This window comes from Ceratotherium simum, chromosome 16 (genome assembly GCF_057802395.1).
Source record: "Ceratotherium simum simum isolate JZ-2026a chromosome 16, ASM5780239v1, whole genome shotgun sequence".
Taxonomy (NCBI): domain Eukaryota; kingdom Metazoa; phylum Chordata; class Mammalia; order Perissodactyla; family Rhinocerotidae; genus Ceratotherium; species Ceratotherium simum.
Genome location: NC_141915.1, coordinates 839058 through 966818, shown reverse-complemented (window position 1 = coordinate 966818; position 127761 = coordinate 839058). Strand labels below are relative to the sequence as shown.

The 127761-nt window shown below is 51.5% G+C and overlaps 1 protein-coding gene and 1 long non-coding RNA gene across 6 annotated transcripts; one reads left to right on the top strand and one right to left on the bottom strand.

The window, feature by feature from the left end:
* The first annotated feature begins 50840 nt into the window (after positions 1-50840).
* LOC147914855 (uncharacterized) lies at positions 50841-53555 on the top strand. 2 transcript variants are annotated; one of them, XR_015554607.1, is made up of 3 exons: positions 50877-51094; positions 51642-51885; positions 52123-53555. It is a non-coding gene; the product is annotated as an uncharacterized LOC147914855 (long non-coding RNA). The 2 variants fall into 2 exon arrangements; XR_015554606.1 differs by having other exon boundaries at positions 50841-51094; positions 51642-53555.
* Positions 53556-62981: 9426 nt separating this feature from the next.
* NT5M (5',3'-nucleotidase, mitochondrial) lies at positions 62982-127550 on the bottom strand. 4 transcript variants are annotated; one of them, XM_087440276.1, is made up of 6 exons: positions 127225-127550; positions 124075-124175; positions 113533-113593; positions 94501-94602; positions 92824-92938; positions 62982-65363 (listed from the first exon to the last, which is right to left on the bottom strand). In XM_087440276.1, exons 1-6 carry the CDS (start codon positions 127492-127494, stop codon positions 65182-65184), a joined length of 831 nt encoding a protein of 276 aa, XP_087296402.1. In that variant the 5' UTR covers positions 127495-127550; the 3' UTR covers positions 62982-65181. The 4 variants fall into 4 exon arrangements, with proteins under 4 accessions (XP_087296402.1, XP_087296404.1, XP_087296403.1 ...); XM_087440277.1 differs by lacking the exon at positions 62982-65363 and adding an exon at positions 91119-91418 and having other exon boundaries at positions 127225-127546; XM_087440278.1 differs by lacking the exon at positions 94501-94602 and having other exon boundaries at positions 127225-127548.
* Between the last annotated feature and the right edge of the window lie 211 nt (positions 127551-127761).

The window sequence follows — 127761 nt, the reverse complement described above, 5'->3', positions numbered from 1 at the left end:
TGATAAATATTCAAAGCCCAAAATAGTAATTTGGTGGTAGGATATGGGTGTTCTTTATTTTTAAAAAGTTCTTTGGTGTTGTTTTATGGCCTGTTTCATAAAGAAGGGTGTGTGTGTGTGCTATGTTTTAACCACAGAAGGTGTGCTACGGCATTCTGTGTTCCAAAGAACTGGGAAAACTGGATTTAACAGCCTGAGTCTGGACGATTACTGAGGGGTGGATGCCCATGGCTGACGCTCTGTGGCCCAGCTATGGGTTCTGTTTTCCCATCCTGCTTGTGGGGCTTAAGCAAGCTGCCCTTCGACAGAAGATAAGAAGCCTTGCACTTGGGCTACCACAGAACTGGACTGAACTGAACGGAAAAGTCCACTCCTGTTGGATTTACCAGAGTCTTCCACCAGGTCCAGCAGGCAGCAATAAGAAGGCAGCAAATGGCAGCCTCCCTCCTTCCCCCTCAGACTTCCTTTGAGCCATGGCACATGAGACCGAGTGTGGGGCAGCAGAAAGTCGTTCTGAAATGGGGTCAAGAAATATGTGCTCCAGTCTTCCAGCTGCCTCTGATTGTGAAGTCTTGACCAAATGCTCACAGATCCTGAAGCCAGACTGGGTTCAAATCTCAGCTGCACCACTTACTAGCTATGTGGCCTGTGTATGTATGTAGCATCCATTTCCTCATGAGCAAACTTGGAATGATAATAAACATATTTACCTCAGAGGGCTTGTGAAGATTAACTGAATTAATCCATGAAGGAGGCTTAGCACTGTGCCAGGCACACAGTAAGTGTGCAATAAGTGTTAGCAGTGGTGATGGTGATGAAGAGGATGATGATGGTAGTGATGATGCTGGGGATGGGGATGTTGGTGATGATCTTGGTGACAGTGACAGCAATGATGATCGTGATGATGATAGTGGTGATGGTGTAGGGGAGGAAGAAATATTCCTCTACCCTTCTACGTTCTTCTAGCTAGTCTAAGAATTAAATTGACATGAGACTGAATAACAGGAGATAATCAAACAAATTTAATAACACGTATACATGGGAGCAACCCTGGAAAACTGAGTAACTCACAAAAATGGCCAAAGCCACCTTAAATACCACCTTCAATACCACCTTCAGCTAAAGACAAAGGAGGATGTTGGGGGTAGTAGTTTGGGACTTCAAAGAGAAGGAAGGCAGTTCATGTGGAGATGGAAAAGCAAATGTTTGGTAAACAAATGTTTGCCATGCCTTGCAAAGACAGTGAGACAATGAGAGGACTTTGATCAAATGGGCTAGGTTCCTCCCTGTCTACCACACCCAGTTCATATTATACTATAGTTACCCATGGTGATAGCTCCTTCCTGGAGCCATCTTAATTACTTTTAGGCAGTTAGGGGGAAGGTCAAAGTTGCTTCCTGAATCTTTTGTTCTTAAGAGACACATTTTGGGCTAGCAAATTCTGCTCCCCTACAGTGGTGATGATGATCATGGTTGTGATAGTGATGATGAAGATGATGCTGGTGGTGATGGTGATGGTGATGATGGTGATGGTGATGGCGGTGATGATGATGATGGTGATGGTGATGCTGGTGATGGTGATGATGATGGTGATGGTGATGGTGATGGTGATGGTGATGGTGGTGGTGATGGTGACAGTGACGGTGACAGTGACGGTGATGGTGATGGTGCTGGGGATGATGATGATGATGGGGATGGGGATGATGATGGGATGGGGTGAGGATGGGGATGGGGATGGGGATGGGGTTGATGATGATGATGGGGATGGGGATGAGGATGATGATGGGGATGGGGATGAGGATGGGGATGGGGATGGGGATGGGGTTGATGATGGGGATGGGGGATGGTGATGGGGATGGTGATGATGATGGGGATGGGGATGGGGATGGTGATGGGGATGGTGCTGATGATGGGGATGGGGATGGTGGTGGTGATGATGATGATGGTGATGGGGATGATGATGATGATGGTGATGGTGATGATCATGGGGATGGGGATGGCAATGATGATGGGGATGGGGATGGGGATGATGATGGGGATGGGGATAATGATGATGATAGTGATGGTGATGGGGATGGTGATTGAGAATAATGATGGTTATATTGATTGCTTTGTGTTGGTCTCAGTCTATCAATAGTGATGCTATAGCTGGGAATGCCTGGGGCACTCATTGGGGCCTGTACTACTTGTGCGGAGCCACCACAGACGTTTCCTCTTTCTGAATCAATGTTGTAGGTCACAGGTAGAGAGAGAGACAGCGTGGACCCTGCCTTTATTGGGGTTGAGGGTGGGGTGCCTAGGGTTTTGTAGGTTCACTCGTTATTGATGGATTTAAGCCATATGAATGAGAATTAGGGCGCTGGAAAGGAAAAGCGAGGTCGCTCAAGCAGTCAGTTATCTAGGTCACCCAGGGCTTTCTAAAAGGGGAACTTCCTGGGAGGGGCGGCCCGGCTCTTCAGTTGTGTAACTGGTAACTGTGTCACACAGCTGGTTTATTCGAGATGGAGGTCTTTGAAGTGGATGCCTCCGCAATCAAAAGCTTATTGTCAGGCACTTACATTACAGGGATGGAGGTGATTATTATTAACATCCTTGGGCCTATTTCTGCATCAGGAAACGGAGGGGGACTGACTAGCCAGTCTCTAAGGCCCATTGCAGGTAGTCTTCTACGAAGTCTTTCATTATCCATGGAGTCAACCCAAAGGTATAAGCCCCAGGACCACACGTCAGCAAGGCACTGGCATCCCCTCTTCCAGCCTGAGTTTAGCTTCTGTGCTCACTCAGGCCACAGAGCAAGCAGGCCAGGCCTGATTTCTACAATGACGTGGGGTCCCACAGGTATTGAACTACGTTGCTGTGTTTCAATGTGGCATACCCATCTATACTTCTGGGCTGGAGACTCACAGAACAGTGACCCACGAACACTTCCATCTCTCTAGAGAAAGAATGGATATTCTCTGTACATCCATGGACAGAACTTCACCTCCCTGTGCCCCTGGTGGATTAGCAGGGTGACTCCCAGAAGGCCTGGACCCGTCTGTGTTACAGTCAGTGAAGGTTACAAGTCTGAATCACATAGCAGACCTTCCAGTAGCCACACTGCTCACCAGTGCGGCCTGGCTCCTGGAACACCTGCACAACAACACACCCCACTGGTCTACAGCTCCATCTCCGTGACCCCGCACAGTGACGCTGCACAGCTGGGGGCTGGTGTTATTATCCCCATTCAGTGGCCAGGAGGCTACGGCTCAGAGAGCCGAGCAGCAGTGACCCGCTGCAGCTGGGTGACAGCTAATGTTAGCTGAGCACTGCCCTCGCCTGGGGCAGTTCTGGGAGCGGGTCGTGACATCACTGTTCTGTCCTCATTTTCCATTTCTGGCCTCGCTGATGACTCTGAATTTCACTGAAGAGGGAAGAGAGGCATAGTGTGACTGAGCCACACTCGTGGCTGCATAAACGGCTGTGCTGCTGGGGAGAAAAGGCTGCTGGAACCCCCTTCTTCTGACTTCTGATGCCCTTGTTCCTGCCGAGAGACAGCCTCACAGAAGGGGGAAGGCTCGTTAGTGGAGCAGCCAAGGACTGGAGATTGGGAGAGCACACCCAGGTGCAGGGGCTGTGGCAGAGCTGCAGGCTAGTGACCGCCCAGTGCGCAGGAGCAGGATCCTTGTGACAACTTCGACGTCCTCGCCTCATTATGAGGGGTACTGCTATCCCTTAAAAAGCCTTTTCTTCTCTCGTGCGCTCCTCCCACAGGAGCCTCGGGGATGGCTGTGCTGGTGGGATTCGGCCCAAGGTGATTAAATGAAACAGAGAATAGATTCTGCTTTGGAGGGCATTTAAAAAAAAACCCAAAGCATCCTGATTCCTGTTTGGACCCTGCTCAGACTGAGTCCGTCTGCCCTGCTGAGTGTGAGCAGCCTGTCGAAGCAGATAGCCTGTAGGACTAAGCACAGTTGACACCCCTTTCTGTGCAAGACGTCTCTAAATCCAATTGTTTTTCCTAATAAAGGAACTTGGAAAAAAAAAAATAGGTCGCAACCTAAATACATTTTTTTTTAAAGATTTTATTTATTTATTATTTTTCCCCCCAAAGCCCCAGTAGATAGTTGTATGTCATAGCTGCACATCCTTCTAGTTGCTGTATGTGGGACACGGCCTCAGCATGGCCGGAGAAGCGGTGCGTCGGTGCGCGCCCGGGATCTGAACCCGGGCCACCGGCAGCGGAGCACGCGCACTTAACCGCTAAGCCACGGGGCCGGGCCGATAAATACATTTTAATAAACTGTAATCACGAGCCCACTAGAGCCGGTTCAACAGACCCCGTCTCTTATCAACAGGGTGATTGAGAATTGTCTTTCAGAAAATCTGCAAAGTCACATAGCCAGAGCATGCACAGAAGAAGAAATCTTGACCTGAAATGACCTTGGAACCACAGATCCTCCTCCTCACGGAACAGAAGGACTGGGGCATGACCAGAACTTAAAAAAGTCTGACTCTTATCAGAAGCGAGGGGTCCCTCACTCAGGAAGATCTGGTGTTAAAATTCCTTCCCCATCTCATTATAAATGTTTAGAACCCTGTCATTAATGTTTAGAACTTTACCATAAATGCTTGAAGCCCACTAATCAAAACCTGTCCTGCCAGCGTTTCCACGTGCCAGCCTGTTCTCCCTAACCTCTTAAATTTCTCCCCAAATCCTAAATCGGGGAGACAGTTCTGAGGGTACATGCCCCCTGTCCCCTTGCAGATTGATCTCAAAAAATAAAGCTACATTTCTTTCCCAAAGGCTGATGCCGTAATAAATTGGCTCGATATGCGCATCGTGGCACGCCCTTGCTCTGTACTGGACATGGCCTGGTAGGTTTTTCCATTTGTTGTTCAGAGCTTCCTTTGAACACGCTGTTCAGAGTATCCCTTGAAGACAGAATACTCAAGGTTTTTATCAGCAAGACTGACATCCCTGGAACTGGTTCCTGGAGGGCTGTAATGACGATCATATTAGTGAGAATGAGACAGAGAAAATCCAAAGAAAAAATTTCAAGAGTGTTTTAAACTCCTAAAATGAAGGTACAGTCCGAGTACCATCTCTCCTCGTCAAGAGCCGGTCCACACTCGCTGGGCCCTGCAAGGCACTTTCTTCGTGCTGTGTGTGGCCCAGGCCTGGCGCAGAGTAGGGCTGGGATGATGGCAGGGCTCATCTTCCACACAACAAGGAGCTCAAAGCCGGGCCCCAGAGCAGAGGGACCAGGGGCAGACTTGACAGAGGTAGAAAGACAGAGCAGAGCCGTGCCCACCAAGAGGTGACAGGGCTGGTCCACCCAGTGCCCCACGCCTGAGGAGAATGGTGGCTGCCTCCACTGTTGCGCGTCCTCCCACAGCCCCCACTGTGTTTTTCGCCTCCACCTACTGCTAGTCGACACCCTATTGGTGGCAGTTATTTGACTACTGCAAATTAGTTGCTCCTCCTACTAATCTGTAAGCTTCCTGAGCATCAAAGACACTTACACAACTGCTCCAGGTACTTAGGGTCTCCAGGTACTTCTCCAGGTGCTCCAGGTACTTAGGGACACGAGGTACTTCTCCAGGTGCTCCAGGTACTTAAAGACACCAGGTACTTCTCCAGGTGCTGCAGGTGCTTAGGGACTCCAGGTACTTCTCCAGGTGCTGCAGGGACTTAGGAACTCCAGGTACTGCTCCAGGTACTCAGGGACTCCAGGTACTCCATGTCGTGCTCCACAACACCTGTGGCAGGTAATGCTTAGATAATGCTAAGCACGTTAATCAACAATTTGTTAACCAATCACTTTTTCCCTTGCTCTCCAAACCATATTCCCAAGCAGTCGCTCAATCAACATACATTTTTCTCTACTAAGTGCCTGGCACTGTTCTAGACACAAGGGATGCGGCCGTGAACGAGACAGGCGAGGTCCTGTGCTCCTGGAGCAGAGAAATAACAACCAGCAAAGAAATAGCTAAGACAGTTTCAGCTAGGATTATGGGCTAAGGAGAACGTGGGGCGGAGCAGGATTGAGTGGACCCTCTTCCCAGGGGAGGTGACACTCGAGCTTTGACCTGAAAGCTGGGAGGTTGCAGTGGAGGAGGGAAGACCTGGAGCAGGGGGCCCTCGGGGCAGGGGGGCGTGCTGAGGGGAGCTCAGGATCTCAGGTCGTCGTGGACCGGGCACAGCTGCAGGGTGCAGTGTGGACCCCACAGGAGGACTTGAGGCTGCTGGGCTGCTGTTCTGTTCACAAAGGGCTTCCACGAACACCTCGTCTCCATCTGCTCCTCGCAATAGCCCTGGGAGGGAGGGAGGTCGGACAAATGAGATTCAGGAATTGACAGGGTCCACACTATCAATAAATAAAATGAGCTCCAATAGCCTTCCCTATCTGTCGAGAAAAATGAGGACAATTCTTTCTAAAGCTTTGCTCCACTCTGAAAAATCCTGTGACATTAGTGTTTTTCTGGGATGAGGACAGTTGCAACAGAACAGCCCAATGTGGGCTGTTGTCTGCTTGGCTCAACAATAGACTGCTCGCGTTTGAATCAGGCCCATTTGTCTTGGTCCAAGTGTCAAGACTGATGTTCAACTGGGTTTCCGAGGCTGTGCTAGGTGTGCCGCTTGGCAGGGGGATGCGGCCAGGGCAAACAGCCCCCCTGTGCTCCAGCCGCCTGACCCAGTTAGCGAAACCGGGCCAATCACACGCCCAGCCATGGGAACACGGGGCGGCGCCCAGGGTGCGGTAATCGGGGTCGCCGAGCTCCTGGAAAAGCCCAAACAAGAAACGGGAGAGGCTGGGACGTGCCGACACCCAGTGGGGACAGATCCCACCGCTGCAGCCTGAGCCTTCCTCCCTTCCCCCCTTCCTCCTTTCCTCCTTTTTTGCTGCCTGGAATGTGGGCAACTGGCTTAAACCTGCAGAGTCTCCTTTCCTCAGCTATAAGATGGGACTGACTCATATGGTTGCAAACAGTGGCTTTCAAACTTGAGCATGTGCCAGAATTACCTGGAGGTTATTAAAACACAGAATGCTGAGCCCCACCTGCAGAGCTTCTAATTCAGTAGGAACTTGAAGTTTTGCATTTCTAGCAAGTTCTCAGATGCTGCTGCTGCTGGTCAGAGACTACGCTTTGTAACTACAGCCCCATATGAGCACCTCTGCCCCTTGCTGTCAGCCCCTAGGAAGGGACACGAGGGAGGTCTAGGCTGCACACACAGGGCAGCACATCTGGTCTCAAGATCCAGTCACACGTACTGCCAGTGACTCCTCACCTCTGTGCCTGCTCCTGGGCCTCTGGGGCCCTGACCCCTGGTTCCTGGAGGAGTGAACCTGACTCAAATGCTGTTCACAGAGGGTTCTGGTGGAGGGCCCATGGCCCGTCCCCAGGAGAGACGTCTGTGTGGTCTGGCCCCTGGCCCCCTCCTCCACCTGCAAGGAATCCACCCCCACTCCGATGAGTCATGGGGCGATCTGTCTACCAGGCCATTCAGCAGAAGCACCACCTTCCCTTCCCCAGAAGGGCCCTCCCTTCTGCCACCATATGTTGTCCTGCTATTTGCAGTGGCGAGTGGGTGGGGACAGCTCCCTGGCAGGGGCTGCCAGATGGTGAGTGGGACAGGGACGCACCCCAGACGTGCGAACCTGCCATAGGAACTGTCATTCCCACACTTAGGAGGCACGTGAGAGGGAGAGGGTGAGTCTCACGGCCGATGCCCTTTCTCCACTGGCCGCTCCAGCGCCGCTCTGCTCAGTGGAGGAGTCTGCCCTCCTGTCGGGGGAAGCCCCGCTGCTCTCCAGGAGAAGACTGGTCCTTTCCTCAGGAAGCCCAGGCGCCAGCCCGCATCATGAATCTGTGCCCAGGACAGCACGGGGGGCAGCAGATCTCTGGCCCACTCCCTCCAAGGCCCCCAGCCTCATCAAGGGAGTGGGTGTTAATATTAAACCGCTGTATGGCATGGGGCCGGAGGAGGAGGGCTGAGATGCACACGTGTCCCTGACCTGGTGGCTAAGAGGGCAGGCTTTGGTCCAAACCCCACTCTGTTGCTCTGTAACTCCTTAGCTGTGTGTCCTCAGGAAGGGGCTGAACCTCTCTGAGCCTCAGTTTTCTTGTCTATAAAACGCTGGTGATAATAGTGTCTGTAGACTCCATTGATCAAGGTGCTGGGCTGTAAGCACATTACCCAGCTCTGCTAAGTTAAGCAGAAAAGGCCTTCCTTAGGAGGATGTTGACGTACACCTTAGGTGCCAAAAACAGGCACAAGAATATTCCTAGCGGCACCATTCGTCCACCAAGGCCCCAAACTGGAAACACCAAATGCCCATCCATACCAGAGCAGAGGAACCTGCCGCGGTGCATCCACACCGCACAGCGAGGAGAATGAAGACTACACACCACCGCCACGCGCCACGGCATGGACGAGTCTCACCGACAGGATGCCGAGTGCAAGAAGCCAGACACGGAGACTGCACGCTGCATGCGTCCATCTGTGTAAGGCTCAGAAACAAGCGAAGCACATCTAGAAGTCCGAGGGCGGTTGCTTTGGTAGGAGGGGCAGGGCGCTGGGGAGGCGCTGGGCCGCGGGCCGTGTTCTGCGTCTTGATCTGGGTTCTAGTTACTCCAGGGTGTTTGCTTCGTCAAAGTTCATCAAGCTGCACACTCAGGATCAGTGAACTTCACTGTAAATATAGGGTGCTTGGGTAAAAAGTTAAATTTAATTTGTAAAAAAGGCCCATTTGGTGGCTCACAGAAGCTCTGGGAGGGTCAGAGAGCTGGGCCTGAGGGCCGCATAGTCCGGAGCAACGCCCAAGCTCCGGCAGTGAGCTGGTCCAGGGAGGGCATCTCAGCCTCTCTGGAGCCAGAGGGCTAGTCTTCAGTTCTGGAACCCTGGACAGGTCACTAGACCTCTCTCAGCCCCTGTTCTCAGCTTGTACCACCACCACTGTCAACACTGAATCCTGCCCTGGAAGCCCACTCACCGCAGAATGACCCTGGCTGGTCTTGGCATCACGGCCCCCAACTCAGAGGCCGGGGTGAACACGTCTGCTTGGCCTGCCCTGGGCGCATGCCCATGCCCTGGCTGCATGGAGGCTGGGAGCAGTCTGGCACAGGGGGCGTCCAAGGAGCCCCAGGAGGCGGGCTCTACCAGACAAGGTCCGTGAGTCCCCACAGGCCCCCAGAGACTTACTGATCAGGGAGCGGCTGAAGCACTGCCATTATTATTTTTAGGCTCCCCAAAAGGATTCTAAGGTGAGTCAGAGTTGAGAACTACTGCCTGAATCTTTTTAAGGGGGAACGATGAAATTATCCAAAAGCCCCAGAGCCTTTAGAGTTTCTATCCATTCAAATATAGCACTAATATATCTTGCTTTAAATTAACCTAGTATATGGTCATCTAAGCTCAGCAAACTCAGCCCTTGTGGGATCATTTGCCAAAGGTCTTGTTAAATAAAGTCTGTTTATTTGTTTTTTTTTTTTTTTGATGACCCATCTTTTTTTTTGTGTGTGTGTGTGTGGGAGATCAGCCCTGAGCTAACATCATGCCAATCCTCCTCTGTTTGCTGAGGAAGACCAGCCCTGAGCTAACATCTATTGCCAATCCTCCTCTTTTTTTTTTCCCCTTTTTCTCCCCAAAGCCCCAGTAGATATTTGTACGTCATAGCTGCACACCCTGCTAGTTGCTGTATGTGGACGCAGCCTCAGCATGGCCCGACAAGCAGTGGGTCAGTGCGCCCGGTATCTGAACCCGGGCCGCTGGTAGCAGAGCATGTGCACTTAACTGCTAAGCCTTGGGGCCGGCCCCTAGAGTCTGTTTTTAAGTGGTTCCTGGCAGTTAAAATACAACTCAGTTTTGCTGTACCATAACTGCTTTAACTAATTTCAAACAAGGTGGGCTTAGGAACAAACACACAGCTCTGTTTGGGAACAGAAGGCCCTGTTCTGGCGGCTTTGATGGTCCAGTGATCAGCCGGCCACGCAGGACCAGGTGCCTGGGTCTCGACTGTACTTGGGTTTCACGGAGCATTAAAAAGAAATGAGGAGACACGGAGGAGAGTAGCTAATTCTGGGAACAAAGCTAAGACTGCTGTCACTGGGGATTGCCAGGTCATTGCTTCTTTCTTGAGTCATTGTTGTCCATTCTTTTCTTTCATAGTTGGGAAAGGCCACCTGTTTTAATTTCCTAGGACTGCCCTAATACACTGCTACGAACTAGGTGGCTTACAATGAAACAAATTTATTCTCTCTTGGTTCTGGAGCCCAGAACTCTGAAAGCAAGGTGTGGGCAGGCCTGCACTCCCTCTGAAGGCTCTAGGACAGGATCCTGCCTGCCTCTTCCGGCTCCTTCCAGCTCCGGACGTTCCTTGATTTGTGGCTGCATCACTTCAATCTCTGTCTCCATCTTCACACAGCTTCTCCTCTGTGTGTCTGTGTCTCCTCTTCTGTCTCTAACAAGGACATTGTCATTGGATTAGGATCCATGACGATCTCATCTCAGGAGCCTTCACTACATCTGCAAAGACCCTGTTTCCAAATAAGGTCACCGTCACAGGTTCTGGGATGCGCCATGTCTTTGGGGGGCCACAGTTCTGCTCACTTCTCTGACTTTGTTCAAAGCATGTTTCTACATTGAACCTAGATTGGTTCAGGGTTCTGATTCCCAAAGTATGCTTTGACCCAGCTCTGGACTGCGGATTTGGCAGAGTACCAACTTCTGAGTGGCCCTTCTTAGAGATGGCCTCCACTGAGCACGGCCATGATTCTCAAACTCCAGAGTTCCGCTTCTTGTAGTTTTGAGTGCAGACCCCAAGTGAGTGGCCTGGGGTGGGCCTGACAGTCTGCATTTCTAACAAGCTCTCAGGTGATGCCACACTGCTGGCCCAGGGCCCACACTTTGAGTAGCAAGTGTCTGGGGAGTATGAGAAACACCTGGCCCACCCCTGGCCATCCTGATCCAGGAGGCCCATTCTCTCCAGGGGACGGTGATGCAGGCAGCCTTCCTTCCAATGATGTTCTGAGAACCTGGTCCAGCAGCACCTCCTTCATGCTCAGGAACGAGGCCAGGCAGGACTGAGCCCAGCCTCCGAGCCTCCAGGCTGTCCTGCGGAGAATCCTAGAATCCCTCGGAATCCTGGATGCCGAGGGGCACTCCTGTTTTAGTTAGGAATTCCAATAGAGCCAATGACCTTTCAGGAAAAATCTGCGCTCTCCCCACCCCCTCCCTCCTACCACCCTGACCCCCAGCCCCCTCCGTCTGGTGAAGTGCACACTCCTGTACTCAGAAGAGCCCTGAGCGCCATGGCCCTGCCAGCTGCCTCCTCGCCCACACAGTGGGGATGGCCCAGACGAGGGCACGTAGGGCACGCCTCCCTGCAGCCAGCCTGGGGCGCAGCAAGGCCACCAGCACAGGGGCAGGGAGAACAGCGCAGAACTGGGAAAAGACCGTTGGATATTATAAGTGGCTCCCAGAAAATTGTGTAGTTTCCTCAGCTGTGCAAGCTGAGAGCCCCTGGCAGTGTGGCAAACACACACTGTGTGTGTCCTCTCCGGTGGGCAGCAGCAGAGGAGAGCGATGGAGAGCCCCGGGGGAGAGGGTCGCCTGTGCTCTCGGCCCCCCCTGCTGGGGGCCGAGGAGGCAGCTGGGGGAAGGGGGATCTGAATGCAGCTCGGCAACGACTCAATGACCATCTCCTTGTTTAGATGGGAGCACAGCGTCCCACCTGGCGGAAGATAGGGCAGGTGGGGACTGGCCAGGCCTGGAGACCGATAGACGCAACTGAAAATGAGAGCAGACACCTCAAAACTGCTCTGCTCGTCTTTGAACTTGGAGATTGCACACGTGATTGTGAGAAGGAAACTTAATTGATTATCTTAAAAGAGCCGCCCATGCAATACGACTCGGACAGTGTCCAGCAGTCTATCCCCTAAATCTGAAGTGAAATGGAACAGAGGGCGTTGAGGTCTTCTGCAAACAACTACAAATTCCTTTAGCAGGAAGTCATACTCCACAGAGGATGCATTGACTCATGACACTCACTTGCTGTTCTGACTTTCCTCCCCGCTCTGTCTACACAGTAACGGCCAGACGGAAGTGCCTTGCCTAATGTTTGGCTGATGTCGACGCTGACCTTTCCAGGAATGCTTCCAAACCAGGCATCTCTGGATGGCTCACCACATCCCTTTCCCTGCTCCCCACCAGCCCGTGTCCCCCTATAAGGAAGTGGCTATTTTAGGCGAGGGAAAATGAGATGGCAGGATTTCCCCAAAGGCAGCTGTGCTTGATTTGGGGTGGAAGAGCTCTGCGCCATGCCAGAGGACAGAACACAGCACCTCCGCTGGACAACGGCCCTGGGTACCCAGCCCATCCATTGGAGCGTGATGGGTAAAAGGGAAGAGAGGGAGGGAGGAGGAAACAGGCGATCGGTGATTGGTGTTCTTCGATATTGGGCAGAACTGGCCCATGGGTGACAGTCACAGAGAGGAGACCAATTCCATGGAAGGACTGACTTCTGGAAGTAACGAGCTCCTTGTCACAGAAGGTATGCAAGCAGAACAGGATAAGGGGACCATTTCTATTTAGTCTCTGCCATGAGGATCGTAAGTAATGGACGCTAACCTTGAGGAGCCTAAGATCCCCCTGGGAAGACAGTGCGGAGCTGACAGTAAGAGTGGATATCCGGGGTGTGCTGATGGAAGCGGACCATTGCTGTTTTCAAATGAGTCTCCCTAGCGGTCCTGTTTCCATTGGGGAAGGACCTCCCCCCAGCCACGTGGCCCTGGGGGCTGTTGGTGATGTTGCCGGCCCTGCCTCACAGGACTGTTGGGGCTGACACTCCCAGGAAACCGGAGACGGAAGGTGCAGGAGACAGAATCCTGAGGACCCCGGGCCAGTGGGTCACCTGAGCCTGTCTTAGTCGGGTTTTCTGTGACTCGCAGAGTCCTGGCTGGTACGCTGAGCAAGTACTAAATTGTGTGGCATTTCTTTTAATTATTGGAGTTCAGTGAGGAGCGAGAAGGGAGATGGAGGACCCCGGAAAGTTTCCCAGGAGAGCTCGTGATGAATGGTAACATCTGGATCATTAGGGGAAGAAAAGGACACCCAGGTGACGGCACAGGACCAGAAATGTGCCCGGCTCAAGGTTCTCTGCGGGAGGGACCCAGGCGTTGGCACCTAAGTGATCAAGCGTTTGTAGGAGAGCGAGGAGACTTGTTGGGAAAAGCAGGGCTGGGGGCAGCGAGCAGGAGCCTTGGAGAGCGTGCAGGGCACCAGGCGGGAGGAGCCCGGGGATCCTTACGCCGTCGTGGCAGAGTGCGCATTTGAGGAGCCTGCGCAGGACCTACCTCTTGATTCAGCTCCCTGTTCACACAGCCCAGGGTCGGACTGCCCTGAATCCTGGCTCGCTTGCCAGGGCAGTGCTTCAGCCGGAAGCCCACCTGGGCACATCGTCGGGGTTCAGAGTCCAGGCACTCTCGCTGCTCATCACCAGCACAGTTGCACCCTTGTGCTTCGAGAGCCACGGCACGTGCCACGGTTGCTCTTAACAACACGGACAGCAACCGGCAAACCTCTGAAGGGATCCTTCCTGCTCAGATCTCGGCTCCTTCTATATCTAGTACAGAAGGCGGGGTACAAGGGTTAGTATAATTTTTTAAATCTGCAAACTCACAGTCTTGAAACATTAGGAACAGCCCTGTGGCATCTGCATGATTCCATTTGCGAAATTTAGAAATTTAGATTTTGTAACAATCACTGATAGGGTCATTGAGAAGTGCTTTGAAAATGATCCAAGGAAATTTTCCAAGTGACTCTGTCCCTACACCTGTGTCAGTTATCTACCTCTGTGTGACAAATTACCCCAAAACTTAGTGGCTTGAAACGACAAGGAACATTCATTGTCTCCCACAGTTTCTGGGGGAGAAATTCAGGAGAGGCTGAGCTGGGTGGCTCTGGCTCAGGGTCCCTCATGAGGTTGCGGTCAGGGAGTCAGCAGGGGCTGCATCATCTGAAGGCTTGACTGGGGCTGGAGGAGCAACTTCCAAGGTGGCTCACACACACACCTGGTAGTTGGTGCTGGTGGGAGGCCTCAGTTCCCCACCACGTGGACCCCTCCATCACACCGGCTTCCCTGGAGAATGATCCAAGAGAAGAAGGCAGAAGCCACGATATCTTACGATCTAGCCTTGAAGTCATTTCTGCAATATCTTATTGGTCCCAGGTCAGGCCTATTTGGTGGGGAGGGGACTCGGGATATCAGTCAGGAGACAGCCTCACTGGAGCTGCTCCCACAGTGTCGTATGGTTGGCCCCACTTGGGAGCACTGAGTCCTCACTCACGTGGTTTGATTCAAGAATAGCGAGAAACTTCTCAGCTTTTGAATGCAAGGAAGTAGGCTGACCCTTCAAAGTATGCCAGACGGGCCGCTTTAAGCACAACTGGGTGAAGGGCCAGGATAAAGTCTGCATCAGCTGCTCACTCCAGTGCTTAGAGTCTATTCACACTGTCTACCTTGAGTCCGCTGGTGTAGACAGTTGTGTCTGCCACATGTCCTCATCTATCCCACATGGTCCTGTGGGGTTGCTTGTCACCTTATCCTCTGGCGGCAGGCGTGACCATGGGACACAGGTCTGGCCAACTCTGGTGCCCTATTTCCCCACCCAGAATTATTGATCCAAGGAGATGGCAAGTGACCCAGCAACCATCAGAGTCTCTCCACAGGATTCAGTGTGTGGGTTCTGGAAGAAGGAGAGGCTGTCTCCTAATCTGAACTCACCATCTGAGGGTTCACCATGTGTACGCTTGAAGCTGCCAGAGAACGAAGAGGGAAAGGAGAGAGAATGTGAGAGGAGATTTGAGCACCTGGATCCAGCTATGACTGAAGCTGGTAGATCCATCTTTGTTCTCTCCAATTATGTGAGACAATGAATAATAAATCTCTTTTGGAGGGTTTCGCTTGTTTACTTCTGCTTCAGTTCATTTGATGTGGCATTCCGTCATCACAGCTAGAAAATAATGGAGTGGGTAGCAGTAACAAGCAAACGCAGAGCAGACTCCACTTCCTTATTACAGCCTTCAGTGGACCGTGATGCATACCCTCCTGTCTCCAGGCCACAAAAACAGCCCTTCCTCCACCCCCCAAGAAAAAAAGCTAACCAAAATTAGGAGCAAACAGACCTGAACGCAAGCCACAGCGGCCTTCTCCCAGCATCAAGCGCTCCAGCATCGAGCTGACCCTGCACAGAATGGTTTTCTCGGCGTCCAGCTCTCCTCGAGCTCTGCGAGGGCAAAGACTGCTTGCTGTTTTCGCAGCCAGCTTCTGCATGGGCATTTACAAAAACATACACATTTGAAAATGGCTTCTTACATGGACTAAAACACGCAAAGCTTGTTCTTTTAACAAGAGCCAGTGTTGAATGAGTCGTAACCATGCTCCAGGCCCCGGGCCAAGGCTTTACCTGCACTATCTCAATATCTCATTTAATCACCACCTGGGGCGGGGCTGGGGGGGGCTGGGGGGGAGAGTTTCTATTATTACCCTCGTTTTACCAAGGGGGGACCTTGATCTTAACACCAACATGTGTAACTCCAGTGTCTTCGCCCTGAAACATCGATGCACACGCTCTTCCACACTCACACACTCACTCTTCTCTCTCGCTGCCTTGGTGGTCTGGACTGGCCAAGGGCTTGAAGCCAAAACACAATGTTCTCTCTGTGTTATTAGCCATTATTGGACTGGAAAGAGCCCAAGTGTTTCCAAGAAAGCCCGGGGTGGACGCTGCGGAGCGGAAGTGCCCAGTGCCCTGCCTGGTCCTTCACAGGCCACTTGTGCATGTCTAATTGTGTTTTCTGTGTCAAAAGGGCGGGCCGTGCTCGTCAGAAGCTCATTAGGACCCCGGCCAAGGGCTTGTTTGTGACTTCAGGGCCAAGTGGGGAAAGTGCAGGGCGCAGGTTGCGGCTCCAAATGGGCCTCCTGCTGAGCCGTGACTCAATTGTCCGAGGCAGCACCCACCCCCGTTTCTGCTTGTTTTCCCCAAGCCTCTGTTTATTTCACTCCTGCAGACAGAGGTCAAAGAGAATATATGGCTAGCAGTGGGCACAGGAAGCAGATTTTTCTGATCCTTCCAGGAGCGGAGCAAGCTGGGCTCGTCCCTTTCTGCAGGGGCTGGGCTGAGCCAAAGCCGAGATCTCCTTCCCCTCACCGGACCCGAGATGCCAGCCGACAGGCCGGCAGCCCCCGTGGAGCACCTGCCTCGAGACGCTCGTGCTGTCCTAGCACGGCCCTGGGAACGCGGCCGCACGTCCCCGCTCAGGACCGCGGCACCGGAGGAAACTCGGGGACGTGGCTTGCAGTTAGGGCAGCCTGCGAGCAGGAGGGCCAAGGCCCTTGGGACAAGACCCGACTAGCAAGGCTTCCATCTTAAGCCTGATTAAATGTCAGTAAGATGCATCTTCTTTCCAGCCGTGATCTGTATCATATTGAACTCTCCACATAAAGCGGCAGCAAAACAATGTGGCATTTAGAAATACTTGGCTAATTTTTTAGTTAATTTAATTTTTTGATTGTGGTAAAATTTATATAACATAAAATTTACCATTTTAACCATTTTTATATGCACAGTTCATTGGCATTAAGTACATTCACACTGTTGTGCAGCCATCACCACCATCCATCTCCAGAACTTTTTTCATCTTGCAAAACTGAAACTCTGTCTCCGTTAAACAATAACTCCCCATTCCTCCCTCCCCCCAGCCCCTGGCAACCACCATTCTACTTTCTGTCTCTATGAATTCACTACTCTAAGTACCTCATATAAGTGGAATCACGCAGTATGTGTTCTTTTGTGACTGGCTTCTTTCACTCAGCATAATGTCCTCAAGTTTCTTCTGTGCTGTAGCATGTGTCAGAATTTCATTCATTTTCAAGGCTGAATAATATTCCAGTGTATGTATATAGCATATTTTGTTTATCCGTTCCTCCGTCAATGGACACAGGTTGCTCTGCCTTTTGGCTGTAGTGAATAATGCTGCTATGAACATGAGTGTGCAGATATCTGTTCACGTCCCTGCTTCCAGTTCTTCTGGTATATATCTAAGAGTGGAATTGCTGGCTCATAAGGTAATTCTATTTTTAATTTTTGGGAGAACCGCCGTACAATACCCAGTTAAATTTAACATTGATTCAACATTTATTGAGGATCTGCTGTGCTGCCAGGTGAGACAGGGGGCCTCCAAGGAGCTCACAATGTACACAGAGAAAATGTAGATATGTGGGAAATGAAGGCATAAGAAAACTAGCCACCCTCTCCACTACAACTATAATAAAAGCAGGGCCTCACAGGGCCCCACGGGCCGGGCTTGGCTGAGAGCCTCACACAGATGAACAGTGCAACCACAGGAAGTGAATGGAAAAGGAATCCCTTTATTAAGGTGGGTCTGCGCCTGCTTTCCCCCGGCCCCCAACTGGATTCCCTCCTGACCTTTGAGGGGGAGAAGAGGGCGACTCCTGTGAAGGGACGGCCCTCCCCAGCCTGCCTGCCTACGCCAGCTGGGTGGGAGGGCAGAGGGAAGTGATGCTCTGAAACAGAATGCCCGAGATAGACCCGAAAGGAGCTGACACTGCGTCCCCGGAGGACGTTGCCACACACCCAATCACACCAGACCTTTCCTCCATGGGCCAGAGGTGGGACGCAGCTTGAATGACGCTGGGTGACAGTGTGCCATTGACAAGCCCTAAGCCATGTCAGGCTCTATCCTAACTGCTCCTCACCTTAGCTTACCTGTGTGTCGGGATACGGAGGGAAGGGATGGTGTTGACAGCTTGCCTGAAATGGGGTGACCAAGTTTCCCGCCCTCCACAGCCAGGAGAGCATTTTACTAGACTCCCGGCCAAGGCCAGAGGGTGAAATAGCCCATGCAAAGAGCAGTTCCTAAAATGAGCCAGACAGAGGCCAGGAATCAGGTGTTCACCAGCCTTCTGAGACTCAAGAGGGACAGGGTCGTGCCAGCTCTCAAGCGACCTTGAAGAAGGGAAGATCAACCACTTAACCCAATTCCCGGTCATTCAGACTCCTGACCACCAGTCTACAACAACAGAACCCCTGCAAGCTGTGCCACTCCGGCTGGTGGGGACTCACCACGGCTGGCCTCAGGCCCCACCAAAAGCCAGAGACGAGCCCTGTGCATTATCAAGGAGGAATAAAATGACCTCTGGTTTGGTTTTAGTGCTTTTGTATTTTATTACATTTTAATGTTTTGAATTTGGATGACCTATAACGTGGCATATAAGTTGATCCTCTGCTCCCCCAGAAGTGTGCTCACACAGGCCCATCTCCTGATTCTCGCGAATGAAGGAGGGCAGTGCGGGGCGGGACCTAAGGAGTCGGAGGACTGCAGCCACAGGGCAATGAGCCACAGCCAAGCTCGGGGCCGGGCCTCGAGCATCGTCTCATCTCTACTCTGTGGATGCGTCACTTGCAGCTGAGACACAGACGCGGAGCCTGGCCGAGTGCCAGCGCTCGTCAACCGCCTGGACGGGGAGACGCACTGCTGATGAGGTGACACTGTTAACCAGCTGCGCTTCCGAGGCCCATCCAGTAACCTCACCAGCAGCTCACAGTGCAGTGGCACCCTTGGGGTCGGGGGACTCGTCCTCCAGCCTGAGCTGCCCCTGATCCAGCCCGTGGAAAGTGACTCATGCACACGCCTCCCAGAAGCAATAAACAGCCTGGCCTCTCCCGTCCTCAGGCTGAGTGCTTCTGATACCGTCAGCCCTTTCCAGGGAAAATTTCCCTTTCTCCAAGTCTATCCAACAGGGTGACTCATTCTCTGTGACCCAGGTTAACCCAAACACACACAGGCACGGGGTGATGCGGTCCTCGGGCTCCAGAGCAGGGTGTGGAGGAGGGTAAGAGAGGGGGCGGGGAAAGGATGATTCCCGCTGTCACAGCCACAAGAAGAAACTAAGTCCCAGGGGATGGGAGCAGAGGTGGGCATCTCGGTGTTGTGTCACTTTCACACACGGAACTCAGATTTCCCAGGGAGGCTCTTTAGTCGTTGTCTGCTGTGACCGGACAGTGGCTCTGAGGTTGTCCATCCATCCAGAGCCACATGTGGTGACAGAGCCTGTGCACAGGTACTGCGCTCAGCACTGTGCAGGATACGGAGGTGCTCGGAGATGGACTCCCCTCAGCAAGCCCACAGTTTGGGAAGAGAGAGAAAACTATAATGCAGGTGGAAAATGGTCACTGTCCAGAGAGGTGCCTACTGAATGTAGGAGACTCTGGGCTTACTCTTCCCTTCCTACTGATGGAACCCTGATCTTAGGCAGGGATGGAGTAGAGGTCTCTAGATTTCAAAGAAGATAGTCCCTTTCTTGGGGAGGGCATGTGACCCAGTTTTGCATGATAGAAATATGCCAGAGGGCTTCTGGGAAAGAGTAACTGTGGCCATTCTTACTGAGGCCACACATCCTGTGGCCTTGTTGTTTTGAAGGTGGTATGTTGGCTAGAGTCACAGCAGCCATCTTGTAATGAAGAGGCAATAATCTTTTTTTTCTTAAGGTTGCTTTTATTCATTTTTTTCTGAGGTAACATTGGTTTATAACATTATATAAATTTCAGGTGTACATGATTATATTTGAACTTCTGTGTAGACTACATCATGCTCACTACCCAAACACTAGTTACCATCTATCACCATACACATGTGCCTAGTCACTCCTTTCACCCTCCTCCCTCCCCACTTCCTCTCTGGTAACCACCAATCTAATCTCCGTATCTATGTGTTTGTTTGTTGTTGTTGTTTTTATCTTCTACTTATGAGTGAAATCATACAGTATTTGACTTTCTCCATCTGACTTATTTGACTTAGCATAATATCCTCAAGATCCATCTGTGTTGTCACAAATGGCAAGATTTCATCTTTTTTATAGCCAAGTGGTATTCCATTGTGTATACATACTACATCTTTATCCATTCTTTCGTTGATGGGCACTTAGGTTGTTTCCAAGCTTTGGCTATTGCGAATAACGCTGCAATGAACACAGGGGTGCATGTATCTTTACTCATTCATGTTTTTGTCTTCTTAGGATAAATACCCAGAAGTGGAATAGCTGGATCATATGGTAGTTTCTATATATTAACGACGAAATAGCAGAAAGAGAAATTAAGAATACAATCTCATTTACAATCGCAATAAAAAGAATAAAATATCTAGGAATAAATTTAACCAAAGAGGTGAAAGACCTATACACTGAAAACTATAAACCATTGTTGAAAGAAATTGAAGAAGACACAAGGAAATGGAAAGATATTCCGTGCTCATGGATTGGAATAATAAACATAGTTAAAATGTCCATATTTCCTAAAGCAATCTACATATTCAATGCAATCCCTATCAAAGTCCCAATGACATTTTTCACAGAAATACAACAAAGAATCCTCAAATTTACATAGAACAACAAAAGACCCCAAATAGCCAGAGGAATCCTGAGAAAAAAGAACAAAGCTGGAGGAATCACACTCTCTGGTTTCAAAATATACTACCAAGCTATAGTAACCAAAACAGCATGGTACTGGCACAAAAACAGACACACAGATCAATGGAACAGAATTAAGAGCCCAGAAATAAACCCACACATGTATGGACAGCTAATCTTCATCAAAGGAGCCAAGAACATACAATGGAGGAAGGAAAGTCTCCTCAACAAATGGTGCTGGGAAAACTGGACAGCCACATGCAAAAGAATGAAAGTAGACCCTTACCTTATACCATAGACAAAAATTAACTCAAAATGGGTTAAAGACTTGAATATAAGACGTGACACCATATAACTTCTGGAAGAAAACATAGGCAGTACATTCTTCAACATTCGTCTTAGCAGCATCTTTTCAAATACGCTGTCTTACCAAGCGAGGGAAACAAAAGAAAAAATAAACAAATGGGACTACATCAAACTAAAAAACCTCTGCATAGCAAAGGAAACCATCAACGAAATGAAAAGACAACCTAACAATTGGGAGAAGATATTTGCAAACCATATATCTGATAAGAGGTTAATATCCAAAATATATAAAGAACTCATACATCTCAACAACAAAAAAACTAACAACCCAATTTAAAAATGGGCAAAAGACCTGAACAGACATTTCTCCAAAGAAGATATACAGATGGCCAACAGACACATGAATAGGTGGTCAACATCACTAATTATTAGGTAAATACAAATTAAAACTGCAATGAGATATCACCTTATGCCGGTCAGCATGGCTATAATTAACAAGACAAGAAATGACAAGTGTTGGAGAGGATATGGAGAAAGGGAACTCTCATACACTGCTGGTGGGAATGTTAACTGGTGCAGCCACTATGGGAAACAGTATGGAGATTCCTCAAAAATTAAGAAGAGGCAACCATCTTCAAAATCAACAGGCAACACAATGCAGATGACAGAGGAGAAGGAAGAACAGATTTGCCCGGGTCTTTAACGACTCCATTGAGTAGCTGAATCAATGCCTGTAGCTCCCGCCTCCCGGTTTCTCAACGTGGGAAATACAAGCTCCAAACATTATGAGGCCGCTGTTGGATGGGTTTCCTGCGACTTGCAGCCAGAAGCATTCCTGACTGGTACATTGGGAGACTGCACGAGTACGGAAAAAAGAGAAACTAATTTTCAGTTTAATGGGTTAGGAAAAAAAGGTTGAGAGGTACTAGCTTAGGCCTTAACAATATGATTTGCTTGCAGGAGGCTGGAGAAAGGGCATTCTGAAGGAAAAGGCCATCTGTGCAGCGACAGTAATAAGAACATCACTTACTTAGTGACTACGATGGTCCAGGCAGTGTTCTAAGGGCTCTGCATGTACATCATCTCATTTAGTCCCAGCAGTAAACCAGTGAGAGAGAGATCCTCATCACGTGCATTTTGCAGAGAGGAAAAGACTTCAGAGAAGACAGGTACCTTTCCTCCTGAGCAGAGACGAGATTCAACTCCAACCTGTCTGACTGCAGAGCCTTTCTTCTTAACGCTCACGTATGTATCTTAATCTGAGAACATTTCCCAGGTAAAGTGATATGTAACCCACGAGCTGAAGGATGAACAGGTGTCAGACAGGCGGGGGGCGGTATTTGTGGCAGAGGGGGCCTGGGGCGGGGGGGGGGAGCAAGAGAAAGCACTGGAAACAATGCCAGCACAAGATTATTCACTGCGGCGCCGTCTGCGAGAGCAGAAGAGTGGCTGTAACCCACACGCGCACCTGAGGAGACCGTTCAGTACGCCGCGGTGCCTGCACACAGTGACTGATACGCACTGTGTTCAGGGAGGAAGATCCGAGAACCGATCAGAAAAGCTCTGCGGAACGTAGGAGGTGAGAAGGCAACGTGCAGAGCAGCGTGTTTTTATGCTACTGCTCCTGTAAAACAGCAGACAGGGAGTGAGTGTGTGTACTTCCTTGTGTAGGCATAAAAACTCTGGAAGGAGAAACAAGACACGGAAAAGAGCTCTTCTTGAACACAAGCACAAAACCATAATCACACCTAAAGCCATCCCAGGAATTCCTTAATATTGTCAAGTATGCAGCAGTATTTAAATTTCTGCGATTGCCTCGTAAATGAATGTTTTCCAGTTGGCTTGTTCAGTTCAGGCCAATTCAGGGTCCAAACGGGTCCATGAGCTGCGCTTGGTCAGCCGGTCTCTGCGGCCTTTCGGGTTCTCCTCCCTCTCTGCTTCCCTTACTGTTGGTTTGCTGAAGCAGCCAGGCGCACACCCGGGATGGGGGCACGCTCACCTGTCCCTATGCTCTCTGTAAATAGCTCCAGAGCATGACCAGGTCGAGACTCACTTTTTCCTGTTTCTCTCCTGCCTCACCACTTCAGAGATGGTGCGGGCACTCCCACCTGCGTCCGCCTGGAGGTGTGTGAGGTCCGGCTGGCTCTCCTTTCTAAGTGCTGCCATCAGTCGGCACTCTCCCACGTTGCCAGCACCAAAGCTTTGGGCAGAGGATGGCCGGAACGGATTTGGATTTTGGAAGGTCCCCTATGTCTGCAGTATGGAGAACTCAGATTTGACTTCATCCTCAGTATTTGGCGGAGGGGATGGGGAGACCCTTCTAGGTCTGGCCGAGGTGGTGGGACGGAGAGAAGAGGACATCTTTGCAATATTAAAGAGATGGAATTGATGGCACTTGGCCAGGGATGGGCTGTGCAGCTAAGGGAGGGCTGCGGCTTGGGCAGCAAGGTGGTCCGCCAGCCCCTCTGGGAGGCCATTGAGATGGAAAAGGTAAGGAGGATGAGGGTTGAGAGGCAGATGGTGAGTTCTTCTTTGGACACATGGAATTTGAGAACCTGAGATACAGTCAAGGGGGATGTTTAGTGGCAGCTGGCTGGCCAGAGCTGACCTCAGAAAAGAGGCGGGGGACGGAGGGGCAGATCCCGGAGGCATCAACACTAGCCCCCACCAGTGCCCCAGGGGTGAGGGAGATCTCTCAGGAGGACCACAAAAGCACAAAGAGAAGAGCCTGCGTTTACGAGGCACCTGATGAGCACGAGCCCTTGATGGAGCCACGCGTCCGGGCTGGTCCTGGTCTTAGCGGGTGAGTAACCTCGAGGGGCACAGCAGACGTGGGGTGCAGGGAGCTGAAAATTAAAGTGAAGGTGTCTGATTCCTAAACTGCGGATCTGATTAAAACCCTTCCACATGAACTGGTCCAACCACCCAGGAAAATGGGCAGGGGGACTGCAGGGGAAAGGATGTCCACTCCACAACCCGGAGATTCCGCCCCCGGGTCAACACCCCGCAGACACTCACTCAGACCTGCACCAGGAACACAGGACGTCTGCTCCCCACGCGCCACCCAACACCCCGGCCTGGTTCAACGGCAGAAGGAGTTGTCACTGACTAGGCGCCTGGAGAAACTCAAGGAGGGGTTTGGAAGTAACTGTTTCTCCAAGTGGTTTTTTTCCCTTTTGTGTGTTCAGGAGATGTAACCACCGACCGTCCTGAAACTGACCAAGCCTCACCACAAGAGCTACACCCATGACCTTTGCCTCGTTTTTAACACTAAGGTCTCTCCAGGAGGAGCTTAGGCCTCATTATGTGGAAGCATGTTCTCCAACTGAGCCTGTGCAAGCTAATACCCGCCTCTCTCTTTTGAATATTCATTCCCCAAACAAATAAAAGTTCCTGCTTCCCTTTGTTCGAGGACGCCACGACTTTGGAAATGATTCCTCACGGCCTCCTATTTGCCGCAGATACACTTTACTTTGTGAGACAGCTTCCACCGGTGTAGTCTTATTTAACTCACAGGAGGCAAGCCCACTTGGTTGGGTAACAGTCACCGACTGTGCTCTGTGCCGTGCAGGGGACACCACTCAGCCGTGAGGGCGGACAAACCCCCAGCTCCTCTCCACCCTGCGGCCGGGCCTCAGATGAGAATGCCAAGTGAAGGACGCGAGACATCGCAACATTCCACTTACGGGAAGTCCAAGGACAGGCAAACCCAGCGTTCACTGTTAGAGGCCAGACAGTGGTGACTCTGGGAGGAGGCCAAGGGGGTCCTGGGGGACGAGTTCTGATCTGTCTTGGCCTGGGGCTGGCAGCATAGGACTGTCCAGCATGAGGACAGCCCTTGAGCAGTGCGCGCCTCTGCATGCGTGCCTGACTTCAGTAAAGCTGACCAAAAAAATAGCCAACCTGAGTGGCAGCCAGTGACCTCGGGGACAGGCCTCTCCTGCTCTGCCCCTGCCTCACCCTCATCACCTCCACCCCTTCTGCTTGGGGCACCTCCTGCAGCCCATGCTGTGTGTGACAGTCTCCTACACATCCTGCAGGGCCCTCCGAGACCTAACCCCAGTGGAGGGAGGCCCAGGCCCCTGCGATAGCTGACTCTGCTTTAAGGGCCTGTGAAGGCAAAAACAACCCCCTGCCCCCTCGCAGCCCCAAGAGTGGAGGTGCCCGCCCCGATGCTCACCGTGGAAATGTCTGTCAAGCTTTGTCCACACCTCAGGCCGAAGGATGCAGAAAGAGCAGGCCTGGGAGTTTCTAGAAGATTGTGATCTCTAGAGGATCGGGGACTGTGGTCTGGCCTCGCCTCGGGGTCCTTCGGCTCTCAGCGTGAATGCCACTTCCTCAGAGCCTTCCTGACCCTCACGAGAGCGGGCTGTTTGGCTCCACCGTGAAGAGCAGGGTGAGGGGGTCTGCGTTCAGGTCCCGCTCTGCTGTCGGCAAGGCTCGGGCAAGTTCATCACCTCTCTGAGCCTGTTTGCTCATCCGATACGCGTGCCTTCCTATAGGACTGTCATGAGAAGTAAAGGAGTTCCAACATATCGCCAAAATCTCATCGGCTCTTCTCTTCCACACACATCCAGAATCTGAGCGTGTCTCGCCTTCTCCACTTGCTCCCAGCCCCCATCGTCACTCCCTACACCCTCGCTGGTCTCCCTGCTTCCTCTGTGCCCTCACAGTCCATGCTGCACTCGGCAGCCAGGGGGATCCAATCACTCCCCTCCTCGGCTCAGAGACCACCAGTGACTTCCTGGGTCCTCTGGAGCAAAGCCAGAGTCCTTGCAGTCTCCAAAAGGCCCTACTCAGACTGGTTTCTGTTACCACTCCATCTCCTCTCATGGTCCCTCTCTCTCCACTTTAGCCACACTGGCCCCCTTGCTATTCTTTGAACAAACCTGGCACACTCCTGCCTCAGGGCCTTTGCACTTGCTGATCCCACTGCCTGGAATATTGTTCCTCCAGATATTTGGTGGCTCCACTCTCTCCATGTTTTTGCACAAATGTCGCCTTCTCTGTGAACTTTCAAAGTGCCACCACCATCAGCCAGTACTCACTGTTCCCTTACCCAGCTTTGATTTCCTCTGACTCTTACCGCCATCTGCCACAGCAGACATTTTACTTCCTTAGCTCATTCCCACTAAACAACAGCTCACATGGCAAGGACGTGGACTTTTCTTCACTGGCATATCCCCAGCACATGAAACAGAGCTTGGCATACAGTAGGCGCTCAATGAGGCCCCTGGCAGGGGTCCATTCTGATTACTCAGGGCCTGTGCCACACCAGTCACTAAGATTTGAGTATCCCTTCCGGTTGGGAAACCTCTGGTTGGATCCTGACAGTCTTGGGTTTGTAGAACAGAGAGGAGCCAGCACAGTAACAGGGCATTTGGGGTTGGAGGCGGAGAGGGGCTCCTCACCCCTAAAATATCTTCTTGTTTAGTTGCCACAAGGCTTCAAATTCCTCTGAAGCTCCCACTCTTTGGGGCTTAACTCATCCTCTGTGCTTCTCTTTTCATATGGAGAAATGCCAGAGCCAGCAGGCAAGCCTCCGATGTGGGGGAGGCTGCTGCCACCAGACACAGTGACGCTGTGTACCAAACCAGCTTCAAAAATAGCCACTTGTCATTGTTCCTGAGTCTGCGGGTCAGCAGGTGACGCTGATGACCTCGGCTGGGCATGGGAGGGCAGCTCTGGGCCCAGGTGGGCTCCCTCGTGCCTGGGAGGCCTGACTGCTCCGGGAACCGCATCCTTGGGGGACTAGCCCGGGCATACCCTCGTGGCGGTCTCAGGGGTCCGAGACACGAGGGAAGCTGCAAGGCCTCTCGAGGACCAGGCTGGGAATTAACATGCTGCCCTTTCTGCTGCCTCCTATCGGCCACAAGCCAAACTGAGCCAGAGGGCGGGGAGATAGACTCCACCTTGTGATGGGAGGAGTCACCTTCGAAGGGTGTGGAGGGGTGGAAAATCAGGGCCAATTTTTCCCATCGATCTATAACACAGCTTCCAATCTTCCTTTTACATTTAGGATAAGGCAGAGGAAATAATTAATAAGTAAATAAATACATAGATAGATCCTGTGACGAAGAGCCAGTTTCTGGGTCCATTTCCTGTCTCTTGGAGCTTCGAGCTTCCTCTCACCCACCGTAGATCAGCCTGTGGAGCATGTTGCAACAAGGCTCCGTGGGCTCCTGCCTGTCCAAATATTCGGTTTTCCACCCAAGGCGTACTGTCCAAGTCTTCCCTGGGGACGTCGTTAATAGCATGAATGGCTCCTGCCGAGCCAGAAGTGAAGGTGAGGAGGCGGCAGGGTCATGCCCATGGTGACTAATTACTGGCTTTTTGTCCTTGTTCCTTCGTGTCCAAATCGCATCCATAGTTATAACTCATTTGGTTTATATGCAAAGAAATGCAGACCCAGAACACAGTAGGAAGTGTGCCGTCACTCAGGTTGCCTGTTTTCCTGGCGTATCTGCCCAACAGCCCGAATGCCGGGGCGCCTTTGTGCAGGAGCCAGAGCTTCTGTCTGACGCCCTACGGTGGCAGAGCCACACTGAGACCTCTCCCTGTGGTTTGTGCTTCTCAGGTTTACAAAGCGTTCGAGTATTTTCTCTCTTCACCACCGCACCGTGACTCAGCAGTGTCCTTGTAACTAAAGCCGTTTTCAAACCGATGACACCTGAAAAGCTGTCTCGGACAAACTTTCCCACTAGGATTCCCCATGGAGCCACGGCCACATCCGTAGTGGGTCCAGCCTGCAGGTGTGTTCAGTTTGTTCTGCAAAGTGTTTAAAAAACATAAATCACCGTTTAAATATCAGGAATTCACTTTAAAATAGTGGCAGATGGGGCCGGCCCGGTGGCATAGCAGTTAAGTTCGTGCGTTCCACTTCGGTGTCCTGGGGTTCTCTGGTTCGGATCCTGGGCGAGGACCTACTCACCACTCATCAAGCCATCCTGGGGCAGCATCCCGCACAGAAGAGCTACAACTCTACAACTATGATACACAACTACGTACTGGGGCTTTGGGGAGAAAAAAGAAAAAGAGGAAGATTGGCAACGGATGTTAGCACAGGGCCAATCTCCCTCAAAAAAAAAAAAGTAGTGGCAGACATTGATGGTTACCTACCCAGTATCTGTTTCTTCTGCTTCTCTGGTTATGAATCCTGATTTTAGACAGGGCAGCAATGTGCCCTGCTAAAAAACTACATTCCCCAGCCTCCCTTGTGGCAAGGTAAGACCAGTTCTAGCCAATAAGATAGAAATGAAAGCGAGTGGTGGGCCCCTTTTACACTTCCCTCCTTTCTTCTTCCTGCTGCCTGGAACAAGGATGAGTGGCTGGTGCTCCAGCAGCCTTTTTGAACTATGAATTGACCTTGAGAATAGAGCTGCATGCTGGGATGGTGCAGGAGAAGTACAGAAGGAGCCTGAGTCTCCTTGGTGACTCTAAGAGGCCTTGAACTATCTGCCTCCTGCCTTCTTTCCCAAACTTTTTTCTTGTGTAAGCCACTGTAATTGTGGGGTTTCTGTTATAGGTAACTAATGTAATCTAGAGACACTGCTTCCCTTGAATAATCAAAATATTTAGTAATCTGGGTATATACACATTCTTTATAACTGCTTTATTGAGATATAATTCACATACCATACAATTCACCCATTTACAGTGTACAATTCAGTGGTTTGTAGGATGTTCACAGAGCTGTGCATCCATCATCACTATCTACTTTCAGAATATTTCATCACCCCAAAAGGAAACCCTGTACCTGTTACCAAACCTGAAGTGGTTTGCTTAGCCATCATGCAGCAAGCCAATCTCTGACACCAGGTGTAGGGGAAGAAAGTAGGAATTTTATTGCAAATCACTGAGCAAGGAGAATGGGCAGCTAACACTGTAATCCCGAACCCCCCAGAAAGCTACAAGCAAGGGTTTTATCTGGGGCTGTAGGTAGGGGAGGGGGAGCATGTGGCCTTGGGGGTGAAGTCCTAAGTGTCCTCTGTGCAGGTCTTTCATATTTCTTCATGAGTCACATGTGCACATTTGGGGCGTTCTATGTGTTGCCTGCAGTGGATTTTTAGTCTGTGACGTGTCAAGTTTACAGTCGGTCATTTTAGCTTCTCGGTGCTCCTGCGCGATGTTTAGTCAGGCAGCGGTGGGGCGGGGTGCCGTCAGCAAGCTGCTCTCTTATCAGCCGTCCTCCTGCTGTTCTGCAAGGCAAGCCCAGAAACTGTGGTTACTTTGTTTCCAGTGTCAACCTTGTGGGTACAGGCAAGTGTCGCCCTCATCCAGCGAGGTTTTATCTCCTTCATCCCCGGTTTCATACCCATTAGCAGTCATGTCCCACTCCCCCAGCCCTGCCCCTGGCACCACTAATCTACTTTCTGTCTCTTCAGATTTGCCTCTTCTGGGCGTTTCATGTACGTGGAATCATGTACCGCGCGGTTGTTTGTGCCTGGCTTCTTTCACTCAACATGATGTTTTCAAGGCCCATCCACGTTGTAGCCTGTGCCAGGACTTCGTCCCTTTTCATCTCACGGGTTGATCACATTCAGTTCATCCATTCAAGTGACGGACTCGCCTGATGGGTGGGCCGCGGCTGGAGTCCAGTCCCGGCTGCCCTACAGAGGGGGTGTAGCTCTCCAGTCCCTCCCGCCATCTCCCGTCTCTGAGACGCAGTGAGGGTGGGCGTTTATCGTCGCTCTTGCCATGTGGTTTCTCATAGAAGAAAAGTATTTCTGGGTTTCCAGGTCTCTAATAAAAGCAGGAGAATAAAAGGTAAGAGACAGTCACAGCACTTCTCCTCCGTCCAGCCTGCTGCGCCCGACCCCTCGGCATTTGGATTTGCAGCTCCTGGTCTAGCTCAGCTCGTCATTTTAAAAAAGACACGAGGTGGGGCCGGCCTGGTGGCGCAAGCGGTTAAGTGCCCGTGCTCCGCTGAGGTGGCCCGGGGTTCGCAGGTTCGGATCCCGGGAGCGCACTGATGCACAACTTGGCAAGCCATGCTGTGGCGGCGTCCCATATAAAGTGGAGGAAGATGGGCACAGATGTTAGCCCAGGGCCAGTCTTCCTCAGCAAAAAAGAGGAGGATTGGCAGATGTTAGCTCAGGGCCGATCTTCCTTACAAAAAAAAAAAAAGACACGAGACACGTCGGGCTCCCTCTGAATACTCCCCAGGGGTTGATGTTCCTCTTAAAGAGTAGTAGGGGGGGAAGGTGCTCAGAGATGGCGGGAGGTCGAAGGGGCCAAGTGCCCACGGAAGAAAACAGCACATTCCACACTCCTCCCCTGAGCAGGAGGCTTCCTTCCCTCTGCCTCAGCGAGGGCGAGAAGGGCCAGCCCCTCACTCCGGAGCATGCGCCCAGCACCTCGCGTTTGGTTCTTGCAGCGGCCGCAGGCTCGGAATCCCAGGCGGGCGGAGAATCCCTTTCATGGAGGGGTGTGTGGCGAAGGGGACTGGGTCCTGTTCTTCCTGCCTGGGGCTTGTTCCCACTGCCCAGGGTTCCCAGAGTCGCACATGACGAGGTCCTGCTGGCACTCCCAATTAAGGACAGCGTGGTCTGCGCCGCCATGGCTGTCTGTGTACGTGTGTCCTCATGTGGCGCACCTCAGGGAGGGGTTGCCAGATCTTGATTCTGAGACTATGTCCCACAGCTGTTTTTTGTGGGGCAGGGGCGTTAAAAAGAGCCTTTATTCCCCTATACTGATGGCCATGATAGGTGGTAATTTGATTTTCCTTTTAATACCCTTAATTGATGACACAAAAAGTTGGCAGCCTTAAGGCAGTCCAAAAATGTTTTTTTAGTTTATTTATCGTTATGATCCAAGAACCCCCAAGACTGGGAACCACCCCACACCACAGAGTGCTTTACTCCTCTGTCTCATCTTGATCCTTAGAAAGAAACTGTGAAGTGGAGAGGGCCGGCATCTTTATCTCCACTTTACAAACGAGAAACAAGCTTCACTCAATTGAATCATTTGCCTCAAGTCCCCTGGGGGCCCTCAACATCCCCCCCCCCAGCTCCCCACTGAGCTGCTATGAAATGCCTGTTGCACAGAATAATTGGAAATTACCATTTAGTCAAAATCTTCAAGGTCTAGGAACTTCCAGATCAGTGACACAGTGGCCGATGAGGGGACTTAAACCTAGTCTTCTGTTACTGCTAAAGTGGCTGAGCGCGCCCTCCTTCCACTGTCCACGTGACCAGGATGCAGAAAGGGCAAAGCAAGGCAGGGACGGTGGCACGCACCCTGGAGACGACACTCTGTGTTCTGGTTCTTGCTGGTCCGTTTGGGAGCTGTGCCGAGAACTCTGCCTTGCTTTGTAGTCCATGGGAGAAAAAATGAAAATCTTGGTTCAGTCTAAGTTTTGCAAATTAGCGTGCATTGTTCCAGGGCGTTCAGTTCTGTTTAAACCTCTGGAGCTGGGAAGCCGGTAACCCCACAGGGCCCCAGGGACAGCTGTGTCTTATAGTGGAATCATCTTTAATTGGCAGAGGTACAGCCTTCTCCGCCTTTTCCTAATTTCTGGTTTTTCACAGGCAGATAAACACCAGCACTGAGTCAGAGCCGATGAGCAATCACCCATTTCTAGGGCCACTGGAGAGCCTGGGTTGGGGTGGAGATGAGCACGCACAGAAAGCTGCGATATTCCTCCCATTGGGATGCTCCTGGGGCAAACCAATGGATGTGCCTTTCCATCCTTCCTCACGACAAGCCCAGAAAATGTAACAGATGGCTGCTGCGTCCTTTCTTTTGGAGGTGGCAGGGGTGAAAAGCTCTTGGATTTCTCTGGCACGTCACTGTCAGGGTGGGGGGGCAGTGCATTAGGCAACGGGTGATTCCTTTTGAGAGCTTAATCCGTAATTGTTCCCTTCCTTGTTGTCACCGGCAGGGCATAAACCCAAAGTGGGAGAGAAGAAAACAGAACCCACTTTGAGCCTATTCTGTGAGAAGCCACCTGGCTGGCAAGGCGGTGGTGGAAGGAGAGAGAGAAGAGATGATTAGGACTTGGCCCCCTGGTGATCAACCAGTGCCCCGATGCTGGGACATAGGGCACTCTGGGGGACCACGCGTGCACAGAGTGCAAAGGGTGACTGAGGAGGAGGAGTTATCCCTTACAAGGGAATGAGGGAAGGCTTCCTGGAGGAGGCGCCCTAGTGGTCCAGTCTGGAAGGGTTGAGGGTTTCTGCAGGGGGCATTCCAGATAGAAGGAAGAGCTTGAACAAGGCCTTCTACACATGAAAGGACGATGGGAGAGAAATCAGGAAGAAATAACTTCTTGAGAAACACGACTGGTGAGTAAGTACATTAGTCAGGGAGATGCGCGTGAAGACCAGAGGGAGGCACCTTCCGACACCCACTAACTGGCATGAGGTAAGAAATCTGACAATGCTGTGGTTGCGCAAAGGTTTGGAACAACAGGGATGCTCACCCCTTGTTGGCGAGTGTGAACTGTTGGGGGCACGTCGGGGAACAATGCAGCTTGTCTGGTCGGGTGGAACACGCACATTCCCTGTAGCCCAGCAGCTCTGCTCCCAGGTGCACGCATGCTCCGGGCCGTGGACACCAGACGTGTCAGAGCAGGCTGGAAAGGGCACGACGGTCACTGGCAGTGGAGGGGCAAACAGACCGAGGCCGAGTCACACGTGGGACCAGAGGGGCAGTGAAAGTGCGCCAGTACTTCTCTCCCCAGGCGATCCTGGGCCCACTCCCGTTGGCAGAGGGGGCGTTGTGGGCCCAACCCTAAGTCAACCATTTGGCCAGGGGGATAGAATGTGCTGAGTGCTTGAGCCGGGCAGGGCTCCCTTCTGACGCCCCACCTAAACTGGAAGAGGGCTGAGGGTGGGGGAGGAGTGGGTCCCCAAAGGAAAATGGGGTGCCACAGAGGGCATTGTCAGTGCCCTTGACCCCCACATCACTGGGGACCTGTTTCGCCCCTGCCCCAGCTGCCGTGAGCTCCAGGGCTCTCACCTGGGCTCCTGAGCCCTTCCCGCCCCACGGGAGCCCTGGGGTTTGGGTCCTTTGCCCTCCCCAGGGCAGCCTATGGCCAGTGACCGGCTGCTGAGGGAAGAGGTCCGTCAGACAACGGGGAGGTGTGATTGGCAGCTGGGAGCTGCCGCAGGATCAGGCCCAGGTGAGGGCTCCCCCTAAAATCTCATCCTTGGTTTCCTCCCCTTCCTGCACTCCCTGCCCTGGCTTCTCCTAGGAGCCTTTGAACGTTTGACTCAGCGTCCACTTTTGGGGGAGTCTGGCCTAAGACAGGCGCTATTTTACCGAGAGAGAAGCGAACAGAGACTGAGCTGCAAACACGACAGACAGCAAGGGGAACAGCGGAGGGAAGGGTTTCATAAACCTGGATGAATTGCAAACCTCTCTGGACTTTAGCTTCCTCATTTAAAAACAAAAGTTTCCAGAAGAAACAACTATGAATGGCCAGGAAACATGTGCACATATGCACAGCATAGTGAATAGTCAAAGAAAGGAAGCACTTTCCCCCTGCCAGATGGCAGGCATCGGGGAGAATGCTATCCCGGGCATCGGCTGGGTGCAGAGAGGGCCTCTCCTACTTTACTGCTGGAAGCATAAATTGAATCGATCTTTTGGGAGGGTAGGGGGGCAGTATCTATAAAAATGTTAAATGGGAAAACGCTTTGACCCAGCGATTCCACTTCTATGAATTTATCTGCAGCAATACGTGCACAAGAATGCAAAGAAATGTGTACAAATATGTAAACTCAGCACTGTCTGTGATAACGACAACTTGTAAACAACCTAAATGTCCTGCAGTTGGGGATTGGTTACAAATGACAGAGCGTTCCGCGATGGCATACTAGACAGCCGTCACGAGGAATGTGGTCTGGCTCCAGGTTCTGATGAAGAAACTTGCCCACGAGACATGACTAAATGAAAAAAGCAAATCGCAAAGCAGAATGTACAGTGAAATTCCCTGTTTGTAAGAAGTATTTCTAAATATAAGTTTACATGTATAGAACACAATCTGGGAGAATATATACTAAACTGTTTTAACTGTAGTTACTCTTGGGAGTTGAGGCTGGGAGTTTTCTAGTTTTGGGGTTCTTTTTAGTGTTTGAGTGTTTTTAAGAACATGGGTCACTTTTGTCATTTTTTTAAATTTAGAAATTGTAAATAGAAGTAATTAAATGCCTAGTGACCAGGGCCTCTGCCGTGAGCTTCACTACAAAGTAGGCTGTCTCATCTCACGGGAGCCTGGCTGAAGTAGGAATTGCTACTGCCGTTTACAGATGAGGAAACACATCTGGAGAGCCACAGAGGTCGCCAGGTGCAGAGCCAAGATCCAACCCACACAGCCCGACCCCAGGTCCAGACTCTTAACCACGATGCCACCTTACCTTGCAGGAGTAGAATGAGGTTACCCAACTTTGTTCTCTAGCACCAGAACCCCTGTCTTCAAACACATGCGGTGGAAGCCCGATTTGTAAACCGAATGAGAAGAGGTGGCTCTGGTAGAAGAAGTGAAGCTGAGAGGCCACTCTGCTCTCTCTGCCCCTCCCTTCATCGCCCCCTGCCAAGGACCAGGGGATTCCTAGGACCCCGGTTTGAAAATCTTGAGCCCGGTGACTTTGAAGGCCCTTCTCTTTTTTTCTTGTTTTTGAGGAAGATTGTCCCTGAGCTGACATCCGTTGCCAATCTCCCTCCTTTTTTCCTTTTTTCCCCCCAAAGCCCCAGCACACAGCTGTGTGTCACAGCTGTAGACTTGTAGCTCTTCTATGTGGGACACTGCCCCAGCGTGGCTTGACGAGCCGTGAGTAGGTCCGCACCCAGGATCCAAACCAGGGAACCCCGGGCCACCGAAGCAGGGAGCGTGCACTTAACCGCTATGCCACCGACCTGGACCGCCCTTCTCTTTTTCTGACACGCCAGGATTCTAATAATACCACTTCATCGAAGGGACTGAAAGGGAAGAAGACAGCAGTGTGTTACCGGGTCATTCAAAACCAAGTGAGGAGCTATCGAGCTTTAAATAAAGAGTGAGTGTCCAGTCACTCCTGATTTCGCCTCGACAAACGATGGAACCGTTGCGCCCCATAGAAAGCTTTTGTGCGGAAGACGCTCAGCTTGCTGAGTGCTGTTTTGATAAAATCCTAGACCCTCAACATCACCAGCCTGGATTAACATCTCCCCCCACACACGCTTTGCTCTTTGTCTCCGCCAGTTGGAACAGCAGCAGTTTCTGCCCGTTTTGCTCACTGTTATGCCAGCACAAAGCAAATGCTCAGTAAATGCCTATGAATGAATGAATGAACAAACGAACAAACACGGGTTTTGTTACCAGATACATACCCAGGTTCTTTACCCGCCACACAAAAGGGGCCAAATAAGATTAGAATGCCAGGCCTATGGCAAGGAAAGAGTTTTCATCTTGGGTGACGTCAGCCAGGAGACGAGAGCTCTCAAATTTACCCCATCTCCCCGAGAGATGGGAAGCAAGGGGGTTTAAAGGTTGTGAGGAATGTGGCTGCTTGTAGGCAGGGGGAGCCTGCGGCCTTGCTGGTCAGCACTTTCCCACCAGCCTGCGTTTGGCCTTGTGAGGCTGCTGGGGGAACTATCAGGGCCGGTATCAATTTGCCTGATGGACCTTCATGCAAGCAGGCACCAACGAACAGTTTCTAAGCCGCAATGGCCTTGAGATTTGAGCAACAAATCAAGATAAACAACAGTACTGGATTTTAACTCATCAAATAAGATAAATATCCAAGTCCACAATGATGTAAATAAACGATTGCATAAACAAACAGGGAAGAAGGGACAACTCTTCCTTACGAAAGAGTTCCACTGAACAAATGGAGAAGGACTGAGGGAGACAGCCTGTCCCCAAGAGAACACCACAGCAGTAACTGCTGCAGGCAAGATCCACTCACGGATGCTAACATTAGTGGGAGAACGCTTAAGGAGGAAGTGGATTTGCACAGTCACAAAGTATTTCCCTCAAAATATTAATTTATTAATTACAAAGGGAAAAATAATAACTTTATAATGAAGAACAATACACTAAAGTGGGCAGACAGCGCTTTAGCCAAGTGGTCAAGGTTAACGTCCCCAGCAATGGGACACACTGACGTCACCTACCTCCTGACATCATGCACCGAGGACACATCATCACGTCTGTGATAACTTTCCCAATAATGCATAACCTCAATAAAATCATAAGAAAACGCCAGACAGACCCAAATGGAGCAACATTTCACAAAATATCTGACCAGTACTCTTCAGAAATGTCAAGGTCAAAAAAAAAAAAAGACAAGACAAGGAAAGACTGAGGAACTATTACAGATTGGAAGAGACCAAGGATACGTGACAACCAAAGGCAATGTCAGATCTGGAAGAGAAAAAGAACACTGGTACAGGGGTGAGCACACTACAGTCTGTGGGCCAAATTTGGCCCTCTGCCTGCTCTCGTAAATAAAGTTTTATTGGTACACAGCCAAGCCTATCCATCTACGTATCATCTGTGACTGCTTTGGGGCTACAATAGAAGAGTTTGAGTGATGTCAGCAAAGACCATATGTCTCGCAAAGCTGAAAATATTTACTGTCTAGTCCTTTACAGAGAGAGTTTGCTGACTCCTACATTAGTGGAAAAACTGGTGAAATCCAAAAAAGTCTGTAGTTTAGTCAAAAGTATTTTAACAATGTTGATTTCTTAGTTTTGAGAATTGTCCTGTTGTTCTAGAAGATGTAAACGTTAGGCAAAACCGGATGAAGGGAATACGCAAACTCTCTGTACTATCTTTGCAACTCTTCTGTAAATCTAAAATTATTTCAAAATTAAAAAAAAAATTTTTAATGAAAAAAACATTCCCAGATGTCTGGGCAAGAGAAATGTGTGGGCGAAGGAGACCAGGCTCAAAACTGGCCACGAGGAGCTGCCGTGGGTGTCGGAAGAGGGACTTTTCTCACTCAGGATGCTTGGGTTGCAAGAAACAGAAGCCCACTCCAGACTCCTCGGGCCCAAACGGGAAGCGATCAAAGCCGAGGGTGCAAGTGCACTGCAGCTCCCAGAGCCTGGAACCAGGAACTAGGACAGTCACTGTATGAGTGTGTGAGTGTGTGTGTGAGAGTGTGTGTGTGTGTGTGAGTGTGTGAGTGTGTGTGTGTATGTGACTGTCTGTGTGGTGTTTCTCTTGGTGTCTCGCTCTGTGGGTCTCCCTGTATCTCTCTCTGCATCTCTGTGTCTCTGTTTCTCTGTGTGTCTCTTTTTCTTTCTCCCCTACTTCTCCCGGTTGTCTGTGTATCTCTGTCTCTGTGTGTCTCTTCTGGTCTCTCCCTGTTCTCTTCCATTTCTTTGGTCTCTGTGTATCTCAGAGCCTCTCTCGTGGTCTCCCTGTGTCCTCTCTCTCTCTCTGTTTATCCCTCTGTCTTTCAGTGTATTTCTCTCTGTCTCTGTCCTCCCTGCCCTCTCTGTTTCCTTCTCTGATGCCCTGTATATCTTCCAGTCCCTCTTCTGTTCCCTCCCAGTCTGTTTCTCCCCGTGTCTTGCTGTGTCTCTGACTCCCTTGTCTCATGCGGCCCCTAACCTCTCTGCCTCTTCTCGACCCCCATCATCCCTCTCTCCACATGCTGCCCACGGCGCCCAGGATGACAGAGCCACAGCGATGATGCCCCAGTGGCCCTGCTGGGCCCAAGTCGACACTCCCCAGAGACAAAATCTGGCCAGCCCATCCCGGGCCAGAGTTCATCCCCAGCCCAGTCAGTGGTGAGCAGGGGCCAGGTCATGGGGCACAACCTGACCTATGGCGCCTGCACCTGGAAGGGGGATTATTAAAGCAGAGGATACCTCAGGGCTATCCAGCTAACACTGTGGGGTGGAAACAATCAATCCAGCAACAGAGTAAAGGCTAATCAGAGGGATGGAGGAGAGGAGAAAACAGACGTTTACTGATCACATTCTTTTCCCACTGGTGCTGTAACCAGTTACCAGAAACTTAGTGGTTTAAGACAACAAACATTTATTCTCTTACATTCCGGAGGTCAGAAGTCCAAACTGGGTAAGCAGGTCTGCGTTCCTTCTGGAGGCTCTAGGGGAGAATCTGTTTCCTTGCCTTTTCCAGCTTCTAGAAGCCGCCTGCATTGGCTCGCGGCCCCTTCCTCTATTTTCAGAGCCAGCAGCGTGGCATCTTCAGATCTGTCTCTCAGACCTCTGCTTCCGTCCTCACATCTTCTCTCTCTCTGACCCTCTGTCTCCCTCTTATAAGGACTTTTGTCATTACGTTGAGCCCACCTGGATAATTCAGGCTGCTTTCCCCATCTCAAGATCCTTAACTTAATCACATCTGCAAAGCCTCCTTTGTCATGTAAGGTAACATACTCCCAGGTTCTGGAGATTGGGACATGGACATCTTTGGGGAGAGGGGGCATGATGCAGCCTGCCACACTGATCATCCACTAAGGTCAGACGTGTTGTATACAAGATGCCTGTCCCACCTCTGGCCTCACATGCCTGTTCCAGGGAGGAAGATGAAGAAGAAGGCAGGGGCAGAACCTCTTTTAGGAAGGAAAATCTTTCCCAGAAATCCTTAGCATGTTTCCACTTGGGTCTCATTGACCAGAACTCTGTCCATTGGTGTTGAATTTTCAAATGGTTTTTCTGCATCAATTGAGATGAGCATGTGGTTTTTCCCCTCATTCTATTAATGTCGTATGTTACATTGATTTTCATATGTTGAACCATCCTTGCATTCCAGGAATAAATCCTATTTGGTCGTGATGTATAATTCTTTTAGTATGCTGCTGAATTCGGTTTGCTAGTATTTTGTTGAGGATTTCTGCGTCAATCTTCACTGGGGATATTGGTCTGTAGCTTTCTTTTCTTGTAATGTCTTTGTCTGGCCTTGGTATCAGGGTAATGCTGGCCCCTGAGAATGAGTTAGGAATTATTCGCTCCTCTTCAGTTTTTTGGAAGAGTTTGAGAAGGATTGGTCTTCTTTAAATGTTTGACAAAATTCATCAGTGAAGTCACTTGGTCCGGGGCTTTTCCTTGTTAGGAGATTTTTGATTACTGATGCAATCTCCTTACTAGTTAAAGATGTATGGTACCAGAATTTGAACCAGGTTTATATACCTCCACAGACTCTGGTACCCACAATAAGAGGTTTTATGAGTATGCTTACTCTGTGTGTGTGTGTGTGTGTGTGTGTGTGTGTGTGTGTGTGTGTGCAGCCACAGATAATAAGGTGAAGAGAAGGTATTTTCTGCTTTGGACAAAACTCCAGACTGTGTGTAACTTGAGGGTAGAGATTGTCTTATTCTTTATTTTACTCCCAGTGATTAGCACTCAATAACTATTTGCTCACAAAGAAAGTCAATTTTCCCAACATCTTATATTGAATTATACATCCTCCCCCGATGTTTATGGGACCTTCTTTACCATGTGTCTTAGTTTAGGTTCCACCAAAAGCAGAGCCTATAACAAGGCCCTGGTTGCAAGTAGTTTATTTGAAAGAAAGATGATCCAAGGAGGGAATGGGGAAGTGAGGTAAGCCAATAACAGGTATGTTAATGAATGGGCAAGAGCTGTGAGCAACCGGGGTTCGGTCCTGCTGGGGAGACTCTGAGAACTGTGCCTGTGGACAGTGGGGAGGCTGGGACATTGATTCACCAACTCCTAATTCCTAATGCTGAGCTTCAGAGGTGCCCCTGTGGTGGGGGGGTTGTTGGAAAAAGGAAGAGACCCAGGCTCCTGTCTTGGGTTCTGGTTATCTGTTGCCACAAACAAACCATCCCAAATGTAATGACGTAAAACGGCAAGAGTCATTTTGTTATTGTCTCTCATGTCTCTAGTGGTTGGCTGGGCTCAGCAGGGCAGTTCTGCTCGAGGTCTCTCCTGTGGTTACAGCCAGAGGGAGGCTGGGGCTGGGGACATCTTGAAGCCTTCCTCCCTCACATGGCTGTGGTGGTGCCAGCTGTTGGCTGAGACGTCAGCTGGGGCTGTCAGCCAGAACACCTACTTGTGGCCTGTCTATGTGGCTTGAGCTTCCACACAGCATGGCAGCAGGTTCCAATAGGAAAGCCAGACAGAACTGCGTCATGACCTAGCCTTGGAAGTCACATCACTTCTGCCCATGTCACAGTGCACCCAGATTCAAGGGAGGGAACACAGACCTCGCCTCTTTGTGGAAGGAGTGTTAAAGACGCCTTGTGAGGAGATCATGTCATGTGGGAGGTGTCATTCGGCCACTTTGGAAGATACCAGCACCACGTGTGGGCAGCTGAGCACATGCTGGGTCCTGGAGCAGCAGGTGCCCTCAGGTAGACGGAGGGATACCGGGGTGGGGGGACAGCAACTGCTTCCTCTACTGCACCTCCTATGAGGTCCTCACATGTTTCTGAGTCCCCTGAGCGCCCTGCTGGTCAATGTCTGCAGTATATCCTTGTGTCAACTAATGTTTGCTGAATGTGTGAGCGAACATGGGTGTGGCTGGGTTATCCCTTTAATCGGCAGGGCGAGGACAGCAGAGGCAGCAGAACTGGGAGTGTTCGTTATGTTCTGGGTGTTTCTCCAGAATGTGAGGGATGAGATGCAAAGGAGGAACCAAGAGATCTGGACTCTGGAAAGATAAGACAAGGTGACGCAAGGGAAGGATCCAGAGCAGAGAGCAGGAGCCCTGGGTTCTAGTCCCGGTTCTGACTGTGGGCATGTCCTGGACCATTCTGGACCTCCCAGCCAGACTTGAGGCCTGACACTCCTTCTTAGTCCTAATATGCTCGATGCTTCATTAATGACTGGGGACTACTTGGCGCCAGAAACTCTGATGCACTCATGTTGGGGTCATGTTAGCCTTCAGGGGGCCTTGGTGGTCACGAAGCATGCATCCCCATGTACAGATGAGGAAACCGAGGCTCACTTAGCCCCTCACTTGTGATGTCACCTCCAGGAGAGAGAAAGGAGATGTCTGGACATTCCTCCACGTGCAAGATCCCGTGCTTGGAGACTAATAGATATCAACCATTCAACCCTCGAGGGAACCCTACCCCTGTGAATCAGATAAAACGTGCCCATTTTACAGATGAGGAAACCAAGTCTTGGCAAGTTGAAGGGCTATTGCCCCAAATCACACAGGAAGTAGGGGGTGGAGCTGATTTCCAGTGTCCTTCATGCTTTTGTCATAACAATGTGTCCAAGTTGATTAACTTCCTTGCAATTTCCTCTATACTCAAGGCCCTCCCAATTCCCAGGGGAGCAGGAGATCCGAGGCCCAGTTGGTTACTTCCCTACCTGCCCACAGAAATCTGGTGCGGGGGCGGAGCAGGGAGGGCATTTTCTCCCCAGGGACAGGTAAGTGCATCCCCCTCACACCCCCTCACCCTCGGGGCTTTTCCGTGGGAAACTGTGACGGCTGCTTCAGGAAAGACATCTGCACCAGGGGAGCAGGAGCAGAAGTGGCTGTTTGTTTTGCTTTTTCTCTCTTCTTCCCCAAGATGTGCTTGGCAGCAGCGTCCAAGCCCTGTAATCCTCCCTCCAGCCCTGCCTCGGCACAGCGTGTCCCCAGGGACGCCAACGGTCAGACAAACGTGGGGGCTTAGCTCTGAGCTGACTGGACACAAAACCTCCCATGACACCGTCTGGAGTGACGTCACCGGGAAACAGCACCAGGGCTCAGGAAAGCCGCCTCTGCGGGAGCTCGCCAAGTCCACGGGCCCCGGGTGCGCGGGGAGGAGGCCGGTGGCTCCCCACACCCATCTCTGCCTGCGGTGGGCCTCTCTGCTTCCCCTTCGCTCTTTACACTGAGCTCCTGTGAGATTCTGTTTGAAGAGACAGTTTTAGGGGCGAAAGGTGCAGACCATCCTGTCTCCATCCAGTAGCTCCCCTGCACGGGACGGGAAGCAGCCCAGAGAGGAGACAGGGTTGCCCTAGATCCCCAGGAAGTGGGCTGTGAGCCAGGGTGCTCTCCCACCCGCCACCCCCGTGGGGACGGCCCCCCGAGCTCTTGTTCCTGTCTGACTTGTCAGAAGTGACATTGGTTTAGGGCAGTTTGCACTTGGTGGAGCATCCCTCATGGAGAAATGAAACTAGGTCAAGGGGAGGGCCAGACGGAAATGTCTAGTGTCCGCAGGAGCCCAGTAGTGCTTCTTGGGGCCACCCTTGAAGTAGACCCGGCCCCCCATCCTTCTCCTACATCGCCTTGTCTTGTCTTTCCAGAACCCAGAACTCCTGGTTCCTAATTCGCCCCTCCCCCCACGTTTGGGAGAAATGTCCGGAACATAACAAGTCCCCGACTCTGCTGCCACCGTGGTCTCCGAGGTGCCTGCAGGTAGAAGGCACAACCCAGCCGAAAGCAGAAGGCCGGTGGGGGGCATACTTTCCCGCCCTCTCCCAGTCGGTGACTTGGACACAGTCTTTCCGACACCTCTCATGCATGTTGGCAGCTGAGTCCCGGAGCCCCTTCCTGTCGACCTCCTCGCTGATCCTCAGAACAGGCGGGAGGCGCAGGGCGGTGGGGAGGTGGGTGGAAACGAGCGCAGACGCTCAGCTCTGCATGGTTGTCTCAATTCACCCTCGTAACAGCCCCACTCCGGCTCTCCCTGCCCCGGGTTCTGGCTGGGGACACAGCAGAGGTGAGGGAGATAACTCGCCACGCTGCTCGCGGTCGTGCCCGACAGAGCTTGTGTGATGCCCACTCCAGCCTCCCTGCCTCACTGCCCCTGACTCCGGGCTGCCTCAGGGGCAGCTGGGGCGACAACAAGAGGTGCTGGGCATCAGGAGATGGAGATAGGGGTCCAGGCCCCGCTCCGACGCTGCCTCCCCTTCAGACCGTGGGCAGGTTCCACAGCTTCTCGGTCTCTCCATCTAGAAAACGGGAATACGCAGTTGAGAAAATGAAGCCCAAGTACCTGACATGCCAGATGGCCCTGCAGGTCCCCAACAGATGTCGGCCCTGGCCCACATTGTTGTCTAGGTTACAGTCACTGTCACCCTCCTGAACGACTGTGTACCCGATGAGGGGCTGGCTCGGCGCTCCCCAGCTGACCCTGGCAATGGGGCCTGGAGGTAGCCTCTCTTCCTAGGTAGCCAGTCCTGCCCCCCCGACACTCGTTCAGGCGTAGTCGGCATCCCGGAAGCAAACAGAGAATTCACAGACTAACAGGAACAGGCGAGTTCACGAGGGCTGCGCAGCGAACATCCTCAGGGACAACCGACAGGGACAGGCCCAGCTGGCAACAGTGTCCCTACCCCCAGGCCTGAAGGGCAAGAAGAGGGGCAGATCCTGGAAGCCAGAGGAGCTGCAGCTGGGGGAGGGGAGGCTGCCTGCGGCAGAGAGCAGCCGCTCAGCCTGGCAGGGAGAGGGCGGAGAAGCACCCCAACCTCCGTGCATCGCCCTCACTCCTCCCGCTGGGCAAAGCCCGTGGGCAACCAGAGCACGCTGGGGTCTGTGCAGGCCAGCCCCAGGGGGCAGGGGTGGGGGCAGAGCGTGGACCGGAGGTGCAGGGGGTGAGGTGGGACGGGGGAGCACCCGCTCCCAGCTCTGGGAGTCCTTTCATTGCACTGCCCCGCTGGAGCAGGTGGCTTCGCCCAGCTGCCAACTTGCCGGGCTTGTTTTGCTCCTCGGCCCACCCGCCTCCTTCCCCCAACCCCCATTTTGAGTCTGCAACATTAGTTGAAAGGCAGCAGCTGCCACATTGCCCTGGGAGCAGAGAGCGAGGGCAGGAAGTGCGTCTGCGGCTGGCGGACTGATGGGGGTGTGCGGGAGGCACTCGCCAGCCGCTCAGCGCCGCAGGGTGACCGGCCGGCGGCAAACACACTCCAGACCCCTTCGTTTCCCCGGGAATACACCTGAGGCTGAGTGTGGACACAGGGAAGTTGATTTTTCCCAGACATATTTTTAAAAACTCTGTTTGGATGGCTGTTGCTATTCTGGGCGCCTTCTGGCTGCTTCTGATAAATAATCAAAGGCAGGCAGACCAGCCAGACACCTGCCCTGGGGCCCAGGCTCTTCATGGGTTTTCTGACGTCACCCTCCTGCCGGATGGGAAGCATTGGCTCCCTTTGGCTGCCGAGGAAATGGAAGTTCAGGAAGCCTGTAGGACTGGTCCACTCGGCAAGCAGGGGGAAGACTGAGACTTGCTCCCGGGCCTGGCTGGACCCACAGCTCACCGTCTGTCTACTGCACCTTGCTTGCTGTTCTGACCTGCAGAACCCGCTGCCCCTCAGCCTCGCTCCCCCCCAGAGTCCCTCCGGAGCCCGCCTTGACTGGCACACGTAGCCTTATCAAGGGCTGACGCTCAGCAGGCAGAAAAGACTGGAATATGTTCATACTTAGACATTCATCCCCCGAGCCCCGACCCGAGCCTCACAGCCCTTCCTCTAGGACCCCTAGGCCTCCCCACAAGCTGCCAGGGGAGGACTGGCTCGGCCAGTGCTCCCATGAGGCCAGCGGTAAATAGTTTGGACATCACCCCTGCCCTGGTCTGTAACTAGCTCTGGAGACTGCTGTAGTCACCAGGCATTTGCTTTCTGGATCATTTTTTTTAATTGAGGTAAAATTCTCACCACATAAAATTAACTATTTTAAAGTGTATAATTCAGTGGCATTTAGTACATTCACATGTTGGGCAACCACCGCCTCTGCCTGGTTCTGGATTGCCCTCCTCTGACGTTGCCTGTGAGCAGAATCGGGCAGTGTTCGTTCTTCTGTGCCCGGCTTCTTTCACTCAGTGTACCGTCTTCAAGGTTCGTCCCTTGGTAGCGTGTGTCGGTCCCCGTTGTTTTTCTGTGGCTGAAGGAGTCCATTGTACGGATTTACCCCATTTGGCTTATCTGTGCATCTGTTGATGGACACTTGGGTTGTTTCCATCTTTTGGCGATTGTGAGTAATGCTGCTGTGAACATTCGTGTGCAAGGTTTTGTCTGATGCTTATTCTCAGATCTTTTGGAGAGACGCCCAGGAGCGGGATTTCTGGGTCACAGGGTACCCCACGTTTGTTGGGGCCCACGATGGTTCCCAAGCCTGTTCCGTGTGCTGCATATTTCCTCTGTCAGGAGAGGGCAGGGCACTCTCCTGTCTTTGGTCTCCTCCGCTGTGTCCAGTCCCAGCTCGGCGTGCGGACCCGAGGCTCCCAGAGCCATGGCGGCCCCCTGGGCGTGAGTGTGTGGACCCTGCCCAGGTGCTGGGGTGCTGATCTGTGGCCTTGCCAGGCACATGCGACCACCGCCATGAACCAGCCCCCGCCTCTCCAGCCCTTTCCAAGATGCTCCCCAGCCTCTTCCTGCCTCCAGGTCCCCCATCTGCCACATTCACACCAGAGCTGATCTCAGTCTATGCTTCTCCATGAGCCCCGCCTCCCCGAGGGCTGCCATGTACAGCTATGCAGGTTGTGCCCTGCCCAAGGGCATCCTGCCAAGGAGCAGTGGTGGTTGAAATCCAGCCCACACTCTGCCATCCCAGCCCTCCACCCTTGGGACCTTCAGGGGGCACTTCATCCACCTTCAGGGGGCACATTTTCTACTTCACACAAGGGCATCTTGTGGGCTAAAGGCAGCCCCCAGCCCTGGGCATGCCCGGCACGGGCGATGTGCCCCTCGCTGCCTCCCCTGGCGCGATGGCAGCCCTCCGTCCTCCCGCACTCGTTTGTGATCTTCCCTCCCACCTGCAGACATTCGCCCCCTCGAGCTCACAGGTGCACACATGGGCCTGACTTTCCTTCCCCTCACTCCTGGGCGGGGGGTGTCTGTGGTTAAATCTGGCAAAGAGACAGATTCCACGAGCGTAATCACGTGCATGAACCAAGCCAGGAGGTTCAGCAACACGGTTCATCTGCCTCGTGGACACCACACTCTGGAAATTGCAAGCTTCACAAAGCCCTCTCCTGGCGACAGGCTGGAGTGAGGAGCTTAGGGACTCTGGGTCCTGTGGAGGGTGGAGAAACCCAAGGCTGAGTCAGGAGACAGGGAGGCAAGGAAAACTGGAGGGCGAAGGGGCCTGGAAGCCCCTCCAGGCCTGATTTCACTGGAAAGGTAAAGAAATGCTTTGTTCCCATCTCTGGGTGCTGTGGAGTTCACAGTCTCCTGTGAGGGGTGAGGAGCTCCTTCCGGGTGACTTTCAAGGGGCCAAGGGTCCTCGAGGGATGCCCAGACTGTGCACACGTGGTGGGAGGATGAGCACACAGCTCGCGATGGCGGTCCCTATGCTGGCTGCCTCTCTTCCTGCCCTAGAGGATGTTCCTGCATCTCTCCCCAGCAAGGCAGTCAGGGAAAGCTCGCTGAGGTGACGTTGAAACAAAGGCTGAAGGAGGCAAGGGGGCAAGCTCTGTGGATGTCTGATGGAAAAGCATCACAGATGAGGGAACAGCCAATGCAAAAGCCCTGAGGCAGGACCGTGAGTGCTGTGGCTGTGGCGAAGCGAGCAAGGAGAACAGGCAGGCAACAGGCCAGAGGGAAAACGGGGGCCAGGGTGCCTCGGCCCTTACAGCCAGTGCAAGGACTCTGGCCTCACAGAGAGAGGATGGAGCCCCGGGAGGGCTTTGTGCAGAGGAGGGATGACCCCACTCTTGCCAGGACCCCTCTGGCTCCTGGAGTGAGAGCAGGCTGTGGGGACAGGGGCAGGGGAGCGAGCAGGGAGACCAGTCAGCTGCTGTCAACCCTGTGATCTAGAGCCCCCAGACTGAGGACCTGGAGACTGGTGGGCAGAGCAGAAAGGGTGAGTCAGGAGGGCAGGATAGAGCAATGGTGAGGGACGCAGGCTCCAGCATCAGACTGCCTGGGGTCAAGTGCCAAGGAGTCCCCTAGCCAGTTGTGTGACCTGGGGGCAAGCTTGTGTATCTTTCTGGGTCTCCATTTTCCCATCCAAAAAAAACGTAAATAATGGGAGATAAGACACTGGATCAGCCCCCCAGGGCAGGTGGGCAGACATCCGCAGGTCTGATTCTAATCTAAGGGGAGTGTGCTAGAGGTGAGGGACGCCAGGGCCGGACCTGGGTGGACAGAGGCGGCGCTCTCAGGGTTGTGCGAGTCCCTGAGGGTGGCTGACGCTCTGGTTCTCTCTGCTCCTGGGCACAAGCCTTTGACCTCTTCGCCGTTCCTCCAGCTCCCCGCCGCAGATGCTCCGGCATTCTCATTGTTCTTCATGATGAGCCCTCCCCTCCTGAAGCTGTGGAGCAGGTAGTAAGAATAGCTTTGGGGCCGGCCTGGTGGCCTAGTGGTTAGGTTCGTGTGCTCCACTTTGGCGGCCCGGGGTTCACAGGTTTGGACCCTGGGCATGGACCTATGCACTGCTCATCAAGCCACGCTGTGGCGGCATCCCACATATAAAGTGGAGGAAGATGGGCACGGATGTGAGCCCAGGGCCAATCTTCCTCAGCAAAAAGAGGAGGATTGGCAACAGGTGTCAGCTCAGGGCTGATCTTCCTCACCAAAAAAAAAAAGAATAGCTTTGTCTGTCCCCAAACATTATGTTCCCAACTTGCGCCCTGCTTGCTTGTTTTTCTTAAAGGCAGCAGTATCTTGCTGGCTTGAATTTATCTTGTGGTCTACTGTGACACTCAGATTTTTTTCTGCTTCTAATTGCAGCCTAGATTTATAACTTTTGTATAAAAGTTATAAATTTTTTTATAAAAGAAATCTGTAATGTGCTTTTTGGAAAATGTGTCCTATGTTCCTATTTTGATGGCTGCTCACCTCTGCAGCAGGAGAGGCTGTGAACTGCACCTAGCAGCCTCCCCAGAACCACATGGAGTGACAAAGGAGACATTGCCTGAAGGAAGGGGGTAGATAGGTGGTGCTGATACCAGAGCCTGAGCAGAGAGGAACAGTATCAGTCCACGCAGTGGCTGAGCAGACCTCGTCCCCTATCTAAAGCCCACCTCACACTCCACTGAGTGGGGTGTGAGAGGGAGGGGGGCAAGGGAGACCTCCATCTGAGGCGCACTGGGTTCCCTCCCTGTCTCCCCCACAGAAGTCCAGTGTGACTTGGGGCAGGGTAGGGGGTTCACTTGTCCTCTCTGAACCTCTGCTCCTTCTGGAAAATGAGTAAGTGGAACGCCCCCCACCCCCCGCCTCCCTGAAGGCCTCATACCAACCGGAGTTGGTTGCCTGACAAATGTCCAAGCAGTTCGGAGAACAGCAGAGCGCTAACACCGACCTGTGGCCGCACGATTCTTCTTCTTATTATCATTATTACCCTGAAAGGGGGACAATCACTGTGGCCTACTTAGGCGCGCTCTTGCAACGAATGGCCTCGGCGGCCGCGAGAATAGCGAGTGCCAGCGGGAGGGGCCGTGAACTCTGCGGTGATCCTGCACGTGTGGTTAAGCCTCCTGTCCCCGCTCCTGTTTCTTGGTCAGAGACCTTAGGAGCATTGCTGGGGAGAGACTCAAAGCCCCCGGGCCCTCCTGGCTACTGCTCTGAGCTTAGCAAGGGGGTTCGTGGCAGAAACCCATTCCCTCTGGCTGAAGGGACACGGGACATTTTAAGGTACGTGAGGTCTCGTGGTCTGAACACAGGGCAGGAATGAGGTCAGGTCTCTCTCTGCCCAGAACCAGAGCCTGAGGTGCTGTCAGAACCCCAGACCCCTTGTGTGTTGGTCGCTCATCTTTTTTTATTATTAAATACAACAAACCTGCAGCCAAGAAAAGAAAATAATGTGATAAACACCTGTGTACTCACCAGCAAGCTCTATCTTCGTATTTGCTTCAAATTTTCGTAGAGAAATTAAACACAGTGGTGGCCCCTCTGTGCCCCTCTGTGCCCGGCAGGGCCCCCTCTGCCGCCGGCGTCTTGTTATCATCACTAGTGCTCTGGTGCTTTGCTCCCGTGTGTGTGTGTGTGTGTGTCCGTAAACGCTGCCCCATCTCGCTTGGTATGCTTGTAAACACGGTATCAAGAGCTTCCCACTGGATTTGTCTTTGTGCAGCTTGCTTCTTTCCATTTCACGTTAGGCTTTGGGGACCTCTCCAAGCTGATGGATGTGCTTCCAGTTCCGCCGTGTTCACTGCTGTATTGGATGTGACGGGCATTAGGTGGTCCCCAAGTTCTCACCATCCAGCCCGGCTTGGTTTGGGTTTCCCCTGAGAGCAGAGCTGAAACGAGGGCTTGGGGGCAGGAGCTGACTTGGGAGGTGCTCTCAGGAAGGAGGTGTGAGGGTGTGAGTAGAGTGAACAGTTAGTCTCACTATTATCTACTGCTGTGTAACAAGTTACCCCAAAACTTGGTGGCTTAAAATAATAATCAGCAGAACAGAGAGCCCAGAAATAGACCCACATAAATATACAGTCATGGACCGCATGACGTTTCAGTCAATGATGGACCACACATACGACAGTGGTTCCACATGATTAGTACCATAGAGCCTGGGTGTGTAGGAGGCTACACCATCTAGGTGTGTGTAAGTACACACTCCTGATGTTTGAACAACAACGAAGTCGCCCAATGACGCATTCCTCAGAATGTATCCGTGTTGTTAAGTGACACGTGACTGTAGTTGGCTGATCTTTGACATAGGAGCACAGGCAATACAATGGAACAAAGACAGTCTCTTCACAAATGGTGCTGGAACAACTGGACATGTACACGCAAAACAGTGAATCTAGACACAGACCGTACACGTTTCACAAAAATTAACTCAGGATGGATCGCAGACCTAAATGTAAAACAAAAAACTATAAAACTCCTGAAAGATAACAGGAGAAAACCTAGATGCCCTTGGGTATGGCAATGACTTCTTAGATACAACACCAAAGGCACAGCCACGAAAGAAATAATTGATAAGCTGGACTTCAGCAAAATTTAAAACTTCCACTCTTTTGGAAAAACGTTGTCAAGAGAATAAGAAGACCAGGCAGAAACTGGGAGAAAATATTTGCAAAAAACACATCTGATAAAGGTCTTTCTCTCTGTCCATTTGGGCTGCTATAATGAAATACCACAGACTAGGTGACTTATAAACAGCAGAAATTTATTGCTCACAGTTCTGGAGGCTGGAAGCCTGAGATCAGAGTGCCAGCGTGGTCAGATGAGGGCCCTCTTCCAGGTCACTGACTCCCCACTGTGTCCTCAGGTGGTGGAAGGGGCTAGGGAGCTCTCTGGGCCTCTTTTATAAGGACACTAATCTCATTCGTGAGGATCCACCCTCGTGACCTGAGCACCCCCCAAAGGTCCCGCCTCCTAACACCACCACCTCTGAAGGTTAGGATTTCAACATATGAATTTTAGGGGGACACAAACATTCAGACCATAGCAGACTGTTATCCAAAGTAGACAAGGACTCTTAAAACTCAACAATAAGAAAACAAACTGGTTAAAAAATGGGCCAAAGACCTTAGACACCTCACCAAAGAAGATATGCAGAAGCAAATAAGCGTATGAAGAGATGCTCCACATCATAAGTCTTCAGGTAAATGCAAATTAAAACAACACCGATTAGAATGGCCAAAACCCAGAACACTGACAACCCCAAGTACTGGCGAGGATGCGGAGCAACAGGAACCCTCGTGCACTGCTGGTGGGGGTGCAGAATGGCACAGCCACTTGGGAAGACAGTGTGGAGGTTTCTTACAAAACTAAACATACTCTTAGCATGCAATGCAGCAATGGTGCTCCTTGGTATTTACCCAAAGGAGTTGAAAACTTATATCCACACGTTGTCCAGTCCAGCCCCTCTGTCACAGACAAGGAGGCTGAAGCTCAGAGAGTGTAGATGGCTTCCCCAAGGTCACACAGCAGACCAGGGTCCAGACTCGCTTCCTGGCAACCCTGTACTGCTTGACTTAGTAGGAAACTGCTTGGTGACACAGACACCCTGAGACTGAACTCCGACTCTGACAGAAGCTCCACAGCAGCCCCCCTCCCCCTCTCCCCGCCCAACCCCTGTGGCTTCCCAGACACGGGGTGACTTATGCCCACAGGCTTGCAACGCCTTCTGCCTGAATTATCCCCACCCCTGCTTTGGCCCAGCGCCAGCCCAGCCGGGGAGCACAAGAGGTGCCCCTCCAGGACGGTCACACTCGGCCGTCTCTGGCGGACTGGAGCTCCCTGACCACTGGTGCCGTATGCCCAGGGTCCTCCTCCCGCGCAGCTCCTCCTTGTGGGAGGAGCATGGCAATGTTGAAGGAGGGAATGAAAGAGGGTTCTGAAGTCGCTTCCGGCAGGACCGATCCGAGAGGGCAGTGTGGAGGAGGTGGCCTTTGAGCCAGAGGCTGAGTCATAGGTAGGAGTTCAGGACGTGGGAGGAAGGAAGAGGGAACGCCAGGTGGCAGAACAAAGGCCCCGAGTGGGAGAGCAGAGGCGTTTGTGGGGGAGCGGTGGTACCCAGGAGAGCACTTAATGAAGATGGTGTGTGTCTGCAGGCTCTTTAATTGGTAAGTATTTTTGCGGAGAGATACTTTGAGATGATGTGCATATTCCATTGCTGGTCAAACTTTCCATGTATTCCTTCATTTACTTATATCTACAAGGACTTACGCTTTCCTATTTATTCCGTGGGTTATAATCTGTTATGATTGTTTATTTTGATGCTTACATTATCCCTGATTTGGGCCAGTGAGAGCCCCTTTCAAGATGGTGCCTGTATTTTTTTGACAAATCTCCATCGTATTTTGAGCGCTATTTAGGTTATGAGGTCCAGGATCTTTTTGTGCCTTCCTGTCCCAGCTCTGGATGAACCCATTTCTCTCAAGAGTCTGGTACTCAAGGAGGATGGTATTAGAAGCCAAGATCTGGGCAGTGGGTGTGCTCCTTGCTATTGAGGTGGCACTGCTCCTGGCCCTCTGTGGGCAGAGCTATATACGTATATACTTATTCCTATATCTACCTGTGTATATTGAAAGCCATGAGTTTACATGGAGGCCTCCAATTCCAGGTGTAGGGGAGGAAAAATTTAACTTTTTTCCCCCTCTACCCTCCTAGGAAAGTTTCCAACTGGGGCCCTGTGAGTCAGACTGACAAGAGACACATTAACACAAGAAAAACAAACAGGAGCTTCTTAGCATGTGCACCCAGGATTCAGAGGAGCATCCCGTGACAAGTAACAAAAAGAGGTGGTTAGACCATGGGTTCGTATAGCATCTTAACAAAAGAACAATAAATTTTCAGAGAAATGACAAGACAGAGGAAAGGGACGTTGAACTTCTAGGGCACCAAATTGTGGAAAGTAAGTATATGGGGGAACTAATGGAAGGTAAGGGCTGATTAGCGAAGTCTGTTGTGTCGGTTCCTCTGGTCCCCGTCTCTGGGCTGATAAGGGTCTGGAGTTGTCTCTGGTGATTAACTTCTGTCCTTCCTGGTAGAGAGGGGAGGGGGACACCTTTACAAACCTGTGTCCTGCTTTTAAGCAAAGAGGGGGAATGCGGGAACTTTTTTGTATTGGCTTCTTCTCAATTGCTTTCAGCTCAAAATAATCCTTCTGCCGAAGCGGCATACTTGGAGTGGCGTGTTCTGCTACCTGCCCTTCACAGCCAGCATCTCAGTGTTCGCCTGGTTTTCGCCCTTTCCATGCTCGTAACTCTCTCCTCCAATGAGGCACCTGGCTGCCAGGACCCTCCTGCTTCACTTGTCATTCAGCCTCCTGGGGGGACCCTGTCTCAGCTCAGCCGCTGCCCTGCTCACCCTGTGGGGGCTTCAACACCAGCACCAGCAGCCCCCCTGCCCACCACCACACCTTGGGCTAGAACCCCTCTCTGAGTCCGGGGCTCCACCGAGGCGCTTGGCCGAGATCGCTGAGGAGCCGGCGGTGTTCCTTCTCTCCAGCTGGTGCGCTTGGAGAACAAAAGAGCCCTCGGGGCAGCTAGCTTTGGGCAGTAAGTTCAGAATTTGAGGCAGATCAGCAGAGGGTTTTAGTGAGTTCTCCCCACCTCCCTGAGCAAATAAGAGTGTTTGCTGGGGAGACGTGTCCAGCTCACGCCTCTGTGCTTGCCCGGCAACCTGTGCAGACGAACACGAAACCAGGAAACAGTGAGCCATTGATGACAGAGCAACTAGTGACTCTGGGGATCGGAACTGGCCACCTCAAAATGTGTCTCTGCCTGGAGGACACTTTGGCCCCCCACCCCCACTGACTGACCAGGGGAGTTTGGGATGGGAGGCCTGCCCCCAGAACAGGCCTTCACCATAGAAATCTCCAGGTATTTGGGAAGGTGCTTGCTAAGCCCATTCTTAGTTCTGGTTACCCTGTGTAAGAGACATTTACATTTGTAAAGGAAATCTCCATTTGTAAATGTATCTTCTTCCCTGTACCAGGAAGAAGGGGGGGATGGCCTTACCTAGAAACTTATCAGAATGGAAGGCGAGGACTTACACCTGCATGATCAACTTACCCTTGTTAACTGTGCTGTTGAGGCAATATGCTACCTGACTCCCACTCTTCCTATAGGTAACATCCCCCTGGTGCTGGGGTCACCATTGTGGGAGATCAAGATTTGGCCACCCTGAAATATATCTCTTTACCTTGATTGTTTTCTCTGAGGGACATTTGACCTCCCCCACTAACTGCCTAAAGAATTTGACATGGTGGCTCCTTCCTGGAACAGATCTTCTATCATGATGGCTATAAAGATAATGTAAGATAGAGGTTACAATAACAAAGGCACCAAGCCTCTTTTATCAAAAAACTCTGTCTCTCCCTGACCACATTATCTATAGATGACCCCAAAAAGAATTGTCTCCTGCCCTCTGAAGTCCCAGGCCACTACCCACCCCCAACACACTCCTCGCCTTTAGCTACAATACTTAAACAAACAGCTTAGACAGAGGGACGAGTTGCTCATTTCTGAGTTTCTCCCGTGTATACATGTTATTAAACTTGGTATTATTTTCTCCTGCTAACCTGTCTTGTTGATTATTTGGCCAACCATAAAAACCTTAAAGAAAAGGGCAGAGGGAGATTCTCCCTCTTCCCCCGACACCATGATAGTGGGTGTTTGAGCTATTTTTTTCAGGAATTGGAACCCCTTGTCCACTTCGGGCCAGATTGAGACCACAACCCATCAACTGGGCCCACGCAGACGTGTGTCCAATAAGCGACCGTTTGACGTCCAGAGGTTGGAACTCCACCCTCAGGGCCTGCTAACGCGCCATTCTGTGAACACGCCTCCTAGGAAGAGGCGTGAAGCCCGACTACGCTTGCGCAGATCATCAACTACCTCATCTCTCCTCACCTCCAATCGTTTCAGACCACCCTGCCCCCTACCCCGTAAATATCCCGGAGTCCCTATTTTCAGGAAAGCGGATTTGAGATGCATTCTCCCGTTTCTACACTTGGCTACCTTGTGATTAATAAACCCTCTCTCTCTGCAATCTCGTCACGGACCTGGTGCGCTAACAAACCCATACACTCACCCCCCTAGTCAGACGCTGAAACTCTACCCTCGGAGAACCCTTTTGGGTTCCCTATTAAAATGCAAATGGCCCCAGGGAGAGGGAATTCTTTAAACGAGGGCAGGAGATGAGGAGGGCGGCAGGGCTCCCTCAGCCTGGGCTGTGGGCTCACCGTCAGCTCCCGGGTAACTCTAAACTGACGCCTGCTCAGCACAGGAGGTGAGGATGGGGGTGTGGAGGGCGGTGGGAGGCGGTCTGGAGCCCCGGAGACCGTTTGCTCCTGGAGTCAGCAGGCCCCACGTGCCCAGCTCTGCTACCACCCTAGGGGGAGACTGTGAGCATGGTTAAAGGGGGATGTCAGACCCAGTGAGCTCTGCTGTGACTCTGCTTGTATTATTTGGGACACAAAGAGGAATCAGCCTCCTCAAAGAGGAATCAGACCCTCTCTCTGAACCAGCCAGGTCACTGGACAAGGTTCTCTGGGCGCTGTCACCAGGCCTATGGGAGGCCACCCTGTGCTACCTGTGCCAGGCAGTGAGTGGCCTGGGCACAGGACCCCTGTGAGGGGTGGGATCCTTCCCCACGGGTCTGGCATCTAAGAAGGTCTGTGTTGAGCAAATAAGTGAGGGGGGATTGAGAGAGGGAGGGAGAGGAAAGGGACAGCTGTCAACCACCCCATTCTCAGGAAAAAAGTGGGTGGGGAGATGGAGACCTTAGCAAGTCTTTATTTTCTGAACAGGAGTATTGAGATAGAATTCACACACCATACAGTTCACCCACTTAAAGTGTATAATTCAATAATTTTTAGTATATTCACAGAGTTGTGCAACCATCACCAGCCAGTTTTAGCACATTTTCATTGCCTCACAAAGAAACCCTGCTCCCTTTAGCTATCACCCTGCTGTCGGCCTCCCCCCTGCCCCAGCAGCCACTAATCTACTTTTTGTCTCTATGGATTTGCCTGTTCTGGACATTTCATATGAATGGAATCACACAGTGTGTGGGTTTTTATGGCTGACTTCTTTCACTTAGCATAATGTCTTCAGAATTCGTCCATCTTGTGGCATGTGTCCAAATTTCCTTCCCTTTTAAGGATATTCCATCATATGGATGCACCACATTTTGTTCATCCATTCATATGCTGTCGGATGTTTGGGTTGTTTCCACCTTTTGGCTATTTTATTGTGAATAATGCTGCTATGAACATTTGTGTACAAGTTTCTGGGTGGTCTTTTAATTTGTTTTTAGAATAGTTAATTGTTGAATAGATACTACACGCAGCTTGTACAAAATCCAAGGTGTCTGCTCCTGGGAGGTCCCTGTCCAGGGTGAGGGAGCCCTGTCCCCGACCTCGTCCCTGTTCCCTCCCTTCTCTCCAGGAGCCAAGTCTTGAGTGTCTCAGGCTGGTCCCCTCAGACGGGCCCTCACATCACAGCACAGGCTTCTTCCTGAGGGATTAAGGGCTTCATCTGTCCACGCAGCTCTGGCAGGGCCTTGACCGGAGGCCCTCGTATTCCATGATGATGACCCCCATCAGGACACGGTGCCCTCCACTCACCAAGCCTCCGCATGCCTGTCTGAGCCTTGGGCCCCATGAGGACCCTGAGAAGCACCGTGGGAGGATTCTTGACCCTATTTTGTAGACAAAGAAGCTGGCACAGCTTCACACAGGTCATCCCAGCCTCCGACCCTCACTGAGCTCTGAAAACGGGGGCAGCGTCCCGGGGAGTGGCCAGACTTGCCTGTGAGCACCAGCCCACCACTGGCCTCTGAGCGGCGTCTCCAAGGCCCGGTTTCTCCTCTTAAGATGTGCCCGCACTCGAGCTGCCGTGAGGATGAAGTGTGGCGGCACAGGGAGGAGCGCCCGGCGGTGGAGGTGGGGAGTGTCAGTGCCCAGCAGGTGGAAGCCAGGATCACTGGGAACGCAGCCAGGTCCCGGGGCCACCAGCTGACGAGATGTCCGGAATAAGCGAGTCCACAGGGGCGGACAGCAGAGAGGGGGCTTCCAGGCCCCGGGGGAGGGGTGAGGAGATGCTAATGGACACGGAGTTTCCTTTCTAGGTGGTGAAAAGGTTCTGGAACTAGAGGTGCTGATTGCACAACATTGCGAATGTACTAAATGCCACTGAATGGTTCACTTTAAAATAGTCAAAATGACACATCTCATGTTGTGTATTTTACCTCAATTAAAAAAAAGCAATCCAACCAGAGTCAGAAATGCGTGATCCCAAGGAGCCTGTCTGTGGCTGAGGAGATGCTCGCTGGGCAGAGTGAGTTCTTGTAGCTGTTTTTAAGTGTGTGAAGCACACTTAAAAGTGTGCTTAAAAGTGTGTCGGCTGCTGTGGCGCCCAGGGACACGAGCATCGTCATCTGGTCCTCATTTTGCTGGCAGCGCTGGTCTTGAGGTTTCTCCCTAGAACGTGTCTGTCATTCAGGGGCAGGCTCTGCACGCCCAGGCTCTGCCGGAAGGAGACCCCCGGCTCACTGTGGAACCCACTGTGCACGGCTTGCACCGTCTCCAGGTGGAAGCAGGCGGGGCGCTGTTCTCGGCGCCTCCCCGATCCAGACAGCGCTCCTGCAAGAAGTCACGGCCCACGTGACCCTGGGCAGGTTGAGAGCCCCCCTCTCGGCCACCGTCTCTCCGTCTCTAAAGTGGGAACCTGATCTGTGTCTTCTAAGTCTCTTCCCACCCCACACTCTGGCTGTCATCTCCAGCGGAGTCCCCCGGAGCCCACAGGGGTCCTGGGTCAGGCCTCATGTCCCCACTTCCCCACCACGGGGTAGCAATGGTGCCCAGGAACGCGAGTTCCCTGAGGGCAGGGCAGAGCAGGGCTGGCTCCCTTCTAACAGCACAGGCCTGTGACCTGTGCTGTTAGAAGGGTCTCTGCTGCCTCATCTTGAAATTCTTCACAATTTTTGAGCAAGGAGCCCTGCAGTTTCCTTTTGCACTAGGCCCTGCAGATGTCGAAGAGACCTAAACTGCTTGCTCAGCATCGCATCCCCGACATGCCGGGGGGGTCCCTCGCATGCAGTCAGCGGTCTGTTTGTTGAGTGACCCGCTAAGCTCTCAGGCTCCCTATGTGAAGTGCCTCCCGGCCTCCTTTGCTCCAGCTGTGCCGCAGGTCGTCCTCTGGCCTTTGGCTGCATTCCCAGTTCTGACAGTGGAAGGGAGGTGGGGGTGGCGTGGACGCCCTTGGAGTAGGAGAGGAGGGAGGGGTCTGGGGAGCCAGGATTCCCCTTTCCCACTTCCAAACACCCCAGCTGGCTGCATGTGGGTCTCTGCCAGAAGGGGTGCTGACACCCTCACCCCATCCCTACAGGGAACCCCTGCAGGGTCAGGCCCCGGAGGACTGCCCTGCCAGGAGGAAGATGTCCCCTGGAGGTCGGGGGTGGAAGGGGAGGGAGGCTTGGGAAAGGGCCCAGCTGGCCCCAAGCAGACCAGCATGGGAAGGGAACACAGCAGGGCAGGGAGACGATTGTGAAAGTTTGGTGACGTTGTTTTATTGTGGTCCCATTCGGTAAGATGGCCACGGCATTGCAAAACCATCCTCCGCTTCATCGTCCATGTCTTCAGCTACAACCCCCAGAGCACTCAGAAACAGCTCAGGGTTTGGCGGTTCCTCAAGAAGTTAAACACAGAGTTACCACAGGACCCAGCAATTCCACTCCTAGGTGCATACCCGAAAGAATCAAAAACAGGCGTTCAAAGAAAAGCTTGTACACAGATGTTCATAGCAGCACTGTTCACAATAGCCAAAAGGTGGAAACAACCTTGTTTCAAAATTCAGTGTTCCAAATTCAATGGAACATTATCCAACCATAAGAAGGAATGAACTCCAGACACACGCTGCAGCCTGGATGGACCTTGAAAAGATGATGCTGAGTGAAAGGAGCCAGACACAGAGGGTCACATACTGTATGATTCCATTTATACGAGATATCCAGAATAAGCAAATCCACAGACGTATGCTGTACTGAGTGGGTCCAGTCCTAGCTTCACCACGTACTTGCTGTGTGACTTTGGGCAAATCACTGAATCTCTCTGTGCCTATAAAATGGGCATGATGATAACCAAGCTGCTTTATAGTGTTACTGGGAGAACTAAATGAGCGAACACTTGCAAAGCACTTGCAGTCATGCCAGGTCATGGTAAGTATTCTAAGAGTGTTTGTACTTTCCATTTTTAGGAAATGAAAGTCTTTTCAGGAAAGTCTTCACCAAGAAGACACTGGACCTTGAAAGACAAATAGGATCAAATAGGCGGGGAAAGAGGCTCGTGTCAGCCAGCACCCAGGGTGGGCCGGGTCCTGGGCCAGGCGTTTTATAGCCCTTCTCTCAAGGGAATTCCCCAACAACCCTACGGTGACCGCCATCATTGTCCTCAGTTTACAGAGGAGGAGCTAAGGCTCGGAGAGGTTACAAACTTGCCTAAGGTCACACGGGTCACAAGCGGTAGAGCCAGGGTTTGAACCGGGTCTGTCTCATTGCCAACCCTCCCTGCACAGCCCACAGAGGAGCGTCCTGGGGACAGCTTCTTTGACAAGGAGATGGTGATCGTGCAAAGTTTCCGCAATCTAGTTACCCACAATTTTTCTTATCATTTTCTTTCTTTCTCTCCCTGTCATTTTCTTTCCTTTCTTTCTTTCTTCTTTTTATCGATAGCATTAAAGAAGAAAGACCAGGAATTCTACTCCTAGGTATTTATCCAAGAGAAGTGCAAACATACATCCACACAAAGACTCATACACAAATGTTCACAACGGTTTTATTCATAATAGCGCAATCTGGAACAACTCAAAGAGCGAACAGATGACTGGTAAACAAATGGGATGTGCCACACGGTGGCATACTATTTAGCAACAGAAAGGAACGACCTACGAATACACGCAACCACATGGATGGAACGCAGAATAAATACGCTCAGCAAAAGAAGGCAGCCCTGCCAAACACACATGCTGTACGACTCCACTTATATGAAGTTCTAGAACAGACAAGTCTAAGCGATGGTGGACAGGTCAGAACAGTGGCTGTCTTCTAAGGGGGATGGAAAGGACGAAGGTGCAAGAGTCCCCTTTCCGGGAAGACAGTAATGCTCTGTGTCCTGAAGGCACTGAGCCACACAAGTGTGGTGTTTGTCCAGACTCACTGATGCCTACCCTTAAAATTTGTCCATTTTACTGTATGTAAGTCTTACGTTAAAAAGAAACTGTTAACAAATATTGCCATCCAGTTAATGGTATACATGCTGAAGTCTCTAGGGGTGGAGTGTCCCGATGTTGGCAACTTCCTTTGAAATACATCAAAAAATAAGATGGATGGGGCTGGCCTGGTGGCGTAGCAGTTAAGTTCATGTGCTCTGCTTCGGTGGCCCAGGGTTCGCAGGTTCAGATCTCGGGCATGGACCCACGCACCACTTATCAAGCCATGCTGTGGCAGCATCCCATATAAAGCAGAGGAAGATGAGCACAGATGTTAGTCCAGGGCCAATCTTCCTCAGCAAAACAGAGGAGGATTGGCAACAGATGTTAGCTCAGGGCTAATCTTACTCAAAAAAAAAAAAAAAAAAAAGAAAGAAACAAAAGAAAAGCAAGCAAGCTGCAAAACAAAACACGGATGACCCCCAACCTTTCCTCACACTCACATGTGCCCGCTCTGTGTTCCGGAGAATCATCGGCCCTAGAGCTCCATAAGGTGGGACTGACTTCCCCTCCCTGAGTGGGGCAGAGGCCTGAGGAGGGACCCCCATGGGCTTTTCTGGTGGGAGGAGAACACTCCTGGCAAAGCCATCCGTGTCCCCGTCCCGCTCTTCCTCTCCGTCTCTCCCCTTTTGAAACGTGACCTTCCTGGGCCTGGCATCTGCCAGCGCTGAGGGCAGTTAGGCTGTGCTGGCACCGCCACACCTGTGAACACGCCTGACACACGCTCTGGGCAGAGCACGGCCGGTCTCACCGCGACAGTGAGCCACAGCTGCAGGAGCAGTCCCCCACTCTGAGGAGGCTGAGTCTCGGCCCCTGGGCTCCCGCGTAGGGCGGAAGCTGCGCGCCCCCCTCTGGCGTCCCCGGTTGCCGCGAGCCTTCTCTCCCCGTCACCCAGCGCAGCGCTCAGCTGGGCGTCCACACCCGGCCCCCCCCCGGCCCGGGGCTTCAAGCAGCAGCAGCTTCAAGCTGGAAGCAGGACAGCTGACTTTGGAAAAGCCTCCCTTCAACCTCGCTCTGATGCCTCCCCCACCCTCGCCCCTGCCCCATCCCCAGCACACTCAGAGACTGTGAGGGCTGGAAGTGCCCTCGGAGGTCTCCTCTTCTTACCCAACCCCCGCATCCTGCAGATGGGGAAACCGAGGCCCAGAGTGGGGCCCCACTTCTCTGAACCTCAGTCTCCTCTTCTGAGAAACGGGGAGAACAGAAGCGTCTCCCTCATAGTGGGAGGATAAGGAGAGCCCGACAGTGGCAAATGCTCAGAGACCTTGTTGAGTGTGTGTTGCTGTTGTGCCCATTTTACAGATGAGGCCCAGAGAGGTTAAGGCACTTGCTTGCCCAAGGGGACAAGGGAGGCGGTGGGTGAGGTATGGGGTGTGCAGTAGCCCAAGCAGCTCCCGGGGCCTGGCCCAGTGCAGCCCAGAGCGGGGAGCAGGGCTGGGACTGGCGGGCAGCCGGGAGCCTGTGCCTTCATGCTTGGGCTCTTGACAAGCCGTCAGCCACTGACATTTATAACTGCGCCTAATGTTCCTGCTGAACCCGAGGGAGCCTTTCTCTCCCTAATCTGCCTGGCATTACCCAGCCTTGAAATGACAGGCAATTACCCCCGGGGCTGGGTAAATGGCTGTGGGAGGAGGTGAAAAGCTTCAGTGCCTTGACTGTAGGCAGCCTGCCTGGCCCCACTCCTCCCTGCCTCTCTCTCTCTTCCTCTCTCTCTCTCTCCCCACTGACCCCAAGACGAGAGCCCCAACTAGTGCTCTCAGCCCCTCTGGACCCTGGTCTAGGAACTCTCTCCCCACCAACATTTGCCAAGTGCCTTACTCACACCAAGAATGCTCTTCCCATCCTCATTCCCTCCTCTATACACAGCTCTTAATAGACTCATCATTTGTCTCCTGGGGAAACTGAGGCTCAGACTTCAGTGAGCTGCCTAAGGTCCCCCAGGAAGGAGTCAAGCCAAGACTCAGATCCGGGAGCCCTGACTCCCAGGCCGTCGCTCTTTCTCCAGAAACAAGCATGCCCCCATTCGCCTAGCATGTTGCTGCCACTTGGGTCTCTGAGATGGCAGCAACAAGGCAGAAAGCATGCTGGACTGGTTGGTGACTTTGTCCAGGTTGCTCAGCCTCTCGCCCTCAGTGTCCTAATCTGTAAAATGAAAATACTTGTACACGAATGTTCACAGCAGCACTAATCATAATATCCAAAAAATGGAAACAACCCAAGTGTCCATCAACAGAGGAATGGATCAACAAAATGTGGTCCACCCAACAATGGACTATTATTCAGCCATAGAAAGGAATGAAGTACCGACATGTGCTACAACACGGAGGAACCTCAAAAACAACATGCTGAGCAAAAGAAGCCAGCACAAAAGGCCACATATTGTAAGATTCCTTTTATATGATGCGTCCAGAATAAGCAAATCTATTTATAGAGAAAGTAGGTTGCTTAGGGCTAGGGAGGAGGGGGGCAGCGAGCGTGATGGCTAAGAGGAGCTGGATTTCCTCTGAGGATGATGAAAATGTTCTAAAACTGATAGTGCTGATGGTTGCACAACTCTGTGAATATACGAAAAGCTATTGAATTGTAGATTTTAAATGGATGAATTGTACAGCATGTGAATTATTTCTCAGTAAAGCTAAGAGATGGAAATGCTGATAAATTAATAAACTACCTCTTATTGTTTCCGGGAAGATGAAATAAGATGATACAAGTAAGAGCTTAGCACAGGCCTGGCACACAGTGAGCACTCAGTCGATGCTCAGAGTGCGGTCCAGAGGCCAGCAGCAGCACCCAGGACCTTGAGGGAAATGCAGAATCTTGGCCTTCCCTGGGGCTGCATCAGGATCTACATTTTAATGTGATCCCCAGGTGAGTCTCCTGCAGGTTAAAGTTTGAGAAGCACTGAACCGCAATGATAATGCTATCATTATTCTAGGGCAGGGATTCTCAGACTTGAGAGCATCTCAGAATCCCCTGGAAGGCTTGTTATAATACAGATTGCTGGGCCCCACCTCCAGAGTTTCTGACTGCAGAGCTCTGGGGCTGAGCCTGAGAATCTGTATTTCTAACACATTCCCAGCTGGTGCTGATGCTGCTGGTCCGGGGACCCCACTCTGAAAACCGCTGCTCAGGGGCTCTAAGAAGGTGCACCTGCCTGTCTCCCAGGACCACTGGAGCGAGCAGGTATAGGACGGGCCTTGGGACCTGTGGGTCTCAACCCTGGCTGCACGTGGAAGCGCGAGCTTTTACAGTTCTGTGAACGAAACCGAGACCCCTCTCCCTGGTCTCACAGGCGAATCTAGCAAGGAAACCGCAGAGGCTTAAAAGAGCACAAAAATCCATGCTGTGAAGCAGCCTGTGTTAGAAGGACCTTACAAGCCCACACCTCCTGACCGAGCCGCCCAGGACAGATCCACAACAGGAAGAGATAAAGGGGACCTCGCGCTCACATTTCCCAGCTGCGTTTCTTGGAGACTGAGGGAATAATTAACCACCCTGGTCCTTGCCTCCCTCCACACACACATAACAGCAGCATCTCGGAACTTGCTTGATGTGCAACCAAAAAGCTCTTGTTCTTGTTCTCTTTGAAGTGGGTGACCGTTCGAGGTGTAAGCCCTTTCCTGCATGGACGCTGCTTTGTGAAAAAATACAAAAACCATCAGATCTGCAGACCCCGGAGCAGCCCCTCAGAAGACTCTGTTGGACTGTTTCCCAGGACTCGAGTTCTTCACCTTGATTATCAGATAAACTCCTTTAATTAACCTTCACCCAGACTCGTTATTTGAGAGGACAGTTCCCACACCAGGTCCCACTCCAGACCAACTGACCAGAATCCCGGGGCGGGGCCTGGGCACCAGCGTCTGGAAAGCTCCCCAGTGACTCCCAGCGCAGCCAGGGCTGAGACGCTCGGGTGCTGCCCAGAGGGGGGCCTCCTTGGCAGTACTCTCTCCTCACGGGGTGGGGGGTGAAGTGAGTGTGATTCTCACACCCAGGCGGAGTTCAGGCCCAGTCCCTGAGGGCCCCACTTCTGGTCCCTGTCGAGGTCTGAGCGTCCTGGGCAGAGGCCGAGAGGTGGGTCACCCCACGGTGGAGCCGTTCTGGGTTCCCAATACGAAGGAGGCTGGGGGCAGATGGAGGCCCTGGCAGAGAGGCACACAACAGGCTGAAACGGCGCCTCCGCCCTCTGCCCACCGGGCGTTTCAGCAGCACTCGGGGCCTCCCCAACCCACGTACTAAAAGCTTCCCGGGAGAACAATCTCTGCATTGTTGGGATTTTTTTCCTTCATACGGAAAAATTTATATTAAGCAGACTCTAAATAGAGCTCTTTAGACAGGATTTGGTTAAAGCCGCCCTCTGTTTAACGGGCTTGGGGCTGGAGGGGGGCACTCTGGTGTAATTGCCTATTAGTCCACTTTGAGGCCGCTTGACTGCCAGGGTCCTCATTTCTGCAGCCGTCCACGACTGGTTTCTCCTGGGCCTGACCGCTCGCTCGCTGTTGTCTGCCTCCATTTATCTGGAAGCTCAGTGGCTCCGATGCTTAAGGGACCAGAGACCGTCTCGCGGAGATCCTGTCCCCGCTGGTTTCTGCAGGCCTTGCTCGAGCCAGGACACCTCCTCGGCGAGCTGCTGGCTTCCTAGAAGACAGAGAGGAACTAATGCGAAGGGAGGTGCCCAGGGGCTGGGGAGGTAGAACACAGGCAGGAGGATGGAGTCTCCTGTGTAAAGGAATAAAAACTAGGTTTGGGGGTAGAGACCAGGGAACCACTAATTCACACAGCCCCTTCGAGCAAATTAGGAAAGACACCTCTTTCTGCCACAGGGCAGCTTGGTGGGAAGAGCACAGGCTATTTTGGCCCCCCTTGTTCCCTGGGCCAGGCACCTCTGCAGTGTACAACCTGAACAGCTGCACAAGGGGGCCTGTGGGCACTCCTGCCTCTGCTGCACACAGGCAGATGGGACCACTGACTCATCAAACGCTCTTGTCAGCCGCGCACTGGGGATACAGCTGAGAAAGGTCTCTGCATTTCAGATCCAGTCTGCTGGCAGAAACAGGTAAGAAAACCATCACTTGCGAAACAAGGTGAGGGCGCGGTGCTCCAGGAAAAGTAATAAGAAGCGAAATTGAGGCGAGCCAGGCCTGTGCTGAGGGCATTATCCTGAGAGCTCTCACTGAATCCTCTCAACAGCCTTGGGAGGCAGAAACAGATTCACCCCTGGCTCCGTGGAGACATACTAACAAAGCGACTATTGACAGTGACTTAGCCAGAGTTAAGGGAAAATCAAGAGGCCCCCAAAGGGCAGCCACAGGGGAAGTCGTCACCACCCCCGGGGCTGCCCCTCTGTGAGGCACATGGCCTGCGGCAAGAAGGGGGCTGGGAAGAGACTTCTTGACCGCTCCCTCCCTCCCTCTGCTCTCTGATGGCACCTCCCGTTGAAGCCAGAGGACACAAAAATGCTGCCTGAGGGTCAGCGTCCAGGACCACGGGCAGAGTGGAGAAGGTTGGAGGCTGAATCTGGAGGGGCAAACACTATTAACCTATTTCACAGATGAAGAAACAAAGAAACTGAGGCCCAGAGAGATTTGGTAACTTACCCGAGGTCACACAGCTCATAAATGGCAAAGACTGAGTAGGTGAACACCATGCTGAAGCCCCCAGAAGCACAGGGGACTGTAAAGGCCCAAGTGAGAGCTGAGTCCCCTTAGAGGGAAGATCAAAACGGCTTCCCCAGAAGCTGAGAGCTAAAGGCAGCATAGAGGTGGGAGGAAGGGAGGCGTGGAATAAAGCTCCAGATAGAAGAGTGTGTGGGCAAGAACCTGAGGGCAGGAGAGGCAGGGCCTGCACTGGGGCCAGAGAAGTCAGGGGAGGCCACCAGGACAGGCTTCCCCAGAGAAACTCACAGGGCAGGGGGCGGCGGGGACAGGCACTGGGGAGTTTCAGAGAGGGGTAACATGACCTGGTTGGCATTTCCACAGGATCACTCCAGGGTAAGGGTGGAAAACGCAGGAACGATCTGAAGGTGAGGAGGCTGGTGGCTGGGCTTGAAGGCTGGCCCCAGGAGTGGCGAGCTGGACAGGCCGGAGAGCCGTGTGAGTAGAACTGTTGGTAAGAGCTGGGCCTGGAATGCAGGGAGAGGGAGGAGACCGGATGGTTGCTGGGTTCGGGGTGTGGACCAGGGGATGGACTGGGTTGCCATTTACTGACATGGGGAGGAGCCAGCTCGGGGAGGGGTGGGTACCAGGCAAGCTTCTTGGTTGCAAATGATAGAATCCATGCCAGCAGTTGAGGCCCAGGAAAGATTTCTGGAAGGACTTAGGCAGCTCCCAGGCTCTTCAGGAGGGCCCAAAGCTCTGTCCAGTCGCAGCCCGGGAGAACACACACCAGCGCCCAGGCCCAGGCGCTGCAGCTTGCGCTGGACGTTTCAGCTGGTACCCTAGACCCTGGATGCCCAGCAGCCGCCCTCAGCGGAGCAGCTGCTGCCACTTCTGCAGCATCTCACGCAGGGTCCTGTGACGGGCTGAACCCAGATCAGGTACGTAGGCCTAGGTGCAAGCGACTCTGGGAAACACGTTTCTGGCCTACAGTGTGGGAAATTCCCCTAACCTAGGAAGGATGTTCAGCAGCACCAGTCAGCCAAAAAGCGTGACCACTGCTAACGCGACAGGACGACAGGAGTTCTGCTTGGGTCTCGTTGCGGTTGCGGGCCCGCGAGATGCCCAGTGGAGACATCTGGCGGTTCCAGGTGCAGACACCTGGGGCTCGTGGGCCCGGCCACGTCACTTGCACCACTTTTCCTCAGAGATTTGAAGCAAACTCGCAGTGTTGTTCTCGAATTATGTGATGAGTTTGAACCCCCGCTCAGATTACGTTTGGAAAGTATGATGCTCAGGTTCTGTGATTAGGAAATTGTGTCTTCAGTTGTGGCCTAATTGATATATTGATTCATTTACTTAAAAAAAGTTAAGATTCACTAATATTTGCATTTGGGTTGAGCTGGACAAATTCCAATCTTGAATTTGGGAGTCATAGACTTTCTCATCTGGAAAGAACCCATGAGCGTCCCCCCGTGGACACAGGATCCACCACAAAAAGCCCTGGGTTGGCGGGGCAGGGGCACGGCGTGGCCTCAGAGAGCCCCGGCCTCAGACCCGGCTCCACCTCTGAGCTCCAGGGTAGACGGGGATCAGAGCCCCCATCCCAGAGCTGGTGAGGAGTGGATGGGAATGAAATCCAAATGAAAAAATTTTAACTGTGTCATTTATAATAGCATCAAAACCAAAAAAAAGCCCATTATGAATAAATCTAATGAAAGATATGTAAGACCTCACACTAAAAATTATGAAACATTAGGGCCGGCTCCGTGGCTTAGCGGTTAAGTGCGCGCGCTCTGATGCTGGCGGCCCGGGTTCGGATCCCGGGCACGCCCCAAGGCACCACTTCTCCGTCCAACGCGAGGCCGAGTCCCACTTACAGCAACTGGAAGGATGTGAACCTATGACATACAACTATCTACTGGGGCTTTGGGGGGAAAAAAATGAATAAATAAAAAAAAAATCTTTAAAAATTATGAAACATTATTGAGAGAAATTTTTAAAAGAGCTAAATAAATAGAGAGATATACCATGTTCCATGAATGGAAGATTCAGTGTTGTAAACATGCCAGTTCTACTCAAACTGATCTGTAGACTCAACACAAACCCAATCAAAATCTCAAGAGGTGGGGGTTTTTTTGTAGAAATTCACAGGCAGATTCTAAGTTTACATAATAACACAAAGGGCCGAGAACAATCAAGGCAATACCGGACCAGAAGAGCAGAGCTGGAGGGCTTCCACAAGCTGACCACGGCCCACTACAGGGTCAGATCAGGGCGAGGGTGTGGGGTTGACACAGGGCGACCAGATAGACTGAAAAGACAGAAGTGAGTCTGGAAACACGCACACACGCAGGTCACCAGATGTCTGGTAAAGCGCAGGGGGAAAGGGTGGTCTTCCCAATAAATGGTGCTAAGTCAGCTAGATATCCATATGGAAGGGAGTCATATCTTGACCCTGAGCTCACACCATACTCAAAAAACAGCTTCCAGATGGACTGCAGATCTCTATGGAAGGGTCAACAGTACAGGTTTAAAAAGAAACCATGGGAAACGAATGTCCACAGAAATGTGTACAGGGATGTTCTTGGCAGCATTATTCACAATAGCCAAAAGGTAGAAACAACCCAAATGTCCCTCAAAGGATGAACCGATAAACAAAATGTGGCATATACATACAATGGAATATTATTTGGCAATAAAAAGGAATGAAGTTCTGACTCATGCTACAATATAAATGAACCTTGAACACATTGTGCTGAGGAAAGAAGCCAGATACAAAAGGCCACACATTGTAAGATTCCATTTATACGGAATGTACAGAACAGGGAAATCCGCAGAGACAGAAAGCAGACGAGCGGTTGCTCAGGCCCGGGAGCCGGGGAGGGACAGGGATGGGGCGTGATGGCTGAAGAATATGGGGTTTCTTGTTGAGGTGATGAAAATGTTGTAAAATTGACTGTGGTGATGGTTGCACAGCTCTGTGAATGTCCTACAAACCACTGGATTGTGTACTTTAGATGGGTGCATTGTATAATATGTGAATTATTTCTAGACAGAGATGTTTTTAAAAATGGGAGAATATCTTCATGATCTTGGAGAAGGTAATGGCTTCTTAGGACACTAAAAGTGCTAACCATAAGGAGAAAAATGATGAATTGGACTATGTTAAATTAAGAATGTTTGTTCATCAAAGACACCATTAAAAGAGTAAAAAGTCAGCCCCCAGTGGGAGAAGACAGTTGCAGCCCACAACCAGAATATGTAACAAGTCTCCTATTTTTTAGGCTACATTTTTTGTCCCTTCACCCATTCCTGATATGTCTTAATTTCGATCCCTTCACCCCCCTGGTTGGTTGTGGTGGACACTGTTGATGGCCACCCCGAAACCCCCCACCAGCCCCTCCACCTTGGCAGCCTCCTACTGCAGAGCCTGTGCAGCCCCAGACTCACTTTCCCAGCCTTCCTTAGGCCACCAGCTTCTCTGGTTTGCCCAGGACTTTCCTGGTCTTAGCACCAAAAGTCCCACCTCCCAGGATCAGTCCCAGGCAAACCAAGATGGTTGGTCAACCTACCTACAAGTGTGAGTGGCCATAGGACCCAGTTCTGGGGCAAGACCTGAATGAAAGTCTCTTCAGAATCTTCTGGAAAGGCTCCTGCATCCCAATAAGAGGGATGGTGCAGGAAGAGAGCTTGCGGGCTTGGTCTGTTCCCCATCTCCCTGCCATGAACACAGATGTTATTCCTGGGGTCATGGCGGTCATTGTGCAACTAAAGGAATAAACGTGAGCACAGCAAGAGTGGGGGCCAGAGTACAGACAGAGCCTGGCTCCTTGGGGAACATCAGTGGGCAGGTCACTTGACACCAGCCACCGTGCGGCCCCAGGCTCCTACTTGTTTTATTCACTGTTGGTTGTGTTTTCTGTTACTTGCACCCAAAAGCATTTCTAACATCTGTATCATTCTTTTTCGTTTGTTGTGATGTCTTTTAAAATTCAGTGCTCAGAACTGATCTCAGCGTCCATTTCCCTCCCCTTCCTTCTCGGTAATCCCTGATTCTGGTTGGGATCCATGTGGTTCTGGTGCATCCAATTCCACACCTGGACCCGGGGGTACAGCTAATTACAGGACTCAATCTAAGCTAATCAGAGCATTCCATCCCTGGCCATAGTGCCAGGTTGGTCCACTTGGAGTCACTCTTTCCTGGCAACATGGGACAAAAGCCACCCCTTCCTCCTTCTCAGCCTGAGCATGGGGCATGTAGCCCTGGGAGCTGCCAGCAGCTGTTATGGGGCCAGGAGGAGCTCCTGCCCTAGGACAAAGTCTACACAGCAGAAGGAGAGCAGAGAGACAGAGAGCAAGACCTCAGAGACCTCATTGAGCCTGGAGCAAGCCATGCCTGAAATACTCTCTTTGGGGACTTTTTCAGCTACCTGAGCCAATGAATTTCCTTCCTTGTTACTTGCAAGTAACATATCGGACACAGCGGCTCTATCAATTTCTTTGATATTGATAAAATACCTTTAATAACTAGCTATGGTCACATTAGAGTTTTAGCAGTTATGTTTCCTTGCAGAATTATCTCCTAGCCCATCTCTCCACTCTGGACTCCCACTTCCCGCCGTGTGAAATGAGAGGCTCGTTTACTAGACCCCAAGGCTCTTTCCAGCGACAACATCCCAGGAGTCAAGGCTGGGTCCATCACCTCCAGTCAGTAACTCAGAGAGGGTCACCAGGGCCCCGAGCCCCAGGAGTGGAGCGAGCAGGGCAGCCTGGGGAGGGCGGGGTTGACAGGAATGGGTGAAGCCTGCCTTCCCCTGAGATTGCCCTCTCCTTAGCCCTACCTCTTCCTGAGGGTTTGCCCTGCTCCCCAGTGCCAATGGCACTACTGCAGCCAGGCTGCCATGTCTGAGCTGCTGGTAGCCTACTGAGAGGTGGCCCAACTTTCCCTAAGCGCTGTCTCCCGTGCTACCAGTCACACCACATCACCCCAGGACGGCCCCTGTCTCCCTCCAGGCTTTACCCACGCAGTGCCACTGCCTGTAAACCCCTCTCCACCCCGGCCTCCCAGAAGGTCCAGCTCAAATGAAGCTTCTGGTCCCTCTGTGTGTAAACATTTACTCCCTGCTCTGGTTTCCCATGGCATTTTCTTTAACCTTTCCCAAGGCCTCATTCACTGATGCCTTATTTTATAAAGTTGTCACAGGTATAAGTTTTTCTGGAACACCATGGGCGCATATGTCACACCTCTTTATTTTTATTTTACGTATACTTTTTTATTACGGTAAAATATATATAACAAAAATGTTACTGGGCCGGCCCCGTGGCTTAGCAGTTAAGGGCACGCGCTCCGCTACTGGCGGCCTGGGTTCGGATCCCGGGCGCGAACTGACGCACCGCTTCTCCGGCCATGCTGAGGCCGCGTCCCACATACAGCAACTAGAAGGATGTGCAACTATGACATACAACTATCTACTGGGGCTTTGGGGTAAAAAAAAAAAAAGGAGGAGGATTGGCAATAGATGTTAGCTCAGAGCCGGTCTTCCTCAGCAAAAAGAGGAGGATTAGCACGGATGTTAGCTCAGGGCTGATCTTCCTCACAAAAAAAAAAAAATGTTACCATCTTAATAATTTTTGATCTGCTCCGTTTCCGATCTGGACCAGTTCACCTCTCCTTAGGCAACCTGGTGCTCCTGGGCTCAAGTGACCCCCCTCCCTAAGCCTCCCAAACTGCTGGGACTAGAGGCGCGTGCCGCCACGCCCAGCTTAGCCATTTCTAAGTGCACAGTTCAGTGGCATTAGGTGCATTCACGTTTTTGTGCAACCATCACCACCATCCATCCACAGAACGTTTTCATCTTCCCAAATTGAAGCTCTGTCCACATTAAACACTGACTTCCCATCCCTCTCCCCACTCTGGCCCCTGGCAACCACCCTTCTACTTTCTGTCTCTATGAATTTGATTACCCTAGGTATTTCATGTAAGTGGAATCATACAGTGTTTGTCTTTTTGTGACTGGTTTATTTTACTTGGCATGATGTCTTCAAGGTTCATCCCTGTTGGAGCACGTGTCAGAATCTCCTTCTTTTGTAAATTTGAATAATATTCCATTGTATTTTTTTTTTTTTTTGGTGAGGAAGATCACCCCTGAGCTAACATCCATGCCAATCCTCCTCTTTTTGCTGAGGAAGACTGGCCCTGGGCTAACATCCGTGCCCATCTTCCTCCACTTTACATGGGACGCCACCACTTCATGGCTTGACAAGCGATGTGTCAGTGCACGCCCAGGATCTGAACCCGGGCCGCCAGCAGCGGAGCGCGCGCACTTAACCACTAAGCCACAGGGCTGGCCCCTCCATTGTATGTATTTACCACATTTTGTTTATCCATTTGTCCATCAATGGACACTTGGGTTTTTCCCACCTTTTGGCTATTGTGAATAATGCTGCTGTGAACATGGGTGTACAGATATTTGTTTGAGTCTCTGCTTTCAATTCTTGTGTTTTTTTCCTTCATTCTGTTAATGAGATATATTACATTAATAGATTTTTATATGTTGAACTATCCTTGCCTTCCAGGAATAAATCCCACTTGGTCCTGGTATATAATCCTTTTAATATGCTGCTGAATTCAGTTCACTAGTATTTTGTTGAGGATTTTTACATCAATATTCATAAAGGATATTGATCTGTGGCTTTCTTTTCTTGTGGTGTCTTTATCTGGCTTTGGTATCAGGGTAATGCTGGCCTCACAGAATTAGTTAGAAAGTGTTCCCTCCTCTTCAGTTTTTTGGAAAGGTTTGAGAAAGATTGCTGTTATTTTTTCTTTAAATGTTTGGTAGAATTCACCAGTGAAGTCATCAGGTCCAGGGCTTTTCTCTGTCAGGTTTTTGATACTGATTCAATCACCTATTCAGATTTTCTGTTTCTTTGTGATTCAGTATCGATAGGTTGTGTGTTTCTAGGAATTTGTCCATTTCATCTAGGTTACCCAATTTGTTGGTGTAAAGTTGTTTATTGTTCACAGTCTTCTCTTTTTACTTTTTTTGTGAGGAAGATCAGCCGTGAGCTAACATCGAGGCCAATCCTTGTCTTTTTGCTGAGAAAGACTGGCCCTGGGCTGATATCCGTGCGCATCTTCTTCTACTTTACATGGGATGCTGCCACAGCATGGCTTGACAAGCGGTGCATCGGTGCACCCCTGGGATCTGAACCCGGGCCGCCACAGCAGAGTGCACACACTTAACCGTTACACCACCAGGCCGGCCCCAATAGTGCTCTTATTTATTTATTTTTTATTTTGTGAGGAAGATCAGCCCTGAGCTAACATCCATGCTAATCCTCCTCTTTTTGCTGAGGAAGACCGGCTCTGAGCTAACATCTATTGCCAATCCTCCTCCTTTTTTTTTTTTTCCTCCAAAGCCCCAGTAGATAGTTGTATGTCATAGTTGTACACCCTTCTAGTTGCTGTATGTGGGACTCGGCCTCAGCATAGCCGGAGAAGCAGTGCATCGGTGCACGCCCGGGATCCAAACCTGGGCCGCCAGTAGCGGAGAGTGCACACTTAACCGCCAAGCCGCGGGGCCGGCCCGATAGTGCTCTCTTATAATCGTTTTTATTTCTATAGAATCAGTAGTAGTGTCCCCAGTTTAATTTCTGATTTTAAGAATTTGAGTCTTTTCTCTCCTTTTTTTTTTAGTCCATCTAGCTAATGGTTTGTCAATTTTATTATCTTTTGAAGAACCAACTTTTGGCTTCACTGATTTTTCTCTATTGTTTTTCTATTCTCTCTTCTATTTATCTTTGCTCTAATCTTTATTATTTCCTTCCTTCGGCTAGCTGTGGGCTTAGTTTTTTCTTCTTTTTCTAGTTCCTTAAGTTGTAAAATTAGGTTGATGATTTGAAATCTTCCTTCTTTTTTAAGGTGGCCATTTACAGCTATAAATTTCCCTCTTAGCATTGCTTCTGCTACATCCCATGTTGTGTTTTTGTTTTCATTCACAGCTCTTTATTTTTAAAAGTCATTTTAAATCCTGTTTGAGCAGCCACTCACCCATTGTTGGGGAGAAGTCAGAACCAATTGGTGTTGGGATCTCCTCCCTCCCCAGACCCAGAGAACAAATGAGAACTTAGCTGCTCCAGGGCTATGTGGGTAAGTCCTGATTCTCATGTACAGGGAATCCCAACTGGCATCGCCCCTTGCTCAGACCACACTGAATGTCTGGTGGCCACTAGCCCTCCCAGTCTCTGAGGGTCCAATGGCCCTGTCTGGTTCAGACCTCCATTCAGACCTCGGGGACCTCAGACCGCCATTCCTGCCCTGTCTCACAATTCTTGGTCAGAGGCCTTTTGGTGACGTCTCTAGGAGCCCAGCAGCCTTATGTTTTCTTTTCCAGGGCTACAATCCAAAAACCTTTTACTGCCGCTCGGGGTCAGGAGGGTGCAGACTCTTGTCCCAGGCCAGGCAGGGGCCCTCCTGGAGGACAGAACCTCCCCCTCTCCTGTAGAGGCCTTTACAGCATCACACAGAGCAGGAACGATTTCTCAGTGCGACACCACACCCTGGACATTTACATGAGTCTCTGGGTCCTGAGTTACTTGTTTAAACACTTTTCACCCCAACTCAGTTATATGTTCCTTTGAAGCCTTGTCTTGAATCCTCCTCTCCCAGGGGCCTAGAAGGTACTAAATAAATGCCCAAAGGATGGATGAATAAACGATGGATGCCTGGAGTTGATCAAAAAGAAAAGTTGTCAGCAATGAAGGCAGGGGCTGGGGAAAGGGCGTGCTTCCAGGGACAGGGGACAGACAAAAGAGTGTGCCCATGCACAGGGATGGGGTCTGTACTGGGCACCTCGAGTCCCTCCTGTGCACTGTAACGCTCACTGCTGATCCTTGTGCTTTCCTCATTGGCTCTAATCCCTCACATCACACCCCAGCATCTCATCCGTCTGTGCGAAAATCTGGGCAAAGCAGGGCCAGATATTACAACCAGGGCCCCGAGGAGTCCTGTGTTTTTCCCGGGGTCACACAACAAAGGTGGAAGAGCCAAACCCCCCAGTCATCAGTGACACTGAGAGGACTGGGGGACTGCAGAGTGCCAGGCCCTCCGGTGTGCACCATCCCACTTGACTCTTCACAAGAGGGGAGGAAACTGGGGCTTGGCGAGAGGAAGTCTCCCCCCCAAGATTGGGCCGTCAGCAAGGCCCAGCGCCAGGACTTGAGCCCAGGTCTGGCTGACACCTAAGCCAGTGCCTTACAGGAAACTCTCCTGCCTCAGTGTGGCCCAAACATCCTCGTTTCAAAGATTAGGTCTTGAAAACCAGAGAGACAAAGTGTCCTGCCCAAGGTCACACAGCTAAGGAAGGCAGAGCCAGGGTCAGAAGTTGCCTGATGCCTACCCCAGGGCTCCTTCTGGCCCATGCTCCCCCAAAGGCCAGCAATCGTCATGCACACCCCACAATGGACAGTGGACGTTCCTTCTTCAGTTTCTTAAGAGCCTAAACAGGGCCACAAAGTGCCACGCGTGAGAACCTGCTCTTGGCTCCCCCACCCCGGTGCTGCCACCTCTCTGAAGCCACCCTGCTTCTCGGCCCACGGAGGAGGCAGGAAGTGCAGGGGCAGGGTGGGTGAGAGTGACCATCCCCGGCAGCCCCTCTGCGGCCTTCAGTGCAGGCTCTGGGGGATGAGCTGGGCCTGGGCCGGCTCTCCACGTCAAATGCCTGGGCTGGCATCCAGCAGGCTGCGGAAGCTGCTCGTCCAGAGCGCGCCTGGGTCTCGGGTTGCTCCCCTGCGGGACATTTCCACAGATGCAGAGCTGTTGGTCACAGCAAAAAAGACATAGTCCCTTCCCACCAAGAGCTTAGACCCAGGACTCAAGGTCCTGTCCTGGTGTTCTGCACTTTTCCCACCAAGAGCGTCACGATTCAGAACCCAGCCGGGCAGTCAGATGGGCCAGGGGTCGCGCCCGGCTCTGCCACGCACCAACTCCCCAGAGCCTCCTGCCCCCGCCTGTGGGGTACGCCGTCTCCCCACATGCCTATCCTGCGCTCACCAACAGCTCCTCACAACACGCAGGCCTCCCCCGACGACTCCCTCTGGCCCAGGAACATGTGCGCAGGACAAGCCAGAGGGCGAGGCAGCTGACGCCCCAGAGCCGCCCTCGACTACGTCATGACTGACGGGAACTGAGGGCAAATCCCCAGCCTCCTGACCCTCTGGGCCAGGATGGTCTGAAGCTGCTGACCACAGGCTCCCAGAGCTCCCAGCAGGACGGGACCCCGCTGCCCACAGCGTGAGCCGCTCAGCCCTACAAGGTGATGACCGCTTCTCCTCCCACCTCACTCCCCACTCCCCCAACTGCGCTTCTTGAAATCACTTTCCAAATAAACTTCTCGCATTCAAATCTTCATCTCAGGGTCTGCCTTTGAGGAAGACCCACCGAAGACATAGGAATTGGTATCACAACAAGAGCTAGCACTAACTGAGTGCTCACCGTGACCCAGGCTCTCAACAATAAAACGGAGTATACTTCACTCTTATTATTTGTTTTTATCATTGAATCAGTCAAGATAGTTATTTTTATGCTGCCGCAACAAACAGCCCCCAAGCTCAATGGCTCAAAACCACAAAGGTTTGCTTGACTGGAGGGACTGTCTCCCGCAGATCTTCAGGAACCCGGATTGAGAGGGGTTTCGCTGTCTCACAACAGCGCCCCCTTCAAGTGGGGCTTGGGGTTTGCCAAGGCAGAGACGCGGAGGTCACACATCTGTTCTTCCTCCCGGAAGGGGCGCCACCACGTCTGCTCCATCTCACCGGCCAGCACTGCACACGGTCCCCCCGGCGCTGGGAAGCAGGAGGGTGGAGTGCAGCCCCCCACCCAGGAAAGGAGAACTGGAACTACTGGTGAGCACTGGTCAAGAGACCCCAACCACCATCCTCCCAGCACTGCACTTGACGGAAGAGGCACCTGAGGCCCAGAGAGACCGGCTCAGCAAGGGATCCACAGCTGCTCCACGCCAAATACGCCACTCCAACCACGGTCCTTCCCGAGGTTTCTGAAGGACAACCTGCTCTCCAGCCTGCGGTCACCACCTCTGGACCAGCTACTGTTGCTGCAGAATAAAGCGCCCCTAAACTTCGTGGCTGAGACAAGACCTTCATTGGTTCTCACAGTGTCTGTGGGTCAGGGGTTCTCTGAGGGCTCGGCTGGGCAGTCCTGAGCCCCGGGGGCGGGCTGGGCACCTCTTTCTCTTGATATGACCTCAGAGCTCGTCCGCATGGCCCAGCTGGGCCTCCTCACAGCATGGCGACCTCGGACAGCTGCGCTCGCTTACATGATGTTCCAGCAGAAGACGCGGAAAACACACTGCCATCTCTGCTCCCGCCTCGGGGCGCTTTGCACATCCTGTCGCTCCTAAGTGATTACACGTCCACCCAGACTCGAGGAGAGAGGCCAGGTCACGTTGCAGAGAACCTATGGGACAGAGATCTGAGTGCAGCCACCACACCCTGCAGCGGAGGCACCCCTGCCCCTCGCCAGGACCCCACAGAAGTCAGCTTGCCCGGTAGCCACCCCACCCACATGTCCGCTGTTGTGTGTGTCCTGGCACCAGTAAGTGCTGGGTTAAGTCTGGACTGCAGCATATGAACACTGGCGGCACTGAAGGGACTCCGAGTATTGCCAACCGCACACGTATCGCAACGTTGGATTCCCGCCACGGCTGTGTGAGGCAAGCAGGGCGGCACCACCACCTCCCTTCTAACGGACGAGGGAACTGAGACCCAGAGGTTGTGTGTGTTGCCCAGTGTCACCGCAAGTGAGCCGCAGAGCCGAGACCAGGGCTCTCCGTCCCCACGGCCTCCAACCTGCTGCCAGGGGCCCACAGGGCCTTTCCTCTGCGTTCACAAGTGGAGCCTTTGTAGGGGAATTAGTGAAAGGGATGGAGAAGGAGGGGATAGGGAAACAGAGGAGGGAGCCTGCCTCCCCATCGCCCCCGTCCCCTGCAGGGAAAACATTCTTTAGTCACCCAAAGTCGAGTGAGAATCAGCTCGTCCTAACCTCTCTTGGTGCCATCCCATCTTCTCAGATGGTGGACACAGGCAGGGCAGGGGATGGGCGTGGCCAGGGTCACACAAGGGGGGATGGCCACATGGGGCCTGAACAGGGTTTCCTGAGCCCCTGGGCCCTCGGGCAGGGGACAGGATGCGGTTCATTGGGACAGAACGCAGATGTCATCCTGCTGTCCAAACAAAACAGCCGGCACCCAGCTTTTACATTTTTCAACCTTTTGTGTCCTTTCACATGTTTCCGTCAGCCATCCCCAGGGCTGTAACAACAGAGCCGCACAGACGCAGGCTAAGCTGACAGTGGCCTGAATATTCAGCGGAAGGGTGCAGAACTCACAGCAAAGCCTGATGAGTTAACCAGTGTCCCTGAGCAGGGACGGCGGCCTTGCCCCCACTTCCTGTGGCTCCCTCCCAGGCCTGGGAACCAGGGGAGGGGACCCCCTGCTGGAAGGGGGACAGGCTGGGTTTCTGGGCTCCAGGAGGAATGGGTCAGAAGCCACCCAGTGGGACGGGGCGAGCCAGCTACCATGGGTTTGCCTCTTCCAGGAAGCCCTCCTAGTTTTCAAGAAGGTACTTCACCTCCCAGGAGAGTTGTGGAAACCTTTCTCTTTCTCCCTGTCTGGCTCCTTTACATACCCCCCCTTTGCCTTCTGGAAGCCCCACCCAGGGGCTGCCTACTCCTGCCCAAAGTTCAGGGCCACAGCAGGGACACAGGTCCCTAGACCTCACCTCACCCTGGTTTCTGTCTCGCTGTGAGATTGGTTGGTTGATTCGCACATCCATTTATTTATCCATCCTACAGACACTCATCAGGCGCCGACCAGCCCCCGTGCCAAGTGCAGATTAAGCTGAGACAGGCAAGCTGTGACCCTGCAGACATTACAGTCACCCAGGGCAACAGGGTGTTCGCAGGTCACTGTAACAGGAGGCTGATGACCAAAGGTGCCATAAAGGCTGAGGCCATGAGTAGGGGCAGGATGGAGGCTCTGCCCTCCTCTGTCTCATCCCCACCTGCTCCTCATCCTGTCTACACTCGTCCCCGTCACTCGCAGTCACATGGGCCTTATTTCAGCCTCCACGGCCATCTCCCTCCTGCCCTGGGGTCCTCACACATTATCCCTTTCCCATCACGCCTTCCACCTCCTCTCCTAGCTAATTCCTGCTCCTCCGTCTTGTCCCTCCCTCCATCCTCCTCCCTCCCTCTCTCCCTCTCTCCCGGGATTCACAAGGCGCTGGCTCCTCAGTGAGGTCTCCACCATTGGGCACCTGATCTTTAGCTTCGTGGGCTCAGAAATTGTTTTCTAGAGGCCCTAGTGGGGAAAGGGCTCAGGGAGCTGGAACCAGGGGACCAGTTTACCCACAAGGAGAGCCGAGGTCCCCCAGCCAGCTGGACTGCTCAGGTGGGAGGGTCCCTGCTCAGGTGGGAGGGTCCCTGCTCAGGTGGGAGGGTCCCAGGCCTCAAGAGGTGGCCCGGCCAACTCAGAATCCACACAGGGGAGAGAATGGGGGCCCTCATGACTTCCAGCCACCTTCTCCTTTGCTTGCGTGGCCCGTGCTCAGGAAGGCGGGGACGCAGCCTGCCCCCCAGCATGGTCTTGCACCTAGAACAGGGCCAGCACACTGACGAGCCCATCTCTGCCTTCTGCCCTCAGAGATTAGCTTGAACCCCAGGGGAGCTGGGCTTCGAGGGGGCACCGAGAGGCCTGGCACAGCTTCTAACGCAGCTGCAGCGAACACCCAGGCTTTCTGCAGAAGGAGGGCGCGTGGTCCATGGGGTTCCGACTGGGGCAGGAGGCTGACCAAGAGGCCAGTCTCTGTCCCGGGGGCACAAGAGCCATCCTGTCAGCCCTAAGGCTGGTTCATCATCTGGGGAGGGGCTTTTGGAGTGGCTGCTGGCCAGTGTTTGTGGCCCGGGGGCTCATGGGCTCTTGGACACCCTCGCCCACCTCCACCCACTGCCTGGGGCTTCCATCGAGCTGTGGATTATACTCAGTGCCTGGATGCACCCCACTGCTCCCAGCCCACCCGTCCCGTGGGAATACAGGCCATCCCACCAGGAAATGGCGCATACGCATTCCAGTGGATGAAGGCGTCAGAACAAAATCATCTCTCAGTCGGCCGTCAGCTCCGAACCGCCTCCTGCCATCAGCTTCTGTCTGTCCACTCCCCCGGGCCCAGCAGGCCCTCGGGGCCACAGCAGCCGGGAAATGCAGGATCTGATGACTGCCACCCCCGCGGGGACCCTCACTCTGACCTCACCCCCTGAGAGGGCCGCTGCTCCCAAGAGCCACTGGCTCTCCTCCATCTGTTCTGGAGCCTAAGTCCTAATCCCTGACCTTCTTTCCGCAAAGCCAGAGGGTTTTTCTACTGCTCACAGGAGCCCAAGCTTCTGTCTTAACCCCCGAGGAGACAGACTGCCTGTTTCAAACCCTCACTCCACCACTTACTAGCTATGTGATCTCAGGCAGGTCATTGAACATTTCTGAGCCTCCATTTCCACATCCGCAAAATGGGGACAATATTAGTACCTGCCTCGTGGGCTTGCTGTGAGGATAAATGAGATGATATGTGTATGAGGTGATACGTGTGCCACCCCCCATGACCTGTGGCCCAGGTGCCAGCCTGAGGCTGGGGCTAATCACCTGCCGGGACCCCGGCTGCAGGGACACTGAGCAGAGGCTGTCAGTGTCAGAGAGGAGGGGCAGGTGCAGGCGGAGCAGATCTGAGAAAGGCACAATGCGATGGGAGGTCTAAGGGGCCAGCAAGTGCGAGCTGTGGGTCCGGAACTCAGGAGAACAGGTGGGGCTGCAGCAAAGACGCAGGTGCAGTGGGCAGGGGGATGTGCCAAATGCAGAGAGCAAGGGCAGCCCGACTCCACCTGCTGTGGGACTCAGTCTGGTTCCTCAACAGGGTCCACACAGAACCATGTGACCCGCAACTCCACTCCTGGGTGTGGACCCAGGAGAACTGAAAGCAGGTATTCGAACAAAAGCTTGCACACGAGTGTTCACGGCAGCCCTATTCACAGCAGCCAAAGGTGGAAACAACCTGGGTGGCCATCAACAGACGAATGGGTAACCATAAAACGTGGCGTATCCACACAGTGGAGTGTCGCTTGGCCGTGAAAAGCAATGAAGTCGTGATGTATGCTATAGCGTGGACGAATCTTGAAAATATGGTGCTAAGTGAATGGAGACAGCCACAGAAGGCCACTGTCTGACTCTGTTCATATGAAATGTCCAGAATAGGCAAGTGCACAGAGACAGAAAGTAGATGGGTGGTTTCCAGGGGCTGGGAGAGGGGAACATGGAGAGTGACTGCTAATGGGTTTGGGGTGATGAGAAAGTTCTGGAACTAGATAGTGGTGCTGGTCACACAATATGGTACTTAATGCTACTGGATTGTACATTTTTAAGTGGTTAAAAAGGTAAAATTTATCTTATGTGTATTTTACCACACTTTTTTAAAAAAAATCAACCGAAGTCACAGCATCTGGCCACAGGCTAAAGTCGTCTTCTGGTCTCCCTTCTGCCTCGCGGGCTCCTGGGGGACACTGGGGACAGTCTTCCTTCAGCCCTGGGAGTCACACTGTGGGCAGAGAGGCTGGGCCATCTCGAGAGAGTGTCAGCCACTCCCTGGCTCTGGCCATCAGCCACCAACCAGCTGCAGGACCACGGGCTCCTTGGGCAACCTCTCTGGGCTGCAGAGTCCTTATTTGTAAAATGACAGGGTCGGACTAGAGACGATCTCAGGAGTCTGTCTCTTCTTGCTCTGAGAGCCTGAGTGGAACCAGATGTCTTGTCCTGACCCGTGGGAGCGTCAGAACAGCCAGTGCAGTCCATCCCAGGACCCCAGGGGCTGCGGGAGCCAGCACCCTCCCCCTGCCAGGCTCTCCAAGTCCCTTGTTCCCGGCTCTGAAAAGTATCCCAACATTCTTAAGCAACCAACACTCACTTAGACTTAAAAAGTTTTATTGGTTCTCGGCTCACCATTGTCTCTTGTATTCCATTTCATGGGTTAATTTTTCTTCTTGCTAGAGCACATCAGTTAGTAATATTTTCAAAAAGGAATTTTTCCAGTGCTAAACATTTTGGGACATTCCATGTCTTCAGGATGTGTTTTTACTCTTACATTTGGCCGGGTATAGAATTTTGAGTTTGAAATTATTTTCTCTCAGAATTTCAAGATAATTACTTCAATTTCTTCTTGCTTCTAGTATTACATTCTTTTACAAGTACTCGCTTTTTCTGGAAATATTTATAATTTTTTATCCCCAGTGTTCTAAAATTTCAACACTCTGTCCAGTAGTGGATCTCTTTTCATTCAGCCTGCCTGTCACTGGCAGCCTCTTTTTTTTTTTTTTTTAAGGTTATGTTGTTCTTTTATTTATTTTTATTGAAGTAACAGTGGGTTGTAACATTATATAAATTTCGGGTGTACATCATTATATTTCAACCTCTGCATAGACTACATCGTCCTCCCCACCCAAAGACTAACTACCATCCATCACTGTACACATGTGCCCTGTCACCCTTTTCACCCTCCTCCCTCCCCTCCGGTAACCACCAATCCAATCTCTGTCTCTATGTGTTTGTTTGTTGTTGTTTTTATCTTCTACTTATAAGTGAGATCATTTGACTCACTTATTTGACTATTTGACTTTCTCCCTCTGACTTAGTTCACTTAGCATAATACCCTCAAGGTCCGTCCATGTTGTTGCAAATGGCTGGATTTCGTTGTTTCTTATGGCTGAGTAGTATTCCATTGTGTATATAGACCACATCTTCTTTATCCATCCATCCATTGATGGGCACTTAGGTTGTTTCCAAGTCTTGGCTATAGTGAATAATGCTGCAATGAACATAGGGTGCATATATCTTTTTGACTTAGTGTTTTTGTGTTCTTTGGATTAATACCCAGCAGTGGAATAGCTGGATCATATGGTAGTTCTATTCTTAATTTTTGAGGAATCTCCATACTGTTTTCCATAGCGGCTGCACCAGTTTGCACTCCCACCAGCAGTGTATGCAAGTTCCCTTTCTCCACGTCCTCTCCAACACTTGTTTCCTGTCTTGTTAATTATAGCCATTCTGACGGGCGTGAGGTGATATCCATTGTAGTTTTGATTTGCATTTCCCTGATAATTAGTGATGTTGAACATCTTTTCACATGCCTGTTGGCCATCTGTCTATCTTCTTTGGAAAAATGTCTGTTCAGATCCTTTGCCCGTTTTTTAATTGGGTTGTTTTGTTGTTGTTGTTGAGTTGTATGAGTTCTTATATATTTTAGATATTAACCCTTTATCAGATATATGATTTGCAAATATCTTCTCCCAATTGTTAGGTGATCTTTTCTTTTTGTTGATGGTTTCCTTTGCTGTGCAGAAGCTTTTTAGTTTTGGGGTTTTTTTTGTTGTTGTTGTTTTTGTGAGGAAGATCAGCCCTGAGCTAACATCCGTGCTAATCCTCCTCTTTTTTTGCTGAGGAAGACAGGCTCTGAGCTAACATCTATTGCCAATCCTCCTCCTTTTTTTTTCCCCCCAAAGCCCCAGTAGATAGTTGTATGTCATAGCTGCACATCCTTCTAGTTGCTGTACGTGGGACGCGGCCTCAGCATGACCGGACAAGCGGTGCATCGGTGCGTGCCCGGGATCTGAACCCGGGCCGCCAGTAGCGGAGCGGGCGCACTTAACCGCTAAGCCACGGGGCCGGCCCTGAAGCTTTTTAGTTTGATGTAGTCCCATTTGTTTATTTTTTCTTTGGTTTCCCTTGCCTGGGGAGACATGGTATTCAAAAAGATACTGCTAAGACTGACGTCCAAGAGCGTACTGCCTATGTTTTCTTCTAGAAGTTATATGGTTTCAGGTCTTACATTCAAGTCTTTAATCCACTTTGAGTTAATTTTTGTGTACAGTGTAAGACAATGGTCTATTTTCATTCTTTTGCATGTGGCTATCCAGTTTTCCCAACACTATTTGTTGAGGAGACTTCCTTTCTCCATTGTATGTTCTCGGCTCCTTTATCGAAAATTAGGTGTCCATAGATGTGTGGGGTTTTCCTGGGCTCTCGATTCTGTTCCATTGATCTGTCTGTTTTTGTGTTAGTACCATGCTGTTTTGATTACTGCTGGTAACCTCTTTTAATTGGATTTCTGGGACATTTTCAATCTCAACTCTGGGGAATCTCTTTCCTGTGTTCTTGTCTCCTTTTCAACTAGGAAATGCAACTTTGACTCTATCCTCTATATCTCTTTTATTTCGTGCTTTCTATCTCTTTGTCCTTTTGTGCTACATTCTAGAAGTCCTCGGATCAATCTCCCAACTCACTAATTTACTCCTCAGCTATGTTCATTCCACTATCCAGCCCAGTTTGTTTTTACAATGATCAGATTTTAATTTTCCAAATTCCCTAGTTGATCTTTTTGAAGATTCAATAGTCAATGACATCTAAGAATATAGATTACACCTGTTCTAAATTCTTGTTCTGATTATATTAACTTCCTTTCTGTGGGTGTCAGTTCTCTTGTTAGGAGTTTAAGGCCTGTCATTCATGGGGTGCATCTTTGTATCTGAGGTTCCCTGTAGCTGCAAGGATCAAATCTTTTTCCCACAGCACTGGAATGCACCACTAGACAATCCTGCACGTCCTGTGCTTGGGGCTCTCCACTCTCGCGGAGTGTCGGCAGTCCTCCGGGACACTGCCCGTCTCCTCAACCCCTGCATCCACACTCACTCTCCCCACTCCCCCAAACACAGATACCTGCGCTCTCCGCTTGGCCCAGGGGTGGGTGGGTGTGTGTGTGTGTGTTGTGTGTGTGTGGTGGGGAAGAGGGTTCAACTCACCTGGCGGCTCCTAATGAGGGACCCTAAACAATTTTCCTGCCAGGGGCCCAAGGACCTAGTAACGCCCGTCCCCCCGGCCCACCCCGCCCCCAGGGCCTCCGGCCCCTCTCACATTCCACATTCCGAGCAGCCACGCCCTCGCACAGCTCCCTCCTGCCGTCACGCCCAGCTGCCCTCCACCTCTAAGGCATTCGGCACAGTTTCTGGTTCGCCAACAGCACCGTTGTTGTTTTCCAGTGTGGCTGGGACTCGGGACGGGGGAGGCCTCGTGCGAGTCAGCCCCGCGCCGACCGCTCCCTCGGCGCCCCGGCGCCTCTGGGCTCCCGATGCCTCGAGGCGCCGAGCTCGCTCCGGGGCAGGTGGAGGGTGGGGAGGGCCTGGGCTCCGCCTTCTCGGAAGGAGCTTGCGCCGCCCTCACCTCACGGTCACGTGGGAAGAAGGCCGCGGTAAAGCGTCTGGCACGTGCTCGTAAGTGTTGGGTCCCCCCTTCCTCCCGACGCGCCTTCCGTCGGCTCCGCGGAAACGCCCCGAGAGTCAGGGCGAGGGTGGTGGTGATGCCGTTGGTGCGAGGGGTCGGCGGAGAGGCGTGCGCGCGGGCAGTCTGCGAGGACTGTCGGGGGCGAGCAGGGCGACAAGGGGGCGCTGCGGGCTGGGGCGGGTGGGGTGAAAGAACAGGGCCAGGGCCAGCGGGGACCCCTGTGCCTTGCTAGTCAGAGGTCAGGGACTCAAACGCCCGCAGGGGCCAGGAGGTGACAGAACGTGTGAACAGGCCTGGGTCGTGCACACGGGAGCGAGGGGACACGGACCAGGGCTCCGCTCGGCGCGGCCCGCTGTCCCCGGGCCGGACCCCTGGGCGCCTGCGGCGGGAGGGAATGCAAGTCCCCCTGGAACACGCTGTGGCCAGTGGAGCACGTGCCAGGGCTCCAGGCCGCACCCGGGCTCTGCGTGGGGCTGGAGGGAGCCAGGAAGCGCGCACGGGCCCCCACGACCACGGAATGCTCACGCGAACAGAGCCCGTGAGGCCCGCCCGCGCCTGCCTTCTCCCCCACCAGGCCCACCCGGGCCCACAGTCTCCCTCGCGGTCCGCCCCTGGAGCCTGAACGCCCCCACGCGCTCGGCTCTTCAGGCGGCGGTTAAGGCCGATGCGCTTCTACTCCGCAGCTGCTCTAATCCGTAGCTGCGGTCCCCTCTGTGCCCCGCCTACGGGAGTTTCCGCAATGTACAGGACTCAGAGAAGACCTGGTGGGACACCAGTGTGGGACCAGAACACGGAGCAGGTCTGGTCCGGGAGGCTGACCACTGCCCCAGGGCCCCAGGGCGGCGCCGAGCGGCGGGAATGGGTCCTCCGGCGCCCTCCTGCGGCCGTCCGTGTGAACGGCAGCTGCGCCACCGTGGCCTGCCTCTCCTGACCTGTCCTGTCACGGAGGGGCGGGAGCTGCAGGATCGGGGTAACACTGCTGCATCCCAGGCCGCGTCCCCTCGCCCCCTTCTCTCCCAGCTCCTAGATTTAAATACCCTGATCATTTCTGGCCTCCTTTAGACCTCAGCCTGTGGGTCCAAGCCAGCTCTGCTGAATCTAATTAAGGATTTTTTTTTTTTCATCCAAATTGCCAATAGGGCCAAGGTGTTCTCTGGGCAGGTGATTTGGTTCCTATCACTACGCATTTCTATCCTTAAGAGCCATTGCGTCCCGGCCCGGCCCAGTCTTCTGAGGGCCGCTGCTTTGTGACTCAGCTGGCCTCTTCCTCTCTGTGGCCCAGCCCCAGGACTGGGCAGTTCTGGATAAAATCCTGCAAATGCAGCTGCTGCCACAGACCAGCCCTTCGTTCCCGCGGAGGTGCGGGGCTCGGGGAGATGGCAGACCGACTCCCAACCAGGAGGTCAGAGGTCAGGGTTGGTGCAGAAAGGCCTCCAGAAAATGGAAGCAAACAGCATGTGCAGACATAGGTAAGATGCAGTCAAGGAGCTGCAAGGAGTCCAGGGCAAATGAGAGACGGGGTGGGGGCAGGTCATGAAGGGTCCTCCTTGAGTGCTGAGAAGTCTCCTCTTTATCCTCAGTGCGACGGGGACCAGTGACGGGTTAGGTCCAGGCCAAGGCTGGCCTGGGACCTGCACAGACTCCTGACTTGGAGGCAGGATGACTTTTCTCCTCAGGCCACCTTAAGGTCTTGGCTGGAGATAAGGTTTCTGCTGGCAGGGCAGGCTGGACACAGGTCCTCAGCCTCGCTGACATCCAGGACCAGACCTTGTCCACAGCAGCCTGGGAGGAAGGGGCAAGAAGAGCTGGTCCAGGAGGGCCAGGTGGGGGCTCATGGAATGTGGCCTCTCCGCCTTCTTCCCCTGCAGCTGCCTGTCCACTCACTAATCACTAGCATCCCCCCCAGCTCTCCTCCTCTCTCTCTCTCCATCTCCCTCCCTCCCTTCCCCGAGTCCATTTCCAGTGGGCTGTGCTGCCACCTGGTGGCCACACCAGGACAAGTGCCCCTGTTGCCCATGGGAGTTTCCAGAGCCCAGCCCTCCTCCCCCAGTGGGGGCTCCCGCCTCAGAGCCCACCACCTTGTTTCACAGGGCCAGTCAGCTTCCTCCACCAAGCCACAACGTCCTGGAATCAACGTCCCTCTTTCCTGCAACCAACTCTGGAAACGGGCTCAGGCAGGTGGCCAGGCAGGCCCCACTCTCCAGCTGTTCCAAGTCCCCCCCACTGCAGGCTGCCTCCTGGACCCCAGCCGTGCTGGCTGGGTGGCCTGGGCTTGTCAGTGACCCTTTCTGAGCCCTGGCCTCCCGGGGATGACTAAACATGTACATATACAGACGAGAACTCAGATGTGTGGGTAAGTGTTCACTATTAACTGTAACATCACTATTTCTTTTTTTAATTGCCAATTAAAACTAACTCAGTTTCTTTCCACTTGACATGGTCTTCTTTGGTCTCTAACTCAGGCTCTTTCGAAAAGCCCTTAATCAGTTCAAAGTCCCCACTCCCTGCAGGGGCTGATAGCCCCTCTGCTCCTCAGAGGTCCTCCCTCGTTTTTGTCCCTGCCAGAGGGACATCTGATCCAGGAGCCGGCTGCTGCATGGGGCACTGGGCATGTCACCCCGTTTCGGGCCAGGGGCCTCTGCCCTACCTGCTTCCACCGCCACCCCCTACACAGGGGTAACAAGGTCTGCTGGCGGCCAGGCAGACTGAGCGGCCCCCTGCAGCCCTTGGCCCCAGGGTCACTTTGCCCCTCCTTGGTGGTCCCCTGTTGAGCACCCAGTCAGCATCCTCATCCATCTTCCACAACCCCGCCCACCCAGGCATCCAGGGACTCCTGGATTCTTTCCTTTCCATGCCAGAGGGAGAGGAGGGTCTTGGAGGCCTACCTCATCTGCTCAACGGCTCCACTTTGAGGGGGTGGGGGTCCACCTCCCAGGGACCTGGCTCATCCTCACTCTAGCCGTGGCCGTGGCCTCTGGACCCAGTACCAGCAGGCCACTTTCTCTCTAGTGGGGACTTACCAGGCCGTCTCCTTCTTCCTCGCCCCAGACCCCTGCCCTACCTTCCCTTGGGGCAATGGCACTCGGGCTTCACTGAATGGCAGGTGTGCAGGGGAGGACACTGGCAAACCGAGGGCAACAGGGGTATTGACGAAGCATCTTCATCCCCATCACATACGTCTCTCTGCCTGGCCCACAGGGGAATCAGTGAGCTTCCCTCCTCCCCACACCCCTTCCTCAGCTTGTTCCACAGCTCTGGCCTGAGCCTCTGCACCTGTGCCTGGCGTCTGCTGCAGTTGCCTGCCTGAGCACCCACCTGCAGAGGGAGGCCCAGCTGGGCCCAGACTCCGCCTCATCCATGGAGACCTGAGCCCTCAGGGAATTCTGGGTCGGAGGACAGGGCCGTGTGTAAGGTCACAAGCAGAAGCCCCAGACGGCGGCTGCCTGGGCTCACCCTGGTGGCACCACTGACCTGGCTCACCCTCCCTCGGGACACCTGACCCCACCAAGCCCACAGCCCCGTCGGTTAAGTGGTCGTGAGGCCACATGAGGTGATCGTCAGCATCTGGAACACAGCAAGTGCCGAGAAATGGCCATCTTTGTGGGTCCCCACTGGGAAACTGTGCCCCAGAAAAGTGAAGAAACTACACTGAGTCTTTCTGCCTGAACCCCCAGCTGACCTGGAGGACCACGCTCCTCCCAGGGGCGCTGGTCCCAGTGTCCTCAACATTTCCAAAGGGGTCAGTCCCCACTGTGGACAAGGGCTGAGGCGTCCGAGGCCAGCCAGGGGGAAAGGTGAGGGGCCAGGCTGACGCGGCGCCCATCTCGGGGCAGGACAAGCCGGGCTCTCCTAGCCGGAGGCGGCCTTCCTTTCCTGTGGTTCACTAAACGGCTCTGAAGCAACACACACACTTCTCAAGCGCTGAAGAAAGTCACCTTCATGTCAGTTGTCTGTGTCTTGTTTGACAAGAAGAAAATCATAAAGCCTTGTGGTCCTGTCCTACGTCCTCAGCTGTTCCAGGTGCCCCTCCCTTCCCGGCATGGTGAGGACAAGAGGTGCCCACGGCAGCGTGCCACAGGGCAGGCAGCACCTCCACGCCTGGCGCCCAGGCTCCACCTCCCACCCCCCTCCTCTTCAGGTTCCAGTCCTGCGGCCTTCTTCCCTCCTGCACTCCTCAGCAACTCCCTCCTGCCCCAGGGCCTCTGCACGGCCTTCCCTCGGCAGGAAGGCTCGCCCCTCTTCCAGCCAGGTCTCAGTTAAGACGCCTGCTGGGCGGGCCCATGCCAGCCATGGGCTGCCTGGGCCCCGCTCCACCAGCACCCCCAGCACCCGCCTCCTCGAGGCACCCGCCGTAATTACAGTGTGGTGTTCTCCATTTGCTTGGTGGGCCACATTCTGAAGCCCTGACCACAGCATCTTTGCCTCTGCAATGACTTTTTCTCCTTTAAACTAATTGGGCAGATGAAGTGGCTGCTACCTCAGGGTGAAGGACCCCAGCTGAGCAGAGAACAAATGGTGGCAACGTGTAGCTTTGGAGTTTCTCAACCGACCTGTACAACTCAGAGCAGCATCAGCTTAAAAGGAAAGGGTTTAGCGGCGTCACCCCCCGAGGACTCGGCAGCACACCAGTGCCACAGCTCTGTTAGGAGCGCACCTAGAGGCACAGGCCGGGAGCAGGCCGCAGGGCTGGCAGATGCAAGGGAGGGGCTGGCCCCGAGTGGGCTCCATGCCCTGACCTCCCCCGCCCCGCCCCTGCCCAAGGCCCCAGAGCTCCCTGCATTTCACCAGGCGCCAGGTGTGGGGGAGAAACGGCCGCAGGTGACTGCTGTCTCCCTGTGGCCAAGAGGCTGTCCACCGGACGTGGGGTCCCCAGGCTGACCTCAGGGACAGGCTACCCCAGCAGTGCCGCACCATTGGTCCGGCAACAGCAGCATGAGGCTGAGGACCACGGGAGACCAGACACCCCTCACCACTGACACCCCTGCGGAAAGTCAGCACCTCTGGCCTTCGGACACTCCCTGGGGATGAGCAGGAGAAACCAGATGTGGCCAAGAAAGACCTGGCAGGATTGAGTTTCTGTCATCAGGAGAACAAAGCCGCACTACAGAAATGAACTCGGTGGATTTCTGCTGCCCCACTTCACTGTCTACAATGATGTGAGGGCGGGCTGCACGGGTCAGGGTCACTGCTGTGGCCTCGGGGCCAGCACAAACCCTGGCCCGTGGCAGGGGCTCCTCCTACCTCAGGAGGCCGAGTCCAGGGGAAGACGCCGCTCCCATCAGGCCAGACACTGCAACGCCCCGGGCAGTCCCGAGTAGGAGGTCTCGCTAAATCTAGACCTGACAACGCTAAGCGGGAGAAGCTCTTTGATGAGAGGGCGTGGAGGACCAGATGGGCAGCCCCTGCTGGCAACTGGGTGGAAGACGGCAGAGTGAACGGGCCCAGGAAGAAAGGGCAGCACCACATCGTGCACGTGACACGGTCTCCTGGCCCTCAGACAGCAGCTGTGTCCTGTCTGTGTCCTCGTGTGAGCAGCGGCAGAGGGTCTCGGGGAGCCGCTGGGGAGCCAGCACTCTGGGGTCTCCCTCCCTTCCAGGGTCACAGGCTGGGACGCCAGGGACCCCTCTGGACACGGCCCTGCTGAGGCCAGGTGGCCTCTGCATCACGTGCTACCACCCCAAATGCACTCCTCATCAGGATGCCCCGCAGAGCCGCCACCCCAAGGGATAAAGCCCGCCCAGGGGAGGGGCGCAGCAGAGGAGAGTCCCTGCTGCCTGACCGGGGCTCGGGAGGCCCTGAGGGCCAGCAGGTCAAGAAGCTCCGCCAGCCCTGAGCCTCGGGCACCTCTCCCTCCTCCTTCCTCCCACCTGACCCCGTCACAAGGCAGCCCAAGAGTGCCTGTCACAGAGGGCTGACAGCCTGCCAGGACCCCAAGGTGGACAGTAGGGTTCCCTGCGAGGGCAGTGATGGGGAGGCAGCAGGGGCAGGAAGTGGAAGAGAACAGGCCCCGCAGCCTTCGAGCAAGAAAGCTGGGGGTGGCTGTTCAAGCTGCCACTTCCCAGTGGGTGGAGAGGGACAAAAGCAGGCACACCAGCGTGCTCCCGCCACACGGCTCCTGGGACCCTACAGGAACCTGGCCCCGGGAGAGGGGCAGAGGCTGGGGGACCAGGGAGGGCTGGAGCCTGGGGGCAGGCATGGGAAGGGGTACTTGAGGGAAACCTCACCAGTCAGCGCAGGGTGTGGGGCGTGGACCGAGGGGACCACCATGGCCTCCAGCTCTGCCACCATCAGGGCCCCGTCCCTCTGGGGTTCCCAGGCAGCACCCACAGTGGAGTGAACAGTGAAGCTGCACCTCCTCAGCCCCTCTCATCAGTGCAGGGGGACGACCCAGGTACCTGCAAGATGTGCGGCTGGGTGCCCGGGCCAGACACTGGAGGACCTTGGGGCAGGGGCTCGAGGAGGCCGCAGCCTTGGGCGACGCAGAAACAGCATTTATTTTTCATGCCTTCAACACATGTCCAAGCCTGCTGACTCTCTGCTGGGCCCTGAGCGAGGCACGAGAAACCCCTGAGCTGGTCAAAGGCTGGGCCGTGTGCGCCCCAGCACAGAGCCCGGCGTGCCCCGGAACGCGGCCTGTGTTGGCTGAATCCGCGGCAGGTCGCTGGGGACACTGGACTGGCGGGCAGGGAGCAAGGGCTCATCCCCACCTGCTCCTGCTGTTCCCCTTGCTGATGGGCCGCCAGCCGGGGAAGGGGGGCTGTCCCTGAGGGAGGGGCGGACTGCTGGCCCTCTGAATAATGCCCTCGGCTCCTCCCGTCGGGAGCGCCTGGCCCCGGGAGGTCGGCCTGCACTGCGTGGCCGCACGCGTCTGGCCCGGGCCCGCCCTGCCCGAGATGGGTTAAGGCCTGGCAGGGCTGGGGAAGGAGAGGAGCCGTGCAGGGGGCCGGGGGCGGCTGAGAGGGAGCCCCCGGCCAGAGCACCAGCCCCCCAGGCCCTGAGCTGGGAGCCCTGAGGTCAGGGGCCCGCAGAGGAGCCCGAAGCACAGTCCAGCTCAGCGGGGCCGCTTGCTGTCCAGAATGGCCTTCCAGTCGTCCGCCCACGAGAGCAGCCTGCGGCGGGGGGGCTGCAGCTGCACGTGCCGGTTGTGGCAGGCGGTGAAGAGGACGTGCTCCCAGCTGGGGTTCGGCTCCGCCCCTGTGGGCGGGAACGCAGCGTGAGTCCAGCGCCAGGAGACCCGGAGCGGCCGCCTGGGACCGACGCCCCGGTGTCCTCAGGCACGCAGCTCGCCCCTCAGACTCGGCCTCCCCGTGGGTGAAGTGGTGACTGCACTGCCCGTCTCACGGGGGTGGGGGGCACGAGGATTAGGGAGACGCCTGCACGGGCCCCTCGGCCCGGCACACGGCTGTGCTCGGCCGACAGTGACCACGGCGGTCAGCGTCGCCACGGTCAGCGTCGCCGCGGTCACTGGCGGAGGCCGAGCCTTGCTGGCGCCCTGCCCTTCCCCTCCCCCACGCCCAGCCGTCCTGCACTGGCCAGCTTCGCAGCTCACAGCTGTCGACCACGGGCCCCGCGAGACCCCCCAAGCTTCAACCCCTCACATCCACATGTCCACTGGCACTGAGCACGGTGACCCCGCCCCCCGGGTGACAGCCTGGCCCCCGGCGCCTCCTGCACAGGCCTCTGTCCTGCTCCCCAGCGTCCGAGATGGAAGCTCTGGGCCCCTCGAGGTCACAGCCCTTGCTGGTGCCGTGCTCTGACTCTCCTTGGGAGACTGCGTGGTTTGGGAGGTCAGGGGTGGGCAAAGCCGCGGACTCTACCCTCTGGACACAATGCCTAGGGTAGAGATGGGCATGTTTCCCAAGCCAGCTCTAAAAGCCATTAGGAAAGAAATATTCCATATTTTCCCACTGAGGTGTCCAAAAGAACAGGATTTAACCCTGAAACCCCACTGACATCTACCAGGAGGAGAGAGCCTGCCTGAGGACGAAGGCAGAGCAGAGCCAGGAGTTAAAGAAACTGAAGTTTCACTGATATTGTTTGAACTCCTAGATTCAGCCGTGCCTGAAGCCCTCCTGCCCACCTTTTCCATTAGGTGCAACAATAAACTTCCCCTCTCCTTTTTAAGTCAGTCCAAGATTTGTTTCTTTCTTTCTTTTTTTGGGAAGGGACATCACAAGCAAAAGGAATAAATACAGCCCTCAAAACACCTTCAACTAGAAAGAGTATGCTTTGCTTTTCTGTTTTATATATTAGGTTCAGTTCAAATTGCTTTTAGAAAGAAAAGGGTTCTGCTGCTAAAAACAGATGTGTGGAAGCCAGAATTGGGCCCTCATTTACCATGAGGAAGGCACGGCTTCCAGGTGTAAAGTGACTCACCCAAGGCCACTGGCAAGTTACCCCCGACTGGGACCTGCTTCTCCCGACCCCCAGCAGTGCCCCTTCTGGGGCCGGACGCTGAGAACTCTGTCTTCCCAACAGGAAGAGACTCACTGCCGGCTCAAGGCTGGGGCCCCTTAGGAGTGGGGACTGAGGCCCGGCCCACAAGCCATTCATCCGAGCGCTTAGCGCCCCGCACGCTCCTCACCCGCCGGCCACTTGCCTGTGACGTCCGGCCGGTCGTCTATGAGAAGGTCGGCAGAGACCACGGTCTTGTCTCTGGTCAGCACAATCTGCTCCAGGAAGTCAGGGCCGAAGTGCTTCTCCACCCAGGCGTACTGCAGCGTGGACAGGTGGGGAGAAAGTGCCGTCAGGCCCAGGCACAGCCAGGCTCTCCCCAGGAAGAAGGGTGCCCGCCCAGAGGGAGACGTGACTATCCCAGTGACAGCCAAGGAAACCGACGCTCAGGGAGACGCGCGACTTGTCCACATCCCTGCAGCTAGAAGGCAACAGAATCCTGGCTCCAGCAGGCGGCCCCTCCCCACTCCAGTCCTGCCCAGCACCACTTGGACGTGCCAGCCTCTCATCCGTCCAGCACTCACGAATGCCCCGCGGGCTCCCACCGTGTGCACGCACTGTCAGGCTCTCAGGACAGAGGAAAGGGGGCAGAGCTCAAGGGGCACTGAAACGAGCTGTTACATGACCCTTGGAAAACTGCTACCAAGAATCAGCCTGCAGGGCCTTGACCCGGCCGGTCCATCCTACCCCCGGTGAGCCAAGGAGGGCTTTCTTCAGGAAGCCACTTGTCAACTGACTCAACAAGGGGGTAGGGACAGCCTCTCAGGCAGACAGTGTGTGTGAGGTGCTACGGCAGAGAGGGGCAGGCGTGGCTGGGGAGCCGACAGAAAGGGAGTGACCTAGGGGGCGTGAGGGCACAGGGGCCACACACAGGGCCTCCCGCTGCTGACGGGCTGTCCATCCTCCCCTTTCCCTGTGGGGCGTGGTCCAGGGGGTGCCCTCCTGCAACAGAGGCTGAAACGGCTCCTGGCTGCTCCCCCCAGGCCCTCCTACCCCTCACCACCCCACTGCAGCCACGCAGTGGGCAGGAGGCCCCGAGCCCACCCCCGGGCTCTGGCAGCGTGAGGGAGCCACAGAACAGAGACAAGCGGCCCCCTCCCTGCCAGCCCCGCAGCAGGGAGCTCCAGCGCCCCCTGGCCCACCCTGATGTCCCTCCAACATCTTTCTCAACTTCTGCTGTTTGCAAGCACGCACTTTTACCCCACAGACCCTGTTAGGACTATGCAGTGTAACCAGAGACGGGTTTTAAGCAGTGCAGGGATCCGATGTGCTTTCTTCAGAAGCTCCCCCTGGTTCTCTAGTGGAGAACAGTTGGAAGCCACAGCCCAGCCAGGTGTGGGCCCCACGCCTCAGAGGGAGTTCCATGCGGCCCACTGCGACCTAGGGCACGTCCCTGCCCTCCACCGGCCCCCATCTCCCCACGTGTGAAATCGGAGGGTGAGACCACGACGGCTATGGACGGCTTCTTTCTGGAGGAAAGGGCACCGTGCTAAGCCCCACAAGAGCCCTAGGACATCTCCTTAACCGAGGCGGAGGGCGGGTCAGCTAGGGAGGCTGACGCGGCCCTGCCTGCCGTTCCAGCCCCCACCTTTCCTGTCGTTCTCTTTGTCCCACTTAAGTGCCGCCTGCTGTCCTGACTGTGCTGTGCTTTCTCCGGCCACAGCAGCTTCCCGCGGGCCATCTCCTCTGACTGGAACACCTCCCGCCCCTGCACCTTCCCGCGCAGACACGCGCACACACCCCTTCTCCCAGCCGCACAAGCTCCTCGTCCTCCCTCCGCCCCCCGTCCTTCCTAGCAGTGGCTACAGCTGTAGCCACGCACCTGGACAGTCACTTGTTTCGCACCTCTCTGCCCTCCAGAAGGGAAACTCCTTGAGGTCAGGAACCACGTCTCAGTGAATACTGCGCGGGTGACCAAACAAACCTATGAACAGAAGGAACGGGTCTGCTGCGGCCAGCCCGCCCAAGGGAGAGGGTGCTCCGATTCTGAAGACCTCATGGCCAAGGTGGCAGGGCGGCCCCACAGTGACCTACTGGCCATCAGCTGCCCCTGTGCCTCTCTCTGGCCCAGTTCTGGGCTCCCCAAACATCCTTCTCCTGAGTGATCTTCCCCAGCAGACGAAGGATCCTAAGCAAAGGACCTGCTGGCCGTCTTCTCAGAAAGACCCCCAAGATAAAAGAACAGGATGCCATCAGGTTCACAAACAGCTTAGTGAGGCTCAAGTCACGGTGCCCCAGCTGGAGCGACGGAGGTCGAGCTGATTACCTGCACTGTCCACCCGGCGAGAGCGAGGGCCTCTCCAGGTACCACACCAGGAGAAGGGGCACTGGAGGCCAGGGCTGGCAGCCTTGGCATGGGTGCGTGTTGCTGTGTGGAGGCAGGAACGGCCTGGGGCTAATGTTTCCAGGAGACCTACCATGGGCACTCATCACCCATCACCTTATTTAAGCCTCACACAACGTACGCAGTGGGCAGTATCCTCCTCATTCACCCAGTTATTGAACCAGTACTGAGCTCCACTGCGATAGCTGCGGGTCTAGGAACCGGAGAGGAGCCCTGGTGGAACCACGTTCTGGGGGAGGAGACAACACACAGACAAGCAATTTCAGGCGGAAGAAGGGCTCTGAGGTCACGAAACAAGGAGCTGTGACAGGTGGAGAGAGGCTTCTCTGAGAAGGACGCCTGCGACTGGACCTCAGGACACGGCAACGCCCAGTGACCAGAGGTCTGGGGGAAGGCCCCACACGGACGAACGTCCTGTGGCAGGAACACGCTCTGGTGTCCATCCGCGTGGCCAGGGTGCAGAGAACAGGGTGAAAGGAAGGAAGAGTGAAGTGCAGGGCAGGGCCAGGTCCCGTGGCCTCGCAGGCCGTGGTGGGGAGACACGACCTCACTCTAGGTCCACGGGAGTCCGTCAGAGCCGGGTTCACAAACCGTCCATGGAGAAGGACCCGTTGTTTTCTTTGTTGAATCTCCAGGTGATCCTGGACTGACACTGCTGTAAGATATGAGACCCGATCACATGCGTGGGTGCTGCGTCCACGTCAAACGGCCACCACCGCTTCCCGCTGCTCACACCCAGCTTCTGTGTTCTCTCGTCTCTCGCCAGCACTGCCGGCGGACCACAGTGGAGCAGCGCCAAGTAACTATGACAATAAAGTCATTTTATTTAGGAAAATGATACAACTAGATTTACATTTCACAGGGTCACAGAACAGAGTCTGTACAGATGAAGAACTGAGGCTCAGAGAGGTCCGGCGAGTGGCAGAGCCCCGATCCACACCGGGTCTGCACCCCGCTTCGTGGCCCTCCCCCAGGGGGCCGCAGCCCAGCACTGCAGCTTCCCCCGTACAAGCATGTGGCTCTCACCACCGAGTCTCCCCCTCAGCGAGCTGGCCGAGCCACGCACGGTAGAACGGCTCACCACAGTACTAGCTTGGCTCTCCTCCAGCGATCAAGTGGGAAGACGTTCATAGAAGTCCTGGCCTGGAGCCTGGCACACAGAGAGTGCTCTGTGCATGGCAGGGGGACACAGGGCTCTGGCTTGGGTCTTGTCCCTCCTCTGCTGTGGCCCTGATGCGTCTGAGCTGCAGGACCTCAGACAAGCTGTTTAACCCTCTAAGACTCAGTGTCCTTGCAGTGTCGCTGATAAGATTAAGTAAAATAAAATCTATGTAGGGGGCGGCCCCATGGCCTAGTGGTTAAGTTCCGTGTGCTCCACTTCGGTGGCCCGGGTTTGGTTCCCAGTCGCGGACCTACACCACTTGTCAGCAGCCATGCTGTGGTGGTAGCTCACATACAAAATAGAGGAACGTTGGCAACAGATGTTAGCTCAGGGCCAATCTTCCTCAGCAAAAAGAGGAAGATTGGCACCTGTTGTTAGCGCAGGGCCAATCTTACTCAACGAAAAGAAAAGGGAAACAACAAAAAAAATTATTTTAAAAAAAAGATCGAAATAAATGAAAATGTGTGAATGTTCATGAATCAGAAGATTCAATATTGTTAAAATTCACAGATACGATGCAATCCCAATCAAATTCCAACCATGCTTTTTGCAGAAATTGATAAGCTGATTCTAAAATTTATATAGTAATACAAAGGACCTAGAACAGCCAAGACAAGTTTTTAAATGAATAAAAAAGTTGGAGAACTCACACTGTTTTCAAGAGTTACTATAAAACTACAGTAACCAGGACTGTGGTATCTGCAAAAGGATAGATATTTAGATCAAAGGAACAGAATATATTTAAGAAACACCCAAAGGTGCCAAGGTAATTCCACAGAGGAAGGATGGGCTTTCCCACAGAGGAGCAACTGGGCCTCCACAGGCAAAACAAAACCCAACACAGACACTCCTACCTACATAAAAATTAACTCAAAATAGATCATAACCAAAACAGAAAAGCTAAAACTATAAATGCTCTTCTTCAAAGGACACTGTTAAGAAAATGAAAAGACAAGCCACAGTCAATGAGAAAATATTTGCAAAACACATTATCTGATAAAGGACTTATATCTAGAATATATAAAGAACTCTCAAAACTCAACACTAAGAAGATAAACAACCCAATGAAAAATTAGTCCAAAAAAGTGAACACTTCATCAAAGAAGGCATGTGGAGGGCAAATAAGTACTTAAGAATTGTTCAACATCATTAGTCATCAGGGAAACACAAATCAAAACCACAATGAGATATCACTAGGCACCTACTAGAACAGCTAAAATTAAAAAGACTGACAATACTAAGTACAAACAAGAATGTGATGCAACAAGACATCTCATACGTTGCTGGTGGAAATGCAAGATGGGATGGCCACTTTCAGAAATAGTTTGACAGTTGCTTAAAGTTAAACACACATCTACCATACAACCCAGCCATCCCACTCTAGGTACCTACCCTAGAGAAATGAAAGCATGTCCACCCAAGACGTGGACACGAATGTTTACAGGAACTGTATCCACAAAAGCCAAAAGCTGGAAACAACCCAAATGTCTATCATCTGGCAAATGGAAAAACAAACTGTAGTGTAGCCATGCAGTAGAAAAGTACTCAGCAATAAAAAGGAATAAACTACTGGTACATGCAACAAAATGGATAAATCTTAAAAGTATTATGTTAAGTGAAAGCCAGACACAAAAGGCTACTTCCATATGATTCCATTTATATGACATTCTGGAAAAAGCAAAATACAGGAATGGAGAACATATAAGCGGTTCACCCACACCAACAGTATCCAGCGATGGGGAGAGGGAGGGGAACGGACTGACTGCAAAGGGACACGAAGGAGTGCTATTTTTTTTAACAGACTTAATTTTTTTAGAGAAGTTCTAGGTTCACAGCAAAATTGAGCAGAAAGTACAGAGAGTTCCCATATACTTCCTGTCTCCAAATACACACAACATCCCCAATTACTGACATCCTGCAACAACGGTTACACTTGTTGCATTCAATGAACCTACACAGACACATCACAATTGCCCAAAGTCTACAGTTCACCATCAGGGCTCACTCTTGGTGTTGTGCATTCTATGGGTTTGGACAAATGTGTAATGACGTGTATCCACCATTACAGTATCATACAGAGTATTTTCATTGCCCTAAAAATCCTCTGTGCTCTGCCTATTCATCACTCCCCTCTACCCCAAACCCTGGCAACCACTGATCTTTTTACTATCTCCATAGTTTTTCCTTTTCCAGAATGTCACATGGTTAAAATCATACAGTGTTGAATTTTATTCAGATTGGCTCCTTTCACTTAGTAATATGCATTTAAGGTTCCTCCATGCCTTTTTATAGCTTAACAACTCATTTCTTTCTGGTGCTGAATAATATTCCATTGTCAGGATGTACCACAGTTTATTTATCTATTCAGCTACTAAGGAACATCACGGTTGCTTCCAAGTTTTGGCAATCATGAATAAAACTGCTGTAAACATCTATGTGCAGGTTTTTGTGTGAATATAAGTTTTGACTCATTCGGGTAAATACCAAAGAGCATGATTGCTGGGCCGGCTCCGTGGCTTAGCGGTTGGGTGCGCGCGCTCTGATGCTGGCGGCCCGGGTTCGGATCCCGGGAGCGCCCGGAGGCACCACTTCTCCGTCCAACGTGAGGCCGAGTCCCACGTACAGCAACTAGAAGGATGTGAACCTATGACATACAGCTATCTACTGGGGCTTTGGGGGGAAAAAAACTGAATTAAAAAAAAAAAAAAAAAAAAAAAAAAAAAAAGAGCATGATTGCTGGGTTGTACAGTAAGAGTATATTTCGTTTTGTAAGAAACTGCCAAACTGTTTTCCAAAATGGCCGTACCATTCTGCATTCCCAGCAGCAGTGAACGAGAGTTCCCGTTGCTCCACATCCTCACCAGCATTGGATGTTGTCAGTGTCCTGGATTTTGGCCATTCTAATAGGTGCGTAGTGGCATCTCACTGTTGTTTTAATTTGCATCTCCCTAATGACATATGATGTTGAGCATCCTTCCATAAGCTTATCTGCCATGTGTATATCTTCTTTGGTGAGGTGTCTGTTTAGGTCTTAAGCCCTTTTTTTTTTTTTTTTTTGAGGAAGATTATCCCTGAGCTAATATCCTCTGCCAATCCTCCTCTTTTTGCTGAGGAAGATTGGCCCTGGGCTAACATCTGTGCCCATCTTCCTCTACTTTATATGCGGGACGCCACCACAGCATGGCTTGATGAGCGGTGCGCAGGTCTGCACCTGGGATCTGAACCTGCGAACCCCAGGCCGCCGAAGCGGAGCATGAGCACTTAACTGTTGCGCCACTGGGCTGGCCCCATTAAGCCTCTTTTTTAATCAAGCTGTCCATTTTCTTACTGTTGAGTTTTAAGAGTTCTTTGTATATCCTGGATAACAGCCCTTGAGCAGATGTGTCTTTTGCAAATATTTTCTCCCAGTGTGTGGCCTGTCTTCTCGTCCTCTCGACACTGTCTTTCCCAGAGCAGACGTTTTAATTTGAATGAAATCCAGTTGCTCAATTCTTTCTTTCATGGGTCGTGACTTTGGTGTTGCACCTAAAAAGTCACTGCCATACCCAAGGGCATCTAGGTTTTCTTCTTTGTTATCTTCTAGGAGTTTTACAGTTTTGCATTTTACATTTAGGTCTATGACCCATTTTCAGTTAATTTTTGTGAAAGGTGTAAACTCTGTACCTAGATTTATGCTTTGCACATCGACGTCCAGTTGTTCCAGCACCATTTGTTGAAGAGACTCTCTGCTCGTTGTATTGCCTTTGCTCCTCTGTCAAAGATCAGCTGACTATGTTTATGTGGCTCTATTTCTGGGCTCTCTCTTCTGTTCCACTGATCTACTTGTCTATTCTTTCACCAGTACCACACTGTCTTGATTACTGTAGCTTCATAGTATGTCTTGAAGTCAGGGAGCATCAGTCCTCCAGCTCTGCTCTTCTCCTTGAGTATTGAGTTGGCTGTTCTGGGTCTCTTGCCTCTCCGTATAAACTTTAGAATCAGTTTGTCAATATCCACAAAATAACTTTCTCGGATTTTAACTGGGATTGTATTGAATTTCTAGATTAAGTTGGGAAGAACTGACATCTTGATAATATTGAGTCTTCCTGCATATAAACATGGAATAGCTCTCCATTTATTTAGTTCTTTGATTTCATTCATCAGTTTTATAGTTTTCCTCATACAGATCTTATACCTGTTTTGTTAGATTTAATCCTATTTCATTTTGGGGAAATGCTAGTATAAATCTTATTGCATTTTTAATTTCAAATTCCATTTGTTCATTGCCGGTATATAGGAAAGTGATGGACTTTTGTTTATTAACTTGTATACTGCAATCTTGCTGTAAATCACCTATTAGTTCCCAGGTTTTGTGGGGTTTTTTGGTCAATTCTTTTGGATTTTCTACATAGATGATCATGTTATCTGAAAACAAAGATGGTTTTATTTCATCTTTCCCAATCTGAAAACCTCCTACTTCCTTTTCTTGTCTTATTTCATTAGCCAGGACTTCCAGTACAATGTTGAAACGCAATAGTGAGAGAGGACATCCTTGCCTTGTTCCTGATCTTAGCAGGAAAGCTTCTAGTTTCTCACCATTAAGTATGAGGTTAGCTGTAGGTTGTTTGTAGATGTGCTTTATTAAGTTGAGGAAGTTCCCCTCTGTTCCTAGTTTGCTGAGAGTTTTTTTTATCATGAATGGGTATTTGATTTTATCAAATGTTTTTTACACATCTATTGATATGATCATGTGATTTTTCATCTTTAGCCCACTGATATGATAGATTACATTAAGTGATTTTCAGATGTTCAACCAGTCTTGCATACCTGGGGTAAATCCCACTTGGTTGTGGTATATAATTATTTTTATACATTGTTGGATTCAACTTGCTAATATTTTGTCAAGGATTTTTGCACCTATGTTCATGAGAGATATTGGTCCACAGTTTTCTTTTCCTGTAATGTCTTTGTCTGGTTTTGGTATAGAGTAATGCTGGCCTCACAGAATGGGTTGGAAAGTATTCCCTCTGCTTCTATCCTCTGAAAGAGATTGTAGAGATCGGTAAATTTCTTCCTTAAATGTTTGGTATAATTCACCAGTGAACCCATCTGGGCCCTGTGCTTTCTGTTTTGGAAGGTTGTCAATTACTGATTCCATTTCTTTAATAGATATAGGCCTATTCTGATTGTCTATCTCTTCTTGTGTGAGTTTTGGCAGATTATTTCTTTCAAGGAATTGGCCTATTTCACCTAGGTTATCAAATTTGTGGGCACAGTGTTGTTCATAGTATTCCTTTATTATCCTTTTAATGTCCATGGGATCTGTAGTGACGTCCCTTCTTTCACTTCTATTATTAGTAACTTGTGTCTTTTTTTCTTAGTCTGGCTAGAGGCTTATTGATTTTATTGCTCTTTTCAAAGAACCAGCTTTTGGTTTCATTGATTTTCTCTACTGATGTCTTGTTTTCAATTTCATTGATTTTGGCTCTTATTTTTATTGTTTCTTTTCTTCTGCTTACACTGGATTTAATTTGTTCTTTTTCTAGTTTCCTAAGGTGGAAGCTTAAATCACTGATTTTAGATCTTTTTTTTCTTTCTTTTTTTTTGCTGAGGAAGATTCACTCTGAGCCAACATCCCCTGCCAATCCTCGTCTTTTTTTTGTATGCAAGCCAACACCACAGCATGGCCACTCACAGACAAGCAGTGTAGGTCCGCACCCAGGAACTGAACCTGAGCAACCAAAGTGGAGCGCAGTGAACTCAACCACTAGGCCACCAGGGCTGGCCCTCTTTTTTCGTTTTTTTCTTTATTTTGCTGAGGAAGATCCGCCCTGAACTAACATCTGTGCCAATCTTCCTGTAGTTTGTATGTGGGTCACTGTCACAGCATGGCTGCTGAGTGGTGTAGGTCCGCGCCCGGGATCTGAACCCGCAAACCCAGGCCACCAAAGAGGAGCGTGCAAACTTAACCCCTAGACCATGGGCCGGCCCCTCTTTTATCTTTTTTAATGTATGCTTTCAATGGTATAAATTGCTCTCTAAGCACTACTTTTGCTGCAGGCCACAAATGTTGATAAGTTGTATTTCATCTTCATTTAGTTCTAGATATTTTTAAATTTCTGTTCAGATCCTTCTTTGACTCAAGTGTTATTTAGAACTGCTTATCTCCAAGTATTTGTTTAATCTCCAAGTATTTCTGGATTTTCCAGCTATCTTTCTATTATTGATGTCCAGTTTAATTCCACTGGGTCTAAGAACATACACTGTATGATTTCTATTATTTTAAATTGTTAAAATGTTTTATGGCCCAGAAGGTGGTCAATCTTGGTGAATGTTCCATGTGAGCTTGAGAGGAATGTGTCTTTTTGCTGTTGTTGGATGAAGTAGTCTATAGATGTCAATTCAATCCAGTTGATTGATGGTGCTGTTGAGTTCAAATATGTCCTTACTGATCTTCTTCCAGCTTGGTCTGTCCATTTCTGATAGAAGGATGATGAAGTCTCCACCTATAATAGTGGATTCATCTACTTCTCCTTGTAGTTCTATCAGTTTTTACCTCACATATTTTGATGTTGTTGTTAGGCACATACACATTAAGGACTGTTATGTCTCCTTGGAGAATTGACCCCTTTATCATTATATAAAGCCCTTCTTTATCCCTGATAATTTTCCTTGGTCTGAAGTCTGCTCTGTTTGAAATTAATATAGCTACTCTCACTTCCTTTTGACCAGTTTTAACATGGTATGTCTTTCTCCATCCCTTTACTTTCAATCTGTATGTGTCTTTATATTTAAACTGCATTTCTTGTATATTTGTCTTCTTGTATATTTGGGTCTTGTTTTTTTGATCTACTTCAACAATCTCTGTCTTTTAATTAGTGTATTTAGACCACTGATGTTTAAAGTGATTATTGATATAGTTGGATTAATATCTACTGTATTTGTTTCCATTTTCTATTCGTTGCCCTTGTTTCCTGGTCCTATTTCTATCTTCCACTCTTTTTCTGCCTTTTGTGGTTTTAACTGAGCATTTTATGATTCCACTTTCTTAGCATATCAAGAAGCATATACTTTTTTTTTTTTTTTTTTTTTACTTTTTTGAGAGTTTGCAATTAGTTTACAACTAATCCAAGTCTACTTTCAAATAGCACTGTACTGCTTCACAGGGGGTGCAAGTACATTGTAAGAGCAAAGACTCCTAAATTCTCCCTCCCATCCCTTGTATCACTGCTGTCATTCATCTCACTTATACATGAGCCATAATCATCAGATACACTGTTGCTAATATTATTCTAAACAAACTGTTAGATCAATCAAAAATAAGAAAAATAAAAGTTTTTGTTTTGTCTTCATTTACTTTTCCAATGCTCTTCCTCCCTTTATGTAGATCTGAGTGTCTGACATACATCACTTTCCTTCTCTCTTAGGCGAGAATGTCTTTTAACATTTCTTGCCATGCAGGTCTACTGGCAACAAATTCCCTCAATTTTTGTTTGAGATAGTATTTCTCCTTCATTTTTGACGGATAATTTTGCAGGGTACAGAACTCTAGGTTGGTGGGGTTTTTCCTCAACACTTTGAATATTTCACTCTACTCTCTTCTTGCTCGCATGGTTTCTGAGGAGACATCGATGTACTTCTTATCTTGGCTTTTCTGTAGGTAAGGTGTTTTTCCCTCTGGCTTCTTTCAAGGTTTTTTTCTTTATCTTTGATTTTGTGCACTTTGAAAATGATGTGCCTGAGTGCAGGTTCTTTCACACTAATCCTGCTTGGTATCCTCTGACCCTCCTGGATCTGTGGTTTGGTGCCTGACTGTTAATTTGGGGGAAATTCTCAGTCATTACTGTTTGAAGTATTTCTTCTGTTCCTTTCTCTTTCTTCTCCTTCTGGTATTCCCGTTACACATGTTACACCTTCTGTAGTTGTCCCACGGTTCTTGAATATTATGTTCCCTTTTTTACCCCAGTCTTTTTTCTCTTTGCTTTCCCATTTTGGAAGTTTCTATTGAGATACCCTCAACCTCAGAGATTCTTTCCTCAGTGGTGTCTGGTCTACTAACGAGCCCATCAAAAGCATTCTTCATTTCTGTTACAGTGCTTCTGATCTCTAGCATTTTTTTATTCTTAGATTTTCCATCTCTCTGCTTACATTATCCATCTCTTCTTGCATGCTGTCTACTTTTTCCTTGAGAACCCCTTAGTGTATTAATCAGAGTTGTTTTAAACTCCTGGTTTGATAATTCCAACCCTGTCATGTCTGCTTCTGATGCTTGCTCTGTCTCTTCAAACTGTTTTTTGCCTATTGGTATGACTTGTAATTTTTTGTTGAGAGGTGGACATGATGTACCAGCTACAAGAAACTGCGGTAAATAGGCCTTTAGAGATGGGGTGGTGAGGCGGGGGGAGGAGAAGCATTCTTTTGTCCTAGGATTAGGTCTCAGTCTTTTGAGGAGCCTGTGCCTCCGGTCTGTGCACTTCACAAGTGTGTCTCAGTTTTTCCCCCCTCTTGAGTGGGACAGGATGGTGAGAGGGGCTGGAGTTGGGTATTTCCCTTCCCCCAGGTCAGTTAGGCTCTGATAAACCACAGCAAGTTAGGCTCTGGCACAACAGTTCCCTTGAGGGCAGGCCTTGATAAGAAGAATAGAATATTCTGGAATATTTCAAAATAGTTACTTTTTTCCTCCCTCTGCCAGAAACACGAGGGGATTTTTTCTGAGCTTCACTGTGAGGACCTGGTAAAACTCCTGGAAGTAAAACTCACAAAAGCGTGGGGCCCCTATGACTGGGTCCTACAAGGGAGCGTTTTTGGGTGATGCAAATGTTCTCTGTCGTGATTCTGGTGGTGATTATCCTTTAAGGAGGTCAATTTCACAGAGTTTAAATTATGTCTTAATAAACCTGATGCAAAAAAGGGTAATAAAGGCAATTTTTTAAGGTTTTTGAGTATTCTGCCAAATTGCCAACCAGAAAGGTTTTATCAGTTTATTTCCACCAGCCATATCTGAAAATGCTAGTTTCTCCAAACCTTGACCAATACTAGTGATTATAATTTTTAAATGATTATCATCCTAATACAGAAAAAGCACTTCAAGTTTAATTTCTTTACTAATAAAGTAATCTGTACACATGTTCACTGTGGTTTTTTGCTTTAAGGGAACTTTCTATTCACATCCATAGTCCGTTTTTCTATGAGGTGTTCGCTGTCTCCTGTGGCTGTAAGAAGTCTTTCAAGTCACCCCACGGCGACTGTCCAGCCCCTCTGGGCCTTTGTCCCTGTGCTGGTTCAGGTCTTCACTCTATCCCCTCTGGATCCCTACAGCAGCCTCCAGACGGCCTCCAGGGTTGGGGGCTTCCACCAACTGACCCCACGCTGCTGCAGGGAGTGCTCAGAAACACCAGCGGGATTTATGGTAGCCTTGCTCAAAAACCTCCAGGTCTCTCTGTGCCTGTGTCCCGAAGTGCGCACTCCTGATTGCTGAAGAGCCTGCCTGCCCCTTCAGCTCACCGCCAGCCTCTCCCTCCACCCCCGCCCCAGCTCCCCCCACGCATCTTTGTGTCTGCACATCCTGTCTGCTCACCACTCAGCCTCACTCTCGTCACTGCTCTGCCTTCTCATTTCCACGATTCGACTCAATTCTCACTTTCCCCAAGAAGCCTGCCCTGGCTTCCTCCTCCTGTGTGACCACAGAGCCTGTGACACGGTGCTAACCAGCTGTCTTCCAACCACAGCCATCAGCTCCTGAGAGCAGAGGTGGGCACAGCGGTTCTTAAGCACTGCGGCAGGTGCTCAGCACACGTCTGCTGAAGGAACGCCAACAGAAAAAGCATTTACTGTTTTATTGCAAAAGAAAGAGCTTATCAAAGAAAATTTGGAAAATCGAGGAAAGTTAGAGAAAGAAACATCTACATCAGTTGGCTGTATTTCCTACCTTTTCTTTTTTTAAATGTGCCACTTTTTTTTTTAACATAGTTGTAATTTAACTGTGTAGGCAACTTTGTACGAAACTTATTTTTCCAGGATCCAAGAATGCAGGAAACGACTAATTGTCTATAGAATTATCCAGGCTTTCTGGTTTGAGAAAGGTGTGCTGAGCTTCATTCTTTCTTTACTGCCTGGCGGGGGAATTTGGGGACAAACAGAAGACAAGAGGGATGACATTTACTGCTAGCAAGCACAGTGCTAGGTGGTTTATGTAAGTTTCTTCTTCAACTTCTTTTTAAATTTATTTTCATTGAGATATAATTGACATGTAACATTGTGTAAGTTTAAGGTGTGTCATGTGTTGACTTGATGATTACAACTCAATTTTCTTTAATAATGCCCATGGGAGGAATTACCACAATTGTATTGATCAAGAAACCAAGGCTCTGAGAGGGGAGTCAAGAAGCTTACGGGGCGGGGAGTCACAGATCCAGAGCTCAAAGTGTGACTCCCGGGCTCAGCCAGCACTCGGTGCGGTTAGCCTCCAAGGGACACTTCTGAGGACAAGGCAGCATTCGTTAGGTTTTGGAAGAGAAGGGTGGCTCATTATTCACCTGATGATAATTTTGGTTCCTGAAAATACTTGGGGATAAAATAGTTCAGCCCAGATGAATGCAGTTATCCAAGTGTAAAATGGTGCTGTATTCCTAAACTGGAATCTGTCAATATGACTGAAACTGAGTCTAAACTACATGTAGCAAGAGTCGCCGGGAGGACTTTCAAGGGAGGCGACCTCCCTAGGCCTGGGGTACAAGCGGCAAGCCCATGAGACCAATGACGGTGGGAGCCAAGGATTCCACGAGTGTGAGGACAAGGGGCCCAACGCGACAAGGACTGTGCTGGAAGGGACAGCAGGGGCAGAACGTCCAGGGCGGCAGCAGTGGGCCTGGGGCAGCTCCCTGACACCACCTCACAGCCCTCTCAGAGCCGTGTGGCTCACGGGCCCACGAGCAAAGATGCAGCCCACAAGTGGAGATCTCTGAGCTAGACGTGGCCCTTGCTATTCAAATGTAGGATGGAATCCTCCCAAAAGTCCTGCTCTGCCCAGAGGAGCAGGTCCCAGGACAGACCTCAAATCAGGGAGCGGGTGCAAGCGCTGGGAGGTGGGGACGTGCACTGCCCGATGACGGGCGACAGCATCAGTGGCCTACTTCATTTAGCAAGAGATGTGAAAAACAATACCATAACCGCCAAGGTTTTCAGGAAAAATGGCTCGACTCAGGACCCTGTAAAGGTATCACACTTCTGTCCACAGCCCCCATTAGGAGGATACGCAGACCACATCTAAGCAGAAGGAGACGGTTAGTTTTCAAACTACCAACCACCTCAAGAGTCAATTTTTTTTAGATATAATTCACATACCATAAAATTCACCAATTTAAAGTGTACAGTCCAGTGGTTTTTAGCGTATCTGCCATACCAAGATAATGGCTTGTCTTGCTGACGGCTCCGTGTGCACTGGACGAGAACGCCTGTCTGCTGCTGCCGTGTGGAGTGCCGGCGGGTGCCGCCCATCCCGCTCAGGGCTTCCACCCCGACTGGTGTGCTGTCCACTTATTCTTTCCGTTATTAAGACGGGAATAGCAAAACTTCTCACAATTGTGAATTTGCTTATTTCTCCTTGCAGTTCTATTAGTTCTTCAAAAATATTTATTCAATTTATTAAACTAAAAACCAGTTCACCCACTTCTCCCACCCCCCACCTCCTGCCTCTTGCGACCACCAATCTGCTCTCTGTGTCTTTGAGCTTGGTTTTCGTTTTTTTGTATTTTTTTTAAGATTCCACATATAAGTGAGATCATATGATATGTCTTTCTCTGTCTGACTTATTTCACTTAGCATAACGCCCTCGAGGTCCGTCCATGTTGTAGCAAATGGAAGATTTCATTCTTTTTCATGGCTGAATAATATTCATACACACACACCACAATTTCTTTATCCATTCATCTATTGAACACTTAGGTTGTTTCCATATCTTGGCTATTGTAAATAATGCTGCAATGAACATAGGAGTGCATGTATCTTTTAGAGTTAGTATTTTCATTTTCTACAGATAGATACCCAGAAGCAGAATTGCTGGATCGGGGCCGGCTCCGTGGCTTAGCGGTTAAGTGCGCGCGCTCTGATGCTGGTGGCCCGGGTTCGGATCCCGGGCGCGCCCCGAGGCACCACATCTCCGTCCAACCCGAGGCCGAGTCCCGCGTACAGCAACTAGAAGGATGTGAACCTACGACATACAACTATCTACTGGGGCTTTGGGGGGAAAAAATGAATAAATAAAATCTTAAAAAAAAAAAAAAGAATTGCTGGATCGTATCGTAATTCTATTAATTCTTTGAGGAACCTCCACACTGTTCCACAGTGGCTGCACCTATTTACATTCTGACCAACAGTGCCCCAGGCTTCCCTTTTCTCCACAGCCTTGCCAACACTTGTTGTCTCTTGTCTTTTTGATAGTAGCCGTTCTAAAAGGCATGAGGTGATATCTCACTGTGGTTTTGATTTGCATTTTCCTGATGATTACTGATGCTGAGCATCTTTTCATGTACCTGTTGGCCATTTGTACGTCCTCTTTGGAATGACGTCCAGCCCATTTTTTAATTGGATTGTTTGTTTGCTATTGAGTTGTATGAGTTCTTTATATATTTTGGATATTAACCCCTTATCGAATATATGATTTGTAATTATTTTCTCCCATTCATTAGGTTGTCTTTTCAGTTTGATGTAGTCCCACTTGTTTATTTTTGCTCTTGTTGCTTTTGTCTTTGGTGTCAGATTCAAAAAATCGTCGCCAAGGGCAATGTCAAGGGGCTTATCACCTATGTCTTCTTCTAGGAGTGTTATGGTTTCAGGTCTTACATTCAAGTCTTCAATCCATTTTGAATTAATTTCTGTGTATGGTGTGAGACAGGCACCCAGTTTTCCCAGCAGCGTTTATTGAAGAAACTGTCCTTTCCCCATTGTAGGTTCTTGGTTCCTTTGTAGTAGATTAAGTGATCATATTTGCTGGGTTTATTTCTGGGCTCTCTATTCTGTTCCACTGATCTATGTGTCTGTTTTTATGCCAGTACCACACTGGTTTAATTACTTTAGTTTCGTAATAGTTTTGGAATCAGGGAGTGCGATGCCTCCAGCTTTGTTCTTCTTTCTCAAGACTGCTTTGGCTGTTCAGTTTCCATATAAATTTTGGCAATTTTGTGCTTCCATACAAATTTTAGGGTTGTTTGTTCTATTTCTGTGAAAAATACCATTGGAATTTTGATAGGGCTTGCACTGAATCTGTAAATTGCTTTGGGTAGTATGGGCATTTTAACAATGTTAGTGCTTCCAATCCATGAGCATGGAATATCTTCCCATTTATTTGTGTCTTCTTCAATTTCTTTCCTTAATGTCTTGTAATTTTCAGTGTACAGGTCTTTAACTTCCTTGGTTAAATTTATTCCTAGGTATTTTATTCTTTTTGATGCAATTGTAAATGGAATTGTTTTCTTAATTTCTCTTTCTGATAGTTTGTTGTAAGCAGATAGAAATGCAACAGATTTTTGTGTATTGATTTTGTATCCCGCAACTTTACTGAATTCGTTTATTAGTCCTAAAGGTTTTCTGATGGAGTCTTTAGGGTTTTCTACGTATAATATCACATCATCTGCAAATAGTGACAGTTTTACTTCTTCCTTTCCAATTTGGATGCCTTTTTTCCCTTTTTCTTGCCTGACTGCTGTGGCTAGGACTTCCAGTACGACGTTGAATCTAAGTGATAAGAGTGGGCATCCTTGTCTTGCTCATGATCGTAGAGGGAAAGCTTTCAGCTCTTCACCACTGAGCATGACGTTGGCTGTGGGCTTGTCAGGTATGGCCTTCGTTATGCTGAGATACGTCCCTCTACACACCCATACCTTGTTTGATGGAGCTTCGCAGATCCTGTGTTTTTTATAAGACCCTCCACCAGCAGAAAGATTACAACTCGCTGAGGGCTCAGACAATGGTTAGCATTTTTTAGCAATAAAGTATTTTTTAATTAAGGTATGTACACTTTTTTCTAGACGTGCTATTGCACACTTAATAGACTAACATCTATTGCCAATCCTCCTCCTTTTTTTGTCCGCCAAAGCCCCAGCAGATAGTTGTACATCATAGTTGCACATCCCTCCAGCTGCTGCATGTGGGACGCGGCCTCAGCATGGCCGGAGAAGCGGTGCGTCGGTGTGCGCCCGGGATCCGAACCCGGGCCACCAGTAGCGGAGCGCGCCCCCCCCAACCGCTAAGCCACGGGACCGGCCCTGCAATTTAAGTTTTGTTAAAACATATATATATTATATTTAATATGCATCAAAGAAAAACTAGAAACACATCAATGTTAACAGTGCTTCTATTGCTAGGCGGTAGGATTGCAGCCATGGGGTTTTGCCGCTGTCTCTCCTTTGTTTATTCTGGCCATGGCATCCACCGTCCCTGCACCCCTTCCTCTGCTAATGGCACCTCAACTTTTCTCTGCAAAGCCACCCCCATCCTTAATGGAACGTCAATCAGGATGCCCACCCTCCCCTGGCCAAGGGCTGGCATGTGACCTGAGCTCAGCTGGTAAGCCTCTCTCTCCTGGGAACAGGAATCTTGGGCAAAGAAACCCACAGATGGAGAATGAATGGAACTGCAGTGGTTCTCAAGCAGATACGCTGAAGAGACCTCTGTCGGCCCCCAAGCTGTTCGTCTAAGGCCTGCTTCTTCAGATTTTCCTTAGATTCTGAGCAAACCAACATCCTTCTAATAAATTCTACTTTTGTTTAAGTTAGCCAGAAGCCATTGATGCTGCCTGTGAATAGAGAGTCCTAAGTGATATCCTCTTCTTACACGTTCACTGGATTCCAAACCCTCTACAGCGAGCATGTGCTGCTTGCAGAAGTGGCTAAGAGCGCGGGCTCCGGGACGCACAGATCTGGACCCAGACCCACTGCCTGCATGATCAGAGACCCAGTATGTGGGCTGCCTCCCCTCTCTTAGCCTTTCTTGACTTGTCAGCTCAGAAGCGTATTTTATTTCACAAGGAGCTGTGGTAAGCCTTAAAAATGATAATAAAGGTATAGCGCCTGGCATATTAGAGGCGTGAAATAAATGCCAAACGTTATTACTGAAAGATGTCTGATAACTCTCTGTTGCACAAATGAATCTATGCGTCCAACAACAAACACTGAGCGTGTAAAACATGCCAGGCCCTGTGCTGGGGCTGGGGTCAACAGGAGGAAAGAGAGTCATGTCCCCGCCCTCAGGGATCCTGCACTCTAGCGCAGGAGACAACAGATAACAAGACAGGGACAAAGAAATAAACTCAGCTCAAATGGTGTAAGTGTCACACAAGAAACAAGGTCTGAGACATGGAACAAGGCGGAGAAAGAACACACTTTAGACACGGGCAGGAACTGGGAGGGGAGCGGGGCTGAGCCCTAATGGATGAAGAGGAACCAGGCACGCAGAGCGCCCAGCATGTGAGAGCACGGAGCAAGAACGCCCAGCATGCTCAAGAAACAGAGCAACGTGGAGCATCACGAATGGAGAGGAGGAACTTAAGACAGGTGGGAGAGGTGGCTGGGCAGGGCCTTGTGGGTTATGGTGAGGAGTTTGTGTGTGTGTGTGTGTGTGTGTGTGTGTGTGTGTGTGTGTGCGTGTATTTAGTTCTATTTTAAGTGCAGTGGGAAACCATTAAAAGGTTTTAAAGTAGGGAGTTGACATGAGCTGCTTATGAAAGACCTACTCTGGCCCTGTGTGGAACTGAAGTAAACAGGTTAGGAGGCCATCTTAGTAGTTCTGGAAAGAAATGCTAAGGTGGTGGCAATGGGGAGCGAGAGAAGTAGACAGATGCCAGACAGATGTAGCAACAGCATCAACAGGAAATATGACCTCCTGATGTGCTGGATCTGAGGGGTAAGAAGATGTCACTGGGATAACAGCCTGAGAGGGAAGGGACAGATGCGGGATGGGGACATCAGGACCCCAGGGACAGACACATCAGGTTAGAGCTGTCCGGAGCTCAGAGGGGAGTCCTGGCTGAGGCTACAACAGGTATGATGGTGGGAATGCAGATGACACTGAAATCCAGGGGCATAGACGAATGACAGCCAACCTATTAATCCAGTAACTACTGGACCATCCTCCTAACGACCCAGTGTAATCCCAGTTGAAATCGTTACTCTGGCCCAGCAGTTCTCCAACTTAAGGGTGCACCTGGCGGGCTTGTTAAAAGATACAGAATTACTCCCTGAATTTCCAATTCAGGTCTCAGGAGGGGCCGGAGAATGTCCTCTCCTAACAAGGGTCCAGGGGATGCTGACCCCACTGGTCTGGGGGATCTGACTTTGGACCACTGCTCTACTAGACACAGTGGACCTGGCCTTCAGTCCTAACTCCACACTTACTGACCGTGCGTAAGTCATTAGCTCCCCTGAGTTCCACTAAACTCATGTTCCTCGTGCTAAAAGGGTGTAGGGACAACCACGGAATGGGGTGCTGTGAGCATGCGATGAAATGGTGGGCGCCGAGCACCTCGCGTGACACCACTATAACCGCGTGGTAAGTGTGAGTTCCCGTCCCATTTAAAGCACAGAAAAAGGCACTTAACATTGGCTGACGGTGCACGTTTTGTTTCCATCACGGAGCCGGAGAGAGGAGAGGCGATGTGAAGACCCTCAAGAGAACTGCTGAAGGTTGTGCCAAGCCTGCAGAGCAGGGAGGTTCTGGCTCCAAATCCCACTCTCCTGGACCGGGGAGGCTGCCCTGACTCCCCAGGGGAGGGGGCCGGGCCCCGAACCACCTCTGGTGTGAATGCCTGCCTCCTGGGCAACAGATCTTTCCTCTGGGTTTGGCAACCAGACATCCCCAACTTCCAGAAAAGCCTCAGTTTCACGTAATTCTATTTTTTTCAATAAAGATAAAGCGAGGAGTGTGTACCAAAACATAATTTAACGGTTTCACCTTTGTCAGACTTTTCGTGTAAATAAATTCACATGCCCTAATATTTGGGTTTGGGTTGCCTCCCACCCCTCCCCTGACACATTTTCTCTCTGTCCATCCTTCACAAATGACACTGTGCTAAAGTGTGGATGGTCACTCTTCCCAGAGCACCTGGCATCTTCACCAGGCTCCATCCAGAGACCGCGACAGAACCTCAGACGAGGGCTAGGGAGGGTCTTCAGGACAGCAGACCCTGGCAGAAAGACGGGAGGGATCGACAGGAGAAGAGGCAGAAACGAGCTGCCCCAGCCGGCCAGCAGCTGCACTGAGGGTCAGCGCCCTTCTTGCTGGGTGTGCTGAACGCCAGCACCCCTTACCTGCCACATGTGGGGGAAAGTCGACAAGAGGCGAAGCCCCAGCCTGCCCGAGCGAGCTGCACGTCTTACCTTCTCATAGGGACAGTACTTGTACATCTGGATGGGGCTCGTGCAGATGAAGACGTCAGTGCTGCGGGAAGAGGAAGCACAGTTAGCCTGCCAGCCCACGGCCGCGGCCTCCTCACCCCTGCCCTCCCACTCCCCGGGGAACCGAACCCTCTCAGTGTCTGTGCCCGTCACCCGGAATGGGAAAACCCGCTGCCCCGCGTTGCTCTCCATACCAGAGACATCCACCAGTCCCACCGCCCTGGGCAGCCATGTGCGACCCCACCCTTGGCCCAGGGAACCAGCGCAGGGGTGGGCATCTGATCTATGGCAATTCTGCATGGCTGGACCTAAAAGGTTAGCTAGGCTAATCAGTGCCCTCTCTGAGATCTAACAGGGAAAGACTGAGCATGGAAAGATTTAGCATGGAAAGGAGCATTAAAAGGACGCAGAGCAAGTTACTTGAGGAAGAATCAGGGCCTCATGCAATTCAAAGTAAAGAAACCTGCAAGGAAGAAGTCTTCCTAAAATGTGTGCCAGCCAAGCCCTCTGTTAGGAAGGAGCAGAGAGGAGGAGCCCAGATCCATGCGGCTAAGCTCCCTGACAACAGGAGTCCCCTCAAGGCGGGCGTGGGCTGTGCTGAGGAAGGCCCCTTCCCCACGGTCTGTGGTTCCGTGCTGGGTCCATGTGGGGGCTGACCTCCCAGGAGCCTGCCTCTCCTCACAGCTGCAAAGGCCCCAGCCCCTCACTGATAGAGCCAGCTGGTCCCAACGTCCTCATAAAGCCGGCAACTGCCTGTGGAACTGGCATCTACTGGCTCGTCACACTGAGCCTGTGGAAGACTGTATTTTTCAGGCTCCTTTTCTCTTTGGCAAATGAGTCCCCTGGAAGTCATGCGTAAGACGGCCACGTCCCTGAGGAGAAGGCCCGTGTCCTCCAGTTCCCCGAGTCTCCACTCTCAGCACTGCCTCTGCCAAGCTCATGTGCCCTCCCACGTGCAGGCTCGGTCCCCTGGGTCCTCAGCCTTTCCCCAAGGTTCTCTCACCGCTGCCTGCACTAAACCTGGTCTCACATGAAGGCCCCGCCGCCCCTGCGGCCACCGAGTGCAGGCTGCTTTCTCCCCACACCCCACATGCTTCAGGGAGGAAGGTGAGGAGAGCCTTCCTTGTTCTCCACGCCACTTCCAGACCACGGCTCCTTCACACTCCTGCCTCCTACAGCCACAGCCCTGCTGCCCTCGTCGCGGTCACCCACACTGGCCCAGTCACTGCCCCTTGCACCCTCTCCCACCTCAAGGGCTCACCGTCGTCCCTCCATCCCACACCGATTGTCGTCCTTCACCGTAACATGTACACATACACTACACACATGCAGATCCAGCCCTCGGCCCCTCAGGTCCTAACCTGCTCACCTCCAAAGACCCCACCCACCCATCTCCATACCTCCCCCACGGCCACCCCTGCAGCTGTAATCACTTCTGCCCAAGTCTCAATTTCACGCTTTGCCTCTGGGACCACCACCTACTGTCCTTCCAGTAAACTCATTCTAACTTCTTCTGCTCAATCCTTCAACCTCATTGAGACAGACAACCCGCTGAGGCCCACCACCCTCCCATCACCCCGCCCACCCGCCTGTCCTGCGGGGTTCTCGGGCCAGCTCTACGTTCACTCTGCTTGCCCTTCTCCTCCTCCACTGAGGTCTGTTTTGCCAGGCCCCTGAGAGAACCCACCTGTCCAACTTCTCCCACCTGCATCCAAGCAACTCCACGTTGCTGGAGAAAAAGAAAAAAACTCACACAAACAGTTTGGCCAGTTTCACCTTCAATTCATAACCACAACCCCCAGGCATCTGAGCCCCAGCATTCCTCCAGGGCCCTACTGTACGCTCACTTACTGCTCTCCTGCCACAGCACACCTTCCCCCACTTCCTGAGACTTCTCAGCTGATGAGACCCCTGGTCTTCTCATCATGAATATGGAAAGTCGCCTGTATCTGAACTTCCTCCTCCCTTTCCACTGCCTCCTCTCCGAGCAGAGCCCTCCACATGTGCCCTGGATTCCATCCCCTGATCTTCACAAGGAGACACTGCCCCTGCAACGTTCCCTCTTCCTATGCTCCCCTTCCATTACCCCGCCCCATTCCGACACGTCCTGCTATCCCCCATCCTAAACATTTATGTACACACACGAAACCTCAACCCCACGCCCCTCCCATTACCGCCCTGTATCTCGGCTCCCTTCGCAGCACAACAAACCCAGCAAGAGGCCTGCCCTTGCTGACTCCACTTCCTCACCTCCTGTGCCCGCTTCAACCACTCCAACCTGGAGTCCAGCCCCTCCGCTCCACAGAAATTGCCCATTGTCACCAAGGACCCTCATGTCACCATATCCAATGCACGCCCCACCCTCCTCCTCTCACTCACCAGCACCCAGCCCGGCAGCCACGCCCTCCTCCATGACAGCTCTCCAGTCCTGGCGCACCTGCCCCTCACCCACCGCCCCAGCACAGTCTCTGGGCCTCCCCGGGTGGCTCTGACCCTCTGTGCTCTCCATCTACACCCTCTGCTCGGCAATGTCACCCAGGCCGAGGGCTTTACACACCGTCTACATGCTGGTGCCCCTAACTCTACCTCCACAGTCCAGCTCTCTCCCGTGTGAGAAGAACCGCCGTTTTCCCTCCTGTGCTTTCCCTCCTGTGTGTCTCCCTTCCTTCACACTACGGCCACACTCACAACGCTTCTGACACCAGATGTGGGGGAAGTGCCCACACCAAGCAATTCTCTGGGACATCAGCTGGTGCCTACAATTTAACTCAACTCTGACACCACCTGCCTGGAGACAGCGTCAGATCCCACGGTTAAGGGCTCAGTCCCACAAGACCACCCCCACTTCAGACACAATCGCAAGTTCAATTGTTAACTCCTCTTCCAGCCCCTCTCCCCTCTCTGGAGAAGAGGTCGGGGCTGACAATTCCAAGCTTCTCATCACGGCTTGCTCTTTCTGGTGACCAGCCCCCATCCAGGAGCCATCCAGGAGCCCCCCAGAGTCACCTCAGTAGAACAAAAGACGCTCCTAGTGCTCTTATCACTTGGGAATTTACAAGGGTTTTAGGCTCTGTGCCAGGATCCAGGGCCAGAGACCAATATACGTATTGGGAGCATGTGATTCTCCCCCTCCCCAAACCTGTTCTTCCCTCAGTTAATGGCATTACTGTTTATATATCTAGCTGCTTAAGCAAAAAACCTAAAAATCGCTCTTTTTCCTGTCTTTCCTCCACCCCCAATATCCATCACCAGGTCCAACGGGTTCTGCCTCCAAAGCATGTTTCAGTCTGTCAACTTCTCTCTGTGGTCGTCACCCCAGCCCAGAGCACCACCACCCCTCATGCAGCTCCTGCCAACACCTCCAGCTGGTTCCTCAACTTCCAATCCTGCCCCTGTGAAGCCACGCTCCACCCAGCATCCAGACTGATTACCCTTAAACAGCTTTATCAAGGCATAACTGACACACAACAAACTACACATATTAAAAAGGAACAAAATGCTAAGTTTTCACGTGTGAAACACAGATCACCAGTCAAGATAACAAACACGGCCAGCATCCCGTCATCTCTCTGCTTGCCCCGTGCCCTCCCTCAACTCCTGGGCCCCAGGGAGCCACTCATCTGCTTCCTGTCACCACAGGTCAGACTGTATTTTCTAGAATTTTGTATAAGTAGAACCACAGAGTACGTACTCCTTTTTGTCTGGCTTCTTTTATCCAGTAAAATTATTTTTGGGATTCGTTCATGCTGTTAAATGTATCAATAGTTCCTTTTCTTCTCATTCGGCCTACTGATTTTTTTTAAGTTTCACTGAGATATATTTCATATACCATGACAGCCACCTATTCTAAGTGTGTAAGTCAATGAATTTTAGTATATTTACAGAGCTTGAGAACAAACACCAGTCAATCTCAGAACATTTTCATCTCCCCAAAAGAAACCCTATATCCATAAGCTGTTACTCCCCATTCCTGCCCCTGGCCTTAGGAAACCACCAACCTACTTTCTGTCTCTGAGGATTTGCCTGTTCTGGACATTTCACATAAATGGAATCCTACAATATGTGGTCTTTTGTGACTGGCCTTTTTCATCTAGCATCATGTTTCCAAGGGCTATCCACGTTGTAGGATGTGTCAGTGCTTTATGCCTCTTTATTGCTCAGTAATATTCCACTGTATGGATGTACCACCTTTTGTTTCACATTTACCAGTTCAGGGACATTTGGGTGGTTTCCACCTTTGGCTATTGGGGATAGTGCTCCTAGGAACATCCACGCACAAGTTTTTACATGGACACATGTTTTCATTTCTTCTGAGTATATTCCCAGGAGTGCAATTGCTGCATCATATGGTAACTCCATATTTAACATTTTGAGGAAATGTTTTCCACAGCAGCTGCACCATTTTACAATCCCCTCAGCAATGACAAGGTTCCCAATTCTCCACACCCTCAGCAACACTTACGATTGTCCATCTTTTCTATTATCGTCATTCTAGTAGATGTAAAGTGGTTTCTCATGTGGTTTTGATTTGCTTTTCCCTAAGGACTAGTGACGTTGAAGCAAATTTTCATGCACTTATGGGCCATCTGTATATCTTCTTTAGAGAAACGTCTATCCAAATTCATCACCCCAAGCCCGTGTTTTTATTTTTTTTTATTTTTTTTTTATTTTTAAAGATTTTATTTATTTTATTTTTTCCCCCCAAAGCCCCAGTGGATAGTTGTATGTCGTAGCTGCACATCCTTCTAGTTGCTGTATGTGGGACTCGGCCTCAGGATGAACGGAGAAGCGGTGCCTCGATGCGCACCCGGGATCCGAACCCGGGGCACCAGCATCGCAGCGCGCGCACTTAACCACCAAGCCACAGGGCCGGCCAAGCCCCTGTTTTTAAAACCTAAGCTACAGCCCATCGTTCCCTCCTCAGCCTCAGCCTGCACCACTCCACCATCCCATCCCCTCCACACTCACTCAGCTCCAGTCACACTGGTCTCCTTTATGTCACTCAGATAAGCAAAGTCCTTGCCCACCTCAGTGCCTTTACACCTGCTCTTCTCCCAGCCTGGACGGCCCTACCCCTGGCTCTGAATCAGTAGTTCATTCCTACCCTCAGGTCTGAGGTCAAATGTCACCTCCACAGAGAAACCTTCCCACCCCCCTGGAGCAACCCCTTCCCCGTTTACTCCCAATACATCACCTTGTTTATTTCCTGCACAAAGCTTACTGTAATCTGAAATTATTGTTTACTTGTTGTCACCCTCCCCACTGTAATGTCAACTCCTTGAGACCTGAGAACTTAGGTGTCTTATTTACAAATATAACCCCAGGGCTAGACAGTGCCAGGCACAAAGTAAGTGATAAACAAATATATCTGTTTAGTGAGCAAATGAATTGTCTTATTCCAGGCTCCATAACAGAGTAAGGAGAGCCATGTTGAAACACAGGTTTAAGCTCATCTAAACTTATCCTTCTAAATGAGTGGTGTTTCCTTCAAAGTAGTCCTCAAGGATGTCAAATAGTTGTTTTGACAAATACTGCTACCACTTAATACATGTTTGGAGTTGTATATATTATAAGAACTATGGGAAAATATATATATATGAAAGAAAACTCAAGCAAAAATACCAAAATGTGAGAAAGTGGTGGTTTCAAAGTGGTGAGATTATAAATAACTTTTTATCCTATATTTTAATTTTCCAAAATTAACCTATATTTTTTTAAAGCAAACATTCTTGGGCCTCCTCCTAAGGATGGACCTCCCTCTGAGGCAGTTACAACCACAGCAGAGAGTACTCATTGCTTGAGGCATCGTGAGTTGTTTTATTCAACATACACTGATATCCACTATATTCTCAGGATTAGGGAAGTTCAGATATGACTCACTTATTTGCCGGCATTAGATCCAAACAAGTTTTGGCTATTTTCACACATCAAATGCCCCTTTCAAGGACAATTCCTGTTGACTGAGGGCATTTTATGTGGCATATACTGTGCTAGTGTTAAGAGGGAACATCTACTAAAAGGATAGCATGTATCACTAAGTATCCACCAACAGTTTAAATGCACATGGCTTTGATCCAGCTAGTCCTCTATCATACAGAAATACTTGCACATGTACACCAAGACTCACGGTAGCCCTGATATACAAGAAAAAATGGGAAACAAAATCTTACGGAAATCATTAAATAAATTATGGTACGTGTGTATGATAAAATACTATGCAGTAGTTAAAATGAATAAGATAGTTCTATAGTGTTGATATGGAAAATATCTAGCACATATTGTTAAGTAACAAGAGAAAGCTACAGAATAAACCCAACAACTACTATGTGAATATTCACCCAGCAAATATCTGAGTGTGTACCACGCGCCAGGTATCACTCCAGGGCCTGAGAAGACAGCCGTGACCAAGCCAATCCCTGGCCTCTGGGAGCTGACATTCGAAAGAGGAAGGGACAAGCGCAGACACACAATTTCAGCTTAGAGTATGTACCCAGGGTAATGGGGCAGAATAACTGGGAGGGGACGATGGCCACTTTAGCTGCAGCAGTCAAGGATGGCCTCTTTGAGAAGGTGACACTGAAGGTGCTCAGAGCTGAAGGTTGAAAATGATGTGGCCATGCAAAGAACTGGAGGAGAAACTTTCCAAGAGGATATAATAGGAACAGAGGCCATAAGGCCAGAAATAAGCTTGACATGTCCACGGGGCAGAAAATAAGCCAGTGCGCCCAGAGCAGGCAAGAAGAGGTCCGGAGGCGGCAGAGCCAGGCTGTGACGATGGCCTTGCAGGCCTGGCCGGGCTGGGCTTTACTTCGGTGCAAGAGGAAGCCGAGAGAGATTTAAGAAGGGACTAACATCACCAGAATTTGGTTTAAAAATATCACTCTGCTGCTGCGTGGAACACATAAATTACAAATCTCGATATAAATATGTATGTAAATGCATTTTAAAAGGTGTGGAAGCATACACCCCAAATCGTCTTCTAGGGCCAAAAGGGTGGGAGGGAGGGGGATGTATGCAGAGAGAGGGGAAAATGGGCAACTCACATTTTCACATATCTTCACACTGTTTGAGTTTTTCATAAGGATATAGTCGTGTATCACTGAATAACAAAAACAAGATTAGTCACCACTGAAGTCACCACCAAGCAAGCTCTCCAGGCTGCGAGGCAATGCTCAGAGCTCCTGGAGTAAGGACACGCATGCCAGGGAGACGTCTGAGGAGGGTCCCTCAGGTGGGCAGAGGAGGTCTTGGCTCACACTGTTTCCCTCCTACCTGAAACCCCCTTGCCTCTCCACCTGGCAGATTCCTTTTCATTCTTCAAGATGACAGCTCCAGTGTCACTGCCTCCCCGGGGAGGATCAGCCCCTGCCCGTCTGCACCCCCATGCTCCACTCGCACATCCATCGCAGCACTTTTAGAACTGTGTCCTAGTCACTCGTTCACCAGTGAACTCTGAAGGCAAGAACCCTCTCTTATCTCCTTCTGCATCCACAGACCTGGTACAAGGCCTAGCATGTAGCAGGTGCATGACAGATATTCATCAAGTTACATGTGAAACCTTGGTCTCTGTCTACTTCAGCACTAGACACACAGCCACCCACTTAGTTACTGACTAGACCCCACTCTTTGTCCCAACTTTGGGCACCGACTGACCTTAAGAATCTTCTACCCAGTTAAACGCCAAAATGGAGGTAAAGGACCAATGGTATGGTTTAGACTTGCATTTCCCAGACTGGAATTTCTGCAAGTGTGTTAATAGAGAAGCTGTGAAAAGCGTGTTCCAGGCTAGAACACATTTGAAGGAAGCTGCATCCTCTGGTACGCCAGCGAAGAGCCACAGTGCACATCAGCAAACTGAAAGCTCTGAACAGTCCTAGGGTGGAGAAACCTTCTTCACGCAATGTTCCCCATGCTGCTTTGGTTAAAGACCGCCTTTCTTGTTGCAAATCGATTAAATCCTGCAGAGTAACAGCAGCAGCAGCTAGCATCTACTGTGCACCTACTCTGTGTCAGGTGTTATCTGAGGACTTTCTCATTATCCTCGTCTTACAGATGAAGAAACCGAGACCCAGAAAGCTTAATAACTTGCCCAACTGCTGAAAGTTAGATGCTAGAGAAGCCCAGATATGAACCTGAGCAGTCTAACTCCAGTTAAGACTGAACCTTAACCACTATGCTATCCAGCTCCCCAGAATACAGTCAGGTGAATGTGGTCCAGGAAATGCGGATCCAGACAAGAACAGAGTTTTTAAAACCTTCAGTGCAACTACACATACTCTTTGCCTCTCCAGACTCTTGCTACAGATGGAAGAAGTTATACAACAATACTCCACTACAAATCAAATTCAAATCCTAAACCAGAATAAAATATACTATTCTGCAGGACCTGGACTCAAGTCTAAAGATAAATTACCAACCAAACAAGTCTACAATTTAACCCAAACTCTAAGTATTTTGCGTCTCTCTGATGCCTTTTTATTGCGTTAGAACTTTGAAAGCTGACGACTTTTGGAGGCATTTATATGGCACAGTTAAGGCCAAATCACACCTTATGTTTGATTTGTCATTCAGCTTGCTAAATATAAGCAAATTTGTGATGAATAAAAGTTATACAAGCCTAGAAATAAATCCTAACATTTACGGTTAATTGACTTTTGACAAGGAAGCCAAGACAACTCAATGGAGGAAAGAACCTTTTCAACAAATGGTTCTGAGACAACTGGATATCCACATGCAAAAGAATGAAGTGGGACCCCTTCCTTACACTATATACAAAAATCAACTCAAACAGATCAAGACCTAAATGTAAGACTTAAAACTATAAAACTCTTAGAATAAAACATAGGAGCAAATTTTTGTGACCTTGGATTAGGAAACAATCCTTAGATATGACAGCAAAAACACAATGACAAAAGAAAAAAATAAATAAATTGAACTATATCAAATAAAAACTTTGGGTTTCAAAGGATACCATCAAGAAAGTAAGACAACAATGCACAGAATGAGGGAATATATTTGCAAATCATGTATTTGATAAGTGACTTGCTATCTAGAATATATAAAGAACTCGTACAAGTTAACAATAAAAAAAGACAAATAACCCAATTGAAAAAAATTAAGTGAAGGATCTAAATAAAGATTTCTTCAAAAAAGATATACAAATGGCTAATAAGCATGCAGAAAGATGGTCAACATTATTAGCCATCAGAGAAATGCAAATCAAAACCATGATGAGATGCCATTTCACACCCACCGGAGGGCTAGAATAAAAAAGACCATAATGAGTGCTAGCGAGGATGTGGAGAAGTTGGAACCCTCATACATCGCTAATGGTAATGTACAATGGTGCAGTAGCTTTGGAAAACAGTTTGGCAGTCTTCAAAGTGTTAAAGATGGATTTACCATACGACCCAGCAACTCCACTCCTAGGTACATACTAGAGGTATACACTCCTAAGAGAAATGAAAACACACAACCACAAAAAAACTTGCACATGAATGTTCACAGCAGTATTAACATCTAAAAAGTAGAAACAATCCAAATGTCTATGAACTAATGAATGGATGAACAAAATGTGGCATATCCTTACAATGGAATATTATTCAGCAATGAAAAGGAATGAAGTACTGATTCATGCTACATGGATGAACCCTGGAATATTCTGCTGAGTGAAAGAAGCCAGTCACGAAAGACCACATATTGTATGAAACATATATGAAATGTCCAGAATAGGCAAATCTACAGAGACATAAGGTAGACAGTGGTCGCCAAGGGCTTCAGGGGGAGGGCAGGAATGGGTAGTGACTGCTAATGGGTATAGAGTTTCTTTTGGGGGTGAGGAAATTGACCATGGTGATGGTTGCATAACTCTGTGAACATCCTAAAAACCAATGAATCGTACACTTTAAATGGGTGTATGGTATGTGAGTCGTATCTCAATATAGCTACTTTAAAAAAAGTCTTCAGGGAAGCACATCGGGTGTACCTGCTAATGGAATTCAGCGGATGGTGTGCAATGGCTATGGAGTGGGGGCTTCAGCTGCAGAACCAATCATTTCACCAGAACAAAACAGTACTCCTCCTGCCTCCTTAACCAGCCTTCTCATTAGGTCTCCTGCTGTACCTCTTCAAACACCTTAACTTTTTCTTTCCAGCACTTATCACAATCCGTAAGTATCTTCTTTGTGATTCTTTGTGCAACGTCTGCTCTTGGCTGCACTGCAGGCTCCAGGAGAGCAAGGACCACGTTGTGTTCGCTCTGTGTCACTGGTGCTCAGCAGAATCTAATAGTCAGTTCTCAGCTATTAGCTGAACAAATGAACTCTGAACATCCTGTGAAGCAGGTCAAATTAGACTCAGTATTTTCTCAAGTTACTGGATCAGTGACGACGAAACAAGCATGGCCCTGCGCAGAGGGCGAGGAGAGAGAAGGGAGGGAGAGAGAAGGAGCGGGCAGAAGCAAAAGAGAAGGGGAGGTGATGGCAGAGAAGAGGCAGACGCTGGTGGGGGGGGAGACAAACTTACTTTTCTAGGTTGGCCATCTGCTTCACAGCTTCCACAGCCCCTGGTAGAGGCTCAAGGTCAAAAAAGAAATTCTCCGACTCCCATATGCTGATGGCCTTCTCCTGCGAAGACGAGAGAAGCAGGTGACTTCCAGGGTCCTCAGCACCCCGCTTCACTGCACAGGGGGTGTCGTGGCTGGGAAGGGCTGCTCACAAGAAGGTGGGCCTTCCACGTCCCCTCACCACCACCCCACGCACACTCCCAAGGATGTATTTCCTGGGTGGAGGCGGAGGGTCACACAGAGTGTGTGCGCGTTCCAGCCCCTCTCCAGGAGGATCTGACTTCTGCAAGGATCTGGCAGAGACCAGCTAAGGGGTCAGGGGCTGTGAATTCCAAAGCATGCTCTGCTGGAGGGACTGCTGGACCCATTTAAGGCAGAAGGCCAGTCCTCAGGAACCTCACGTTTGCTTGATTCTAGCAGCCAGAGACACCCTGGAGGCTCTGAGGATGGCCCAGGTCTCGCCATAGCACCAGAGTCCTTAAATTCTAGAGCTGGAGAAATGCAGAGATCCTCAAGAGCACTGCTGTGCCCTGCGGAACAAAGCAGGTGCAGGTAGAAGGCCAGCTGGTCAGAGCTCCAGGCTCCTCACCCACATCAGCCAGAACAGCTCTTTCATCTGTTTCACGCATTGAGATACCAATAAATACTTTGTTTAAAAAAAGTATTCTGCTGTTTTTCAACTTTGCAAGCCAAAAATCCAGACCCTCACCTTACATATAAGAAAACCAAGGTTCAGAATGAGGATTTACTTCATGTCACATGGCAAAACGGTGGCCAAACTGGGAGTAGATCCCCATCTCCCAACTCCCAGGCCAGGAGTTTCCACCTCATGCTGCCACACCAAAATCAAGTTTGCAGAATGCCACACCATTCCAGGGCCAGGACAAGGGGAAAAGGACAATGGGAGGGAAGACAAATCCCCGCCTCCGAGAAGTAGAAACCTAAAGCCCACGTGTGCCGTGCAGGAAGCCCCTCTGCCAGGTCGGAAGCTGCTCCAGCACAAGCGCCCCCTATGCCACTCGTGTGGGGGGAGTACACTGAGATCACACCGGCAACACGCTTGTGAATATACGGGGTTAAGCAAATCAGGGCTCATCGCTCATCTACAGTATCAAGGTGACACTGTCAGAACTCGAACTTGGAGCTTCTGACTCTCACGGAGGCGATGTGGAGTGCTGGACAGTATGCTGGACGCTGGAGTCAGAAGGACTGGCCCCCGCCGTGTGACCCTGGGCTAACCACCCGACCTCAGGGATCAGCGTCCAGCGTCCCCTCCCTCCCTCCTTCACTAACCTGCTCTGAAACCCTAGCCAAGACACTTCTTCTCTCTGGGCTGAGTCCCTCAACTGCTCTAACAGGGTAAGATTCTAAGTCAGTTAAAACAATCTTTGCCTTCCACCTCTGCCCTGCTTACCTCTCGGAGCACTATGAAGATCAAAGGGACCAGGAAAGAGTGGTATTTTGTAAAACAGAAATGACTACATATATAAGCGGGGTTGGCCAGTTGGTTATTTTTAACAGCAGATGCTGGGCCAGCTGGGCCAAGGGGAGACCCAGGATGTCCTGCTGTGAGCTGTGCTGGGGATGAAGGGCATGTGCTCATCTATTACAATCCCGTTTCCTGCAATGTTCCCAGAAGCATAAGAAATGAGCAGGTCACTCCCAGAGCACGCCCTCCCTGGAGCCCCAGGAGCTCTGCTCCTTTGCCTTCTACTTGGAAAACAGTAACTCATCTCCTTAGACTTGGAATCTGCACATCTGTGCAATGGACTGGAAAAGCTGCTGTCCTTTTCAGAGTGGGGGTGGGCTTAGTTTCCTCACCCCAACACAGTTCTGGGAGGAAATAAGGTGCCCAGACTGCCAAGACTGCTCACTGTCTATAAAGGACACACACACAGCAGAGCAGTATGTCATCGAGGCTGCAAACATCACTCGGGTATTCTCTCCAGTGTAAAGCTGCCAATTAGGTGTTAGGCCTGGGAGGAGTCAGTATACCGGGCTCTGGGGAAGTCACTCTCTGCAGTGCCTGGTGTTAATGAAGAGAAACGGCACTTGATTTCCCTTCTAACACCTGCCCCTCAACAAACCAAATTATTGTCAAGGTGCCTTGCATAAGTCAAAAGAAATGTCACTCGTTAGAGCGGGACAGAGGACAGGACTTCGGGGTGGGGAAAGCTAAATGTGCTTGGGAGGCAGAAAGACTTGAGTCTGACTCCTGGCTGAGCCCCTTAGCAGCCATGTGACTGAGGACAAGTTTCCTCACCCACATAACGGAGATAAGAACATCTTCCTCACAGCGGAGATAATGCAACCCATGCTTACAAAACAGGCTCTAACACCATCATCATCAGATCCTCTGGCAGTGACTTTAGGTGGCCAATGGAGGGATGCCAAAAGACACCCAGCCTCTTTAAGTTTGTGCATGGCAAGATCCCCTGAACAGGGAAAGGAACCTTTCACAAAATAGTTTAAATTTACAACCAAGCTGTCTGTCCGTAGACCTGCCTGGATACTTGCCCACATCCAGCATGGCCTCAGAGAGCAGAGCACAGCGGGAGTCAGGCGGGTGTGGTGAGCTCAGGAGCTCAGCAGGGCCAGCAGGGGAAGGGGATACGCCAAGGAGGAGATCCTACCCTACCACGACCACTGACTCCCTGCGTGATGTCCAGAAAGTCACTCAACGTCTCTGGGCCTCACATACCACTGGGAGCTATGCTTTCACGGAAGAGGGCGAAAAAGCATGGTAAAGACACTCCCCAAATTCATGAGGAGGAAGAAATGGGAAGGTGACTGCAGCAAGCGTCAAAGAGGACTTTACTTGTAACGTTTATTCTACTAAAAAAATTAAAAAACAAGACTTGAGGCCAAATAAACCAAAAATTCAAAAGTCAGCTGGAGATGGAGAGTCAGGTATATTAGGCTTCATATTCTCCTGAATTTTGAGAAGCCCTCATGACAGCCTACAGTTAGTGAGGCTGCACCCCGGGGCCTCCCCAGGACCCTGTTTCACAAGAGGCCCACCCCCGGCTCGGGGCGCTGACCCACCCAGGGTCAGGCGGGCTCGCGGCCCCGAGCTGGGAAGGCGGGCCGGCCGGGGCGGGGATGCTCACGCTCAGCCCAGGCTGCAGGCGGCCGTACTGCTCCGACACCCAGAAGCCGCGCCGGTCCTCCAGCGCGATGAAGGGCTGTTCGGGGAAGCGCGCGCGGAACTTGCTGAGGAAGCCGCCCTCGAAGTCGGCCAGCACGCCGTCCATGTCCACCAGCACCCGCAGGGCGCGGCCGCCCGCCCGGCCCGCCGGCCCGCCCGCCGCCCCGCGCCGCCCCGCCGGGCCCGCCGCGCCGCGGGGCCGCCGCGCACACCAGCCGCCCAGCCGGATCATGGCCCCTCGCGGGCGCCGCCGCGGGCGCCGGGGCTTGCCGCGCCGCCCGGCCGGGCCGGGCCGGGAGACATGACCCCCGAGGGAGAACCGCCGCGGCCGGTACGCCGGCGCGGCGCGCGGGAAGCGGGGCGCCAGCGCGCAGGCTCCGGCCCAGAGCGAGGCCGCGGCGCGCGCCGCCCTCGACGGAACCGCGCCCCCGCGGAGGCGGGCCCGAGGGCGGGGCTGGGAGGCGGGTCCTGGGGCGGGGCTGGGAGGCGGGCCCGGGGG

Excerpts from the sequence above, each read along its gene's own strand:
- NT5M (XM_087440276.1), bottom strand. The coding sequence starts at position 127,494 with ATGATCCGGCTGGGCGGCTGGTGTGCGCGGCGGCCCCGCGGCGCGGCG. Across the intron at positions 113,594-124,074 it reads CAGATGGCCAACCTAGAAAA|CACTGACGTCTTCATCTGCA; the intron begins GTAAGTTTGTCT and ends CTCTTCCCGCAG. Across the intron at positions 92,939-94,500 it reads CGAAACAAGTGACTGTCCAG|TACGCCTGGGTGGAGAAGCA; the intron begins GTGCGTGGCTAC and ends TCCACGCTGCAG.